The sequence below is a fragment of the Glycine soja genome, chromosome 11 (genome assembly GCF_004193775.1).
Source record: "Glycine soja cultivar W05 chromosome 11, ASM419377v2, whole genome shotgun sequence".
NCBI lineage: Eukaryota > Viridiplantae > Streptophyta > Magnoliopsida > Fabales > Fabaceae > Glycine > Glycine soja.
In genome coordinates this window covers 42784026-42920940 of record NC_041012.1, presented here as the reverse complement: position 1 = coordinate 42920940, position 136915 = coordinate 42784026, and the positions used below count along the sequence as shown (strand labels likewise).

General features: G+C 30.9%; 12 protein-coding genes, 1 long non-coding RNA gene, 1 other non-coding gene and 1 pseudogene across 19 annotated transcripts; 7 read left to right on the top strand and 8 right to left on the bottom strand.

Moving 5' to 3' along the window:
• Nucleotides 1-1279: 1279 nt before the first annotated feature.
• Nucleotides 1280-5591, bottom strand: LOC114375159. Its single transcript, XM_028332909.1, has 2 exons — nucleotides 5012-5591; nucleotides 1280-1724 (listed from the first exon to the last, which is right to left on the bottom strand). The coding sequence occupies exons 1-2, from the start codon at nucleotides 5300-5302 to the stop codon at nucleotides 1548-1550; spliced, it is 468 nt and encodes a 155-aa protein (XP_028188710.1). The 5' UTR covers nucleotides 5303-5591; the 3' UTR covers nucleotides 1280-1547.
• A 4873-nt stretch (nucleotides 5592-10464) lies between these two features.
• Nucleotides 10465-12025, bottom strand: LOC114375704 (kelch-like protein 28). The gene has a single exon (XM_028333551.1). The coding sequence runs from the start codon at nucleotides 11804-11806 to the stop codon at nucleotides 10685-10687; it is 1122 nt and encodes a 373-aa protein (XP_028189352.1). The 5' UTR covers nucleotides 11807-12025; the 3' UTR covers nucleotides 10465-10684.
• A 5489-nt stretch (nucleotides 12026-17514) lies between these two features.
• On the bottom strand, nucleotides 17515-22278 carry LOC114377334 (protein GID8 homolog). Of its 3 annotated transcripts, none has more exons than XM_028335799.1 (7): nucleotides 22013-22278; nucleotides 21694-21805; nucleotides 20964-21123; nucleotides 20753-20859; nucleotides 19475-19606; nucleotides 18801-18957; nucleotides 17515-17840 (listed from the first exon to the last, which is right to left on the bottom strand). In XM_028335799.1, exons 2-7 carry the CDS (start codon nucleotides 21742-21744, stop codon nucleotides 17719-17721), a joined length of 729 nt encoding a protein of 242 aa, XP_028191600.1. In that variant the 5' UTR covers nucleotides 21745-21805; nucleotides 22013-22278; the 3' UTR covers nucleotides 17515-17718. The 3 variants fall into 3 exon arrangements, with proteins under 3 accessions (XP_028191600.1, XP_028191598.1, XP_028191599.1); XM_028335797.1 differs by having other exon boundaries at nucleotides 21694-21835; nucleotides 22013-22277; XM_028335798.1 differs by having other exon boundaries at nucleotides 21694-22277.
• A 1051-nt stretch (nucleotides 22279-23329) lies between these two features.
• On the top strand, nucleotides 23330-32698 carry LOC114374071 (helicase-like transcription factor CHR28). Of its 2 annotated transcripts, none has more exons than XM_028331664.1 (12): nucleotides 23330-23759; nucleotides 24575-24653; nucleotides 24928-25233; nucleotides 25371-26494; nucleotides 26837-26908; nucleotides 27887-27964; nucleotides 28062-28941; nucleotides 29244-29374; nucleotides 29551-29772; nucleotides 30380-31000; nucleotides 31198-31407; nucleotides 32258-32698. In XM_028331664.1, exons 1-12 carry the CDS (start codon nucleotides 23628-23630, stop codon nucleotides 32360-32362), a joined length of 3960 nt encoding a protein of 1319 aa, XP_028187465.1. In that variant the 5' UTR covers nucleotides 23330-23627; the 3' UTR covers nucleotides 32363-32698. The 2 variants fall into 2 exon arrangements, with proteins under 2 accessions (XP_028187465.1, XP_028187466.1); XM_028331665.1 differs by having other exon boundaries at nucleotides 23626-23759; nucleotides 24580-24653.
• An 8514-nt stretch (nucleotides 32699-41212) lies between these two features.
• Nucleotides 41213-45846, top strand: LOC114375799 (serine carboxypeptidase-like 31). Its single transcript, XM_028333660.1, has 10 exons — nucleotides 41213-41554; nucleotides 41797-41904; nucleotides 42129-42224; nucleotides 42393-42485; nucleotides 42587-42669; nucleotides 43516-43803; nucleotides 44168-44298; nucleotides 44470-44565; nucleotides 44679-44784; nucleotides 45543-45846. The coding sequence occupies exons 1-10, from the start codon at nucleotides 41266-41268 to the stop codon at nucleotides 45687-45689; spliced, it is 1437 nt and encodes a 478-aa protein (XP_028189461.1). The 5' UTR covers nucleotides 41213-41265; the 3' UTR covers nucleotides 45690-45846.
• A 9561-nt stretch (nucleotides 45847-55407) lies between these two features.
• On the bottom strand, nucleotides 55408-56532 carry LOC114377409 (enoyl-CoA delta isomerase 2, peroxisomal-like). Its single transcript, XM_028335894.1, has one exon. The coding sequence runs from the start codon at nucleotides 56387-56389 to the stop codon at nucleotides 55664-55666; it is 726 nt and encodes a 241-aa protein (XP_028191695.1). The 5' UTR covers nucleotides 56390-56532; the 3' UTR covers nucleotides 55408-55663.
• A 13132-nt stretch (nucleotides 56533-69664) lies between these two features.
• On the bottom strand, nucleotides 69665-71555 carry LOC114375402 (NAC transcription factor 25-like). Its single transcript, XM_028333174.1, has 3 exons — nucleotides 71134-71555; nucleotides 70650-70978; nucleotides 69665-70457 (listed from the first exon to the last, which is right to left on the bottom strand). The coding sequence occupies exons 1-3, from the start codon at nucleotides 71327-71329 to the stop codon at nucleotides 69891-69893; spliced, it is 1092 nt and encodes a 363-aa protein (XP_028188975.1). The 5' UTR covers nucleotides 71330-71555; the 3' UTR covers nucleotides 69665-69890.
• A 5090-nt stretch (nucleotides 71556-76645) lies between these two features.
• LOC114377602 (60S ribosomal protein L26-1-like) lies at nucleotides 76646-77336 on the top strand. The gene has a single exon (XM_028336197.1). The coding sequence runs from the start codon at nucleotides 76709-76711 to the stop codon at nucleotides 77147-77149; it is 441 nt and encodes a 146-aa protein (XP_028191998.1). The 5' UTR covers nucleotides 76646-76708; the 3' UTR covers nucleotides 77150-77336.
• A 220-nt stretch (nucleotides 77337-77556) lies between these two features.
• Nucleotides 77557-77639, top strand: LOC114377725. The gene has a single exon (XR_003659164.1). It is a non-coding gene; the product is annotated as a small nucleolar RNA R38 (small nucleolar RNA).
• An 11382-nt stretch (nucleotides 77640-89021) lies between these two features.
• LOC114373832 (TMV resistance protein N-like) lies at nucleotides 89022-90168 on the bottom strand. Its single transcript, XM_028331376.1, has 2 exons — nucleotides 89559-90168; nucleotides 89022-89418 (listed from the first exon to the last, which is right to left on the bottom strand). Exons 1-2 carry the CDS (start codon nucleotides 90005-90007, stop codon nucleotides 89319-89321), a joined length of 549 nt encoding a protein of 182 aa, XP_028187177.1. The 5' UTR covers nucleotides 90008-90168; the 3' UTR covers nucleotides 89022-89318.
• A 13000-nt stretch (nucleotides 90169-103168) lies between these two features.
• On the top strand, nucleotides 103169-108823 carry LOC114375525 (COP1-interacting protein 7-like). Its single transcript, XM_028333318.1, has 9 exons — nucleotides 103169-103501; nucleotides 103594-103770; nucleotides 104348-104475; nucleotides 104693-104745; nucleotides 104828-104877; nucleotides 104995-105147; nucleotides 105711-105946; nucleotides 106568-108273; nucleotides 108377-108823. Exons 1-9 carry the CDS (start codon nucleotides 103437-103439, stop codon nucleotides 108566-108568), a joined length of 2760 nt encoding a protein of 919 aa, XP_028189119.1. The 5' UTR covers nucleotides 103169-103436; the 3' UTR covers nucleotides 108569-108823.
• A 1251-nt stretch (nucleotides 108824-110074) lies between these two features.
• LOC114374959 (uncharacterized protein At4g04980-like) lies at nucleotides 110075-114378 on the top strand. 2 transcript variants are annotated; one of them, XM_028332690.1, is made up of 10 exons: nucleotides 110075-110326; nucleotides 110622-110721; nucleotides 111147-111326; nucleotides 111427-111522; nucleotides 111614-111740; nucleotides 111859-112795; nucleotides 112901-113066; nucleotides 113180-113344; nucleotides 113445-113597; nucleotides 113701-114378. In XM_028332690.1, the coding sequence occupies exons 2-10, from the start codon at nucleotides 110656-110658 to the stop codon at nucleotides 113899-113901; spliced, it is 2091 nt and encodes a 696-aa protein (XP_028188491.1). In that variant the 5' UTR covers nucleotides 110075-110326; nucleotides 110622-110655; the 3' UTR covers nucleotides 113902-114378. The 2 variants fall into 2 exon arrangements, with proteins under 2 accessions (XP_028188491.1, XP_028188489.1); XM_028332688.1 differs by lacking the exon at nucleotides 110075-110326 and having other exon boundaries at nucleotides 110486-110721.
• A 1102-nt stretch (nucleotides 114379-115480) lies between these two features.
• On the top strand, nucleotides 115481-116515 carry LOC114374949. 2 transcript variants are annotated; one of them, XR_003658657.1, is made up of 3 exons: nucleotides 115487-115625; nucleotides 115829-115992; nucleotides 116187-116515. It is a non-coding gene; the product is annotated as an uncharacterized LOC114374949 (long non-coding RNA). The 2 variants fall into 2 exon arrangements; XR_003658656.1 differs by having other exon boundaries at nucleotides 115481-115625; nucleotides 115829-116515.
• A 3434-nt stretch (nucleotides 116516-119949) lies between these two features.
• LOC114375859 lies at nucleotides 119950-121963 on the bottom strand (annotated as a pseudogene).
• Nucleotides 121964-124905: 2942 nt separating this feature from the next.
• Nucleotides 124906-126975, bottom strand: LOC114375449 (polyphenol oxidase A1, chloroplastic-like). Its single transcript, XM_028333229.1, has one exon. The coding sequence runs from the start codon at nucleotides 126960-126962 to the stop codon at nucleotides 125157-125159; it is 1806 nt and encodes a 601-aa protein (XP_028189030.1). The 5' UTR covers nucleotides 126963-126975; the 3' UTR covers nucleotides 124906-125156.
• Nucleotides 126976-136915: the final 9940 nt, after the last annotated feature.

Sequence of the window (136915 nt, the reverse complement as noted above, 5' to 3'; positions counted from 1 at the left end):
ACGTAAATGGGTTGGAATTGGATGCTATGTTTCTGAGAAGCCCCATCTAAAGTCCAATCAGTCAAACAGCTTGTGGACGTCTGATTCAGAGGAGAGAAATAGAAGACATTTTGTTGAATTAAAGTATTAGGAGGTGTGGATCACATATAGTACAAAGTTTATGTGGTATATTATTTTACTCCTTTGAAACAAACACAGCCTAATAAAGTGCAATGATATTTGAAATCGCCCTGTGATCGAATCCAATACAGCCTCACATTATGTGGCACGAGAGAGATGCGAGAAGAGGGTAATCAAAGTATTTTTTTTTTATTTGATTCAAGCCCACGACCAATCTCTCTCACTTCCCTCACTCTCTTATTATCAAACCAATCTTATATCTGCCCAGCATAAATAAATGTAAATATATAACACATTTGGAAATATAACACACCAAATACTTATTTCTCCAATTTTTTATATTCTCCAGACAATCGCAATTGTGTGTGGTTCCGGGCTCTGCAACACGATTCAAAGCCCATGATAATGTAGCCGAATCCCTATCTTGTACTCTGACGAATAGTTGCACATGCATAAATGAATGAATGTTTGAATTATGAGGGCAAATATACTTCACATCCAAAACAAATCATCAGGAAGCGAATCAGGTACAAAATCTATTTAAAGAAAGGTGGGAGCATTTCAAAGCTTTCTCTCTTGATCAGGGTCAGGGTCCATGACAAGGATAAATGCTGTTAAAGGGGTGCCAAAATTACAATGGGAAACGTTTACCTTTAAGAAACAAAGTTGCATCGCATAGCTGATTAGTGGTGGCATGCATTAGAGAATAACAGAAATAAATGAAATAATTTCAATTAGTTTTTCTTTCAAAACCAATATATTCATGAGAATTAAAGACTAATTCATTTAAGTATTAAAGTCTATTTAAAAAACTGACATCTCCTAATAGTATTCTTATACACAGACTCCTAGATATCTTGGTTTTGATTAAGTTAATGTCTAGAGTTTTTACGTAGTGATATTTTGCAGCATTACCTTCTGATTAAAATCCATTGCTACCATAGATCCAAGAATATCGGCAACATAATTATAGCTACATACCCGAGAATTCCATATCAATTTAGGTCCAAAGACCAAACAAAATCATGATGGTAAAGATTACTCACGTGTCATTATCAGTGTGCCAACATTATTTTGAGTTTAGGCGTGCGTTTTTATCATGGTATATCGAGAACGGTCGTTGTTTGTGTGCAACATAAAAGAGGCTTTGATGGCTTGGTTTGGTGCACAACATTCCATGCAATTCAGAACCACTGATTTACACTATGGGAAATCCCAAAGCTTCAATTACACGGAAGAAACATTTGGACAGAGATGGATCTCATTATCAAACCCAATTTGCACTAAACTAAATCCTATGTACATGGTATACTATAAACTAATAAAGAGAGCAGCTCCTACATAAGATTCTACTCTTCACATAAAATTCATTTGACTCCTTGATGCAACATGCAGATTGCAGAACCATGTTATATTGAATTCTCTTCTTATACGTGGTTGATACTAGGCATGGTGTTGTAAGTGGAATATGGTAATGTGCTATGTTGATGTGAAGGCCATGAAATTCGTTCAGGGCAACATGGTGCAGGCACAGGGTGAGCAATGAAAGAAGGAGTCGCATCTCCAGGCATTAAAACTGAAACCCAGCTGGCATACAAACTCATCTGTACAAATTAGACAATCTGGTGAATTCAATTAATCCATGAATCATCAACATGAAATTAAAACTAGAACATTATTGGTTTAAAAGTTTATAACAAAAACTTTCTGGCTTTAAATGTACAACTAAAAAAAATTCCTACTATCTTCTACAATAGGTGAAACAAATTCTCTGATATCCAGCATAGTTGGAATGGGAGACTTACTTTACACTAAGTGTGGACCATAAATCAAACTACAAAGGACTTGACAAATCATTGTCCACTGCAAACTTCGGAGGAAAGCAACAAATGCTTTTGTATTTACTCAAAGTTCCTAAAGCCATTACTTTCAACGTCACATCACAAATTCAAGGCAATAGCATTAAATGTCTTGTTGATAACCACATGACTTCTTTTATGGTCAAGCAATTTAATGCATTACTGTTCCTATTTCCTAGTTTAATTCCAACACAATAAGCAAATTCATTAAGACTTTTCAAGAGAACCCGGCAAGTAAAAAGGAAAACAGAAAAATGTCAGCAAGGAGAAAGGAAATAATTCCTTATCACGGATTATCAGCAAGATTTAATGAGATTGGTTCTCTGAGACAGTATTACGATAGTGAGGATAAGAAAGCCATTTGATAAGAACATTTCAGACAGTGCAAGACAACCTCACAGGATGGAAAAGCAAATTAAATTATTTCATTTGCAATAAATTAAAAATAGTACTTATTTTTCTTTTCTTTTTTTAAATTGTAAAGCTAAAGCACTAATGAGTCCCCTAAACTAAACCATTTAAAGAAACAATGATTAAGCAGAACTGTGCTGCTAAATTATTTGCATCTAATACTAAACTTACAAACCAAGGCCATAGCTAGTGATATGCATCCCATCAATCATCAAAGAAATTAAAGTTAAAAAAATATTATGATTCACAATGTACACGGAATATTCTCTAGGTGGATCTCACTTATTTATAAAATTAAATAAAATATAAACAACACATTTATCAAACCCGACACTTCTGTTTCCCTTTCCATTCAATCTGGACGATTTATATAAGGCACCAACATCATCCAACACCGTATCATATATTTGACTTTTAACACACAATATTAAATAGAGTAGATTAAACATGTCCACCTAGATAATAACACAGAGACAACGGATCTAAAAAATATAGTGATGTAGATATTAACACATAGATTATGGATCCAAAAAAAATAGTACAGTAATAAATAAAAGGAGATTAAAAAAGTCTCTGTTTGCATATTTAGAACATGTTGAGAGCTTTCCTAATTTATAGTTATCACTGAAATCTTTACGACTTATTGAAGTTAGTGAGCTTCAAATCACTACCTCCTCAAGATATTAACAAAGGCAAATACTCCTAGTCACAGGCAGATGTTGAATGACTTAGTATTACAACTAGTTATTCAAGAATCAAAATCAATATTTTAAACTATTTTTCCCTCAGGGCATGACCTGTTAGTATAATATTAAAGTGACTTTTATATCATATAACTTTATTAATAAGAAAAATCTTACTCACGTGATCTTTGAGTGCCTGAGTGGCATCATTAGCATAAACAATAAAAAGAACCCCTGACTTGTGCCTAAGTGCAGAAGCATGTTCTCTAAATTACCATATTCTATATTCCATTAACACCACAATCAAATTCCCAATGTAATCCAAATGCCAAACAAATGAAGTATTAAAATTTTAAATCTTTTGTGGACTTTAGCGTTCAAAACTTGCATTAGCAAGTATACTAGGGAATCACATATTAATAATTTTGTTAAAGTTGAGAGAAACAACTCTACAGGCAATGTCCCAATCAAGTTGGTGCCCTCCAACAAAACAGCGAGGTTAGATAAGTAGGTGGACCTGGAGTGTTTCTCCAAAGTAATGGCACAGAGTAGACAACACAATTGTTGCATGGTAGTAGCTCATCATATGAAAGCTAAATCTACAATATTTAAAAAAAGTTAATGGCCAATGGCTAAGAAAGGATGTGTGATTAACTTCTGAATTATAGTAGCTAGTAGGACAGACAATCAATGACAAATATAAGAAGACCATAAATATAAGATTAACTTGTGTTGACCGTGTGTCGCAGACCACAAACACTGGCCATGTACGGCATCATTAAAAATTGGAGGTGATGGTGCAGTTGAGTGTCAAGGACAACAATGTGGGTCTCTACTCCCACACCAAGATGGATAAATAAGTCCAAAGACTCGTGGCTAGGGATCAATGATTTAACAGAAAACTTCTACAGAGAACCATGTCCTTATAAAAAGCAGAAGACAACACAATCCACTCATATATAATTAAGGTATTTGACTGAACGTGTAAATGCAAGGAGAATGAATGAAAAATTTGGTGGGGTTATCGTAGAGTTCTTAAGTTCAAATAACAAAAAAAGAAAAGAAAAGAAAATGTTTTGTCAGATACTAAATTCAGATTTGACAAGATTTAACCCTTTTGTTTTAAAGACAATATGAGGATAAGTCACGAAGAGGAGCTAAAAGGCTAAAACACAGTAAACTACTAGTGTACGTATCTCTTCATAAAACTGAAGAAAAACATAAGCATGTGAAAGTTTGGTCTATTTATTTAAGGATGGAAGAGGAACACCCTTTTAGTCTTAGGCCAACAGGAAAATCTTTAGGAAGACCATAGTGTTTGAGGAGAATATGAGAGCCAATGGAACAAGAAAATGCAGAGAAGGTCGCAGTAAGAGATCATGAATGTATAATTCTGAAGAAGGATAACATTGGAAGAGATGATGAAGAACAGAACAGATACATCTTGAATTGATTATTTGGACAGCAGAAGAATTCAATAGAGGAAAAAAATCCAACATTCTAATATGGGAAGCAAAGGCAAATTATGGGAGCGATATTCAACATCAAAAGATGCAAGTAAAAAAGCAACCTAGAAACAACCAAAAAATTAGGTAAAATAAAAGCTTTATGTCAGATAAGTAATCATCACTCATCCAAAAACCAAAATAACGACCCAAATTAAATGCATCCAGAAGTGGAAGAAGAAAGAGAAAAAATAATGCATTTTTTTAGCTCATTCTGTTTGGTTGAGGTTAAACTTGAACAAAAAAAAGAGGAGAAAAACAAGAAACAGTGACACTAAACAAGGAAGGCACTGTGTCTCCACCATTAACAACAGGAAACTTGAAGAACCAAGCCAAAAGCAAAAAAAAAGGCTTTCACATTGTCATGAATCTGCAATAAAAAGTGAATACTAACAAAGCAAACCCAAGAAAAGATGAGATTTTGAACACTCACTTTCGGTGAAGGGTGTCCAAGCTTCCCATTGAAGTCCATCTGAGAGCTCCGGCGACGGTTCCTGCCGCCGGACGGCAAAATGGGCGGCGAGGTAGGTTTGAGAAACCTCTCAAAGATAGCCATGACTAAGAACATGGAAACAAGAATGGCAGTGGCAACAAAGCCAAAAGAAACAGCATTCACAGAGCTATCGAAGCTGCTCCAATGCTGATCATACTCATCTCTCTGCACGTTCAGTAGTGGGGCCCCTATTGGTGGCCATCCACTGTTAATGTTATGCTCTCTCACCATTCTTTCTTCCTTTGTCTTGCTTAACTCCGTTTTACCATTCTTGCTTCTGTTAAGTTAAAAGCTTTGAGTTTGACCAAAAAAACTATTTGGTTTTTGTGGTTGCAGGCTTGCAGGAGAACACAAGACAGTGGAAGAGAATTATAGAGGTGGCACAACCACGAAAGAGCACGCTTACTACAAGTTCAGGTTTGGCTTTATACTTCTCAACAGCACTGTTAATTTGGGACTTCAAGCAACTATAGCAAGCATGTGGGGGGTGAAAAAAGGAGAAACTTTGGAATTTGGATTTAGGACCCTGTCTTTTGTTTTTCTGTCTGGATAAAATGATAAAAAGCTCTTTTACCCTTTGAAGTTGGTCTTTAGCTTTTACACCATTTTTTTGTTTTTAAAAAAATGACTTTGCTTATTGTTTTTTTTAATGGGTTGTTGTTTGGTAGACGCTAAAAATAAGATAGGTGAAAATAGAATGAATGAGTAGTAATAGATGAAAAATAAAATACAAATTAAAAGTATTTGGCTAAAGATAATTAGAGAAGAGGCCAGAAGAATTAATAAAGAGATAAGTGAAAATATGTAAAAAAAAAAGTATAAAGGAAATTGAAATCTTGTTTATTTATTCATTTGGTTTTTTGTCATCGACATGAGAATTTTTACTTTTGATCATGATTCTAGACCTTTCCCCTCTTCATTACTGTAAAATAATATTTCTCATTCTAATCCTAATCCTTTTATATATGATTGAAATTGCAAGCGGGAGATGACTGAAATTTTTTCCATGAAAAATGCTTCCATTCGGGGTTTTAAATTTTCACATCGAAAAAAAAAGGTTTTAAATTTCAATCATGCAAACTTTGCGTCTAATCAGAATTCGACATACTTTAATAAAACTTTGTGACTAATTTCTCAATCATATCCTCCAACACATAATATCACTTACATCTTTCATTCATCACTAAAAGAGATATCTTTGAGTTCCCAACCATAAGATCCTCCACAAATGTTTTTATTTAATTATTGTTTTAATAAATAAAAGAAGGCTTTGGGATTATAAAGTGTTATAGTCAAACTACGAACGTACATCCACAAACATATGTCGGGCAAAGCTTCAAAATGATCTCAAGATGATTTTGAGTTTTGAAGGTGACTGAGGGTGCTATATACTTGCAATATTCTAACGTTCAAGTGAGTACTGATTTTAGCAGAGTTTAAATATTGGAGAGAGAAAACACTTCCTGTTTTCTTCTCCATCGCAAAAAGAAATTCAGAATTATGAAGCTGTCTGTAAGGCTTGTATTTGTTTTTTTCTTTGAAAGTAAGGTATCCTTGAAGTTGGAGTTTGGAAGTCTTGAGATTAATCTTTTAAGATGTAAAAATTAATGAAGTAGGTTTTGTTCTTTTCAATAAAATCTTCTTTATACTTGGTCAAACTTTTGCTAGCATGTTTAAAAGATTTAATTATTTATCAATTGTGTTGAATCATTTTAGTTTGTGAGACCTGTATTTAATTTTTTAATTTATGTGAAATTAAAGAAGAAGAAAAATATAAAACGAAAGAAGAAGAAATAAGATAAAAATATAAAAAAAACTCTATTTGTTTGGAAAGATAAAGAAGAAAGAGATCAGACTTTTTTTTTTTACCCTTTAAAAAAATATAAAATATTCTTTTGGTCAGTCATTTTATTGTTTTAGTTTCAGTTTGATGTTTTAAGTTTAAAATTTTCATTTTAATACTTTGAAGTATTTTTGTTAAATTAAGTTAGTCATTTTGTTAGTTTAGTACATTAAATTGTTAGACAAATTGATAGTATGACCCATTTTGTCTAATAGAGAATGTTAAGGGACCAGAGGGGAAAAGAATAAGTAAAAAAACTGAATTAAAACAAGAAAAAGACAAAGAACACAAAGGTATTTTAACCTCTCTTTTTTTTTAACAAGAACTAATTAAAAAAATTTAGAGAGAAATTTATAAAGGAAACGGAATTATATACTTGAGTTTGTCAAAAGAATAAAAGCGTATATTTTAATATATAAAATATATTTTTAGTTATTATATTTTCGATCAAATGTGATTTATTTAATATTATTTTTCGATCAAATAATATACTTTAGTTATTATATTTTAGATCAAATGTGATTAACTTATTTAGTTCTAATACTATTCACATAAATTTTTATTTTTTTTAAAATTATAATAAGTATACAATTATAAATTAAAAAATATTTTTATTTAATTAAATTTTAAAATACATCACTTTTGTACTTATTTTAAAATTAAAATACTTGTATCCATAATATATATATATATATATATATAAAGCAAAAGTTATTGGTTACAAATAAGATACTGTCAAAAAAGAAATAAGCTGATAAGTTTGCATTAATTGCAAATGGTTAGAAAAGGGACCACATGAGCATGGCAGCAACTTTCAGAGATAAATTAAATTTTGAGAAGATTCTGTAGCAAAAAGAAGGCATAACTAACATTAGTTCATATAAATTATTTTATAGTCAAAGACTCAGACTAACAGCAATATAGACTGCTGCTGGAGAATTTCCTTCATCGGCTACCCCAGGATCCATTTCATAAGCTTTGTTCTTTTTGGCAGAATGGCCGGCTATGCTGATTGCTGATGAAGTAATTAAACTAATCAAATAATTGATTTTGAATTATTAAACACAGTTAAAAAAGTATTATGATGGATGAAAAACATATTTATACCCATAAGAAAAATACTAAAAGACCACACGATCAATCATAAATGACAGGATTAGTCAACACCCAAGGGACCTTTCTAAAAGAAAACGAATCCAATCATGGTGATCATGTACGTGTTCGTGCATACTTAAGCCTTCAGGTGGAGCTAGATAATGCAAATGCATACATAGGGGTTTGGCAGATGAAGAAAACAAAATACAAAGCACATGCACACATCCAATAATATATATGCATTGTCTCCTTTTTCAGGCTCCACCTGAACGATCGGTCATTTTAGGGCACTAATATTGTACTTTTACGTGAAATTATATATTTGTATCATTAAATAAATTTTATGCATGTCTATTTAAATTAAATAGAGAATAAAAGTCACAGAATTCGTTACGATTTGCATGATTTTACCTAAAAAATGTATAAATTAATTAGCTTTCTTTTTTGTGTGATACACAAGAATCTGAACTATTATGTATGTCGACCTTTCCGAGGCCCAAAAACCCGACATGTGGCCCTCTGATTGTCTCCAAGATCAATGGCTAAAGAAGCAAATCGTGTTCGTCAAGGCAGTGCTGTTGTACCAGAAAAAGAAAATCATTGTGTACTGTGATGTGAACCCTTCACGCGTGCATGCTTCAGCTGACACGTGCGTAACCAACAGTCATGTCATGCAGAGAGAGACTGAGTCCGATGGACCCTTTTCTTTCTAACTTTCTCTTCTTTTCAAGCTGCTCTGGTCAAAACTTTTGAGTGCTGCGTTGACCACTCCATAAAGGACTGGGAACCCTTTCAATTGGGCTTGGGCTTTCTATACTAGTTTGATGTTCAGGCTTTTAGGGTGGGTGTTGCCGGCCCAATATCTTGATCCATGAACCAGATTCTGGGCTTGTCCTTTCAAAGGGCTGCCCATTATTGTTTTGTTTGGGGAATGCTTTAGGTTAAATTAAATTAATTGTATCCTTTGCACTTTTGGCAATGCTTTAGTGGAGCAGTAAACAGTGACACCCATGTTTAATAAGCAACACTTTATATTCACATGAACCACACCTTAAACAATGTTTATATAGTGATTATGATTGTAGTGAGCTCAATAAAGCAAACCAATGCTACTTGCGCTCCGCTAAGTGGGGTAGCTTCGATTTCTTTTCTTTCACCTTGGGCTTTTGGGCCATAAAAATAATTATAAACATGTTTACGCATACACATAAGAATAATAGATATCCAGAAAAGCAGCAGAAAATATAAACTAGAAACTCGCAAGCCGACAACGGAAATATCATATCGACAAGAACAGTGATTAAGATTTATAAAGTTAAAAGTTAATTGTAGAAGATTTTGATCCCTAAATAGATAATCAGTGAAGAACATTAATGATTGCCATTAATGTGTTATGATAGTTTTCTGATGCTTATAAATGAATTTATTGTAATGAAAATAATTAAATATCATATGTAGATCTGTCTAACTGGTGAAATCGAAAACAAAATTTAAGGAAAATATTTTACTTTAAATATGATAGTTATATAGTATATTTTTTTTTTGTCGACATATATAGACTTATGGGTGCTTGTAATTTAGGTATTTATATAACTATAATCATACTGAATAAATGACTAGATTATAAGTGAGTATTATAACTATAACTAATTTTTAAAATATGAGTATAATTTGATATAATCCGTTGTTGTTTTTAAAATATGAGTATGAATAAATTAGTTATACAATCAATTATATAGCAAGGTCTAAAATCAATTACAAAACTGACTATGGATGATTAAAATATGTTATTTGAAATATCAATTTCTATAAAACTAGGTATAGTTTTATAATTATAACTATTTTTTAAATAAAAATTATTTATTTTGAAATACATAATAACTATAAAATTGGTTATAGTTTTGATATCTACTTTTATATAACTAACTATAGTTATAGGTATTTTTTTAGCATCCCTAGTTAGATTTATTGTCAAAGGACAATATATGATACTTTTTTATTTTATAAAACAATAATAACAAATATTTTTTTATAGATATAAAATTTAAGTTTTTAGTTATTTTACTTTTGGATGGATACTCTTATATATCCCCACCCCCGTAGCTTTATGCTATTGAAGATAGTAGTACGTGTTTAATTTGATATATGCCTTAATAAATGGTATCATGGTTTGTACTTTGGAACACCTGTTTGTTGCTAATTTGGGCCAAACAATCCTTTCTCCCAAAACTTTCCGCAAAGCAGATTGATAGTGACGGAGCTAACGTAAATCACGTGGATAGTTATTACAAATGATAATTAGCATTGCCTGCTTAAGGAACTCAAGTTACCGAAGTCAATTTTTTTTTTCTTTCTCAAATATATCTCCTTTAGAGATAGCCCTGTTGGAAGCATAGTGAGGTAGGCATTTTATGAAAGTAAAATTGCTCAAACATGAAATTAAAAAGATTAAAACTGCATCTTAAGCCATTTTCCTTTTATTTGTTAACTGGGTTGGAATTGTCATGAGGATTTGATCTGTAGCAAACAATTCAACCAAAGACAGAGCTGTCTTTCAAATGCATATATAGTGATCTAGCCAAAAAAAAAGTTATGCATTGATAATAACATATAGCTATAAATTAAACTTAAACCATTCTACATATTGTTTTTTTTTTTTTTTTTGAACTCTCAATTTAAGAGAGTTGCACAACACAGCAATGGCCACAAAGCTCTTTCTCACCCTCCAATTCCATTGGTTCAAAGCTCCTCCAAGCATCCCTGGTGGCTGAAGTGTCAAACATGTGCACAACAGACATAGTTCTTGGTAGTTCCCCACCTATCCTGTAACCTGCCAAGAAAAACAAACGAGTCCCAATTGGTGCCATAGTTAGGTACAGTCTTTGATCATTCGGAGGCCAATTCTCATAGTTGTCCTCTAATGTGGACAGGTTTCTCTTGTGCGATCCATCAACTTCATTCCAAAGTTTTCCATCATAGGCCTCAATGTGTCCCTTCCATGCATTCAGGCAATCCCCTGAACTCAAAAGTGTACCATTCACTGCCACTATCTGATTAGGTGGCACATCCAATTGCCACATCCCCGCTATCATGTCCCACTTCCCTGCTTGCGTGTCATACACCTCTGCTGAACTACGTTCCACTATGCTTGGCATTGTCTTATCCGAGTCTTCTCTCTCAGCAAACCCCCCAACTATGTAAACTTTCCCTTGCCACGTCACACCTATACATTTGTACCTTAAAATATGCAAATTAGGCAAAGGGATCCACTTGTCATTTTCGGGGTCGTACACCTCAGCCGATGAGATCCCCCGTGCTGGCCCGGCACATGACAGCGTGGACTTCCCCCCTGCCACGTAGATTTTGTTGTCACAAACTGTGCAAGCAAAATCATACCGTGCCACACCTAGTGGTGCACAATTGAACCATTGGTTGGTTCTAATGTTGTAACGGAGAACTGTTGCCACAACTTTGATACCCTCATCAACGTAGTCAGCACATTCATCAGATACATGAACCATTTCTTTGTGACAAATTTGGCCACCAATTATGTAAATAAAGTCCCCTAGGGAGACTATGGCAAAACCCTTTAAGATTTGGTCATCAATTAGGCCAGGAATTGTGCCTACATAGGTCCATGTGTTCATGGATGGGTAATATAGCTCAATTGAATTTGGGAGACTGACACCTGGGGTTGGTTCTCTAGGACAAAACACAGCAACCACTACATGATTGGAAAGAAGATTTTCTGGGGATGGTGGAGCTGTTGGTCTTGGTGGAGAAGGGAGCGAACCCATTGGAGTTTTTGGGAGAGTGTGCTAGTAGCCCAGTACTAGTGATATTTTCACTGAGTATTAATTCCTAAGTTTTGTGTGTCAATGGCAAGTGGGAAATGTAATAGTATAAAGGTGGGGGAGAGATATAGAGGAAAAATGACGGAGAAAACCAAAAGTTGGATCGTGAGCATCGACTAGGAAGAACACGTGGCGCTGAAATCAATGAATTTTCTTCTTGTGATAAGAGATGAAACATTTGGTGGTTATTGTACATGGTCATGTCTTATTTTGTTTAGCAAATGGGACAAAGATTATTATTTTCCGGATTTTCCAAGGTCTAGGTAGTAAACAGGATTTGAACAAATTTTTTATTTAATTAATCTCTTTGTGGCGTGTATTTTTAGGCTAGGACTTGTTTGGATGGGATTTGTTCTCTCTTTTGGTAGCAACATTTTCAATTACACACTATGTTTATTTTACAAACTAGAATATCAATTTGATTTTTCCAACAGTGCTGGGGTATCTCTTATGAGGAATGTGAATTATTGAAATGATGATGGCATGAGCATACCAAATTTAAGAATGACTTGTAGCGTAAGATTAGACTCTGCTTTTTAAGTCTAAAGTTGCCATTTATTGAGGGGGAAAAAGTAATGAGGTACTGAAATAATAGCCTCTTGGTTCAACCAAAAGGGAGAAAGGAGGAGGGTTAGAGAAATACTAAAAAATAAAAGTACCTTGTAGGCAATGTGACAAACACAAAAAAACAAAAGAGAGAGATAAATCCAAGAGAAACACGCTGGGAAAGCATCTAAAAAGATTGTAGCTTGGAAGCAAATCCAAATGAGATACTAGTGTATCACTGTATGATACATGAAGTGTGGGATCTGTGATGCTTCTCTTTTTTTCTTTTCACATTAAGCAAACACTAGTTCGGCTATCGGCATAGGTGTGCTTATCAAAAAATGGCACTTTGTTTTTTCTATGATGTATATGCTTTGGTTTAATAATACTGCATGCTTTTGCAATCTCGCCTCTTTATCTGCTTTTTTACCTTTGAAGATTTGGTGTACCATGACTGAGATTTTTTTAATGTCAGCGACAACAAACAAAGAGTCATGGCATGTGATTAGTAAACTAAACAAAATAGAGCATGCAACTTTGAGAATATAGATTGCCCATGAGGCAATTACTAGCACTATAGTATACTCCAATATGTGTAATTGCACGCATGACTCGCCCCTTGACATTTGTAACCGTGCAATGTGCATGACAAAGTTCATTTTGTTTTTTTTTTTTTTTACTTTTTTGCTACTCAAAGTATAACATGTTCTGTGTTTCACATTTGCCGGTTCTGTTAATTTGGGTATTCATAAAGGCTTATTGGGTTTTACTTGTACTCAATTTTCAATCCCAGGGCCCATTATTGGTGGCATCATTTGGACGACTGTAATGACAGAGAAAGAGTAGTGATTGTAACTAGTTGTAGCTGCACTCTGAAATTAACTATTTGACCAAAAGAGGCAATAGGGAAAGCAACAATACCTACACTGTATGGTAAATATCATACGGAGGAAACCCCTCGTTTGTTCGATTTTTGGGAACTTGCTCCCAAATTGCACGATGACGACTAATTGCTTGTTCTGAATGCAGTCAAGAATGAAGAATCATTCAAAGCAACAAAGGGCGACAAAGACATAGTGACAGAAAAAACTTTGTTGCCTAGTCAAAGATTGCAAAACTAATGGCCATAAACGGGAATAACATTTTAATGGGACATGCATAAGAAATTAAACCGGTTATGTGTGGGTTTGGTTTTTCAGTTGCAAGGATTGTGATTTGTGAGTGGGCACATGATCACCAAGAGGGAACTGGGGAATCACGCCTAACATAGAAGTCCAGCTAAGGCTGATAGGGATGGGAAGGTTAATGAATTAGCTAGAGAGAGTTGACAGTTGTGAGTGCTTCCCTTATTTTATGAACGTAACTAATTGGTCCTGCATGTGGATTCAATGTGAATATTAACACTACTTCTCTGTTTGCAGCCTGTGATCATAGACAAAAGGGTACAAAAATGTGGGGACACATTTGAAGGACCATAACATAACATGTGGACAATAAAATGTTTTACATAATCACCAAGTTTTATGAAATTCAATTGAATAATAAATAATATATCCATTTTATAATTTTATCCAATAAAAAATCTTTCTGTATGAAAAATTATAACAAAAATACAATGTATATGATATATATTAAACATAATAGTATAAATTTCACACATTTGGGTTGGGTTACTAACAAATAACAACGTATAATGAGAGAAAAGGACTTTGCATAGGGTACCAAGAGGGAAGAATGACAAGTCATCAAAAGGGTATCCCACCATAACATAAGGCAGCATGCAGTGGGGGGCAGTAGGCAGTGAGAACAAGATAGCAGGGACAGGAGGATAAGAGCTGCAGAATGAGACAAGAGAGAATTTAAATCAGGATATGTTTGTGTGGTGTGTAAAAAGCAAAAGTCAAAAAAGACTTTAGAGAAGAAGACAAAAAGTGAGAGAATCAGACTGGTGGCAGAAGGTAATCAGAGAAAGGCACATGGTTTCTGGTTTGGCTTGTACGGGAGACAAAGCAGTTTGGAGCTAAAAAGGCAACTTTGATTTGATTGATCACCATGGAGTTTCATTGCACACTTGCCATGTCCCTTTCTTTTATTACTGGTCCGTTATTTCTCTAGTAGTTCGTAGAGAAGAAAAACCCGTGCAATGGAACCTGCTTGCTTTGACTGGTGTTGCTGTTGCTACGGGAAATTGACTATCATCGAGGGTTTCCAAATTATAACGAATTAAAGTATGGTAAATGTGATAGTGATTCATTGGTCTTAGTTATATATTTTGGTTTCCTTATTGGTCTAACCGTTTTGAATCTAAAATTTTGCATTTTGACCAAATATAGATTAAGGAGGGAATTATTTTTCTTGATTGACGATAAATTTATCTTAAATTTATATATATATATATATATATATATTTAAATTATTCTTATTATTAATATTTATTTTTCATTTAATTGTTTGTTAATATATTATATATTTTTTTAATTTGAAGTATTTTTAGTCTAAAAATAATTAATAAAAAAATTACATATTAAGTCTAAGAAAATTATTTTATAGTTTATAAAATATCAAATATGCATGTCTCCTTTCACAGCTAACATCATAGTTTTTTTTTGTCATAGAAAAACTAATCTTTACTAGACTGAATTTTCGTTAATTAATGGTTAGCACACAAGGTGATTTTTTTTATTATGAAAAACTATATAACTATTTAAATAAAAAATAGATGTGCGAATAAAATTAAGTGAAAAATATTAATAAATAAAAGGGAAAACCATACAATTACTTACCAACCATTGCCACACAACCTAGATGTGGTGTTAATTAAACTGACTTGCATTATTTTGGTGGACCTGGCTGCTAGGGGGCAGTTATGCAATTTAATGTACGGTTTGGGGGTCAAAAAAATATTTTCCTTTTCAATTTATTTATGGACCTTCAATTTTAATTATTACGAATTACTAATTTACGTTTTTTGTTTTCACTGTGTTTTTCTTTAATTAAGTTTTACAATCTTAAATTCGTAATTTACTCTAATTAACTGGAACCCACAATTCAGGTAATATCTCGTGGCCTTAACAGGTTTTTATGGGAATAAATTTTGTTTTGCCCAGAATCCACATGGTTTAGAGGTTGAGGGCTTTGCAAGAATATTAATCGTACAAAAAAAAGAAGTGATACTTATAATAGACGTAAGAGAATAAACAAAATTGTTGTTCGGAATTTTCGGGGCAATTCAGATTTTGAAGGTTAATATCGAAATGAAAGAAGATAATGCAGTTCCGTAGAGTGAGGAAAAAGAAGGGTTTTTAGTTAAGAAAAAAATGGAGGAGAGAGAGATGGGGGGCATTGAATTGAATAGATTAGATTATACTAAAATTCGTTACACTGTCACAACAACATTCTGAATCGTGATAGACAAAGAAGCCTGCTTGTTAGACTTTGAGGCTCTCTGCCCATTGCAACCCCACATACCAACATCATTCTGTAATGTGTAATCTATAGAAGATGGAATTTCAGCATCCCAACGTAACCCCTATTCTCTCACTCCTATAGATAACTGTGCACGCGCACCTTCTTTCAAAGACCCCAAATATTTACCCTTTCCATTTCAGTGTTTCTTCTTCTCCATCACCAATTCACCATATAACCCCTTTTACCTTTCTCAACCCCTACACACACACACACACACACATACACAACCAGCATTGCTCTTTCTCTCTCATTTCTACTCTAAATATATCCACCATTACAACCTTCTTCTTGTTCTTATCTTGGAGAAAATTCTCTGTTTTGTGGAAGATGGGTTTGTTGGAGCGCTTGGAATGGGTGAATACTTATGGCAAGAAGCGTTGTAGGAGCTTGTTTTGGAGGGTGCGTGCTGCATTGAAGAGGGCATTCAAGAATGGGGGCAAGCAGAGACTCAAATTTCAATACGATCCTTCGAGTTATGCACTCAACTTCGATGATGGTTGTTGCGCGGCCAAGAAATTCATTGGTGATGCACGACTCATGGAGCTTACCGACATTCACAACAACACCTTGGTTTATGTGCTTTGGATCAAAACCAACTGAAGTTCTGCTTCTTCATTAAATTTTGTCATCTTTGCTGTTTAGTACTACTTAAGTTTCTTTTTTTTTTTTCTTTTTCTTTTTAATGTTTATGGTTTCGTAGATAAGAAAAGTATTGCAGGATTTTTCATGGAATTTGTTCTCTTCCCTTGTGTTAGTGTATAGCACCTTATATATTCTTAACTTCTGTTCTAAGCTACAACACTCGTTAGTCTACATTCTTCGCTAATTGTGTCTTGACCCAAAATTAAAAGCTACAACACGACAAGAGACTAAACAGTATCTGTCGGCTAAGTCCTTTTTAATTCAGTTCTCAAATTTTAATACTAATACTAAGTATTAAATTTCAACCACACATACTACTTCAACTTCTTAATTCAAGTTCGTCTGATGATGAGAGCAAATAGAGAGGTAGTGGCTAATGATCTAAGTCACGATAACAACAATATTAGTAACTACAATAGTATTGATTTTGTAGTTGTGATACTAATCATGATAGTGGTAGCAACTAATAATAGTGGTGGTCAAACTAATAATAGTGGTGGTCATAGGGACAATGAAAGTGGTCTTGTTATTATAGTGATGATGGTGGCAGTGACAACCAATTATGTTACTACCAACAATTGCATTAGTTTTAGATAACTAATATGGTATGTAGAGAAATTTAAACCAGTTTAAGCACTTCAAATAGGAGATTTCTCAGTTACCATAATCTTTAAATTTTAGAATGAAAATTACAAAATAAAATTACGTTTTTACATTTTAAAATTTGATTTTAATCAAACATTTTATCCCAAACAAGTTGCAGTCTTATTCAAGAAGCAACGTTAAATTGCTCTCTGCACATAGCAGTCACGCGTTTTCATCTTTTGCCAGAGAATAGTGTTTCTCATTAATGAAGCAGAGCAGCAAAGTGAATATTGTTGAAACGGTTCGTGGCAATCGAAAATAATGATAGGGTCGTCAGACTAGGGCTAACTTATACCATCATCATGGCATAGTAAACCTTAATATGCAACAGAATACCTTAACAAGCGGTCTAAGAAAAGAATTGGTGACTGTATTCACAAATCTTTTTGTACATGAGTATAAAACCAACGGAAGAGCTATCTACGAGGAAATGGATATCAATTTCAACAAATATCTTTCGATTAAAGTACATACACAATTTTTAATGCTAATCACTGCAATATCTTCATCTAGCACCTAAAATCCCCGAACTGAAATTAAAACGTTACAAGTATTCAAACAGCAGGATCTTCTAATGTAGCGGTGGATAGATCATTGACACGAGGATAAGCAGCTTTCTCATCCAGCTGGTTTTGGGCGCATAGCAGCATCTTCAACAGGCTTGGAAGTTTTGGGTCTGCCAAAAAAATTGATCAAGGTTACCAAATTCTGGAGCCCATTAGCAAATTTTTCAAATGGTGAAAATAAAACCGAGCATACTTGTAGTTTTTTAACATTTTAGATACAGCAAATCATCTTAATGGAACACTGGAACATAATACAAACTAGTGCAAGGAGAAAGCCCAGTTGGCAACAATTATAACGGATAAAAGAAAATTTTAACACCAATTATCATTCTATGCAGACATGCATATGAATTCAATTTTTCACCCCCAACATTGTCATCAACATTATGCACTTCATAATCCATAATGATATATATAATTTTTCAATTAATTTGATGTTTAGAAATTTTAAGAAAAAATAAACAAGACAAAAAAAAAATAAAAAAAAAATTCTCCTATTGGCGTTCACATTATGTGGATTCCAATCACATTTCAAATGCAGAAGTTGAACTCCACAAATAATTCCTGTAAAACCAAGCTATATCTTTCCATGAGGTGTGTAGAGGGAAGAAATAAAATCCGTGTAAACATGATTTTGGCATAGCCAATGGCATGTAAAGGAAACCAACAAGCCACAAAATGATTTATCCCAGTAGATGAACAGTCAGTCCTCTCAATATTCTCTTGGACTTTTGTGAAAGCAGGCATATAATTCAGATTGTTATTCACTTCCAAGCTCTAGAAGTTTGAATCCATCATTGAAGCATAAAACAAATCATCAGAAGTCAGTTGATTTACTCTAACAGAACAGACTGAACAGTGATTCAGGTGCCAATTTGGCAAAAGCTTCTATTATGTTCCCAGATTTTACACTTGCTGTTTCAATAAAACCTATATCTCAATCACAATCAAGAAAAACTTATAGAAATGCATAAAAATAACACATTCGTGTGAAAATTGAGTGCCAAACTAGATTTAAAACCCCCCAAGTTATATATGCGTAGAAACAGACTTCTGCAGCAAGCACAAACCTTTTTCATGGCTCTGGCTAGTAAGTATGGCTGCATTCACCTCACTTGCTGTCTTTAAACGCTGTGATATGTCAAGCAGCTCTCCAACAGGACAGTTAGAAACATCTTCAAAGGCAAGAAGTGCAACAGTCCTCTCCAACTCTTCCAAAAAACTTTGCTGAAATCCAACAGGCAAGTATTAGCCCCAAGTCTCTGAAACAGTTACATACAAATTTTCCACAATAACAATTTACTTTCCCATATTGGATTTTTCTTAACTACAAGCAATTAAAGTAAATTGACAATACAAACAAATAACCCATTAATGTAAAGGCCAGAATCCTAACAAAGATTTTATGGAAAAATGCAATTTAATACCCTGGACTTCAAATTTGGGTCGTATGCAATTTAGTCCTTGATGTTTTCAAAGGTGTATTTCACTTCCTAGCTTTTTTAAATATACAAAACAACCCTTCCGATACCCCATAGCAAGGAATTGTCTTATTGATAGCAAATTAACTAGCTACGAAAGGATTATTTTCCACACATTATAAAAATGGCTTGGGAATGAAATATACATTTTTATGTCAGAGAGCAAATTGCACACAACCCAAAATTCAGAATACTAATTTACATTCTTTCCAAGATTTTACATGAAAAGATAGAGATAAGAAAATTCATTTGATTAGATTTACATTTTCCTCTCCCCTTGGTGCAAGCTCCTCTTGGGCAAACTCTAGAGCTTCTTCTACTTTTCCATTCCGGATGAGTTCTATCAATCGTTGCTGTTGAAGATGGAAAAATAATTGGGGATTTGTGTCCAGTATCTGCAGACAGTATTTCAAAACAAAATGGATAAGACAATAACAAGTGATAGCTCTGAGGTGTACAAAATTGTTATGTATTTGATTGGATGCCAGACTAGTTTTAAGAAGAATGACACAAAAAAAAGTAGTGGGTATAAAAGAGGCATTAATCTGCAAGAAATAAATGTACACGCAAAAAATTAAGATACCAAACTAACCTTTGAAATAAAATATTGAAAAAAATGTAGAAGCGACGTAAGAAACAAGAATATGTAATGATGCACAGTGAATTAGTGCTTAGGAGTGAGAATAGGCCAAGCTTCTCATCAGGAACCTCTGACCTAGCACATGTTAATATTATGCTTAGGTGTCAAGTCAAACAAAGGCTTTCATTAAAAGCCTATTTAATTAAAAAGGCTATGCTTTAAGCCAGTCAAAAAGCCTTTTAGGCCAAACAGAATAAAGAAACAAAATCATGTCATAAGTCATAACTGAAGATGTGAACTGTGAAGCTAAAACCTCTATATTAGAAAAATGAAAACAGAATAAGGAAACAGTCAAATAAAGTGCATACTAACAATTATTGGGAAACAATGTGAATTTCTTTGATGAGAATTGGTGGAAAAAAAGTAGAAGATGGGGGGAAGTATCACTGAATCATGTGATTAGTACTGGTGATGCAGAATTGGTTGGATTGCACAATTCATTCATGTATCACGTGATTCAGAGTCATATGCAACTTACCACAAGATAAAAATAGCTAGCTTGGCAAATTGCAAGTTGCAAATTGTGCAATTTTTAGCATGTAGTATTAAGCAAGTTAGGATAGTTGGGTAGGAGATGGGATGGTAACCAACTGAAAGAGGCTAGGTCATATTCTATTTAAATTCTGCATACCTCCCTGCAGGCCTTGTTTTAAAAAAAATAAAGCAAAATACAAGCACTGTATATAAGACAAACAATCCCTGTCATTGGCATTGTTAACATGTGGACTACATTGCAATATCACTACCACATATTTATCCCATAGGGAAGTGCGTGTTTAGCTATCCAGCAGGTAAGAAATTGAATAATGCATGCATTACGTGTTATTGTACACTAAAAATAAATATGCATAGAAATGGGAAGTTATCACATCACAAAATAAATAAATAAAAGGAAGCCTACCTCCGGATTTAAGTCATTCACTTTTTCAATTGCATCCTCAACATTACCACTTTGTACTGCTTTCTTAACAGCCATGCGATCTGTTATTGTTGCAAGATCTATGTCTGCTGTAGATCAATAAGGAAAATCATAGCTGGATAAAGAATACAATCTCTTGCACTCATAGACCCAAAAATAAATAAATAAATAAATAAATTAATAAAAAGGATGCGTTCAGTTCCAGACTCCATTCGAAATTTCTCAGCAGCTTCAACATAGCCTTCGGTGACAAGGAAATTCATTACCAATTTATTCATGTCTTCTTTTCTAATCTTCACATCACTAAGCTTCTTCTCCCACTCTTCTCTTGTTATCAGTTTCTTAGATGCAGCCTTCACACAATAAATTACAAGGATAAAAAATCATTTGTCATGACATATATCGGAGTTAGTTCACTTTAATCACTTCCATGCAGTATGTAAAACATTGTCCACAATCAGTCCCATAAAAAGTAATACTTCCAGAAATAAGACTAAAATTGACTTCATATGCATCACATATTTCCCTCTATTCCTTTGTTGTCTATTCATTTGTTGTGTAAAACCGAAATAAATGAGAAAACAAAGACCTTGCTTGCTTGCTAAATTAATCTCCTCCCACAGAATCCAAATCCAAACCATTAGTTGTTCAGTATAAAACGAAGCACTCCTTCTATTTATATGAGGTGCTTGTGAAAATGTAGGAAAAACTAATCCACAAAATATAACAAATCTGAACCATCATTACGAGATTCTTTACAAGTCACATGGTAATGGAATATAGAACAAAGCATCAAGAGTTCTAAAATTCTTAAATGAGCACAAATTTTAGATCCTTTGCACCACCGACATTAAAATTAAACTAATTAAATATGTATTCACCATCCACAAAGGAAAAAGCTAGAGAGAGAGAGAGTCAAATACCATTGCCTCGATTTCTGCAAGTTGACGAATCTCAAGCAAGAACAATGACATCAGTGCACCCACTTAAACCCCATTTCTAGCCCTAAACGACACACGAGACGAGCTCCCTCACCTGAAAATCCGAACAACAAAGGCACCAAAACTGCAGGTCGTAGGTCAGCATCAACAATTTAAAAAAAATCAAAAAGCAGTCGCATTTTAAGTTTCCACATCCTTCCAAATCAACAAAATTAAAATCATCAAAACCCTATCGGCGGAAGGGGAAAACAAAATCCGCACGCGAGGGGATGAAAAAATTAAAGGCAGAAAGTGAATTCACCGCAAAATAAATTCCAAGAAATTGTGGTCGGTGGTTATTTTCCGGGAAAGTGGTTGTGAGTGGGTGTATCTCCGTCTTCGGAGGGTGCCGCCGGCGATCCCTTTCTTCCAAGTTGCTTCTAGAGTTCTGTTTCAATGTGATATACAGATATTTGCTTCGGTTTTCCTCATTGAGTTCGGATCCGCTTCGTTTTCTACCGGGTCTCAACTGGACCTGAACAAGGCCCAATCGATAACGAAAGAAAATCTTCTCATGTTATGTAATTTTTCAATTTGACTTTGTTTTATCAGGTGTTTTATTAATGAGATTAATGCCCATACATCATTATTTAGGGTAAAATTGTAAAAAGACTTTCCATACATAACCAATTACATTCCTTTATTTTGTCACATCATATAATAATAGTGTTTTAGTTAATTTAAAAATGTAACCTTAGGGCACTGCAGGTTTTCTACCTTTCACCCTCTCTCTCTCTCAAGAGTGTTGTTTCATGCACCTTTCTTTTTTGTCTTACCCAATTCTCAATTTTCACGTAGAGACACATGGGTTTCTGCATAATTACGTTGATGTATGACGTTCCCTGTAATAAGCATCAAATTGCGGCAGCGATAAACCATTTTGCCTTACTTTTCAGAACCAATAACACATACTGTCTTTGCTCATAATAGAGCAGTCATTGCAGCACCGTTGGGCATCATATGGTGGAGGCAGGAGGCAACGGCCACAATCAAGAGGGTGCAAAACGTAAACGTGTGACTGAGAACGTGGTGTACTGTAACTGCAGCATGTTGTTTACATTTTTAACTATTTTTTCCATCTATATTTAGTTAAATACTATGTGAGGTGTCAAAATAAAAGGATGTAATTGGTTGTGTATGCACATGTATAAATATTAATCTCTAAAACGATTTATTAGTGGATGTTTAGTTTTATCTTTTAAAAATTTAATTTATTTTTTTATTTTTTTATTCGGTCTAATTTTTTATCTTTTAAAAAGTTAACTAATAAAAATTAAATCAAACCAAAAAATAAAATAAAAGATTACATTAAACTTAAAAATAAAAAATAAAACTAAAATAAATGACCAAATACATGATTTTGTCGATCTTAAACAACAGTAATGAAATTAACCGGTAACTACCAGTTGTGTGGAAATTAATACGGCGTCGTACTATAGACATGACGTATGGTGATTCTCCGTGCCCGCGCGCGCACTATAACTTGAATAACAACCCAATCATAAGGCGAGCACGCCTTCTTAACGTGCGCACCCCCTACCCCCCTGCTCACCCCAAACCCTATTTAAACCTACATCCACGATTCACGAACGACTTTGTCCTTTCTCTCTCTAACTTTCCCTCTTTCTCTCTCTTCTTCCGAACACAACACGACGTTACGAAGAAAAGTCGCTTCACGAACCTTCTCAGAAACCTCCGCAGATTCTTCACGAACCCGCGCTTCACGCCTCCCTCTCTCCCTTTTTGGAATGGGATTGAAAACCTCATCGCTCTTCGATTTCGAGATTTGCCACCGGAGGTTTTGCTTTTGTGGCGACGCCTTCTGAAAAAAAAAAAACGAGTTAGGGTTTTGATTCGATCTTTTTAACTTCTTGGCGATGATGGCAAACGAGGTTTTTGATTACCCGTATCTCTTGGGCGACGACGGAGACGTCGCCAACGACGATAAGCTCTGCATCGATTTGGACACTGTTATGAGCGTTCTCGACGAGGACACCAATCCTTCCGAGGTATGGTTTTGTGCCTTTAATGAGTGTGCCGACGAATTCTCCCAATTTTTCAATGCTGTGAGTGGAGGTCATTGTGAATTCTGATCGGATTTAGTGGAATACTGGAATTCAACTGTTCAACTTTACCAATTGTTTGCAATAAATTATGTTCATGTTTCGGTGCCATTTGTATGATTGAATTCTTTGATTATATAAGATGTGGAACTGCTTGCAATGTTAATTTTCAATGGATGCAGTATTTCAGTTTCTCTTCTGTATGCTATGTTCACTGCAAAATGCGATTGTCGTGTTAAATCCCTTATTCCTAGAATCATCTTCAATAGTTGTCAGTGACTTATTGAGTCGGAAAGTCTTAGACTTAGGATCATGTATGGCTTATCCTGTTGGGCCATGAAACTTGGTAAAATCTGTTTGTACGCCTTCTTTTTTGTACCGTATGTATGAAGAATATTGTCATGATTTTTTCTGCACCTTTCATTTTCAATTCCTTGTTGTAATGTTGAAGGACATGTGGTATTTTATAACTAGTTTGTGCCGGTGTCACCGAAATCATCTTTTGTTTTAGTTAAATTTTTGAGGTGCTGAATGGGGTAGTGGGTGTTGATTCTTATACAGAAAAAGGGGCTTAACAATAGCATGGAGACTGAGAAGTCATAGCTTCTGTTGCTTTATGTTCCTATAGGTCTTTTCAATTAGTTTATGTTTGAAAACATCATTAAAATGATTGTTTACTTAATCCTTATGCCTCTTATGAATATCTAGAATTCATATGCAATATTATCTTTTATTCTAATCTTCTGGATATCATGCTGCAGAGTAGTCCTGAGGATTTTTCATTGAAAAATAATTCTCCTGGTGAAGCTGGCCTCCATGATAATTTTCTACTTCAAAATGGTATGTAAACTTATGTGGCCTTTTTTGGTCATTTCCTCTCCTTATTGGTTGTAATTAGTCTATTGAACTTTAGAAGAACATTCTTTAACTCTGAATATTGGATATAATATGTATTGTAGTTGCACTAATATTTTACAGTAGAGTCTAGACTGTTTCTCTTGCCTACTTACTTACTAGTGCCTCAAGTGCCACTTTGTCTTAAAATTTGACTTAGTGGTTTCAGATGGGTTACATTCTGAGATCAGGGGCTTAACTAGTTTATGTGATTCTGCAGGGAATTATGTCCTTGAATGTAAACATGAAAACCAGGGGCCTTCATCACAGATTTTTTCTTCCCCAAATGCTCTTGCTGGTGGTTTCAGGGACTCCTCCATGGTTGAAAGTGATGAAAATTGCTTCACAGAAATGACAGAAGTTTCTAATTGTGAGTTGCCTGCTTACATTGCAGACAGAAGGTTCCCTGTTCCTGAGGCGATTTCAAGCTGTGCAGCTGTCTGTGGAGATAATTTGAACCTGACTCCGTGGAAGCGTGAAAATGACAGCCAAATCAAGCATATAGGATATGATGCACAATCTGAATGTATGAAAAATCTTTACTGGGTTATCATTAGACAAAGACATTGGCAACTCGTTCATTCTTTAAAAATTTTACTTTAGATCATTGTTATGTTATACTTGAAACTTGGGCGGCAGTCTGATTATTTTTTATGCATGCAGATGCTTCACATGGCTCTATCATTGAGAATATTGATTTAAATTTTGGAGATTATGAAACATATATGGAAGACATTATTGGATTTTCTGGTAAACAAGAAAATGACTCATGTACATCTTTTGAAATGTCGTATGTGGATGCTGCTGATAGATCTTCACATGTTGCAACTTCAACTGATTCTTCTATTTGTCAAGGTTCCAATGTTCCCAATGATTTTAGTGACTATTATCCATCTTTGAATTGTTACCAAGGTATGGATGATAGACCTGTTGTTGCCAACAGTTCTGGTCGTTTGTCTAATGGTGTTTATCCTCACGTGCGGAAAAATGAAGAAATGATGAAGAACATGAAGGTTGCTAAAATGGAGTTATTTGCTGATACAAGTAGTGGCATGCATTCCGGCATTAATGGTGGGATATCTTTTCAAGATAGTCGATTTAGGTTTGCAGATAGTAAATATGCATCATCTTTTCCCGGTAATGTTCTCTTTGAAGACAATGCGTCAGTGCAACTTTCAAATTGTTGTTCATATATTTCGAGTGAAGTTCAATCACTTAATGTCAAAGCCGAAAGAGACGAACGGGTTATGCCTTACCAAAACTCTGTTCACAGTGATGATGCTGAGTTCAGTGTAGGTCAAGAGATGAAACAACTATCTGGTATTTTCCCTGCTGTTGGATGTCAGGGTAATGATTTCTTTAACTGCGAGGATGGGGTTACAATTGCAACAACTCAGAAAGCCAAATATTATCAAGATGGTGTCGATGGAGCTGCCAATAACTTTCCAGGAAACATGGGAAATTTGAATTTAAAACCATTAGACAAATCTTTGTATAATGCCCAGACATCTATTGCCAGTGGGAAGCAGTATAATTGTGTTATGAGTGAAGGAGAGGGCAAAGTAATCGAACATAGAAGTATTGATTCTCATCTTTCAAAAGGAAGTATTGAGACATCTAATACTGAAGACATCAATCACCCTGCACTTATAAGTCGATCAGCAGAGCTTGGGAATTCCCTTATTACATCAGAATCTTCTAGAGGGGGTTATACTCATTCTTATATGGCGGGAAGTGTGAGGCCCAAGGCACGTGACGAGCAGTACATATTACGAGTTGCATTGCAGGTTGACACTTTTTCTTTTATATTCCATAGCTCTTGGAAGTTTTAAGGGTATTCTTCGCACATGCAGCCATGTACATAAGTTGCTCCCCCCCCCCCCCCCCCCTTCAGTCTGGCATGATTTCAATTATATCCTTTAATAGTTATTGAAGGTATGATGTGAATAGATGAAATTTGGTGGAGACAGTAATGCATGTATTATTTTGAAATGTTATCTTTGGGATAGAGTTGGTTTATAATTGTCCCCGCACCCTCCCTGATTCTTGCTATATTCAAATTTTGCCTAGGCTTGTAGGACATATCATAATATCTTAATGTCCTGTGAACTTTTTGCTGTTTGTTGCAGGATCTATCCCAACCAAAGTCAGAGATTAGTCCACCAGATGGTCTGCTGGCAGTTCCTCTTTTACGACATCAGGTTACTTTGCAAGTCCAATCTTTTTTATTTTTTTAGGTGTTGTCTCTCCTTTAAAAATGTAAAGATAGGATTTTTAGGTCTGTTGTAATGTCTGGATCTGGAATTTGCCAGTCAAACAGAAAAAGGAACTTTTATTTGATTTATCTTGCAAGTGAATGAATTGCATCAATCGATGATGGAAACTAGGTATTTTCTTTCAAAAATATATGGACAACCCCCAATTAGAAATCAGAATCTTGACTTCCTCATTTCCACACTCGTAAAACAAGAAAACAAAAGACAGAAATATGAAATATTCCAGTGCTTCAACATTTCTAATGCCTGCCATAAAGCCTCCATTCTTAGTCACCTCATCCTTGCTTCCTTAGCTGCGCCTCCCCAGCAGGTTTTACGCGGTACACCTTACTCCTTCATGCAATGTGTGAAGGGTGGTTGAAAAGTAAACTCCCCATCGTGACCCTTAGTCACCTCATCCTTGCTGCCTTAGTAATCCAAGTAATAAGGCATTGAGGCCTAAGAATCAATTATTAGTAGTGTAATGTAATAATTAGTTATTTGTACCTCAAACTTCTGTAATTGATTCTTGCTCACAGAAGCACTAAGAAGTTTTGATTAGACAAAACAATCATTGAAACTAGTGTGCTTCAGTTTTTGAAAAAGATTTCTCTCATGTGTATGTCCTAGTTTCAATGATTGTGTTTTGTCTAATCAAAACTTATTTCCAAATTTCAGAAACTAAAGTGTTTTTTTTTCCTTGAAGGTTGAAAATTGTTCCTGAAGATATTTTGCTTTCCTTTTGAGGTTATATATTGTTGGTTAAATTTACAAAGTCTCTTGTGTGGTGGTTTGGTGTTTGTTATTCTGACTCCTATACAATCCTTTTCCTTTATAAGTTCAATCCAATTTTTGCTTTGATGCCCTGATAACTTGCTTACTCTGTATCTGAGTCACCCCCAACTAAAGTAGTTGCTATTTCAGAGAATTGCTCTATCATGGATGGTTCAGAAGGAAACGTCAAGTTTATACTGTTCTGGAGGAATTCTTGCAGATGATCAGGTCAGTGCACTGCACTCATAATCTGAGATGATAGTTGACTGTCAACAAGTATATGATTTCCTTGCACTCAATTGATTTAGAAGTTATTCTCTTGTAGGGTCTTGGGAAAACAGTGTCAACCATAGCTTTAATATTAAAGGAAAGACCTCCATTGCTGAATAAGTGCAGGAATGCCCAAAAATTTGAATTAGAAACTTTGAATCTGGATGCAGATGATGATCAGCTTCCTGAGAATGGAATAGTAAAGAACGAATCTAATATGTGTCAGGATTTGTCTAGTAGAAATCCAAACCAGAACATGAATTTGTTAGTGCCTGCGAAGGGAAGGCCATCTGCAGGAACCCTTATTGTTTGTCCAACAAGTGTCCTGCGGCAATGGGCCGAGGAGTTGCACAATAAGGTAACCTGCAAAGCAAAACTCTCTGTGCTAGTATATCATGGAAGCAATCGAACAAAAGATCCTTATGAGCTTGCCAAATATGATGTTGTTCTGACGACTTATTCAATTGTCAGCATGGAGGTTCCTAAGCAGCCTCTTGTTGACAAAGATGATGAAGAAAAAGGAACTTATGATGATCATGCAATATCAAGTAAGAAAAGGAAATGCCCTCCTAGTTCTAAAAGTGGAAAGAAGCGATTGGACAGTGCGATGCTTGAGGCTGTTGCTCGTCCTCTTGCAAAAGTGGCTTGGTTTAGAGTTGTCCTGGATGAGGCCCAGAGTATAAAGAATCACAGAACTCAAGTTGCAAGGGCCTGTTGGGGTCTTCGAGCCAAGCGTAGATGGTGCTTGTCGGGGACTCCTATCCAGAATGCAATTGACGATCTCTATAGTTACTTTAGATTTTTAAGATATGATCCTTATGCTGTGTACACTTCATTCTGTTCCACAATTAAGATCCCTATCAGCAGAAGTCCATCAAAAGGATACAGAAAGCTACAAGCTGTCTTAAAAACAATAATGTTACGTCGGACAAAAGGTAAACTTGCTTGCAAGAATCACATCATCACTTAAGTTGGTTAAATAATCTTTTGTGCTCTCTATCCTAGAGTATTGTCCTTTATTGTTTCCTAATATGTTTCAATTTCAATATTTTATGCTGTTCTCCATCTGCGTGATGGAAATTAAGTTAGAAACAGTTTTGAATCATAGATTATTACAGTTTCCATTTCTTGCACCCTTAGCAAGTTGATTATAAATGAATTCATTCTATTAAATAATTGCTGCTATCCCTTAAGTAAGACTTGTATATAACCTTGCTATGGTGATTATTTGCTGTAGGCTCACTTCTTGATGGGGAGCCTATCATTTCCTTGCCACCTAAATCTGTAGAGTTGAAAAAAGTGGAATTTTCACAGGAGGAACGAGATTTTTATTCCAAACTAGAGGCTGATTCCCGAGCACAGTTTCAGGTATGACCTGTTCTTTACTCTTATTATGGTCTTGAAACATTTAAATAATGAAAATCTCCCTTCCTCTCTCTCTTTAATATTGTCGTGCTCATTATTCTATTCCAAATCCAGGAGGATTGTACCTGGTAGTATACTTTAACGCCGATCCTTATTAAATTCCTATTGTCATGTCATAGGAATATGCTGATGCTGGAACTGTGAAGCAAAACTATGTTAACATTTTGTTGATGCTTTTGCGCCTTAGACAAGCGTGCGATCATCCTCTGCTTGTCAAACGTTACAATTCTAACTCTCTCTGGAAATCCTCAGTTGAGATGGCAAAGAATCTTCCTCAGGAAAAACGATTATCTCTTTTAAAATGTTTGGAGGCATCCTTGGCCCTCTGTGGTATCTGTAATGTATGTTTGACTGTATTTTTTTTGTAAATTAATATATGTTATATGGATTAGTGTAACTGATCTGTGTATGCATGAGATGTTTAATGTACGCACATATGTACATGTGTTAAGAAAAATGCAAGTTTTAGAGAGAAAGAAAAAGGGGAAACAATGGTGATTTGAGAAAACACAATACTCTAGTATTTAATCAGAAATTAAGTGATCTTATATTTTTTATTCCGAATTTCTATTTTCTAATACCTCTGCTTACAACTTTTACTTAATTCCTTTTCTTCGTTACTTATATTCTTTATCACTCTGCTTGCCATCTGATAGTTGTAACTGCTTTCAATCTGATAGTTGTAACCGTATATTATGGTACTGTTGGGGGTTGTGATTGAGGAAAATAAGAGTGTACTAAAAATAAGAGACTTGTTTTTTCTACTTGTTGCATTTCATGGTAGGTAGAAAGTATGATATTTATTTTCTTAAGCCCTCTTGCTTGATAAGAGTTAAAGTTGATAATAATGGGATTATCTTATAATTACCAATTTACCATATCATTATTTTAGTAATCCCAAGCCTGACTTCTCTGCTCTGATTTTCTTCTTACTTGGTTTCTATGCAGGACCCTCCTGAATATGCTGTTGTTTCAGTTTGTGGACATGTTTTTTGTAACCAGTGCATTTGTGAACATCTTACTGGTGATGACAATCAGTGCCCTGCTACAAACTGCACAACCCGACTAAGCATGTCTTCAGTGTTTTCCAAAGTCACACTGAATAGTTCTTTTTCTGAACAGGCTGGTGATAATTTGCCTGATTACTCTGGTTGTGAAGTGGAGGAATCTGAGTTTTTTTCTCAGGCTCAGCCATGCAATTCTTCAAAAATAAAGGCTGCACTTGAGGTGTTGCAGTTGTTGTCTAAACCACAATGCTGTGCTTCCCAAAACAATTCTGTGCAGAGCACTTCTGGGGAAAGTACTGATGGCCTTGGTAGTTCATCTAGTGCTGACAGAATGAAATCCTTAAATGAAATTCCCGAGAGTCAAAATGTGTTTGAGGAGAGAAGCTCTAATAATTCAGTCGGTGTAGGAGAGAAAGCTATAGTGTTTTCTCAGTGGACAAGGATGCTAGATTTACTTGAAGCATGTCTTAAGAATTCTTCAATCCAGTATAGAAGACTGGATGGAACAATGTCAGTCACTGCAAGAGATAAAGCTGTCAAAGATTTTAACACTCTCCCTGAGGTTTGTAAAGCTACATTATCAATAACCGAAGTTCTAAATTTTCCATGTCAGGAATATTTGGAACAATAGTCAACCCTGCCTAGTGGGAAATGGTTTTGGTTGTTTTTTGAATATTGGGAGTGAGGTACAAGTGATATTATTTGGTTCTATTTCTGTATTCAATATAATTGCTAATTATGATCTATGTTGTCTTTCAGGTTTCAGTTATGATTATGTCTTTAAAGGCTGCTAGTCTTGGTCTGAATATGGTTGCTGCCTGCCATGTTCTTATGCTAGATCTATGGTGGAATCCTACAACTGAAGATCAGGCAATAGACCGAGCCCATCGAATTGGACAAACTCGTCCTGTCACAGTTTTACGGTTAACCGTTAGAGATACAGTTGAAGACCGTATTTTAGCTCTGCAGGTATTTTCTTTAGGTTGCCTTAAACATGCTTTTTTTTAAAAAATTGCCTACGAAATTTATTATATTATTGTGGTTAGTAGTACACTTAGGGCAGTGTATGTGTTAAATTAATAGTAATGATAAAGTTGATCTAGTTGGTTTGTCGCCTTAAAAACAATTCTTGAGGGACAATTTAATGAACAAAACTTTTTGGAAGGAGATCGGAATACTGCTGAACTCTCAATGGACAATTGCACATATAAATGCATAGATTACAATGAGTTCACTAAGTGAGTTAGTCCTTTTCTGGTTCCCTTTGTTTATTGGGTTCTGTTTGCTGAATATTCTTTTACCAGTAGTATGCGTTTATGCATAACTCTGATTCTTGATGGGAGCTTTGAGCACATGCCTTTTGGGTTAAAGACAGATTTAATGTGTATGTATTTAAGTAGCATAAGAGAAAAAAAAATACTTAATGCAATAAAGTCTTGCTGCTGCATTATGGGTATAAAGGCTATAATTAGTTTATTTTATTGATGGGCTCATATAATTGTGTTCTGGTGCAAAATTTGCCTTTTTCTTTAATTAACATTTTTGTGGTTGAAGATGATTCTTTTATATATATATATATATATATATATATATATATAAGAATTATAGTATTCCTGAACAAAATTTAGTGGTTTACAGAGAATATGGAACTCGGCTAATCATATTTGTTTCTTTAAAAAATGTTGTACATTGGTTTATCTTTTTTCTCTGGTGCTTGCAATTTGGTCTTTGATTTCTTAAGCTTTTATCTGTATCTGGGCTTTACACATTTGTATTGGGTGGTCACTCACGATAGAAAATCTGTACTCTCTTCTTGCAGCAAAAAAAGCGAACAATGGTTGCATCTGCCTTTGGAGAGGATGGAACTGGTGGTCGTCAAAGTCGCCTTACAGTGGATGATCTAAAATACTTGTTCATGATGTGATTAGACATATATCCATACAGATATATAATTTTAATTTTTTGGATTGATGATTTTTTTCCTGGGAGCAGGCGCAGTGGGTTGTTCTTTTGGGGGGCAGCAGAAGAAACAGGGTGCTGGAAATATTGTAGCATGGCCTCTGTTGACATGAAGATTATATGAATTGTTTTCATAGAGAGATGATTCAATTGTTTACCTTGAAATTTTGGTTTAGTCGTTAAAATTTGTATAGGCTGTAGAGAATAGTAGCATAGACAGAAACATAGAAATTGTGCTCATTGTAAATAGTATAGATAGATAACATCTTTTTCCTTTTTCAATCTTGCTCTATTTAGTTTCTTTTAGTATGTGTTTGCATGCAGGATTTTAAAATTCTATCGTGTTTGGATAGAGTTTAAAAATACCAAAAAATTTAAAATGCAAAGTAATTTAAATGAAGGTAATCAAATTTCATTCAATTGCAAAATAACTTATTTGGGTTATTAATTTAATTTGGATCATTTGGTTAATATTTACTTGTCATCCTTTCAAAAGTCAAGTGTTTCGTGTCCACTATATCCTTCTACCTAAGAAACTTCTTTAATGGCAACGGTCCAAGATTCTAACTACTGTAATATTCTCATTAATGGACCAAGCATTAATCACGTTTGAAGCTTTGCAACACCGATAGCATTAAGGAATTTGTGTTGATGTCATCGGTTGCTATGGTGAGGATGTCAGAACTTGTACATTGACGAAACATGTGCAATGATTGATGTCGTGTGTGTGCCACGTACGTTAGAGTCCCGCAACAAAGGATGCTCAAGCGTTGAGTTTTCAATTCATGCCCTCATCCTGGTTGAGGAATATCATGCTTCAATGAGTTTTCAGTTGCAGGAGGTCGCTGAAAATCGATCTTGTGGAGTAAAATTTTGTTGTCAATAAGCAATGAAATCGAGTGGAAAGGAGCATGTGGTACTGTTGATAAGAGGCTTTGTTTTGGTGGTGATAAGCCTACTTCGGTGGGGTACTCTGGCTCAAATATGACTAGAGACATTGATTCCAGACTCATGGCTGGAGACATTGATTTCAGGAAGTCCACTTCGGGCTATTTGATTAAATTTGCAGGGGAAGCTATGACTTAGTAGACCAAACTATAGAGGTGTGTAGCTTTGTCTACTACAGAGATAGAATTCATCGTCATTACCGAATCTTGCAAGGAGTTGCTATGGGTGAAAAAATTCGTGCAAGAGCTTGATTTTGTTCAAGATAAATATCTACTATTTGTGGATAGTCAGAGTGCTACTCATCTTGGTAAGAACTTAACCTTTCATTCAAGGTCTAAGCATATTGATGTAAGATATCATTGGATACGAGATGCTTTAGATGCTAAGTTGTTTGAGTTGACCGAAATTCATACTGATGATAATGGTGCTGATATGATGACTAAGGCATTACCAGGAGGGAAGCTTGAAGATTGTTGTGAGATCGCCGGTTTGGTGGTCACCTCCACATAGTTGTGAGGGGGAGATTTGTTGGATTTTTTGGGCTCCCTTCCTATATGGAGTAAAGACCCAAATGAGAAAACTCAATTTGTCTCACTTGTTTAAGTGGAGAGGGTCAGATTAGGGTGTAAGAGAGAGACTTATTTGTAAGGGAAAACAGTTACAAAATATTGAGAGAGAAAGGAGAGGAAGAATCATTATGATTTTCGCACACCTAATAGAGCATTTTTCAAATTGTAACTGTGGATTCGTTCATTGTTGGCTTAGACTTATTTTTGGACAACAGGTTCTACAAACGTGATAATTCAAATTGTCCGATTGGATTCTGAAAAAGATATCTAGAGAGAGAGATAAGTGCTTCGCATTTCCTGCTTTGCATTTGGTGTTTTCCATCTTTTGGTTTTTCTATTGTAAGCATTGGTGTTTGGTTTTGGTTTGACTGTTTGTAACACGTTTTAGTATACTTGTTGGAGACTCTCTTGTACCTTTGTTGATTATAGTGGAATTATTTCTTTGTTCTGAACTACCTGTGATTTTTACCCTTACATTAAAGTGTTTTTCATGTTAAACAAATTGTATCTTTTGTGTGCTCTTAATTTTTATTTTGCGTTCGATATTTTATTGGTACTCCTAATAAATTCTTGCAAGTTTAAGGAAATTTATTTTAATTGCCTATTATTTTGTTATTAAGTTTTTAATATGTTGATGTGTTTTTCCCATCAAGAATGTGAGCAAGAATAAATGTGGTGGCTCGTGGTCCACAGGTGTACCCCTCGAATCTCCTCAACAATTGATATCAGAGCCGATGGTTCAAGTTGGTGACCGACTCAGACGAGTATGCAAGTACCGCAGGTGGCCAGAATGGCTAGCGGTACAGCGTGCCCCGCAGGTGGAGCGGGGTAGCCAGAATGGCTAGCGGGCAGGGCAAGTACCGCAGGTGGCCATGGCTATACTCGTGGATGATAAAGACTTTCGCTCGAGGGGGAGACTATCATGTGGAAGAGACTCACACTTGAGGGGGAGATGTGTTGGGTTACAAGTGTGAGGTGAAGTTCCACATTGGGTAGAAGTGGAAAGGTTAAACACCATATAAGTGAGGAGAAGACCCATAAACCTGAGCCTTAAGGTTTTGGGTTAGAGTGTGGTGTCAGGTCTCCTTATGTGGTGGCTCTCGTAGTCCACAGGTGTACCCCTCGAATCTCCCCAACAAGAATAAGAAGTAAGTAATAAGAATCAATGTTTATAAATAAATCCAACTTTCATTCCACTATATCTATTATTCACTGCCAGTGATATTCCCCGGCCGGTTACGCCTCACCTCGGTTCAATTTCTTGCTTTATCTATTGCGCATGCATGCACACCTTTTTCTGCCAGAATTGTCTATATATGTATTCAATCTTTTTGGTCAAGTTCCACGTTTGGAGTAACAAGCTAGGGCAGAGGATTTTTATAATCAAAGAAACAATTGTTGGGTAGCAAACATGCATGTGCTGTAAATCGTAACTAGCTGAGGAAAAAATATTCCAGCATGTAATAAGTAGATACAAAGGTTATAACTTGCAAGTAATTAATTACATGTTGTAACAAGTGATTTGTCTAAGTAATTTGATTCTTCTAAATAAAGTTTCGACTTTAAATGTTATAGATGAAAAAAATAAATATAAGTTAAAAGAAAATTCTATTAAAAATATCAATCAACAAACAAATATTAATTATTATCAAAAGGTAATAAATATTTCCTACCATAATTTTTTTTACATGTAGTATTGCTCATGTAAATTGTGGACTAGGTTCCTAGCTCCCCACTCCTTTCTTCTGCATGGCCCTTAACTATACAGTAACAATTAATTTCTGATTGATTTGACAATGAATTGACTCCATATTCCTGCGTGATCTTAATCCCATCTCTCATTTAGAAAGTGCGCCTTATCTTAGGATTAACTTGATTATGGGGTACTATAAGTTCTTAAACCTATTAAACATCTAGAAAATTGAAAAGGGACAAAAAAAGCTGATGCTTATCACTAAATGTTAATGTATGTACTCCAACTCTTGACAAATTGAACATTTACGTTCAGTGTCTAGTTGCCATATGAAGACGTGTCTCCTTCACGATCGAGGTAAATGGCCACACACCAGTTTCCGCACCCAAGAGGTGGAAATGAACAGCTCTATAGTCATGCCGCATTCTACTTGAAATATTGAATAAGGGGAAGAAGATCTATAATATATCATTTTGAGCTTAACAATCATTGTTTGTTTTTCTACCTTTGATCAGAGTCCTGCTTTGTGTTGGTGACTTGGTGGTCCTGAAATAATAAAAAATATAAATTAATACATAAAAATGAAGTTACAGTTAATTAAACAGGTGGACATCTATACTAATTATTGGCCATATAATTAATGCTGAGTTGATCGAGTTGTTGTTATGTGTGTAGCAATGCTCTTGTGATGTTATGTTTAGTCGATCGATCTTAATTCTCAAAGACCACATTTTCTGACAGTTTCATGTTCCTATAAGATCATTTCATTACCTAAGCCCACTTACACCTCGGCTATAGTATATATGGAGGTATGAATTATATATATTGTGCAACTATCACGTAATATTATTCTAATTCTAAATGTCTCCTATCAGCTGAATAAGCTAAATATGAATGTATTTACAACTAGGAAATTGAATTTATTTTTTTTAAGTATATTTGAGCTTTATAAATAAATAAAAATGTAATTTAGAAAAATGATCTTAATAAAAATATTAGTTATGTTTCTAAAAAAGATTAGTCATCGATAAAATTATAATGGATATTTCACACAAGAAACATGATAAAAAAAAGTTATGTATTCAATTTTTTTTTTCAATTTCTTCCCAAATAATAATAATATTTGAGACGATCGAATTGAAAAACTGCATTCGAACACTGACAAATAGAAAGAAATTAATTACTAAAAAGAATAATTTAAAGATGATATTTACCCATTCTTCAAATTAATAAAGTTGGAATAATCATCATCAAATAGTCACTGTTCAACGATCAACTTGCATTGATTACTTCTTGCATTCCTCTCGGCACTTAGGGTTCCCCTAGTTCAAGTCATAACGCACAAGGTTAGCCACAAAACTAAACCTTTCTACTTTGTGATGATGAGATTCTTGAAAATAGGTAGCTTTTCATTACATATTTTAGAGGGCAACGACCATTTTGGAATATATACCAAAATGCAATTTTCCTCTAATGACATGTTCATCAATCAACAAGAATATGGTCGTTGGTCAATATGCAGAGAGATATATACTGCTTGCCCTCTGTGACTTTGTATGGTCTTTTCGATATGACTATATATGCACCGAATAAAGACTACCCAACATTTTTTTCCATATATATATATATATATATATATATATATATATATATATATATATATATATATAAAGAGTATCCCTAATGATCAAGACTTAAAGACTAATTCTTCAAATTATTAATCAAGATATATTCAAGAGATTAATCTATCTATTTGCTCCCTCTCTCTCAAAAAAGATTAGCCTAGCTATGTCAACAAATGAACTTAAATGAATATTAGTCTTTAGAATAAAGTAATAAGTACTGTGTAACTATGATTTCTTTTCACGTGTACACTAATGATCAAGATAAAATCAATTCATCACTACTCATCAGTTTATCGATAAAACTGTATGTAGCTTTTATGAAGTGCACAACAAAATAAATAAATGATAATAGTTTTAAACTATTCTGCAAAACACAAGGCCTGCTGATTGGCTTACAGAAACAGGAATCTCGATCGACTTTATAAAGGAGATTTCTTAAATTTAGTTTGCAAATCTGAAACTGTTTCTTTAATATTTTCTTAGCTAGTTGTTATTATTTATTTTATTTTATTATATTAAATATTCCAAATTCTTTTTTTTTTAACTTATATATTGGCATCCACGTTTTACTTGTATTTTTATATCAGCCTATAAGAACGAACATTCACAATCAAAGTGGCTTAACGAGGTGGTTATAAAAAAAATATTATTTTAATATGATAAATGTGATTTTGAGTTATTTAAAAATTAAAAGAATTACTTATATAAATAATTATTACCGATAAATTACTTAAGTTTGCATTAAATAAAAAAATAGAATATTTGTAAATTAAATAACTTATTAATAAAAACTTTCATTGTAAAAAAAATAAAATTGTAGTGACAAAAGTTGTATTAGTTATGTGAATACCATTAAAAATATTCTCTGATCTTTACTCATTTTATTTCACCGATAATTTTCTCTGCTCCCACCGTACTCTAATTTTGTGGTTTCCAGTTTCCAGTTTCCAGTTTCCACCACGTATTTAGAGTTAAGCCTTGAGATTTGATGATAAACATGAAAAGCCACTCACAAATGCTTTGTTAATTTTTTTTAAGCAAATAATTGTGTTTAATCATTCCAAATAACGTTGCTTATCGCAATTACTGGTCCACAGTTAGTCACATCATCAGGACGTCAAACACTAATTTCATATTTTTATTTATTTATAAGATGTAAATTTAAAATAATATTTTATCTTTTTTATAACATTTAATTTATAATTTTTTATTAATTAATTAATTTTAGATTAGAAATATCATTTATTAAAAGAAGAGAAATAATATATTGACAAACAATTAAAACAGAAAAAAATATTAACACCAATTATAGTTTTGAAAAAAAATTATAAATTTAAAATAAATTTATTATCATTAATTAAATTAACAATTTTTTTAATCTTGATAATTATATAATTTAGTGTTATATATAATAACGGTGGAATTACATTTATTAATTCATCAATAAGTATCATTTGTATTTTATGAATATTTTAATTTTAAGTAAAGTATAAATATAAATTACTTTTAAACTTACCCCTAATCCGCATGTTTCTAACAATTTAGTGATTTACTTTTAAATATCTAATCATAATCCATCTTTTAAATAATCAATATTAAATACAGGAATCCTTAAATTACTGAAAGATAAATCTCTTTTCATCAAAGTTTTATCTAGTGGATATAAAAAACACAGGGTATCTTTGATGTACTTTGATTGAAATGTTTAATCGACTCTTAAACAAGAACTGCAGAAGCGTCATAATTCTAACCAATAAATTCTCCTTCGCTCATGCTGACCACGTTAGTTTGTCCTTTTTTGTGTGTGAAGGAACGTTAATTTGTCTTTTAGGAAGCATTATTCTTGCATAATACAATCAATAGCTAAATAATGTATTTTTTTTTTTCAGAAATCATTTGATGGGATTGATGATTGCAGCATAAATATAGAATAAAAGTAAGGAACAAAGATGGGTGCACTCTCAGTTTAGAGGATCGATCTCGATCCAGATGATGATGTATTATCAGATACAAATGCTATAAATTTAATTAATCAATGAGGTATATTTTTGTTGAAATTTTCTCAACAGTAATTCTTTTCTTCCTTTTCTTCATATCTTTCTATGTTTCCCATTAAAATAATTACATTAATTAATCTATATCTATCTATATCGATATACAGTAGTAAAATAGACTGCCCGTAAAAAAAAGTAAAATAGACTTAAATACAAATATTAAATTTAAAATTTAATCTTAATTTTAGTTTCATATTTCTATTAATTACTATCATGCTATTCAACTTCTCTAATTAAAAATAGTTTTTTCACAGCTCTAATTAATAATTATACTTTAAAAAATTAACAAATATATTACATATATTTAATGAAATATAATATTTAACCATATTTTTAAATTTAAATATCAATTATATTTAATAAAATAATGTTTTTTATAAATAATAAAGATAGTTCATATTTTAATTATATACCATGATTAATAAAATATTAAAAATATATTATATAATAAATACAACATTTAAATATTTAATCATTTTATTTATTTTACTACTTATTATATTTAATAAATAATATATTTTCAATAAAATATAATAAATTTTATATATTTTAAATATAATATATTTATTAAATTTAATAACTGTAATATATGTTTTAGAACACTAAAAGTTTTACAATATTTTAATGTCTAACATAATTATTTTGATGATATAAAAATATATTATTATTTTATCTCTTAATTTTCATTTAATAATATATCTCACTGCATACTATATTTAATAAATATGATATTTAATGTTATTGGGAAATTCCTTTGTAAAAAAATATTATTGGGAAATTAATTTTACTGATATACTAAATACGATATATTTAATAAATTTAAATAGATTAAATATATCCGTAAAACATAATAAAATACATAGTATATATATATATATATGCATTATAATTGTCAGTATGTATTTTAATAAATATATATTTAATATATGTACGTGTATTTTAATATGTTTAATAAATATATACATGTATTTTATTGAATATGTATTTAATAAAAGATGGAAAAAATTGGTAAAAATAATTTGGACACGTACAAAAGAAGAAGAAAAAAGTATTAATTAAAAGTATCAAACTTTTGTTTTTAACTTTGTCCAATGATATAATATGATCTATGTAGTCAAATTCACCTATTGAGATTGAGATAAGAATTTGTTATTTTTGTCAAATGATTATTTCAATAAAAAGTTGATAATTGATATTATTAATCTTAAAAAAAACACATTATGTTAAAGGTATTAATTACATTGAATTATTTATTATAAACTATAGTAATAGAAGTTTAATATTTTCACAAACTTTTTACATATTTAAATCATAATTTTCAGATCAAATTCAATTAAACCAATATTTAATATTTAGTATAGGCGAAGTGTCCGTGTGGTTTATTTTGTTTTCTTCTTATTGTCTTTTATCTATTTGGCAAGAAAAAAAAGAAGCGAATACTATTAATTTTAGAATATGATATACCTGTCTATATATAGAATATTTTTGGTAAAAATTAGGACAATCAATCATATCACACACTTTCTCCTGTTCTCAAACTTTTTTTATTTTTTATTTTCACATCAAATGGAGAAATTACTAATCAAAATTCAAATAAGAATAATTTCTTAAATAACCATCGTAAATATTTATAATTCATGTTAATTACTACATAATAAATTATTCAAGTGGAACCACCCCCAGATGAACACAATATATTGGAGGTTGCACTCAATTTTGTTGCATGCATGAATGCTCTAGAAGCTGCCTAACATCCATGACAAGGGTCATATCATCCCTGCCAGTCAACAAGAGAGGATAAAGATATTGCCAGGTTGGACTCTCTCATCGACCCAATCTGCTTTTCTAAATTCTAGCCATCCATAGCACTCAGTCAGTATAAATAGGTATGCAGTTCTCTTTGTCTATCAATCAAGTATAGAATAGAATAATATTAATCAATAGAAAATTTTGTTGTTGTGACTTGTTTCCATAATATTATGGACAATATAATCTACACTTTAGTTTTGATACTTTTTCTATCTCTGAAGGCCAGTAGTGTTTCTTCTAGAGATAGACAATGGGGCGGTGTGAGGAGAAAATTGAGCTTTGGGGATCATAATAATGGTGATCTTGTGACTAACTTGCCTGGCCAGCCTCCTGTAGATTTTCAGCACTATGCTGGATATGTCACAGTCAACGAAACCAATGGCCGAGCACTCTTTTATTGGTTCTATGAGGCCATGACCAAGCCTCAAGACAAACCATTAGTGCTGTGGCTTAATGGAGGTAAGTAAGCTTATATATATTGTGCTTTGATTACTGTGCCAACATGTTTGATTGGTTTAAACTAATGTGCCAGCATTATGTTTGATAGGTTCAAACTAAAATTGATCTAGCCTCTAACAAATTTTAAAAAATAAAGTTTCATTAAAACCCTAAACCCCAGTTCATTTGATGTTTCTTTTTTATATGTATGTTCTCTGACAAGGTGACAACGTGCCTTTATATTTTTGTTAAAAAAACTACAGGTCCTGGGTGCTCTTCTGTGGGATATGGAGCAACACAGGAGATTGGCCCATTTTTAGTGGACACCGATGGCAAGGGCCTTAAATTCAATAACTTTTCATGGAACAAAGGTATGAAATGTGAGATCTAGGACCACAAACATATGTACATATTAAAATTTGTTGACACAGTCCACCTAATTACTGCTTTCTAGTTTCTACTTTCTATGTTAACAATATTATAAAATTATGTTGAACCACACACACTAGTGCTCCATTATTTGTCCCTACATGATGATGATTGTTAATTGATGCTTAGAATTCTTGACATATATAAGTGGAATATGATAACGCAGAGGCCAACATTTTATTCCTGGAATCTCCTGTTGGAGTTGGCTTTTCCTATTCAAATACAACCAGCGAATATGCACGACTGGGAGATGACTTCACAGGTCTTAATTTTGATATCCTTGTTGTGTACATCAATATCAACTGTTACTAATTTTAATTTAATCAAGGTTAATCACATTTTCTATTGTTCCTAGATAGCTAGCTTAATTTTTCAATGTTCTCTGATAAATTTAACTGTGCTAGCTCTCTCTATCGACTGTTTGAAACAGCTAATGATGCTTACACTTTTCTGCACAATTGGTTCCTCAAGTTTCCATCATATATAACAAGGACATTTTATATAGCAGGAGAGAGCTATGCAGGTACTGATTACTTAAATTGAAACTAACAAACAAACCAATGAACCCGTCATTTATAGTCCTCTAAAGACTAAAGTGACCATGCGACACGCTTTAATTTTCAGGAAAGTATGTACCGGAGCTAGCTGAACTCATCCACGATAGAAACAAGGACCCTTCCCTTCACATTGATCTCAAGGGAATTTTGGTAGTCTTCCATAATTTTAATAGCTAATAATACCTAGCTACTAAACAGTTTGTTTGTTTCATATTTTGTTAAAAATAATCTTAGAATCGAGGTTGAAAGATGATTTCAAACGAAGAATTGAGTTTTAACCAATTGATTGTGCTTGAGAAAGGTGTTATAAAGAACAAAACTTAATGCAGAATTATAAATCTTATTAATATTGTTTAATTATAAAATTGGAGCTTTAATTTGCTAACTCGCATAAAGCTGCTTTATTATAGATGTAGGTTATCAAATCAAAATTCTAATTATGATTGGTAGTATATTGGAGAATATATACTACTAAAAACACTTACGTACTATACTTAAATTCTGTTTGTTTAAAAATAAGTTAAGAGGAATTGATTGTTAATTTAGATGGTATATATGATAGAACCACTTTTAAGATATATAGATATACATTTTTTAATTTCACATTCAAAATAAATTCTTAAAAATGAAATTTAAGAATTAAAATTTTTGTTTCTTTCAGAATTAACGTGACTTTTGCATCTACCGAAGAGGCGGTAAATAAAAATCAAAGTATATAAAGAACCTTGCTTTATTACCAAGAATATTTCCATTGTAGTTCAGCATATCTATACACGTTAGTTTCACGATGACCTATTACGCAAAGTCACATCATGTTCTATGAGCATCTTTACAGAGATAATTATGTATTAATTTTTTCATCAATAATTACGTACATACGTTTCATAGTTTCATCTCTGGTAGTTAGTGGATTGAATCCTTCTCATTAATTTAATGCTAGTAGAATGAAAATAACACATGTTATCCTTAATATATTTATTTTTAAGTTTTTTGCAGCTGGGCAACCCTGAAACATCTGATGCTGAGGACTGGTCAGGTATGGTTGATTATGCTTGGAGCCATGCAGTGATATCTGATGAAACTTACAAAACTATCAAAGCAAGCTGTGAGTTCAATAGCAGTGATCCGTGGAGTAACAAAGATTGTACTCAAGGAGTGGATGAAACACTCAAACAGTACAATGAAATTGATATCTACAGCCTCTACACCTCTGTCTGCTTCGCTAGTACAGCGCGGTCAAACGATCAATCCAAGAAAATGGTGATGAATCGCTCATCTAAAATGGTGAGTGTGATCAAAGAATGCATAATTAATTATATACACACACATAGTGAAATTAATTGAGAATTAACTTTTAACAAAAGTTTTATTGTCTGATGTTACTTTTAATATGTTGTTAGATAACTTGTATAAAACGAATATTGATGACCATTTCATAACCAAAAATGATGCAGGGATACATAGTGCTCATATACATGCACTGACTCAGAGAGCGAAAGCAAAAGAAGAGAAAAAAGTATAGATATAATAAAAAATATATATGATGTGATAAGAGAAGAAAGATAGTGTTAACATATCATTATTCATTCATTACTAGTTGTGAATATAAGGTATATGTTGTACTGACACTTGTGGATTTGGTTTACAGATGCCACGGATCATGGGAGGTTATGATCCATGTTTGGATAATTATGCTAAAACTTTTTATAATAGACCAGATGTTCAGAAGGCACTCCATGCCAGTGATGGTTACAATCTGAGGAATTGGAGTATTTGCAAGTACATACTATTTCATTTTCACTTTCTTTTTTGGTCAGGTTAATTACAAATGTACTTGTCCAAATTAATTAATAGAGTTATTGAACAACTTCATAATTTGTTATGATGTAATAGGATATTTCCTGTTCTTTTCTCTATATTAACCCTTTTTTAATGGTTAATTTAAATCAGTGAAAACATATTCAAGGGCTGGGCACAATCGAAGCCTTCTGTTATCCCAATCTACAAGAAGCTTATTTCAGCAGGACTTAGGATTTGGGTTTACAGGTAAATAATATTCTATTTCAACCTTCAAGTTCAAAACAAAGGTCCCTGCATGTGCTAGCTACCACGTACGTTTTCTCATGCATGGTTTTCTGTCTTTCCATTGTTGACCTCAGTGGAGACACTGATGGTAGGGTGCCAGTGCTATCAACAAGATACAGCTTAAGTATTCTAGGTTTGCCTATCACTAAGAGATGGAGGCCTTGGTACCATGAAAAGGAGGTAAGAGATCATGAATTGAAGGAATATTGCTTTTATTTTGTGTGTGTGAGAGAGGTATATATGCTCAATAGAAAGGGTTTAATAAGAAAAAGAAATTAAAGAGAGAATATATTTATTTCTATTAAATATTCTTTTATTTAATAATTTTTAAAATAAAAAAAATGATAAATTGGTAAATTTAAGGACATACTCTTTTGTTTATTTAAACATATTATATATATATATTACTCTTGTAATTTAATAACAGAAATTTATCCTCTAGTATCTTAATTTTCTTTCAAAACTCTACTCTTAAATATATCTTTGAATTATCTCTTTCGTATCTTTGCTTAAACCTTTAACTTTAGTACGTACAGGAAGCTATTGATTTAATTAAGATAACACTTCTGCTTAATTCATGTTTATTGTTTTAATTAGTAAAGTCTCGTGAAAATTACAAGAAAAATAAAAATTTCAGTAAAAATATATGAATGTTGAGAAATTAACTGAATCCGTTTTGAAATATTAGCTATAATTATTCTAATTTGATTGTTTATTTTTTTCCTTAAGTTATTTCTATTTTTAATTATTTTCTCTTCTTTAATTGTTTGAAATTCACGCACACAATTTATGTACGTATGATTAGATAGTAATGATTTTATTTGTATTTTAAAATTTTAAAATTCATTTTAATTAAAGTCTATGGACAAATTATTTAGTATTGTCATTAAATATTTATTTTTTAACGATATATTATATATATTCTCTCCTTGGAACAGGTTAGTGGGTGGTATCAAGAATACGAGGGGCTTACGTTTGCGACATTTCGGGGAGCTGGCCATGCAGTGCCTTGTTTCAAACCAAGCAACTCATTGGCATTCTTCTATTCCTTTCTTCTTGGAGAATCACCACCGTCCACAAAATAATCATATTCATCCTGAATTCATATATATATATAGAGAGAGAGAGAGAAAGTGATCTTTAACTTGTGAACTCCCGAAAGAAGTTTTTGCTTTTATCACAACATAATTTTCTGTCTAGCTAGCTAGTTGTCTATATCTTATCAAAATGTTAAGCAACCAATTAGCACAGATTTATATATATATATATATATATATATATATATATATATATATATATATATATATATATATATATATATATAAATAAAAGAGTGTTACTGGTTTTGGTTGAACGAACTTCTTTTTCAATTTTTTTTTATCGGTGATGATATATAATTCATATATTTATAAGTATAACTATGTGAACGGGTACAAGTAATACCGGAGATAATTCTTCGATTCGACGATTGTTGAAAATTATTATCTTAAATGATAATAACATACAATTTTTTTTTATTCTTCTTTATTTATAATTGTTTTTAATGGTTAAAATAATAATTGATACACTGGTTTTTGTTTAGAAAAAAATTTCTTCAAAAGAAAATTACTATAAAATAGGGTAGATTCAATTATAAATAATTTTCGTAATATGTAAAAAAGATAGTTAATAAATAAATAATCAAATAATGTGTATAAAATTTTGTGTATATATTTGTTAGACAAAGTTTTGACTTTAATAGTTGCCCCCCTCTGGTCTAGAGTTGGCTCCACCCCTGGTCGTGGTTATGGCCTGAAGGTGTGAATGGGATGAGATGGTTGCAACTTAATCATTAAGCATATCATAAAAATTTAGGGTAGACACAATAAAATTGATTTAAATTTACTGAAATCCAGTTTTTAACACACCTTCCTGAACCACTTGTTCTAATTGTTGAGGAAGTCTGCAATAAGAACGTTTAAGCAACACAAAACACACTTAAAATATTTTACATGGAAGTTTGTAAAAGGATGGTAAAATCTATTTAAACTCATCCGGGAATCAATTCATTAATTAATGCTGAATTGAAGTCCTAATAACTCTGTAGCTGTTTGGTAATCAATCTTCTTAGAAACAAAATTAGTTACACTCTAGGAAGAATATAAGATTAATTGTAAGAAAAATAATAATAAATATAATTAAAAATTTAACATGATTCGATACTTCTTGACTATATACATAAAATCATCTCAAAAATATTTTTTTATCACACAAATGATTACAAGATTGTAATTCACTCCAATTTTACAAACCCGAGTGCTACACTCAATGATTACAAGAAATTATAACACTCTCACATAAAGACATTTCTTTCAACAAAATGATTTTGATTCATAATCTCTTTTCTCACATATTCTCTCTTCATGCGTAGCTTTTTCATTAATTTTTTTCTCTATTTATAATAAAGATTGTCATTGACTATAATAAATTAATTCTTTTAAAAGTTAAAACAAAAATATTTATTCAAATAAGTTTCATATAGTAAAATATAATATTTTATTTAACATTTAAATCATTTAAAACTTAATGATAAAAATTCAATTTTGAATGCACCTTATTTTTTCATTTCCAACTCTACAGTTAACATCCCACAACGACAAATCTAGCTAAAGGAAGCCCCGGACAACATTGTGTGTCAAAGGAACCATTGCATGTCCTTTTCTTAAAGCAGGCTGTGAAACATGATGTGCAGTAAAAGTGGTCCTCTTGTGATGCTTAAAGCACGATTTGCTTTGAGACTGGTATTGGTGTTTTTTCCTTTGGCACTGATTGGAGAGGAACAACATCAAGTGGCTTTGATTTTTTACTCAAAGGAAGGTAGATTGCTTTGCTGATATCTTGAAGCATTGCTGTTTCGGAGTCATATCGATTACTGCAGTTGAAGAGCATGTGAAAAACTGAGACATGACAGCTGGAGATGATTGCTAGCCTTGGGCAAATCAGAATGTCCTTCAATAAGGACATGTTCAAGCAACTCTTTCTTCTTTTTATGGATCATCTCTGTCACTAAAGCAATCGATTCTTCAATACTTGACTCTGGTCCTCTACCATGTTCACCAAAACTCTGTTTATTTTCCCCTGTTCTTTTTCCTTCTGTAGATACACATGAAATATTTATATTCCATAAAAAAAAAAAAGTCAGGGATAAGATTGTAATTTTATTTGGGAACCCGTAAAAATATATAAGATATTTGAATTTAGTTTGGTGCCTAAAATAAGAAAATAAGGATCATTCGCCTGTACTTGATTTGAATTAAAGAATGATGTTAACTTATTTTAAATTAAGAATTTTTTGATATTTTGGGATTAAATATTTTTATTTTAAAATAAGAGATTAAAATTATAGCTTTTAAGAAATATGAGAATTAAATATTACTATTTTTAAAATAAAAGATAAAAATTATAAATTTTAAAAAATAAGAACATCAAAATTATATTTAAACCTTTAAAAATACTTGTTAATTACTATTTGACAAGTAAAGTCATGAATGACATTTAATCATTTAGATAACTGTTGGAAATATAACTATATAAGTGTAAAATAAAATCTCACGTGTCAAGTAGAAGTAAAAAAGTTAAATATGAAAAAAAAGATTTATAAATTTAAACCTTAAAATTTTGGGTTAAAATTTGATGTCAAGTTCACTTATATGTTAACTACAAATAACCATAAGTAGATTTGTAATGGCTTTCTATTGGGCTGGTCTCAGTTTCTGATTTGATAAGCTATGTTTAAGAAAACATGAGGCTGGAAGCACCAATGTATGAACAGCAATGGAGATCATGCCATATTTGAGGTAGTTATCTAATGATGGTGTTTGTCCCGTTTTGCTCCACTTTGCTTCTATGAGACAAGAATAGAATGTTTCATACCACTTCACAGAAGTAACAAGTTTGCCATGTTATTTTCTCTCATGAAAGAACAAAGTTGAAAATCACATCATAATCGAGGTTTTATACTTACAAGATCTTGCATGCTGTTAGTTATGTCATCATAAATTCCAACTTGTTGAAGGTACTTGGTAGAAGCTTCACTCACAAGATTATCCAGAGCTTGGAATATGACTTTGCTGTGGCCACTTAAGCCATTCGAGTCCCATATGTGATTTACAAGAACTTAATTAAGAAAATGGGGTCATTGATATTTGTTCTTGTTAAGAAAAGTTTCTTTGGTGTGTTTTTTACTACTGAGAGGGAAAATTTTACAGAATTTTAATAGCTTCTGACTGCATCAGTGAGGCCTTCCAAGTCATAGAAATCATCTGCAACTGTGATTATTATAGCACTCTTGGCCACTAACATTCGTATGTAAGAGTCATGTGGGACGGAAGTGGCAGCAGCTATAGCAAGGTAGCTTAGTTTTATCCCTGCCAAATCCCATGCCACTAAGACCCCATCTTACTTATACCCCAAATGAAAATAATGTTTTGTGAACCCACAAATTATTGATCATAGCATTGAATATATTAAATAAAAGTCCTGGAAAACTCAAATGATAGATCATAGCATTGACAAAATTCTAAAAAACTAGATCATACCACTTTAGTTCTTCCAGCTCCTTTTTGTAAATTGATTGCTTTAACTCATAGTTTTCGATCGCAAGTTGAAGCAGCTGATCATTATGCAGGTGTGATATCCTACGAAACACATAAATTGACTGCAAATGTTACTGAGTAGAGCAGTTATTCGGTTGATTATCATTAAATGTGGACTTTATTTAATTTGAATTTAAATTAATTCAAAACTCAATTTATTTTTTAAAAAATCAATATTAAGTTTAAATTTAAATTGGTTTAATAAGAATCAATTTTTATATTTAAAATATTTTTAAAATAAAGTGATAAAAACAAAAGAGTTAATTATGTTTTTAATTTCTAATTATTTTTTGCAAAATTCACTCTTAGTCCCTAAATAATATTTTTAGCATTTTTAATCCCTATATATTATTTATGCTAACGATTTTAATTTTAACTATCAAATAACAAAATTATTAATGACTTCAATTTTTACTATCTAATAAAAAATTAATTAATGACATAATAATTATAATTATGTGACTTGCCACATTGAATTTGATGAGTAATTATTTAATTTTTTTACACGTAATTTTTTTTTTGGCAAAAATTATGCATTTAGATTTTAATTTTTTAAATTAGTTGATGTCATCAAAATAAACTATTGATGAAGGATTAATAATGCATTTTATAAAAAAAATATTTAACGTAACTTTCTGTAAGATTTATTGATGACAAGTCAAGTGACTGCGACATCATCGGTCAAACTTAAGAGCTGATACTAAAAGTATTAACGTAAGATAAAATATAAGATATAAAACACAATTTTATTTAGAGACTGAAAATAATTAAATTTTGCAAAAACATAATTGAGCTAAGCACCTGTTATACGAGGTCTTTCCTTTCGACAGGGCATTGGCTTCATTTTCTTCGATCCACATTCTGTATTCCAAATGATCCAGACGAGCAATCCATGATATATTCAACTCGTAATTAATCTATTGGCAAATTAAAGTACATAAACACACTTTGCCTGAACAGTTAATTAATAATAAATTATACAATTAATAATTAATTAATTTAGCAGAGACTCACGTAAATTCTTAATTACTGGTTAATTATGACCCCATTATTGTTTTCCTTTCTTTACAGCATTAAGCTATCAAAATGCATGGTGTTGGTTGAAATACAAAGGATCGGGCTCCAATTATTCATCCTCACAGTGGTCCTTAATTAATTTGAACCGGGGTTATGTCTTCAATTATATATAAAAAGTGTCTCTGTATGGCAAAGCTGAAGGTAACACAGAATGTGATAGCTTTTTCTTTTTAATAGGCAAATGTAATATGTATATATATAATTGCACAAGAAGTGCTAAAAGACCACAATACTGGCGGAATCGAGTGTGGTAGTGCTGGTTTTTGTCATGTTGTACTCATGCATGCAACCCGTGACATTTTTCTTCTTCTTTCTTTTCTTTTTGGTGCTGTTGCTGTCTCCACGATGAAATGCCTTCTATTTAAGTTTGGAGAGGTATATAATCCATTATGCCTTTAGCATAATTAATTATATGTTTTTTATTTTTTTAAAAAAATTATTTTGTAAAAATTAACATTTTTTTAGTTTTTAGTAAATGGAAATTATGTTAATAATTAAATTTTTTATTTTTAAATATAAAAAAATTTAATATATTAAACATTCAAAGGTTTTAATATAAGTTTATGTTAAAAATGTCTCTTCTTAAAAATATATATCCCAAAAATATTCACAGCTAAATAATTCAAATGATTAATTCCTTTAATTAACTCTTAACTTCTACGTACAATCATATTACAATGATAATTTCAAAACTCTTTGAAATACATATATTTTAAAAGTGTCAAATTCATTATATATATTTATTAACCAATGAAGTTAAAACGAAAATAATTAACTTGATTAATTAATTAGTTCTATCACAATGGCCACAAAACAGTAATTAATATAGGTTTGACTCTCACAGCAACACTTATTTAATCACCCACTTGGTCACCTTTGGGAATTATAAAAAGAAAAAAGGGAAACGTATAAATCATATAAAGCACCAATTTAATTTGGAATTTAGTGGATACTACGAACGTATGGTCGGCAATTTGAAGATTGTATGTATTTTCCTTGAAAAAGACATTGCTTCCTCAACTTCACATTCTCCGCAGAACATAAGATTTGACGCTCCGTAGGTGTTAACCATTGTGCTTGAGAAGAACTCATAATCCTTTTCAACAAGACCTCGAATTTCTTCGTCATGTAAAAACCAACACAAACTCGCTGAAAAATAGTAGTGCATGACATTTCATTAGTCACGGCAAATAAAACTTTTAGCTCCCCTAACCCTAAGCCTAGCTTTTAAAATTTTTAATTTTAGAATTAAAAATTTTAATTCAAGAGTTGGAATATATGAAACAAATAATTAAGTTATTTAGTGATCAGTTTTCATACATGATGATACTTTGTAGCCATGATTGCGCAAGAGTTGGAATGCTAGAGAGTCTTTGTGAAGCTGCGGTGCAAGCATGGTACTTGGTTTTATCCATGATTCTTGTTTCACGTAATTCCTGAAAAAGCAAGAACTAATGAATTTCAAAGTAATCAAAACTGCAGACGTAATGCAAGAATTATTAAAAGCTTTATCAGTGTTAGTTTGAATTAATTTATTTAATAGTTTTGCTCACATTTAAAAATTCAGTTTATTGTTAGAACTTTTAAGAAAAAATAATGAAAGCCAATCATATAACCTATATTTAAAATGCTATTGAGAAAGCTTATCTAAAATAATTCATCGCTAAAAATTACGCAAATTAAAAAATGCACCATAATTAAATTAATAGGACGAACAACTGTGTGTTTTCAGTTTTCACTGATCAGCTAATGGTCCCCCGAGTGGGGTGTCCCCCTAATTCAAAAAAAAAAAAAAAAAACTAATGGTTCCCACTAGTTGTGTCACGTGCATTAATTATTAATTATATCCTTAAATAAAGCATGTAAGTACACGTGGTAATTTAAAACACGTACTATATTTCAGTTCTGTTACATATACTTTAGATTTCAATAGCTAGTAGCTCCTAATAAGTAAAGTATTCACTAAACGTGGGCAATTTTTGTTAGTTATTAAAATAATAATTCTTGATTATATATAATTTATTTATTAGTTAAAAAATTTATTTAATTGTTTAAAAAATAATTTTTTTATAGATTTTCACTAAATTTTAGTATTGTTTAAAACGTTAACTTTTAATTTTTATTTTTTAATACTTTTTCCCATTTTATTTTTAATATATTTATTAAATTTTCTGATTATTTTATAAAATAAATAATATTTTTATTATTTTTATATTATTTTACACTTTTCAATCATTTTAATAATTAATTTTTCACTACCAACTAACTTTTTATTGTTCAGTTAGCTTTCTAAGTAGTGTTGCTCTCCTTATTAATGAGTAAAAATTAAGTTCTCTAAAAAGTGAGAGACCTTCTATAAATTAATCCGTACACAAATTAATTTGAATTTATGAAGAAATTTATTTATTTTTTCCTTACATTCTTCTGGAAGAAGTACCTGTGAATAAGTTTACCAATTTGTATGTATGGTGCATTTTGTGAACTAAAATATTAATAACTTTCTGAATTGTTAATGCGCCTGTTTTGTACTGCTTAACAGCCAACATGGAAGCAATAGTGGCAGGAATAGTTTCAATGGGTGGATGACCAAAGGCATCACAATCTCCCCAGAAGCCTGCAGGGTTTTGATTTTTGAACATGGGTTTGGAAGGCTTATGAGTATCATAGCTAACCATGCAGTATCATATTCAGAAGGACACAAATAAAAATAGGGATCTACGTTCTTAAACATACTTCCCTTTAACTTTGCAACTCTTGATAGAATGGAGGACTGTGACGGTGAGAATTCCATTACAAGAAGATTTAGACGTACTCAAACTCAACTATAGTTCCTATTAGGAGGGGCTGATCCTATCTATTTATAGTCCTTTGCTACTCTAATTAGTGCTTTGGGGCCACCTCTGACCAGGCTTTTTGGAGTTGGAGGACGTATATATAATATAATAGAAGAATGTTGCCCATTTAATCCGTATTTAAATTTTTCTTTGATAATCTAAATTTATATTAATATATTAATATATTAATTAATGTAATTTAAGTAAATACTTACATTTTTAATTTCATATTAAGAAATTAATTTTGAAATTAAAATTGATTTTGAGTTAAATTATTTTAGATAAATTTTATATTGAATAAAAAATTATACTAAATTTTATTACTAGCTTATTTTTAAAATTAAAAAAAAAATCTAATTATAACTTATTTCACTTTAAATTTATTTTTTAATTAAAATTAACTTTATTTAAAATCATTTATATAATTATAAACACCCACACATATATACACTAATTAATTCTTTCTTTCGTACGTAAGTACGCGTCATACATTGAGAAAAAATATACTTAAACACTTCAAATATATTAAGAAAAAATACACTTGTAAGAGAGAAAAATACATATATAATAGATAATATAATTTTTTATAGAAAAAAATGAAAAATATTAATAAGAATTTAATGCTGATACGATTTATATATATAATATTTAAGATAATTTTGTTTAAATTCAAAATAATTTATGATAAATAATAATTTATGATTAGATATCAATAGAGTATAGTAGATGTAAGTTGCAACTCCAGACTACACTATAGTGGCAATGTGCCATACCCTTGTTGTGCCTTACTCACGTTGCAAATTCAGATTCTATTTTCAAATTATTCAGTTCTACAACACTATTTAATTTCCTTGTAACGTTCTCTCTTGCGTACCAGAATTATTTATGGGTTTTGTCAGTGTTCCCTTTTATGGTGTCACGGTTTGGTAACATGTCACTTTCTTGATAGCTCAATTACTCATCATCAACCAAGTTCTGATCTGGTCTATATTAACCTCCTTTGTGGTTGTGCATCCCAATGTCACATCTTGATATAAGAATTTGATGCTGATACACTCACAAATTTTTATTTGATTACAAATCATAATTTATATATATATATATATATATATATATATATATATATATATATATATATAATATTTCAGATAATTTTACTTAAATTCAAAAAAATTTATCATAAATTAGACAATACATAATTCATTTTGTCTATCCGAATTTTCCTTTAGGAAAGTTAATTCCAAAAAATGGTATTTTAAATCAAATTTATAAGAGGGGAGTTACACAGGGGTGGCACGGCGGAAGGGGAGCGGGGTCGGCGTTTCACTGTTTTGATTGAGGAAGAGTGCGTTGATGTCTTGAAGAGGGAAAATGCAACACGCAGGAAAATTAATTTCTAAAATTCAGGATATTTTGGGAAAAGAAATAGAAAATGGGAGTGTATTAGCAATAAAAAGGAATGGAAATAACAACTCCCAAACTAAATAACATAAATACATAATAACCCAATAAAATCCTTAAATCATTTATTTTATTTTTTTTTTCCTTTTGGACCTCATTTGGCGCATCCTATCATAAATCCTCTCCCATCCTCTTTTACCTCTCCAGCCCAAAAATAAATGAAAAGAACAAGTCAAATGAAAGAGGGAGAAACTAAAAAGATTGAAGAGCATTCAGAATTTCAGATCCTTAGGTCTTCCTAAGGTTTTATACGTTAATCCAAACATACAAACTAAAACTAACAAGTCAAATGTAGTATAAATCAAGTTATAAAAATCTTTTACACATTGATTAAATATAAATTAAATTTAAAAATTAAAGAATTCTTATTAGAATAAATAATTATTTTTATGTGTGTATAATACTAACAAATTCTTTTCTAAAAGATAAAAAAATAAAATTTAATCTATAAAATAAGATAAATTTATCTCATCAAAAACTTTCATTTTTTAATGTTAGAAAACTCAATTACCTAACATGCAAAAGACAAAAATAAAGTTACTCACAAATATACTTTTAAATTTAACAACTTTATTGCATTTTCGTTCTTAAAAAAATATAACTTATGAATAAATATATTCAATAAATTGAATCTGATCAAAATGTCAATTAAATGTAAAAATGTATTTGTTAATAATTTTAGATTTCATAACATTAACACATGAAAGTAAACGATAAGATAAAATTAACTCACTTTTTATATTTTTAAAGACTAATTTTTTTTTCATATTTAGAAATAAATTTATCAGTCCGATATATTTACTTTTAGAAAAAAAAAAAATTATTTATTATTGATAAGTGAAAGCGGATCTTTCGGGTCCAGGAAAAGATACAAAAGTACAACAAACAAAAATAATTAACTAATAATTGTTTGTTGTGTGGCGTTTGGATGCGCGTAAGTATCTACTAGAAAGACGTAGAAGCCGCTTTATATTGTTGCAGGAGGATGCGCGTCCAAGAGTAAGAAAAAGCCAATCCAAACACGGATTAATGAAATAATAGAGATTCATTGATTCAGATCTTGGAGACGATCGCTTTCTGAGTCAACCCTAGAACCTTACACGCGTCTGGGTAAAGACTTTTCCTTATCTCTGCGTACACTTCACCCACCCACTTCCTCCGTGCCAACTGCTCCCCCAGGCGCATTGCAGCCTCCACCGTGCTCTCCGCGCTATCGTGCGCCGAATCCACGATTCCCATCCTCACCGCCTCCGCCGCCGTTAGCTTCGCGCCGCCCAGCACCAAGTCGCGCATCACCGCCGGGGACCTGATCTTGGACCTTATGACGGCGGCGAAGTAGCCCGGCAGCGGCAGCCCGAGGTCTACCTCCGGCATGTAGAGCACGCCGCGGTCGCTGCGCATGAGGACGTAATCGTGGCTGACCGCGAGGAGGAACCCGGCGGCGGAGGCGTGGCCGTTGATGGCGACGATGGTGGGCATGGGAAGGGACATGATCGCCGCCAAGACGGGCTTGAGGGAGTCCACCATGAACTGGAGGCGGTCGGTGGCGGCGGAGGCGGAAGCGGCGGCGCGCGCCCAGGAAAGGTCGAAGCCGTTGGAGAAGAATTTGCCGGTGGCGGTGGTGACGAGGACGGAGCCGGGAGTGGCTTGAGATGCGAGACGGTTAAGCGTTGAGAGGAGGGAATCAATTAGGGTTGGGTTGAGGCGGTGTTGGACGTCGCCGTCGTCGCCGTCGAGGGTTAGTACCCAGGCGTTGCCACGCTTCTCGAGGCTACACATTTTTTCTTTTTCTTATCTACCCTTGAATTCGTCACCACCCTATAAGTGTTGCTTTCGCGTTTATTCAGAACTAAGTTACCCGTGCATTTGCATTGCTTGTTAACTTCCATCTAAAATGAGTTTAAGAGACATTTATACTAGGCTACTTTTGATTATCTATTTATTCGTTTATTAAATTATTAATTAGTTTTTTTAATTAATCAACTCTAAAATAAAATAAATTTCTTTTACTTTTATGATATAAAAAAATTAAGTTATTATTTTAAAAAAAGGAAAACCTTTTATTTCTTAAAATTTTTTGTAATTAATTATTAATATTTATTAAGTACTTGCCAAATAGAATAGAAGGTCCCTTCATTTCCTAAATTAGATAGAAATCCAACTCTATGTTCCAAAGTAAAAAATAAATTTTTGTATTTGTCTTCTTTTATTTTGTTTTGAAGTTAACCTCTTTATTAGTTTCAACATTATTGTATTTTTTATTTAAATTTATTTGTGTTTTTTATTTGTAAGTAATTATTCTCAATTAGAAGTACATGCAAGGAATTCTTTCATATTTAAGGTATATATATATATATATATATAAAACTAGTTGATTAAATTTTTTTAAAAATAAATAAATAAATTTAGTCCTACGATCGATTGTATTTTTTTTATTCAAAATTCTTGACATATTATTTTGAATCTAAATATATGGATACTTAAGTTGAAATTGAAATATGAAATCATTTTAAAGATTAAAGTGAGAAATTTGATCAAATTATAACATAGTTTTTTTTTAACAGCAAAAATTAAGGTTTGACAAGGAAATCAAAATAATAAAAATATATATTAAAAGATAATTTAAAAAATATATTGCATAAGTATTAAACGAATAAGAACATTAAACTATAAACACATAATAATAATAATAATAATGATCTATTATTAATGTCCGGATATGTTTGCTGCACTTTTTATACTTTTAGAGACTATAAATTTTGTATTTTCATCTTTCAGGAACGCATTTGTAGCGGAGTGAGAAGACGAAAAGTCAAAAAAATATTATGACAAATATGTCTCTATGCTGACATTCCGTACTGGTCATCATTTTACGTAGGCTATTTTATTAACGGTATCAGATGGAAGTTAACGGTTGGATATATTTTGTATTTTCATCTTTTGAGGACGTATTTGTCAACGAATTACACATTGAGAGACAAAAGTGACTATTTACCATTTATATTAATATAAATAAAATAGTTTAAGAGAGTTTTAGCTTTCATCTAAAATGAGTAAATAGTAATGTTATTTTGCGGATACATGTAAACAAATATTTTAATTTAATTAATTTTAGTCAAATAAATCAAACTTAAAATAACTACTTAAAAATATTAAATTAAATTGACTAACTCATTACATAAAATAAATCAAGTCTATTATAATGATAAGACAATATAATAACTTTCATCCAAAATAAGTAATGTTATTGTCGTGATATATGCAATATATGAAAAAAAATTGTTATTGAATAAGTAAATTATAACAATGCTAAATTTTAATAAGTTTTAAATTAAAAACTTACCTATTTGAGATTTTCAAAGACAATAATAATATTGATCAATGGTAAGTAATGTTGTTGTCTTGATGCCTGTAATATGGAAAAGAAATTTTAAAGAACTACTTGTAAATTAAATTAAATTGACACTACCTAATTAAAGGTTGTCAAAGACCTCTTTGAAAACAACATTAGTAGTAGTGTTTAATGATTTTTTCTCATTATTATTATCATGTATCAAAATCTTTAATCCTTGTTTGCTTTTAACTCTAGAAATAGCAACATACATTTGATTGATGGTGATTAAAGACAGGTCTAAGTAAGTATAATTCAACATTTTCAAGTGATTGACCTAAGTAAGTATAATTCAACATTTTCAAGTGATTGACCTTGAGCTTTGTTGATTGTCATGACAATAAGACTATGATAGGAAATTGTCTCCTAATCAATTTGAATGGCCAAGGTGATTCGGACGGAGACATACATATACGCGAAATATAAAAAAAATTCATTTTTTTTCATACATGACTTTTGCTTCAATGACACGATTTGCAAGCCTTGTAACAATTAATCTCCTTCAACTTGGTCTAAATTTTTTAATAACATGACTGAGGTTTCAATTTTGAGTTTGATTTTATGATTTAGGAGACCAAATCTTGTCAAAGCATTTAGAAATCCAGGTGTAATCGCATCAAAGACCTGGCTTTCAATTTTATCTATCTTGTCAATTGGGTTATCTTCTAAAACTATCTTCTACCTTGAGCATTGAATTACTGTCAATTTTGCTCTCAAAGTAGTCCTTAGTTAATTACAGGTCCTTGGATCGGTGAAATGTTGGCATAGAATCTATTTAGACTTTTATGCTAAGAAGGAAGCAAAATATCAAATGTACACCTTTGCCAATTCCAAGAGGTTAAGGCTTGAGGCAATAGAGTTTATTAGAGAAGGTTTAGAATATTGCAAATAAGAAACACTAAATGTTGTAGTCACATCTTTGAATAGATAACCCATAAACACACATCATGATTGATCCACTATATACATGCACTCAAATACAATACCAAATTGGAGGAACTTTTTCTCCCTAACAATTGAACTTATAATGTTAAAATTGAGTAAGAATCAATGACTTTTATGTCATATAGAAATAATAAAAAAGAAATACCTTCCAATCATTGATTGATAAAAGAGCTAAAGTAACTTCAATTTTGTTTTTACTTGGTAACATATGTAGTATGTTTGCACTATCACACTTGCCACTATATGCAATATCTTTCAAAATCAAAGATTGATATTGGAGCTACGGTTTATATGCTTGGTTAGTAATCAAAGAGTTAATATAATTAAGCACCACAGACAACTCATTGAAAGAAAATCCTGATCACAATAAATAGGGTCAGGCACTTAGCTGTTTTTAGTTAATATAATTAAACACCATAGATTAATCTAGACACTACCTACTCATTGAAATCGTAGATTAAATATAATTGTCAGCATCTAAAAGCCTAACAATTGATATACTCAAAGTGAGGATAAAAAAATGCAAAATCTAAAAAAAAATAAACATTAAAACACCAAAAAGAAAACATTAAACCTCAAGCTAAAACAAACAATGCAAATATGAAAACCCTTAAAACACAATAGTTTTTTTTATTTTCTCCTAACACCCCCTGTTCACGTTTTTTCTTTATACTGAGGAGAGATTACTAGAAAAAGAAGCTAAAGCCGTAAAAAGAAAATAGAAATTACAGAACATGTACCCCCATAAAAAAACAAATCATCCACATCAGAGCCTACAAAGTAACGAAAATCCTAAAGCCCCAAAACCAAAAAAATGATCAAATCGTTTGATTGTAGAAGGAGAACGAAATTATCAGGTATCAAACTGACCTTTGTTGACCTCAATTTTGAAATTTCTCCACAAATCTCCTCTTTTTTGCTCGCTTCTAGTCCTTCCTCTGCTCATGTTTTCTTGTCAACTTCACGAAGAGGAATAAGTGAAATTTGGTATGTGTCTCAACCATCATTTCATTCAAAGAGAGAAAGAGAAATGAGAAATTATTAAGAATAATGTTGTGTGTCATGATCTAAGAAAAATAGAGAAACAAAATGGTAGAGTCTTTCCCATAGCATTGACTGACATTTCTTGATCAAAGGATATTTGCTTATTGCTTAATAAAGTAAACTTATTATATTATTAAAGCAAAATGACAAATAAAATACAAAACACTAAACGTGTCAATTTTTTAGTTGGTCTAATTTTGTAAAATCAGTAACTTATTCTTCACTTATAGTAATAGTAGACTCGGGAGTAATCATTTTAATCTTAAAAAATATGATAGTGTATATATGTCCCAAATATATGGTGTGTAATCTTTATTTTTATTTAGTGACTAAAAAGATAACCTTTTTTTAATGAAGGACGAACCCAGATGATATGTTTTATATATTAAAAAGAAGAAAGAGAGAGACAAATTTTGTATTAATGACTAAAATGAAACAATTATTTAATAATTTCTTTAAGACTATTTATATAATAATTAAGAATATATTAGTAATTTGTTAAAATGAATTAAATAACAATAAAATGAAGTCCTGTTATTTATGTAACTTTCTCAAATTCATAAATGAATAATTAGAATTCAAATTCAAACTTTTAAAATCGACAAAACTTGATAGAAATAAATACTTGACCCGGACAGCGTTTTGCAGTAGGGGGGAATGAGGAGAGCCAGACTTCCTCAACATGTCTAGTTGTCGTGTTTAGTTGTTAGGCGGCCTCTAGAGCGGGAAAGCAGCAAAGTTTCTCACGGTAAGAAACTGTTTTATAACCCTTGGATATATAATATTTTTAATTAAAGGTGAAGATTATTGTGTTAAGTGATATATACAATATCAGTTTTTATAAGATCAATCTTAATAAAAGTCACTTTATTTATAAAAATGTTATCATATTTTTTTTTAACATTCATTTTCATAAAATCGATGTTAAATTAACAATATTAAAAATATTTTTTTAATAGTGTTGCCAATGTATTTTAATAATTTAATTCTCCATAAAATACAATTCATGTGTTAATCTTTCTTTAAATCAAATACCGAGGGTTTTTTTTTTCTAATAGGTGTGATGACTATAAAGCAAAATAGGTGTGATGACTATAAAGTTGAAGCACATTCCAACATATATAATTAAGTTGTTTAAAGGCTATAACTTGGAGATCTATAATCATATAATATATACTACATTGCATTCTTTTTATTGTTAACTAATGCAGAATATTGAGAATATTGTTGTATGATTTTGCATGATTGTGTTGATCCTAATTGTATTGAGAATATTACTGCATAATTTTGCTGATCCTAATTGATTCTATTTGTATTAATATTGATTGTTGTTGGTCGTTATTCATAACTTAGTTTTGTATTGAATATTTGCACAAAATTAGCATCTTACCTCCAATTTATGGTTCTATTTGTAAGAATTGTACATATTTTCATGTTTAGTGAGGTTTTATATAGTAGATACTCTAATTTTGTGAATTAATGTTGAAACCACTTCAATTTCAAGCTAAAAGAAGAGAAGGTTCAAATAGCTGATGACTCGCTAAGCGAGGTAGATCCGCTTAGCGAGTGACATCCGTTAAGCAAGACATACAGCTTACTTAGCGGGTTGGGAAACCCTAGAAGAGGATTAGTCAGAGATGTGCTCGCCCAGCGTGCCGCAAGCCCGCCCAACGAGGTCGTTGTCCCGTCTCGCTCTTAGCGCGCCCAACTCACTAAGTCAAAATTCACTTACTCTCACTTAGCGAGTCAGTCTCGCTAAGCGAGCCTTCACAAGTTGAAACGTCCAAGAGCCTTTAAAACACTGAAGTTGGCAGAAACAAGGGAGGAGTCGAAAAATAGAGCAAAAAGGAAAGCTGAAGCGACAAAGAGATAACAGCTAAGAGAGCTTAGGTTAGAGGAGTGAAATTAGGATTTTAAAGGCTGGAGGAGACATCCTCAACCATTCTTTGACTTTTTCTTTCACCAAACTTTGTTCCTTCTTGTATTGAGAGAATATTTCTTGTAATGGAAGGCAAAACTTCTTGGTTGGAAAGTTCTACTGAACCCTTAATGTAATACCCTTTCACTATCTATTTAATGTTGTTTTTTTTTTGTGTTTATTACTTCTATCTATGCTTATTTTTGCATGCTTATGGCTTGATCACCCATTTGTGTGTATAGTTAGGATTTTCAGCATTGGGAAATGCTTTAAAGCCTTAGAACTTGGTAGAGCAAGCTAGAAATTTGTATGTCTAGGAATGAAGTGCAGTGATCTAGTTCATATTATGTTGTAGACTTAATGCAACTCTTTTAGACTGAGTTTTTTGAAAGATCAAGAACAAGGTTTAAAGAGAGTTAGGCTCATTCACCAGAGGGATCTTGGTTTGAGTAATTTCTCAGTATAAGAAAACTAGGATAATATTAAATAGAGAAAAATACATAATAACATCAAGAAAAATTTAGTAGAACAACCCAACACTTTTACTTGACTGTTTTCACCCCTAAGTTTCTAGATATTTAGTTTTTATTCACAGAGACTGTAGTACATAATTCAACTTGATATTTACTTTGCTTTTAGTTTATACAAATGTTTGTATATTGGATGTACAGTTTCTGAGTGAAACAAATTCTCTGTGGACTTGACACTTGGTCTTACCGTTTTAATATACTACTTGTGTGAATCGATATATTTGCCGACACACGAACAATTATATTTTAATTTTATTTTGTATCTTGATCCCTTTATTATTAAGATCACTTATTTTTAGGTTAGAGAGTTGTATCAGATATGTTAGGAAAGGCTATAAGAGAAATTTTAGCTAGATGATTGGATGACCTTGTATATATATCTATCGATTGTTTCTAATAGAGGCAGAACAACAAATTCCATTTATTGTTTTCTTATGGTATCGAAGCCAAACTCTAATTAAAAAAAAGAGTGTTAAAGAATGGCGGATAAGCGCGATGAAGGATCATAAACGGTAAAGAGAACACCATCTCCATATGATCTAAGTTTGAATGACAATCCTGGAAGTGTGATCACCCAAGTCCAAACATGGGGTGCTTATCAGGACCGTGGGAGAGACATAAGTGTGCATGCAAATGCTACCCAGACTTCCAATGGAGGAACGATTTTGCCAGCGATGGATACAGACAAGGGCGGGTTGACAGGTTTAAGCAATAAGTAGTGGCAAACTTTAGTGATCTTCTGAACAATCATAAGAGGAAGCACCATAGAAAGAATGACAGGTAAAAACACGATGTGGATTATTGATACAGGAACCTCTAATCATGTGGTCACACCTAGATAGAAGGGTGTGTTAAAAGTCTCATATGGCGGATAGCCTTGAGGAAAAATAAGGTATGTTGAAGTCTCACATCGAATAAAGATAGTGTCAAGATAAACTATATAAGTGGAGAATAACCCTCACCTTACAGGCCGATTTTGTAGGATTGAGTTAAGCTCATGAAAAATCCACTTTCTGACCTGGTATCAAAGATTATCTTAAATGGATCCTGTAAACGTGGTCTAGTTCCCAAACCCAAATTTGAACATTTATTTTTAAAAACTTTTCATATTTAACTCAATTATAATTTAATTCTTAATTATTAATTATTTATTTATTAATTCCTACACAAATGTTTATGAGACATTAATTTTAATATGTATAGAGAAGGATTGTAGGAATTCTTTAATTATCCAAATGAAAACATTAATGGCATTGAAGACTTGAAAATCGCTGCTCTAGAGGGTCACATGGAAGCAAAATATGTATTCGGTATGATTTTACTGTGCTCACATGATGATGAATTGAGAAAACAAGGACTCGAGTATATGCGATTTATAAGGAAGTCCATGTGTATTATAAAATGCAGGAATAGGGTCAAACAATTTGTAGATCATTTATGGAAAGGTAATGGAATGCTAGTGCGCAATCGCATCCCTTTATGTCGTTGCAAGAACACATGCAAGGGGAGGAGGGTTAAGAAAGGTGTTTGGTCATTTTTAGATGATGATATTAATTTATGTGAATATAGTAGATGGGATCATGAGATAGATTTTTTTAATTGGTTATTCGATGTTTATTAGTTCTACTCTCTTCAAATAATTGTGTTAATTACAATACTAGTTTATATTATAGTAAAATTGTGATGGTATCAGATATTTTATTTGTGGAGCGTTAAGTGTTTAAGTATTTATGATAATTGTGTTAATTACAATGCCAATATATATATATATATATATATATATATATATATATATATATATATATATATATATATATATATATATATATATATATATATATATATAATTATCGTCTGAAAGTTGAAAGTAAAATCATCATGAAAAAACATAAATCTCAAATTAATAAACATAAAGGTCATTAACATGATTGGCAATATGATTTGTTATAAAGACTTATTTGCGTACATTTAACATTTGTTGATTTGCAAGGTCGATGCTTATTTGTGTACAATCTTATTTTGTATTTGAATTTTGTATGTTCATTTTTTTATATCAAGAGTATATATTCTTAAGAGAGTAAAAGACTAATCTTTCCAAGCTTAGATATTTATTTAAAGGATTAATCTCTAAAAAAAATTAATCACATATTTAAGAAATATTTTTATTTATCCATTATATTATATCATGTTGATGATTTTTATATTTATTGAATTGGGATTGGGAATTTTTTTTTGTAATAATTTTACTCGGTGCAATGATTTTACCGTTCAAAAGAGAAATGGAGTCATGGAATAATAATAACTAAAAGACATTAATTTAATTTTTTATCAATATGTATAAATAAAAAGATTTATCTTATGGAAGCAATTGTCCCATAGTTCCTAATTTGCATCCTACACAATAATAAATTTTTTTTTTATTATAATCGATTATACATATAACCAATTATTGAAATAATATAATTTTTACAATTATTTCAAACACACTCATAATCATATAAAATTGATGAATTGTCTTCCTGCTCTCAATTTTTTTTCTTCACTATTTTTTCTTGTGTTTAACTTTTTTTTTATTCATGGATTTAAAGTTTAAAGTTATGCATATTTTTTGGGCTTATCCACGTTTTTTTTAAATTACTTATCCACGATTTTTTTTTAAATTACTTATCCACGATTAAAATGTAGGTCCATAGCCGAGCCTTATATGAAGTCCATACTTTAGCCTAAAGTTGATGTTACTAAAAAAAAAAGTTCATACTACATACAGTCCGTACTCTCTCACTTAAAAAAATAAAATATCTATTTGGATATAAAAAAAAAAACCTTGCGGATGTTTTTATTTATTTATAATTTTTAAACTTGGATCTGACCTTGAGGTATTATAAAACCACTTCAGAACAGTTCCGTTAACAATAGTTCTAAAAAAAATTCTAATTACATCGGTTAAATAATCAATTTAAAAAGTTCACACATGCTATATCTCCTAAATTTATATTATACTCATAACTAATATAAAATGTTATTTTTAACCAATTCAGAAAATTTAATGTCCAATAGTACATATATAACATATCGAATAAACGTGGATAAGTTATGTTTTGAGTCTCTAAGTTTTTTGACATTTATGATTTTAATTCTAAAATATTTTGATAATTGGTCAACATTTTTGAACTTTTTTCCTCTAATATTTTTGTCATTTTGGTCCATTTTGACCGTTAAGTAATGACACCTTGTTGGTTTTATATTATTTTATTTTATTATGTTTTCTTGTAAGTTAAAAACTGTCAAAACTAAAATCATACGTTATCCAATAAACTTTTATTAAAATTGTCAGTTACATACTCGAGCAAATTAAAAAGTTATATTTACCTAGTGAATTAGAAAAAAAATGTTATAGTCATATATATATATATATATATATATATATATATATATATATATCTAAAATTTAATTACAAATTTATCAATTATTAAAAATATAAATAATTAAAAATATATATAAAGCAAGGACACGAAACATGATGAAAGATAATTGATTTGGTGAACAAAATAAAATTGACTTTTACTTGATACCTTATAAAGTTTAGCAAGAACAAAAACGTGATAAAACATATATAAGAGCTTAATTTATATTGTTGTTAGTATAAAAAATTAACACTATCAAATAATAAAAAATTATGATTGACATAATTTTAAAGATAATTATTGTAAAAAATTAAAATTTATCGTACATGATAATAAAATGTAATTGAATAATAATGTAAATAATTATTTTTAAATCATTTACACTATCAACACATATACTATTTCTAAAAAATAGATGATTTGGTAAACAATATATACAGAGACCTTTGCTTGCCGAGACCTTAGAAAGTCTATTAACACGTTTTTTTTTTTTTTATCAAATTAAAGAAACTTTCTCCACCTTAGAAAAACTAAACTTTTTTTATAACATTTTTCGTCGGAATCTTAATGCATGAATAAAAAATAAAAAGGCAGGACACATACCAAAGCAAAATGTGACAGGTATTTTTTATTTGTGACAAAATTAAATTGAACAGGATTTAAAACAAGAAAAACACTTTATTAACGTATTAATATGATCAAAACCTTCATAAATGGAACTAGAAAAACGCAGCCAAACTGTTATTGGGGAGAAAATTCATAATCAAAATTAATAGTAATAACTAATAAGTAGTAAAAAGTATGAAAAAAAGGCAAGAAGATTGCGTGGGTAAATTAACGATCAAGAAGTGTGTTTTTATTTTTATTTTTTAGTAGTTTTTTTTATTGGACAGAATATTTCTTGGTCAAAGGTTAAGAAATAATCTCTTAAAAAAAGATAAAACTCATGATTATGTGTTTAAAAGATACGGTTATGATCAATTATGTCACATTTAGTTAATTTTATTCTTTAATAATAGAACCGAACTTAATAAATGCATATTACTAAAATAAATATCCAAACTTAAAAATTAATGATCGTTAGCCTTACGAAAGAAATTAAAAAAACGGAGCTACTTGAATTTGTGTATTAAAAACGGTGTACTGAATTGGGGTTTACTGCTCCATTAAATATAAATTATTTCATAATAGCCAATAACATGGCGATACATTAGAGTCACACTTGAATTTCAATGAAAGGGATAACACGACAACTAAGTTTGGTGCTTTCTGAGCAGCCAATGCCATGGCGATACATAGAGCCAAGCAGCAAAAATGATGTACGTCATTTCCGGGTGAAGATTTGGCTTTAATCCAATTATCTAATCTTTGCGTACAATCAATTAAATCAAATACGTGATTATGACTCGGAATAATGAGACGTCATTAGATAGAAAAGTAAGGGGGCAAATCTTTTTCTCACCTCTCATGTATTACTATATATTTTTTCTTGTATATTTGGCTGCATACTGTCCACATATTTTGTTTTCCTTATTTTTTTTAACAGCCAACGTTTTTATTTTTAAAGTGTTGTGATTTCTCATTAAGTAGTGTGTGGATTGACTTACTCAGTCTCGAGTAATATTATTCCACTTTGACTCGGACAAAAGTAAATTATTAAAACACAGACAATTTTAGAAAAAAACAAATCCTATTCATGATCTGTTTAAACTATTACATGGTAGAATTTAACCTATATATAAAGACAAATATGTAAAAATAACGAATTAGTCTATGTCATTTAGGCTCGATATATATCGATTCAACTTAGTTACGATTTACGAAGTGACTTTCCTGGCTTGTCACTTTGGTTTTAGAGTTAGTTTAAATATTACTGCCTTTTTACTTCGTATAGTTATGACAAATTTTAAACAATTTTATGATATTTTAGCAAACAAATAAAAATAAATAGTGAAAAAAAAAAGCTTTGTTGTTTGCACTGAGAACTCACATTTTTAATTTGTTTTACGATTGTTTCAGAAGAATCTGACATTTTAATAGCTAATTATAACCATACTGACAGATGCAAACACGAGGCATATAGTATAACATGTACACACAGTTTGGTCGAGATTAATTTGAAGTGTCATGTGATGTCGTATCTGACATGATTTGTTTGAAACTAATGACATGAATATGATTAGTTATAACTCTTTAATCATTCTAGTCATTAAGCATACTTTCAACATAAAACACTACGCAAAAACTATACTGTCTATATATATTAAAGATCACTAATGAGATTTTTTTAACATATATTAGTTATTAACATAAGTAATAAATATTTTATATCAATAATATAGTCACCCAAAACTATACGGTTCTTGTAATATTTTTATAATAAACTTTTGTACTGATCCATAAAAATTTGTCCAAATTATAATGTCATTCTTTGTATTTTTTAAAATTTTACATGATATTTCTATTTTTTAATGCCTCCATTATTATTTTTTAATTATTTGAAACATATTTTACAGTTTACTCCTATTATATATAAAAAAAACACACTATGTATTTTTATAAAAAAAATATTATAAACATTAAAAAGATAGAAAAAACGTGTAAATTTTGAAGAAACTTTGTATGATGTCATTTTTCCTAAAAAATAAAGAGTTCAATATATGAAGTTTATTAGTTATATTATATACGCATTCAATCATATATGATAAGATTATTAATTTCTGAATTAATTAATTATGTTTAAAAACATATTTGAAATAATTTTAACTAATTAATAGTATAAAAGTCTTTAATGAAACAATTATATATCAAAATTAAACCCGTATACTAATCCACTTTTGTTATACTATGGTTTAAATGTACCATAATGTGGATTACTGGATTCAGATATTTCCAAGTCATAGCATATATAAAAGGTTTAATTATAAATGATCTTAAATTGAATCTTCCCTGACTGTTTAGATAATGATACAATATTATTCTATAATATTTTTTATTATATTGAATTATGCGTAACAAACTGTGTTTTGAATCGCCTTTTTTATTTTAGGTCAAATCGTGACTTGATTTAAGACTAAGATGATCAATGTTGTATATATTCAATATCTTTTTCATCTAGTAAATAGCATTTTTTTTTTGTTGGTACTAGTAATTAATAGAAAATTTAATTGGATGAAAATGTAGGAAGATTTAAATTTCTTCTATTGTCTAATCGCAACAACTTTAAGCAGTTGACATTTTAATTTTGGACATGTATATAAGAATCTTTTTATCTCTCTTTCTCATATATATCTTTTTTCTTAAAGTATCAAATGCCGAGAGAAGATGAAGAAATAAGGCGGTTATAGTCCTATGAGATATCATATAAATCCATATTGTTTTACGTTGCAATATTTTCATGTGACTTGAACTTGATTAGTAGTTACAAACAAACGGAGAAAAATTACAGCACGGTGGTCACACAATTTCCCTTGTTCGAAATAAGCCAGTGAACTATTCAACCAGTCTACTTAGCTTTCTCTCCCCCCTAGGTCCATCTAATCTTCTTCCCATATATCAAATAATGCTCTTTTACATAAGATTGTTTATATATTATAGATGTGCATGCACATTGCACCAAGGGCATTAATTTCTATCTGATAACTAAAGATTATTGTTTATATAATTGACTTTATTGTTTCTCTCACCAAAATATTTTTTTCATGCACGATGACTGCGGCCAACTTGTTAATAATAAAATCCAAACCAATATATATATATATATATATATATATATATATATATATATATATATATATAAATTAAACAAAAGTTATTGTTGCTGATACAGAACAGCAGTATTATATCGTATTCAGTTTAATATAAGCTTCAAAAAAAAAAACTCACAAAAATACAAGCGTACGGTCATGATCTCTCTCTCTCTCTAGTATGTTATGTATATATGGCTAATAAAACCCAAGTTAAATTAACTTATAATATAAACCTACAATGGCAGCTACATTATCCAACCCTTACCCGGTATATATACCCTAAGCCAAATTAACCACCCTAAGTATTCCAATTCATGCTTGGAAGTTGAAACTGTTGCCTCAATACACCATTACCAACAGGGCCAAGAAGCGCATTTGGGTGAAACGTTGTTGTGTTCTGTGGAAGGTGGCTAAGCAGAGAAACGAAGGAATTGTCTTCCTCAACAGTAGTGCTGTTTCCAGCATAATTAAGATCGTAATGGAATTGCCTGCTTGAAGAGGATGACCCTGTGCCATTCCAAAACTGTGACGAAAGTTCCCTTTTCATAGGGAAGTTTCCCTTTGAAGACACTTGTTGGGAATGATCAGAAACATCTTGCTGCATGCTCTGATGATCAACTCCAAAGATTCCATCAAAGAAATTATCATCATTTTCTACTCCAAGGGGTCCATAACTTGTGCTTCTAGAAGACGCAGTTTTGGAATCCTGAGGAGTGTTGTTATCATTAGCCATTGACAAAGTTGACATCATTGGTAGCATAGAAATCTCCCTAGAAATCTCCTTATTCTGCTCCATCAAAGGTAACCTTGGCAGGTGGGTACTGTTGCTTTTCTTGTATATTCGGCACAAAACCCAATCATCAAGCTTCAAATTAAAAAAAAATATATCACAAAATAAAAAATCAATTTTTAAACAAATTTCAACAACAACAATAAAAACCTTATTATATTAAACAAGATCGACTTTAAGGATCACACGAAACATTCTGCTTTGTTCAAAAAGGAATTCAACAAAAAAATAATTGAAGGATATGAATCATATACATGGCATGCATACCCTCAAGGAGTTTTTCTTGCCACTGTGTGCATGATCTGAAGCCGAAGAAGGAGGTTTTGAGCTAGAGTTTGAGGAGCTATCAGCAAGCCTGTACTCGTGCATGATCCAATTGGTTTTAACACCTTTTGGAGGCTTTCCACCATAGAAAACAAGTGATTTCTTGACTCCAACTTTGTTGTGGTGACCATGAGATGCAAGTATGGGCTTGTCAGTTCCGGTTGCTTTCCAATACCCAGAAGTAGCAGCTCTGTTAGGCCTTGTCCCATTTGGGTATTTCCTATCCCTTGGGCTGAAAAAGTACCATTCTTGATCACCAAAAGTTGCTTTACCTAAAAAAAACACACAAAAACACCAAAAGGAAAATAAATATTGGATCCAAAAATTCAATGGGTTCATAAGGTAAGCAATTAGTCATGGAAAAATATAAAGTGGGTTTGCATGAAAGGAGGAAAAGAAAAGGTGGTTTTGTGATGAAGTTGCATACTTGGGAGTTCCCATGGGTCAAACTTGTAGAGATCAACCTCGGCGATGATGGAAACAGGAAGAGGAACAGAGTCTGCTTTTTTCTTGAGGTACTGAACCACTAGCTCTTCATCTGTGGGGTGGAATCGAAACCCTGGAGGGAGTTGTGGGTGCTGAGAAAACTGAGATCCAGAAGATGATGAATCCATGCTATACATGACGATGATATGATGATGATGATAATGAGTCTTCACCTCTCTCCTTCAATTCTCATGCATACAATAACACAACTTTTTGAGCCTGGCTTTTTCTTTCTTTAGATTCTCTTATTTCTTTGCTCTCTCTTTCTTTTTATTATGGGTGGAAGAAGATTAGGCACTATGATTGAATCATTTCAATCAAAATAATAAAGTTGAGAGGAGGAAATTAAGAAAGGATGATCACATGACAAGGATTTGAGTTGTGTGAGATCAAGTAGGGTTGGGTGAGATAAATGTACCCAACGGGTGTCCGTGATTTGCGACACGTGGAAATCGAAGGAGGATGGTTCAACACGTGTAGGTGGGGACAATAGCAATAAAATATTACATGCATGGTCTCCAACTATCACATATTCATAGTAGTAATATTAAATTAGTACATATCTTACGTAAAAATTGATAGTCACAAAAATAATTCATCGGAATCTTAAAGTATGTAAAGATTTCTGGACAAGAACACAGCAGCAGGAAGAATAAGGATGGTTGGCTGGTTGTGTGAAGAGGGAGTTTGGAACTGCCAGTATACTTATGATGTCATGTTTTTCTTATGAAGACAAAGACAAACTTCCAATAAAATGAATGGTTGGAACCATGGTGGAGAAGAAAGTGGTAGGTGAAGTAAGGTTTCAAAATTCAAATGGTTTTTAAGATAATCTTTGTTCCATCACTATCAATATTATTCTTAGGATTATTGTTTTTAGAGGTTTTTTCACCACCTTTTAATTTGTTTTCATACAAGTCTCAATGTTTTTTTAATAATTAATGACTAATATTTGATCATGTATTTTTTTTTTGTTTTTGAATATCTTGTATTTTATTTAATGAAAGTAGAAACATAATAAAATTATTATACTTATATTTAGAGTAAAATATATGTATAAATAAATATTAATGATATATTAATTAATAAAAATCAGTGTACTGTTACTTTAAAAAGAAAGGCAGGCGCCATAAAACCACCATACTTTTATGTAAGTATTGTACGATGTCAAATTAATAGTTTTTGGTGCTTTCATCGTCGGTGTTTGGTTTGTTGAATTATCTGCAGAAACACTAAGATTATTTATTATTCACAGCGGGCGTAACTAAGAGATAATGTCATTGATAGCTATTTAATCAAAATTAGTAGTTGATAAAGGTGATTATTTTTTGTGTGATTTTAAAATAAGTTACACAAATGTATATTATATATTATCTAATTATAAATGTGATAGTGATTTATTTTGTTACATCATATAATTAAATTTAATTTTTTAATTTTTTTATAAATAAAACGTAAAGATCTACTTAAAGAATTTTTTTGTAAATTTGATATTACTTTTTATAATATACAAAATTGTTTTCTACGAACATATTGAACACAAACACTCTCAGAGCATCTCACGTTTGGCATTGTATGAACAATAACTTGCAGATTGCATCGCCGTTCAAAAACAAAACTTGTAGATTGCATCGCATTAGATAGAAATAAATGATTATCGGAAAATTGTTGAATCCCACACTGGCATATCACCCATGTACGTACTTATGCTGGTAACATCACCAAACAACAAAGAACCAACAATATAAGATATGATAAATTCAAGGCATAATTCACTATGCTTAATTTACTCTATATAATCTCACTAGCTAATTTAGACGAGGAAGTCCTTACAGGTGATCGCACCTGAATTTGGGAAATGTCTTTGAATATTTCGTCTAAGATTCTAATTATTACTCCGGTAAATATACTTCAACTCTAGACTGCAGTGTAAAACAAAAAAAAAAAAAAAAAAGAGTAAACATTTCTTTACTCAGTTTAAATTATTGATGAATATTATTTATTTTATTTTGCATATTATTTATTAACTTATAAAAGGTATATAATCACTAACTGCCACAGAAAATTTCCTGAAACGCATTCACCCAAGAAAATCCCCATACAGAACATGGGGATGCAGGCGAAACAAATTCAAAGCCTTGAGGAATCTTTAACAACTTCTGGAAAGTGTTTAAGTGTCAACCATAGTATTCAACCCTTATCTTAATTAAAGGGGTAAGAGATTATGCTTTTGAACCATCCTGTTGGAAGGATATGAATTCTTAAACTAACTCGTCTTCCATGTGCACATACGAAAATAAGCCTGGAAAAACCGAGAGTTTGTTAAAGATACAACTCTAGTTTCATGATTATCAGTTTCAAACTTTCAATAGTTGCCTCATCATATATACCAATTAAACTAGGAATTGCAAAGAAAAATGAAACAAAGGAACTACATGCGAAACGCGTAATGCACATGCTAATATATATATATATATATATATATATATGAGGAGTGCTATCATCACACTCTCAAACGGGGAAGGGGGTCATGCTTTTATGTAAATGGGTCTAAAAAAAAATGGAATAAGCATCCAAGAAGAAGTCATTGACAAGGATTTGAAAAGGAAGGTGTCAAGTTTGAGAATGAAAGAGAAAAGATCACTTGCAAGGGAACCATTAAGGATGACTTGTGTGCAGAGTTGAACCAGGTTATCAGAATTTTTTTCTTATTTATAAATGCACATTCATTGTCACTATTCATTAATAGTATGGTTTGACATAATTTTAGGTTACTATTTGACATGAATTCATCGTGTCTAGAGATGTAAATAACTATGTTTCAATAAAGTATTATGAATAAAAAATAAAATCCTTGTTTAATTGTTTAATTTCTAAATCAATTTTACTATTGATATATAAGTGCGTATGTATTTGTAATGTTAGGACATACTAGTATTCTAATAGACGAGGGTAAAAAAAATTTACCAAATTGATAGAGAAAAATATACAATAATACATTTTAGGCAAATAAGACATACTAGATCCCAAAAATATCACATTCTGAATTTATCTTTTTATCATCGTCTTTATCTTTTAATTTTCTTATCTTTTACATTAAAATTTATTATCAATTTTATCTTCTACTTTTTTATCTTTATCATCTTTTGATTTAAATCTCTTATCTTTTCTTTTAAATATTTATCTTATTTTCTACCTCTCTTTATCTTCTATTTTAAATATCCTATTTCTTGTTTATAAGTTTGATTTGCATCAATTTAAGTACAAATAAAATTTTATCTGATACTCGAACTTTTAAATACTTTATTACTTATGATAAATTGATACACTTGTCAACGAGTTAACACACATATACAAGCAAAGGATGGAGAATACAAGAATGGTAAATACTTATTTTTCGTCCAAATACTTGTTATAATCCGTGTTGGCATTGATTGAGAGTTGAGAGTGTGAGTGAACAAAAATGTTTGGCTTTGACTTTGCCGCTCTTGAGGTAAAGCCCCCGATAACGTGAGGAGAAGGGCATTGCTTCTCTTGATGAGGCAAATTTCCATAAGGAAGAGGAGAGAATTGCTTCTCTTATTTGCTTTCGTGAAGGAGGCAGTCGATTGTCGTTCGACAGCAATAACATTGGGGGTTGCAGTTTCCATATTCAATAATAAGAAAATAAAGAAAGAAAAAGAAGCAAACATAAACAACCGGTAACATATTGCAAAAATTGGTAGAACTATCTTGTATTTGGAATATGATACTACTGGTATCTTTTATATAATATTTTATTTTACTGAGAAAAAAAAATCTCTAACTGTAAACAGTTATATTTAGTTATATACTTACAATAACTCAACTAGTTCTAAGATATCAAGGGTATCTTATAGAAAAAAGTTCTCCTCCAAATGAAAAAATGACCTTAGGATTCAAATCCGCGTACAATTACAGGAAAAATAGGAATTTGTACCGAATCATTAACTACTTGTACTAATATGCATGTATTTCTTCCCTTGCTTCTATAGATTGATTATAGAATCATCATGAACAATACGATAAAAATAAAATAAAATAAATAAAAGGTAGGTGAATAGTAGACAGTTATATTGCATGTGTATATATAATATAGGCATAGTTGGCTTAAATACATTTTGGTATTTGTAATTTAGTGGTTTTTTATTTTTAGAAAAATTAATTTTAATTCTTACAAAATATATTTATTTTGTTTTTTGTCTTTAAAGTGTTTTAAATAGTATTTTTTCACTATTCGAAATATTTTTTTATTGCTGAAAGTATTATCTAAAATACTTTAAAGATAAAAAATAAAATAAATATATTTTATTGTAACTAAAACAAAAAAAATACATAAATAAAAAATATTAAATTATAGACAAAAATATATTTAAGCTAATTGAGTGTCTTTTTAATTTTAATTAGGCATTTACTTCAGCATTTCATCATTGGCCATTTGGCCATGCATGGGGCATCCGTGTGAGGCATTCGTTCCGAGCTTCATGATACAATTGATTTCTCATAATACACAATAGCAAAAACATTCATTATGCATTTCTGATCTCTATAATATTCGAAGAATCTTGCTATAAAGGTGAAAGATATGGTACTTTAGTTTTATGTATTTGCCTTGAATTCATTTACGCTTACAGGGTGGCAGTCTACTTGATAACATTGATCGCGCATATATTAATTAAATATTTCATTATATCGAAATATTATATTAAAGAGACAGCTACTGTATAAAATTACTAGTAATTGTTTATCAGTTTGTGTAGAAAACTAGGAATATAATATTCATAAATAAAGAATCCAATTATACATATGAATTTTTAGATATAAATTAAAGAATATTATTTGCATTGCATCTCCTAACCTAACCTAAGATATTTCGACTGGGAAAATATTTGTCAGATAACATCTAAAAAGAGAAAGAAAAATTAAAGAAAAGTATTATTTCAGTATGATGACATTTATAATGTGATAGAGAAAAAAATAAAAAAAGAAATAATTATATGATGTTGAAAATAAAATATAATCCATGTATAGCAAATCGGTAAATCCAATACGGATTGGTTAAGAGGTTCAAACGATTTTGCAGAAATTAAACATGTAATCAATTGAGTTAATAGGTTAATTATGTTATAAATAATGTCATTATATATAATAATAAATTTTCTAATATATATCTAATACATATAGATAATAAATTTTGTGACAATTTATTTTTATCTAATAATTATCATATTTACATATATAAATTATAAATAAAAATTATAAGTTTGATGAAAATTTAAATGCTTATGGAAATGATAAATAGTCCAATCTGGAATCTGGAATGAACCGGTTATGCCAAGTAGCATTATTGTGAACAGATTTGCGGGCCTTTGTGTTTGGGCCGAATATTGCAATATAGACAGAGAAGCCCATAAGGCGAGTTAAAAGAAAGATAAATTGGAGGCAGGGAGGGAAAGAGAAACCCTAGGAAGCAGCAGCGGCGGCAACAGGGAGAGAAGATGAAGTTCAATCCACGTGTGTCGAGCAGCCGCCGCAAGAGCCGAAAGGCTCATTTCACGGCGCCGTCGAGCGTGCGGCGGGTGCTTATGAGCGCCCCTCTGTCGGCGGAGCTGCGGTCCAAGTACAACGTGAGGTCGATCCCAGTACGGAAGGAGGACGAGGTGCAGGTGGTGCGAGGAACATACAAGGGTCGCGAGGGGAAGGTGACTCAGGTCTACCGTCGAAAGTGGGTGATTCACATTGAGCGCATAACCCGCGAGAAGGTGAATGGTTCCACCGTCAACGTTGGGATTCACCCCTCCAAGGTTGTGCTGACCAAGCTCAAATTGGACAAGGACCGTAAGGCCATTCTCGATCGCAAGGCCAAGGGTCGCGCCGCCTCCGATAAGGAGAAGGGTACCAAGTTCGCTCCCGAAGATATCATGCAAACCGTTGATTAGTCTCTTTTGCCCCCTTATCATACAAACTAATTTTCTCTACGGGTTTCGCTACCCTTTTTCTATTGCAGGATTTTGTTTTTCTTGTGTTAATCGAACTTTTTTATCCTTTTATTTTCCATCTGCTTATTATTAACTGCTCCCCTTTTAATATTTTAATTCGATTGCTGTGATTGCATTTTTGTTTCAATAATTTCTAATTCTCTATCTTGTCGCAGCTACGGATTGTCTTTTATTTTTCGTTAGAGTAGCCAATGATCAACGTCTCTGTTATTAAGCTAATGTAATAGTCATTATTCTTCCTTTGTATGTGAAAATTCAGAACTAGTGGTGACGTTGGATACTTTTCGTTTAGCTATGTGATTGTGGTGTGTATTTTATTTCATTGTTGTGTTGGGCTGTCTGCACGGTGCTGTGGATGATGAGATTGACAATTTTACAGTTATCCCTGGCTGATGTAGCAGGTGCTGAAAATTTGTAATCTGACACGCACTGTTACAATCCATGTTAAGTTCAACTTTTGTAATCTGCATCGGTGTAAAATTCAGCATGAAATTGGGTGCTTTGATTCACCAAGGTTTGGTCCTTTGAACTCAAGGGATGTTTTGTTTAATTGCTATTTATTAAATTTAACTGATAGCATTCTGCATACTTGGTAATCCAATCATTGCATTCCGAGCTTTCTTCTTGTGTAGGTCAAACATTATCATACATTTCAAACACAGGGCCTAAATTTTTTCATCATACCCCTCTTGCATTGTCTTGTGACTTTTTTAAAGGTTGAATCTTGTATTGGTTTTCTTTCTAGAGTTATCTACTTTAAGATATTGATATACGGTCATACCTAGTTTGCTTAATCTTGTTGACTGAATACTTGTGTACTCTCTTATGAAATGATCCACCTCCGCTCTTTATATATGCGGTTATTGATTTTTTCTGATCTGCATCAGTAAGCTATTGAGCTATCAAGCTATGAAAAAGTTAAAGTTTTTTACAATCTTCATTCATCTTTTAGTCTGAGTCCAAATGGAAGCCTAGGGGTGAAAAAACGAATTTATCTGTGTAAAGTACATAATTGATTCAGTTGTTTTAAAGGAAACATATATTTGGATCAGATTGAATAAGATAATCTATCTTTTCAAATTTTAAATTCAAATGAAACTGATTACCTATTTGGTTTTATTTTAAGAAATAAAACTAACTAATTACAATTATTCGGTTTAGTTTAGTTTTATCCGATTTTTCACAAAATCTGAATCAAATGAAAGCTAGTGAGTTGATCGGATTTTGTTGAATATTCATTTGTTGAAAACTTTGTTAATAAATCTATGATTTTTATTTATAATTTATATTTGTTAACAAATTAATTGTTGAAAAATTTATTATTTAAATTTATGTGTATTAAATATATATTAAAAATTTTAGTGTTACATAGTTTTTAGTCTTATTTTTTTAGTTAGAACATTTCATCTTTATTTTTAAAAAATTCACAATTTTAGTATTTTTCTTAATTGAAATACTTCGTCCCCTTGCATGTTTGATTTCTGACCATTAACTTTATATTTTTGAATTTTTTTTTTTGAAAAAATCATTTGGGTCACTTGCTGATTAGTCAATCCGTAAATCTGATTGGATTGTTCAGTAAAGTCTTTTACAGATTGGCCTCCTTATCAGCTTTAGGCAATACTGGACTTGTGCTGTTGTACTAGGTCTCCCAGCAATTATGTTGTCCCCTTCTGTGCTGGTGTGGGATTGGATCACAGCCCTGCATTGTTGCATTTCCAATTTTAAGTTCTGTTAGGCCCACGTATCAAACAGTTCCTTTTTTGGTGCAGTTAATTGTTTGATCCAATATTTTTTATACTCCAACCTATATTAACAATTGTATCATTGTCGACCCAAAAATAGAACTATTAGTGATTCAGATCATCGGAGATGTACTCACTCTATGCCCAACAAACATGTACAAGTTTCACTGGCACTTTGAAGAGATTTTCTGCTGTATGTAAGGAATTGAAAAAAAAATTGAGAAAAAAGGTATTTATTATATTAAAGAATATAACATTTATTTTTAAAAATAATTTAAATTGTTTATATGTCTTACTTATTAGTACTTTAAAGATAAGTTTTTTTATGAAAACAAGATAAGAAATTAATAAATAAAAAATTATTAAAAACTACAATAGAGTTGGATTAAAAATCCTGGTAAGAATATATATGTACATGTGTTTGGATATGAGCATTAAAAAAATTGATTTTGGTTATAATTGTTTTTGAAATGATGTAATTAATGTTTTGATTTTTATTATACAAACAAATTAATAGTAAAATTTGATATAATTTATTTATTAAATGTGAAGTCATCTATAGTTAATTTTGGACTTGAAATTAATTTTTTCAACATAAAAGTAAACATATGAAAATTTATCTGAAATTATGTTAACTGATATTTTAATATGATTTTCGGGTATTCAATTTGAAAACCATGTAGTTTATTGATGATATTTTTGTAAAATCTTTTCATTTTTATTTTCTTAACAGGTACTTTAGGCACGCATTAACATCCTTTAATATTTAATGTATTTGTAAGCTCACAATAGACAACTCATGTTGAAAAGGTCAAAACTAAATGAGAGAAGGTAGGAGCTTTTCCATGAGAAATTGTGCAGAAAGAGGGATTCGGTCATTCGGAGAATCAAAAGGTGGATATTTCTCTTGCCAATCTGTATCCTCGTTCCTTGGCCAAATCTATTAACAATTGTTCTTTGGCAAAAATTGAATGATATTCCTTTTTTTTTTTTTACAGCTTAAGTTTTAACCGCACCAACGAAAGAAAAATTCCTTGAGCGCAAGCCTTGACGTCACGTAATAAGTTTATGATCTCGTTAGATGAGAGTTTCGTGCATTGGGTTGTCCTTTTGATGAAATAGCAATTTCATATGTTTTTCATTTTGTGTATGAACGAGGAATTGAATTCAGTCATTAGTTATTTGAATTCAAAAGCCATGACCTGAACTAGTTAGTTATTTGAATATGTTGGCAATACTTGGCATACCCCCTAGTGGGTGTATTCTTGCCTCCAGTTTGACAAATTCTTTGAAAAGGAACCTAATGAGGAAGTTCCCTTGTAGTCCTTTCTGAAGTAAAAGATGGCTCATAAGTCATTTAAAAATCATGTGCTTAATTAATTATACTAAACTTGCATAACATGTATAACCAACCACCAAGGCATAAATTAATGTATAAGAATGATCACCTCAAGGATTCAAGGTCAATAGTCGAATATGGCCTGACCACAATATGAAAGAAAATCAACGGAAGCTGTTATTAATAATGCTTTGAGGAACCCAAGTTTAACTCCGGCAGCAATTCTTAGTAAAGGGGAGTCAAGAACCTGATTTTGATTATTCATGCTGAACTGTTCAGAATTGGATTCATAAGATTGTCTACAAGTTAATGATGATGATGATGAGCAAGAAATTTATATGAGTCCCAAATGGTTGATCAGAATAAATATCAAAATCAGCAAAAGTAAAAATTTAGTTAGCTTCGTATTGCACAAATCAGGATTATAAATGCGAATCACTGGTAGTTGCGATTATTATGTGTTGTGGACCCAATACATGGATCCAGGCCCAAAACTGTCTCAAAACCTTACAAGGCATTACTATTCACACCTCCCTAGTTACTATTTAGACTAATGGATCAGTTTTTGATATAACATCTATATCTTTATATATATAAAAGGAGAAGGGTGAGGGTAGTTTTGGAAGATAAAATGAGAAGGATGGGGGTAGTTTCAGAAGAAAAACTAATTTTGGCCATCATCCTTTTTCCATTTAAATTAATACAATATTTCAATTTCTCATTAATTCAAAATAAGTTTTTGGAATGAATTTAAAGCAATGTCAAATTTATATTAACTTTTTGTAACAAAAAACTTTTAATGTGTGTCAATAGTTTTAAAAGCATTTTAACCAATAGTTAATGGTGGTTTCAATTGGTGGGCTTCATGTATCTTTTTAAGACATTTCAAAATTTGAATGCTATCATTAAATAAAAGAGTCATGAGAGTTTTCAACTCTCGAGAGAATTTGAAAGGATTCATTTGATATATTTAAACTTCACCTACCCTAACAAAGTAAAAGATATAATTTTTTCTCCCTACATGTTATATGTTTACTTTTTTTTTTTCGAATCCTTTTTCCACAAATCAAATTCTTTTTGGGATGCCAATTCCTTTCCCAAATCAGTTTCTTTTGTGTGTTTTTTTTTTCAATTGTTTGAAGTTGTTTTCCTGTTGCACATCTTTCATTTAAACATCAGGCCAAGTGTTCTTTTGGTTAATCTTATTCAGTTATATGTTAAAATCTTTTCTTTGATTTTTTATATGTTATCTGGTTTACAATCAAGCTAGTCTCAACTGAGGTTGGTACTTTTTATCCCCATCACAACATTATTATAATAATTATGCTTTATTACATTAGTAATCAAAACTTTACTTTTTTGGTTTTATATTAATTGTCAAAAGCAACACAAAATTGTGTTTCATTTTTTTTCAATTATTTATTCTATAGAATTGCATAAAACATTTTTGTACCCATTTGATTTACACTTTGCAAAAATTAAATTATAATGTTTGATTTCTTATTAGAAAATTTTCTTAAATGTGTTTATATTATGAATGTACTATTTAAAGGTTGTTTAATTATTTTCCTAAAAAAAATTAATTATACAATTGTAGGTACTTATTTAATAGTTTTAACTTGAAGCCTTATGATTTACACTATTGTGATCTTATTAGGTAAGTATGATCTTTTAGATGAATTTTTTTCTCACCCTTAATTTGGTATTTATGTATATATCCTTTATCTTCTCTCTACCCATTTGTTTTAAAGCTTTCAATCCTAAATTTGAAATTGGTATTCATGAACGTACATGACCACTCATTTTACTTTTCTTTCTATATTTCACAACTTCGATTGGAATTTCTCAGTGTAAGCTTCCATTTATCATTTCTTAATGTTGTCGCTTATGTGTGTGTGTTTTCCAAATTTCAAAAAGCACTGCATGCGACAGCTCCTTTTTAAAGCTCTTATCTATGTTCTTTAATTGTAACTGTCAACTTGAATTAGTTGTTTGCGGTATATTTCTTGGTAATTACTTGAATGGCATTGGACCAACATGCACTGTTGTGTTTTTGTGGCAACAATGAAAAACATGCACTAGATACAATATGAGAATCTCAAAAAAAGAGTATAAAATATTTAATGATTTGTTTAAATACTTACTTTTTAATGTGTCTAGGAGATTATGCACTTTTTTGTTTTGTTTTGTATTTTGATGTTTAATTCTCATTATTTTAGAATGCACCGAGGATGAAGCAAGAGACATACGGAATGTATTCTAACATGTTGGTGTTAAAGTAATGGAGTGTTTCTTGATTTTGTGAGTCAAATTGTGCAATTAAACCCTTGGTGATATAATTTTTTTCTCTCTCTCTTTTTAATTTTGCATTCTTTTTTTATATCCTTAATTTTACTTTAATATGGTTTAATTTCATATGCAAACATAATTAAAACTCATCCCACCATAGGCAAGATTAATTCTTGATTGTTTCATATCTTATGGGTTTTATTTATTTATTTAGTTATAAGTTGAGATTGAAAGGTCAAAATCACGTAATATAAATTTAAGTTACATCTTTTGTTTTTCTCGTTGGGATTTTTTTGTAGATTTAGATGGAGAGAAAATCTTTTTCAGTGAACAACACGGGAACCTTACAAACTTTTGGGAATTTAGGAATTTTCTAAATATTGATAGAGAAAGGTTCAAGTTGAAATATGAAAATAGTGATTAACATGTCAGACATGATTCATCTACACAAAATAGTAAGTAAGAAATCATGAAAGTAGGAGTCTTATAGGCACGCCAATATAAACAATTCTACCATGAGAAAATAGTAAAGACAAGTCAGCATAAGCATTCTATACCAAATACTGGCTATATAAATTCATTATTCAGAACACTTATTATTTTGCAAATGAATTATGATCTAACTAAGAGAATTGAACTTCTACTAATCTCTATTTTATAATATATATATATATATATTTGTCTAAACTTTGTGTTTTTTTCAATAAGAAAATTGTATTTTTAGATTTCTAAACTTAAAAAATATTACTAAAATTATAGGGTGTTGACGTGTTTACTAAAAAAATTTGTTCAATTAAAATTAATTTCTTTTATCTAATTAATATATATTTAATTACATAACAAAAATCAAATTAAATACAAACACTCATTATAATTTCTTTCATGAAAAAATAATATTTAAAGCCAGTTTTTAGGCTAATTATTTATTATCTTTTCCATTTAATAGATTATTTAAAAATTTCTCTAGACATTTTAAGATAAATTGATTAAAATAGAAATTATATGTAAAATATAAAAACATGTTTTTACTTTATGGGTAAAACACCATTTGTGTCCCTAAAATTGAAAAATATTGTCACATTAGATTCGGAAACTAATGAAATTCAAAATAAGTTTTTAGAATGTCAAATAATTTACTTACAATCACTTTAATTTTTAAACACATGTTAATCCTTAAAGTTTCATTTTGCATTTTGAACTAAATTTGATTAACACATATTGTAATTTCAGGATCTTAAAAAATATTACTTTTAGGCCTAATGAGACTGTGTTTTTAAGGACCCAATTGATATTTTATCTAACTTAAAAGGTATGAATAAAATTAATATCTAGCTTTTTTACAATAATAATTACTTATATCAAACTCATGCAGAGTTTTTGTATGAAATCAAATAGAAAAATTTACACTTAATTCATAAGAATGAACAATTTAAATAAAACCACATTAGCACCAACATTATTAGGATTAAATTAATTTTCTTTGTACAAATCAATTTTTACAAATCTCATTATACATTTTTTATTTATTATCTTATAACTAATGTAAATTATTGAAGAATTACTTTTATCTTGATAAATTTGATTTTTCTCTTATATGTGATGTTATATGTCACTTTATTAATTAGAATCTCAAAAAAGAAAGTTTTTTCCGCCCAAAACATAGGTGTTCTTATAATTTTGTTTTGTAGGTCAATTCGTCAATTAATTAGCATTTTCAATCTGTCAATTACATTGAAAAAAATTCATAATCACATTTTTTCATGAATCAAATGGGGATGTATATTTTTCATGAAAGTATTAACAAGAATTTAGACTTAACTTACAATATAAAGTATGACACATAGGACTGAGCATTTTCCTTAATAATAAGCAAGGAAATTTATACTCAATTGAAAGGAAAAACTTTTTTACTAAAGATTTTTATCCCATCAAAATTCAATTTTATTTTACATAATTAATATATATTTAATTACACATAAAAAAGATCAAATTGAATCAACTTATCAGTATTATTTTCTTTGCACAAATTTAGTGTTTAAAATTAATTTTTATGCAAAAAATTATTCATTTTTATTTATTAATTTCATACCTAAATAAATTATTCAAGATTTTTTTTACCTGAACAAATTCTAAATTTCTTTTATACATTGATATACATATACCAATATATTAAAATAAAAAGTTATATATAAACAAAAACACATGGGCATTAATTTTTTTATAAAAGCAATAAGTACAAAAGTTTTACTAAATTAACAGGAATAAACTTTTCAACCAAATTTTTTGTCCAATTAAATTTAAATTTTATTTTTACATAATTATTATATAATCCATGCAAAAAAAAAACAAATTAAATCAACATGTAAAATTATTCATTTATTTATTATCTTCTCACATAAATTAATTATTCATGATTTTTTCTATCTGAACAAACTTTAATTTTCTTCTCTCACGAAAAATTGATATGTATATGTCAATATATTAAAATAAAAATTATATATAAAATATAACACAGTTATTTTGTTATATATAAAAGAAGTAGAAGTTTTCACTTAACTCACTGGAAGAAAAAATTGATTAAAATCACATTAAATTTAAATTAATATGTTTAATTTATATTTTTAATTTTAATAATTTTAATTTAAAAGTATTTTTTATGGCTGTTTATTTCTTAATTTAAATACACTATTGAATATTTTGTTTTACAAACATGGAAAACATTAAAAAATATAACAAAAGCTAATGAATTTTTTCATGAAAGTATCAAGAGAAATTTACACTTAACTTATCATATAAAATATATAGAATATAACGCACAAGATGAACATATTTCATAAAATCAGGTAGATTTTTTTTTTATTAAATCCAAAGGGATAAACTTTTTATTAACTTTTTTGGCCCAATAAAAGTTAAAATTTATTTTACATAATTAATATATTTAATTACATAACAAAATCAAATTAAACCAACATAATTACTATGCTTTTCTTCAGAAAAAAATTAGTTTCTAAATTAATTTTTAAGCAAATAAAATATTCATGATTTTATTCTACCCAAAAAAAAATTATGTTTCTTTTAGAAACTGATATGCATATGCCAATATATCAAAATAAAGTTACATATAAAATATAACTCATAGTCATTATTTTTTTCTATATAGAGCAAGTAGAATTTTTCACTTAATTCATAGGATGAACAATTTGTCAATAATCATATTAATATTTAAATTATTATGGTCAATTAATATTTTTAATTATAATAATTTTGATTTGAATGTAGTTTTTATGATTTTTTTCTGATTTAAATAATTTATTGAATATTTTATTTTACGAACATAAAAAATATGTGGAAAAAATTAAATGGGAATGAATTATTTTTATGAAAGTATAAAACGAAAAGTTTAACAAATTATAAATCATACAAAATTCAAATAAAAGTTGTTAAATATCTTGTATATCCCGTGTAATGCACGGGTCAAAATCTAATAAAGTTTAATATTAGTAACACATAACAATATAAATTGGTTTAACTAACTTTCAGTAAAAAAAAAAAAAATTGGTCTAACTTTAAATTAGAAAAGTCTAAAGATTATATGGATAAATTTTTAATGTAATATAAAATTTCATAATCATATAGTAAAATAATTTTACTTTCTCAATAAATCAGAAATCATGATTATATATTTAAAGAAAATTATTGTAAAAATTAATAAACATATAAAATGAATTTTTATTAGTCAGAAATAAAAGACAATGAAATTGAAAAGTGAAATTATGGAGGAGTTTGAATGTTGCCTGAGTGGCTAGTTGGGTAAAGTAGTACCGGAGATTAGAGTGGAAAAGACCAAGCATTTTTGATGGCATTCAATTCACTCACTAATCAATAATCATAACAAAATGTCAACCACCAACATCCGGTGCACTATAGTGGTTCTTGTTATTGCACTGCCGTTGTTTCTTTACGCCTATATACTACTATTTTTGGAAATACGTACACTTGTACTTTTTTGGTACATTCATCACTTCTTCTATGCTATGCGCGTATCTCGCACATTTTATATTATTACGAAAAATCACGGTTTTTTTTTACATGAATGAAAGAATTGGTCTAAGAGGAGTGAAGACTGAAGTGGTAGGTAAATAAGTCCTTTGCAAATATATTTTTTTAGCTCAGAAGCTTTTTCTTTCTTGGATTCAAAGACTATTCTTTCCCCTTATTTTCATCAGCATAAAAAGAATAACACAATTAATTTTTAATTTTCTAAGATCTAATAATTTCATTAACAGTTTTATTAATTTATAGGTATTTTCGCTAAAGTTGTTAAATTTTATACATTAAAAAATAAGAGGACTCTAATTTTGTAAGTAATATATAAAATTAAAATAAAACTTATATATGTATGCATATTCTAATTTACATGAAAATATAATTTAATCTTATATATCATATTTTAAAAGACAATATTTAAAATTATAAAAATATAATAAATTAAAAAAGAATAAAATTTGAATTTTAAATTATTTTTGCTTAAATCTTATATTAATACTATTTTGCGATATTCAAATGACCATGTGGATCTAGTGATAAAGGAATGTTATTCACTCTAAAGATCATGATTTTAATTCTTACTCAATTATTTTTTTAAGTTCTTAATTAAGAAAATATTGATCTTTCTGGTCTAGTGTTTAAAATTTAACAATCAACAGTTAAAATTAATTCTCGGATTAAGATAATAAATTTTTAAATATAAAGACTCAAATAAAGTGTGTCATATTTTAATATATTTTATCGTCAATTAGCATTTTCTGTATGAAATTTTGTTCTCTCTAAGTTAATAGTGTTTACTTCATTATTGAGTAGTGTTAAACCTAGCTCAAACACCGATTTAAACACATGTAAATATCGGTTTTGGGTAATTCCAGCTTAACTAGTGATATTAGGTTGTTTGTCATACAGGATACTTGTGTTCTTTTAAAAAAAGCACAAACATATTTCCCCTTCACAAATAAGAGAGAGAAGAAAAACAGTTAAGATCGTATAAGCTCAAATTCTATATAAAATTAAGTTTTAAAAATACTACCAAAATAGTATATAAATTACAAAAATAAAACAATTTACCAAATAAATATCTAATTTCATCAAATTGTCTTTTAAACCAACCAAATACACTAACTTATAAATGTTTATAAGGAGGGGGAATGTTTTTTTTCCCTTGAGGGGGAAATGTTTGTTTAATAAACTTTTTTTTAAAGAAAAACCATTTTTTTTTTCAATAAAAACCATGTTTGAAAAAATTAGCTGAAAGCTAAAAAATTAGCTTATTAAATTAGAAATAAAAGTGTAAAATGAAAAAAAAAATTAAAATTAAAATTTATTTTAAAAGATAACAAGAAAAATGAATAAATATATAAAGGATAATAATGAAAAAAATATAAAAAAACTAAAAGATAAGAGGAAATATAAAAAATTAGAAATATAAAAAGATAAAAGCTAATTAATGTTTTAAAAAATACTATTTGAAATAATGTTTCAAAAAATGTTAAAAGTTATTAAAAAATTTATTTATCCAACAACCAAATGAACTTTTTAACTAGTAAAAGAATTAAAAACTAATTAAAATATATTGCATAGTCAAACTATTATTTCCTAAAACATAACAATTATTATTAACTCAAAGAATCAAACTATTATTATCATCTTGTTTTTTTACTAAATATTTCCTCTTATCTCAAATATAAAAAAATTAATTTTTATTTTAATACATAACTAATTTTATCTGTTTATTTAATATTATATCTCATCTTTAAAAATATTAATACAAAACTAGAAACCCGCTTTGCACTTTTTAATAGTCGTACGTAAAGAAGAAGCCCCGAATATACAGGATAAACTTCGTCACGCATTGGTGCCCTAGTTGCCGGTGGACGGTTTTAATCTTCCCAACTTTATATATGCACGGTGCATGTAATTTCTTTTATTTTTTATATGATTTTTTTTATTTTGTAAAAATTTTATGAATATAAAACATTACCTATTATCATAATAATATATCAAAGCTGAAAATAAGAAGAATAATATACAATGGATAAATAGAATACTAGTTGCGATTGCATTTTGCAGCATTGATTTGAACAATATATATATATATATATATATATATATATATATATATATATATATATATATATATATATATATATATATATATATATGTTGAAGAATATAATTAATAAATTAACTACAATTTATAGATTTTATCCTTGAAATTGTGACTTGTGTGATGTGTCCTAAAAATCCCGAATTGTGGATGAAATTAAATACTACAGCGCAAAATGGGTTTCCAAGCAAATTGCTATATATCAGAGAATAAAAGAAATTATACAATTAGATAGGCAAAGCACTACAAAAAATAGAACGAGAGAGGTGGGGGGCGGGGGGATTAATCAAAAAATTTGGTAATACAAATGAATTAATCAATGAATTTTGTAATACAAATGAATTAGTCAAAGCACTTCTTGTGCTTCTGTTTAGCCAATTTAAATAAATTTTGCATTTAAAAAAATATATAACTGAAGCCTAAACCAAATTATTAAGCGAATTCAGGCCACAGAATTGAGTGATCGATGTTAAAGGCATCGAGCATATGGTCTCTCTCATTAAGATCCCATATTATATATACGAAAAAAAATAAATGAATTTATGTTGTGGTTATCCAACAATATGAACATTGAAGCATTCAACGTTGTTGCTTCCTCGCGTGTTTCCTTTCTTCCTCTACCTCCCGCAAGTTCATGATCACCGCATCGGAAGCATTCCTTAGCCACTCCGACCAGTCCCTGAAATTAAAACCCATCACATCAAAGTTAATTAAATTAATCCCAAGTTCATATATAAATATAAAGTATAAACCATGAAACCAGAGGAGAAAAAGAAAGAGAGAGAGAACATGTATGTGTATGCAATTGTAGATATTTACCCATTCAAAGAATCAAACGTCAAACCCACGGTGTTTTTAGCTTCCTCAAGTGCTAAACTGAACCTCTGAAGCTCCTTTGGAGAACGTGTTCCGTTGTCCTTGACCACAAGCTGCGACGGTTTCACATCATAGAAAATCGGAACAACCCTTTTGTTGGACTCCATGAGAAGAGCTAGCTCGTGGAGGCAGAAATAGGAGTCACAATAACGAGGAGAGAAGACCGCAACACCAACCTTGCAACCTAGGATAGCCCTATCAATGTGGTCGAAAAGCCTATCCCCAGGTTTCATGTTCATGCTGTCCAAGAAGGACCTCACTCCCATCCTCGTAAGATTATCGTACAACAACCCCGAAACGTTCCTTTTTGTGTCTATCCCACGGTGGTTTATGAAGACATCGCATGCTGGACGAGCGATTTTGGCTATCATTTTGGCGGGTAAACGCTGCATGGCTCCTTCTACTAGCTACAATCTTAGACGCACGTTAACTACCTTATAAATTGTTTTGTTGGTATTTTGCAACGAAACTTTGTTTCTTCCTACTTAGTTGTGTTGTGTGTGTACTTGTGTATGTGTTTTCTTTGTAGGTGGGGGAGAGTTTTAAATATAGATAGGCTAGATCTGATGGACAAAGATGTGTGTTTATAAATCAATATATATATAGTGAAATTTTGTGGAAAAGGGGTTTCATTAAAGAACGAATTTTTTAATTAAACTTACGGAGTTTTGGTGGACTCGAGAAAATACTAGGTATTTGAAAGGAGAACTCAGAGAACAAAAAGAGTAAAAGCGTTTGAATTTCCTGACTATGGATCAAGATTTGGGAACACTTGTCCTTCAAAGACGTAATTACGTATCCTAGCTATTCTCTCTCTCTCTCTCTCTCTCTCTCTCTCTCTCTCTCTCTCTCTCTCTCTCTCTCTCTCTCTCTCTCTCTCTCTCTCTCTCTCTCTCTCTCTCTCTCTCTCTCTCTCTCTCTCTCTCTCTCGGCTACACGAATCTCTCTAACATGACATGGTCATTCTTTTACCTTAATTTTGTGGGAAATTTAACGGTTGTTTCCTTGAGTCCCCTTTAATTTTTACTCTCTTTTTTTGTGTAGAGGTCCATTTACTTAATGAGAGATAGTACTTAGCTATATCATATAGATATATATTATATATAAATTTAAGAAATATAAGATTAATTTGATGAAAAAATAAAGAAAAAGAAAAATAGATTATAGGTTCAAATTTTTTCACTAATAAAAAAATAATAAATTAACAGTATATATATTGAGAGAGAATTTCTATCTTTATAACATCTGTACAAGGACTTCAAAATTTACATTTTTTTAAAATAATAAAAAGCATTAACCATAATCTATATAAAATGCATAAAATGTAGTCGATAATTTTAAAATATTTTAAAATTTATTTTCTTTGGTACTAATATTTTAAGTAGACTATATTAAACTTTTATTGATGGCTGCTGTAATATTTATGAGAAAATTAATAACTTTTTTTAAAATTCCCTTAAACAATTAGAGAAAAAATAACTCTAAAATAAACCAATATAACCATGCACAATGTTAAGATGATTAAATATAACTAGATATAAATGCCGCCCAAAGATGCTGATAAAAGGGTTAAGAAATATAAAAAAAAAACCTATTTTCTCTTAAAAATATCAAAGAGTAATTAATTTCTTACAACTTTGGACGCCTTACTTGTTATTACACTGGCCTGATAATAACATAAATACTACTTTGCATAAATTAATGTTTTCTCTCTCCATGATACTGTAAAATATCGAAGAATTTGGAGAAAATATACATCATCATGAGAATTTTCCATCCTTGGCAAGTGTTGAATTAAGAATAGGTCTCAACTATAAATCTCAAAATGGTATACCTTGACAGAGCTATGTGTTAATTTCGTTTCATCTTTAATTTCTAACTGACACGAAATGGAATATTGAGTGGCAATTGAGCAGTACTACTGCGGTCAAGTATTCATTTGGAATTAAGAAACCACGGTATATATATGACTCGTCAATTGTTTACAAAAAATAAATAAATTGTTGCTTACATTTATTGAAGTTTGAAATTAATTAGAAATACCCTTGGTGTTTAGAGCCTAGTTGGTAGGTGGATTTATCTCACACACCCAACTGGTGTACACACTAAAGACACCTTAAAGTAATTTTATTATCAAGCACAAAAGTTAACGAGCTACAGGAAGAGTTATATTTTGGTAGTTTTAGGGAGCAATTGGGGTTAAGAACTTTGTGGGCTGGCTGAAATTTGTTCGTGCAGATGGATACACCTTGTATTCATTTCGCTGTTTTAATAAGAAATTAGTTTTACTAAGGGAAAAAAAATTTATCAAGCACAAATTGATCCTGGGAATGCATTATTTTTCTCGTCTTGTCTTTTCTTGATGGCTTTTAATTACAATACATGTGAACATACGTAGGGAAGGACCTATACAGGATGATATGGGGACATGCACATACCCCAATCAACATCATATTTTTGTCTTTTTAAGATGATATGGGGACTAATATAATATCAAGTTGTGATTTAAGTTTTATTGTCTTTAATTTATTATACATAAGTATAATCTTGTTCCCATTATACCTGAAATTTCTGGGTTGTTACCGAATATAAACATGATCGATTTCCCCTTTCGATTCATTGATCCTATTGAAAATTTAGTTTAAAGTTTTTAATTTCACTTTACAGAATAAGAGTGAAACAAGGTATGTATGTACATATGAGATTTTCAAAAAGTGCTAAAGAATTTCACAAAAAGTTCTATATATTAATACATAGCTAGGATAGTTGAACACGTGAAGTGCAACGATTTAAGATAAATAAATAAAAGACATCACATTCATACCTACGTAATTATGATATTGAAGTTATTTATTCTTTCGTGGATCGGGAAAGGGGATAAATGGGTTGATAGAGAATCATACTTTTAAAATTTGGTTTATTTATCGTCCTAAGATATAATAATTAAGTAACATTAACTACCTCCACAACTATATATTCCTTATAGTATTTATACTATTTCTATTGTTATATTTATTACACACATGCATTTTAACTGGTTTGACTAATAATTATTAGTCAAATCAATAACCTACTTCCATGATTGAGTCCAGAATTTAGTCAAGTTTAATAACATTACGAAATTATAACTGTTAATTAATTAAAATTTTAAAAATTAAGATTGACTGTGACAGAAGACAAACACACGAATAATAAATAATGAAGTTATAAAAAATCTGAACCATTAATTTGGGACCTTAATGAAAAAATTTAAAACAATCCATATTATATGTTGTCTTAGTTTCCTAAAAAAATGTTGTCTTAAAAAATGTTTTCTTGATATTAATATTACTTATATATAAAAAAATATTTTCAACTAAAATATATGAAATTGGATAGAAATTGAAGACTAATGTATCACACACTTGAATTCAGTTTTGAATTCCTTATAGTTTGAAGCCGGTACATTCACTTTCCCGACAAAGAACAAGGAAAAAGGCATTAGTCAATATAATTTATTTTGAAAGTTGAGTGTTCAAGTCTTGATTCAAGTCATGCACGTTGATTTCTGTTTACATCTTATACTGCATAAATTAAAGAATTTCAATTTGGTAAGTTGATGACATATCTTATACGTCTTTTAAAATTGCTACATTATTTTTCTTGATCTGCTACTCTTTTAATAATATAAACCATTTTGTCTTAATTTTATGTTTATAATTTGATATTCATAAATAAATGTAGATTAATTGCTGTTTGTGACTCTAATATCATTTTGAATTCAATTATACAGTTTTATGTGTTTTCTTTTTCAATTCAACATAGTGCATGTTTTAGAAATTGATTATGGATTTGACATTTAATATCAAAATGAATACGTACTAATTATAATTTTTTCGTTTTTCGCACTATGAACACCATTTTTTTTTTAAGTGCAGAGCATGTTTCCAAATACACTCAATATGTTTCAATTCGTCCTTGTGCTCGTTACGTCTCAGTGAAAATTGATATTTCACTGAGGTATATATTACGATTTTAATTTGGAGCAAACATTGGAAAACAGAAGAAGGGGAGTCTCTTTCAGGCATTGGTTTCAGCTTATAGCTTCTTCATGGACTCGTTCATTCACGCCCCTATTTTGGGTTCTTTTGTCTTTAAATTGGCTCAATGCATGTGACTGTTGAAATTACCTCAATAAGAAGCCACTGTTCAGACCATTTTTTGGTGCTAGCAGAGAAACTACCTACATTTTGAAAGGTTCAAATCAAAGGAACGAACGTTGGGAGCAAGCAAGTCAAAAGAACCATTCCAACCCGCTTTGTTTACTGTTTACGGAATTAAAATGAATAATCCTATGGACCATTTTATTTGCATCCCTTTAGTCCAACATGAAGGACTGCTAATTAAACCAAGTGATTTTATTTACAGCCATTTTGAGTTCATCTATCATATTATGGTTTAATTTGCGACTTTTCTTTTCATGGACTAAGTCATACCTATGACAGAACTTATGCCCAAAACATATTTCTTGCTGGCCTAAATAAAAGCTCTTCGACCCTCTTGGACAAAATAAATTAGAACCGAGCCATAACGGCTCAAATTACAAAATATTTTCTCATTTAAAGAAAAGTTATTTATTTTATTGATCTTTTAAGATAATTTTTAAAAATAAATAGATATTCTTTAAAATTTAAACTATTATCATAAAATTAATATATGAGAAGCTATTGTAGAATTCTTCATTAATTTAGTAAATAAATTAAAAAAAAATATTTTGGATCGATTTTGATCCATAAAATATTAATTAGATGCTCTATTGGATTTGGAAATAAAAAAAATGAATTTTTATTCATTCCTTAAATTATATGATCCATCCAATTTGATCTAATTAAACCATATTTTTAAAATAACTATACTTATGAATTTGTTTGGATTTTATATATTTTTTATGCATGCTTCAATTTTATATAGATAAACATCATAAACTAATTTTAGGGTAATTGGAATTTTTAACCACCTATAATCCCTACAAAATATTTAATTTATGATCCCAAAACATTGTGCTCGAGTAATTTTAGAGTTCACCTATATATCACGTCCAGCAATGAAAATAAATAAATTTCAATAGCTAAATGACTTCTTTTAATTAATAACAATTAACAAGTACATAATTTGGTTCGGATTTGAATTTTCGGTTAATATGCAATTTATAATAAATAAATGAGAATCGCCAATTATCTTGAGCCGTTATTTACAAAAAAGAATGTAATAGAATATTTCAATAAAGTTATTGGTGCTTCAAATTTAAGCTAATGACTTTTTCTATAATTAAATATTATATATATATATATATATATATATATATATATATATTATTTTTTTAGTACGAGTTTAGTTTTGTTAATGCACTAATGCTAAAAAAATGTGTACACACATCTAATCTATTTAGTAATTCTTTTCAACTAAAAATTCAAGTTAAATAAAAAAATAAGTAAATATGCATATATGATGAATATCTTAGTAAAATATTGTAGATTTCCTTAAATAATTGATTTTTTTTTTACTGTAATTGAATATTTACAATGTTGATTAATTTAATTTTATTCATATATATTCATATATATTATAAGAAAAATGTTTAAATAATATTTAGTTAAATTAGTTTTTAATGTTTTAGCAGTAATAATTTTAATTTCATATGCCATTTTTAAATAAACATATGCATAAGTTAATATACTCAATTTTTAATTTAATTTTACTTTTCCTGGTGTTTTTAAGACCCTCAATTTTTAAAAATTGATTAATTTAAGAGTTTATTTTTCATATTATCAGTATAATTTTTGTTTACATATTGAAACTTTAAAGGTAAATAAATGTGATTTTAAAATATTTATTGTAAAAATCAATAATCTTACTTTGATGATAATAATGTATTATTATATATAACAGTGTTAATCAATGAACTGTAATTATTATTTTTTAAAATTTAAATAGAGTTGAATGAATCCATTTCACCAGTAAACCATATATGAACCCATGTTTTCTGAAATATGACAAATCCAATATAAATAGAGCATGTGTTTTACTACAGTTCAGATTACAAACATGTCGTTTTTTCTTCTTCCTTGAACCCCAAACAAAACCGAAGTCAGATACAGTATTTGGCACATGTCGAAACAAGCATATCAAAAGTGACACACAAGAAATTCACGATTTAGCTGTTTTGTTATTATTTGCTTTATCTTATTTTTTGTCATTGATACTCATGTTTTTTATGTAATCTGAAATCGAATCAAATTTCTCCTCCCTATGTCTCTGTCTGATTGAGAAATGTAGGGTGCGGCCAAGCTCTATAATTCAATTTGTTTTTAGAGAACCCAAACTGCCCAAATTATACCAAACCCTCTCTCCCTCATTTGCATTAATAAGATTGAGATCAGCCCGTCTCTTCTCCAAAACTGAGAGTTTATTTTTGGTTGAGGACGTAAATCACCTTTTGTGCTAACTGCAAAAATATGTAGACAACCCCAAATCAAATTATCATTGGTTAATTATAGTAAGTAATAATTATTAAAATCATAATTTAAATTATTTTTCAAATTAGTATAAATTAATCACATCTTCCTTATTTTATTTGTTTGTTATTTATTTATTTATCTATTTATTTCTTGTCTTCTTTTTAGATTTTTAGGGTTTTACACAATGTTTTTTCCCTCTCCAACCTTTTGCTAAACTATTATCATTAGATTATTGAAATTAACTTTTTAAAAATTTTAAACCATGTGTTGGGTTGTGTAATACTTAATTTTATTAGTTTATGTGAATGTATGTGTACGAAGGTTTTGATGATGTCAAGATAAAAATAACACAAGTTTTATTTCAAGTACAAATTAAGACCAAAAAAACAAAGATCAAGAAAGAAAACTAAGTGTTAGTCTATTTTTGTTAAAGAGAGTCACTTAGTGATTGCAATCGATTACCAGGTAATTGATTGCAAGCAAAATTATTTTAAAAAGTTTGAAATTTTGAAATTTAAAAATTGAAATTGAAATTTGAAATTTGAAATCTATAATCGATTATCAAAAATTGTTATTGATTACCAGTGAAAAAATTTCAGAAAAACTTTTTGAAAAGACATATTTCTTCCAACCATTTTGAAAAGGCACAATGGACCTATATATATATGTTTGACTTCAAAAATTAAAAGAGAGATTCTAAGAGAACTTAATTGTCAAATGCTCTCTAAAGAACTATTGACCAAACACTTGCAAATCTATTGATAATTCTTATAAGATCTTCAATTTGTATCATCTACTCTATAAGATATAAATCTGTACATCTTAAAAACTCAGTTGTAATCAAGAGACTGTTTGTCTCTTAGCTTGTGAGAATCTCAAACACAAGGATGAGGAATTCTAAATTGTGTTCAAAGTCTGTAAAGGAGATAGTGAAAAATCTCAAGTGGGTTGCTTAAGGTCTGGAAGTGGTCAAACCAGTGAAATCGAGTTTACAATTCTCTCTTCCCTTATCTCATTTATTTTATTGCAACTAATCTTGTCTTGCACGTTTAAAGGAATATTGGTTAATTTAATTACGGCTTATTCTTCTGCATTCTAAGCTTATCATATGTCATTTAAAAGAGGATTAAAATTTGTCAGTGAAAAATTTTTGAAACTTAATTCACCCCCTCTGAAGTTATTGAGACCACTTGTCCAACAATTTAGTTTAAATTTTTATTTAAATCTAGGCTTAAATATATTTTTTGTATCGTATAATTTAGTATTTTTTATTTTATTTTTATTCTTATAATTTTTTTTGTTTTAGTTTTTCTAAAATGTGTTTGTTTTGTTTTAGTCCTTATACTTTAATAAAAAAAACAAAATAAATACAGTTTTGTAAGGATTAAAATGATTTTTTTTACATAAATAAAAAAATACTAAATTATAAAAAAATGTATTTAAGCCTTAAATATATTTTATTTAATTAGTTATACTTAATTTTAATAACTGGGTATTGTTTTGTAGTAAGTTACAGCAGAGAGTACGTACAATAAGACAAAAACAAGGCAACCGATATTTATGTAGAGCAACATTGGAAGTTGGGAATGTCCCATTTAAAATTTTAAAATAACATATTTGTTGTATAAAAAAAAAAATTAAGTAAATTGATTTGATTCAACAGATCGAGTAAGAAATACACCACACAACAAAAGAAGAAGGCTTTGGAGATTTTGATGGCGCTCGAATAATCAAAATAGTGGAAGGAAGAAGACTTTGGAGTCTGATGGTGCTCAAATCATGACTAAATGGAGAAAGATGATCTTGAAGGGATCAAACAAAACTTAACACATACATAAGAAATTGGTTTAGAAGTTGAAAAGAAATCATGTTCTATTGCATTGAAGCTCGACCAGTGTTATATTCCTGACAAATATATCCCATTTCAAAGTAACACAGTGTTGGATACAAGACCGAACTAAAAGCCTGTAAGAAAAGGCACACCCACCCTCTCAGGAAATTAAACTGTTATTGGTTCATCGACGAGAAAAATAAATTTTATCGCATTTAATTCGCCACATAATTAAAAAAAAAATGTGGACTATATTGGGTTTGGAAAACATGGAAAGTTGGGAGACTATCTTAGCCAAAAAAGCAAGGTAAGAAAATGATAGGCTGGACCTAAGAAGACTCAAAAGAGATAAAAACTAAGTAGACTAAAGATTTTATATTGGACGATGTTAGGTTATTTTGATAAATGTATGATATTTTGTCACTTTTGTGTATTCATTTTATTTTATTCCTTCAATTAAATGATGACACTTGTTAATTACTGTAGAATGAATTCGATGTATGTATCATCAAAATTTCGAGTGCCAATGAGACTAGCTAATGGCATCAACATGCTGGCCTCACAGTTGCCTATTGTGGTTTTCCTCGTCCTCTACCTCAAGCAAGTTCATGATCACAGCATCCTAAATCCGTCTTTGCAGCTCCATCCAGTACCTGAACAAATCAAAATCGAACTTATGGCGTTAATCATATTATGTTAAACAATATAAATATATACCAGAAAATTAATTTATATATATCAGTCAAGCTAGTTCTGCGAAAAAGGAGCAAGAAGAATAAGAAATCACTGTACCCATTTAAAGAGTCAAAGGTGACTCCTACAGTGTATTTAGTTTCTTCCAGAGCAGACGTGAACGTTTGGAGCACTTGAGGTGGACAACGTGCGTTGCCCTCAACCTGAAGCTGTGAGGGCTTGATGTCATAAAAGATAGGGACAACCCTTTTCTTGGACTCATGAAGAAGGGCAAGTTCGTGAAGACAGAAGTAGGAATTACAATAACGATTTGTGGGGACAGCAACACCAACCTTGGAGCTATGAATGGCTTTGTTGATATGCTCAAATAGCTTATGGCCAGGTTTCATGTTGATGGTGTCTAAGAAGGGTTTGATTCCCTTGTTCCTAAGATGATCATAGAGCAAAGGAACGAATGCTCCCTGCTGTCAAACTTGTGATAGTTTATGAAAACATCGTACACAGGCTGAGCAATATTACGGCACTGCTTGCCTCTAGGCTGATTCATGATCATTTTTGGTACGTGCATGCGTGTGCGTTAATTTCCTACTCTAAAGTCCAAACTATTTGTGGTTTTTCCTTGTGTGTTGTTTTCAGTCTTAGTGCATGCATGTGTATATATATAAACAAGGGGCAGAACAGTACGTGCATTTTCCTTTGATTAATTAATTCATAAACATTTTTCTCTAGAAGCCATGCATTTTAACGAGGGGAAACACGGTTCCATTGAAACCTTCGCATTTGAATATTCTGCATGTATGCATGCATATCCTAAAAAGTGAAAAGACTTGGTTAGAAATTAGAACATATTTTAAAAACTGAAAATTTGTTAATTAATAGATTTATTTAAATTCAGGAAAAGTGAAAATATGTTTAGATTTATTGTTTAGAACATATTTTACATCTTAATATATGGTGCTTAGTTTAGACTTGTTTTAAGTGTTTTGAAACTTAAACTTATAATTATATGTTGTAGAGAACACTATGAAAAGCATCTACTATTGATGCATATTTCAAAACAAAAGCTATCGAAGCCCATCAATCTCAAACTAGTAATTCATCAACTCTTCTATCAACCACACTTAAGTATATATAATTATATATAAACATGTTATAATTATCCGTCAAATTTTATTAAAATTAAATTAAAAACAAAAGTTAGAAGACAACAAAACTTCACACCATTCTTTCCCTTCTCTCTTTTAGTGAGTGATTTTAGGAAACATAATTGTTTCACTTCTTCATTTTATGAGTGATTTTTGAAACAGACGTACCACATTATTTTCTTTTCTTAATAAAATACCCATAATGAAGAAGCTTAATTCTTGCGATAAACAATTAACTTCCTTGAAAGCTATTTTTATAATTTCCAGCTTTTAAATGGACTCCTTCACGCTCCCGGTTATAGGGGCCCATGCGACAACTTTTTTAGTCCATTATTAAAGTAACATATATAGATCCACAATAATTTAAGTGGATAATTTCGAAAGCCCATTGCAGTTGTTCAATGGGTTGAGTTGAAGTTCGTTGAAATAAATTGCCAGAACGTAATTACAAGTAATGCGATTGGTAAATTTATTCGAAAATAATTCCATGTTTAAATTTCTTTTCTTGTTTTGAAATTACTAAAATCTAACTAAATTATAAAATTATTTTAAGTATATTGTATTAATTATTTTCTCTTAAATATATTTAACATTATTAGTTATATTTTAGAAAAAAATATGAAATTATGAAGAGAAAACTCATTAAATAAAGCTAAAACCCCACACCATCTTACAAATTCTAATAAAAATTAGTTAATAATAAAAAATATGTTTAAAATAAAATCCAGCCGTTAATATATTTCCGTTTAGCTTACTTTTATCTCCAAACAAAACAAAAGGTAAACCAATTTCTTACACGTGCAGACTTATGTTATGTCGTCAAAGTTTTAATTATATATTTTTTAAATAAACTTAAAAAACTTATTTTAATAAGTTACACGAAGAAATTTATTAAAATATTTTAAAAATAATTTATATAGATCATAAATTATTTTCATGAATTTAAATAAATTTTCTATAAACTCTTCTAAATGCCCTTAAAAATCTTAAGCTCTGTTAATTCCTGAGTTAACCATATATGAGACATTTATAGTTTAACTAGAGAATTTTAATTGAAAATATTGATTTATATTCGTTTTTTTTTATAATGAAGAGAACCTCTCCTGACGGTAAGTTTTATTAAATTTTAAAAAGTTACATCTTACATGGGGGCTTTTTTTATTGCCATGGTTTTCTTTCATTTGTCAGTATAATATTCTGGAACCATGTACTTTTGTAATAAGGCAGGCATTTCTAGTTTTCCAATTAAGGGTGATCAATTATTGGAAATAAAGCAAAAATTGCATTTTGCACATGTTCTGATATGAGTATGCAAGTGCATGTTTTAATAACTGATATATCCATATGAAAAAGATTGTTATTAATTTTAAAACCTTATTTTTTTTCTGAAAGAAAATTTAGGAAGGAATAACACTCCATTCAAGAAAAAGAAAAATCTTTGGACTCAAAAAGTAGTTTTATACTTACGTTTATCTTCTCCTAAAATAAGATAAAGAGACAAGTGAATGTTTGAACTTGTGACCTATTAGTTGCGAGATTTTATCTTATTCTACTGGGTCACTTTTTGTGGATTAAATCGATAAGCATAAATAAATAATGTATTTTAAGTGATTTTAATTGTAGTTTTTACATTGAAATGAGTATAGCATGTAAAGATGGGATAATTAATTTTAGTGTTAGAAAAAGGGTAAGTCTTGAAGAAAATATCAACGACATTGTCAAGTTGCATAAGAAATCTTGTCGCCTTGTTTTAGAAGCTGTTGATTGTCAATCGCACAACTCATTGAAACCCCACACATGCATATTGCCTTTTTCCAGCTAAAGTGAGCGATACAGCTGTTCGATAGTTGGCTTCAGATCCAAAACTCTATTTTTATTCAACAAAATCATCTTCTATATTATTCGGGGCTTTACGCTTTTCCATCGAGTAGTACACCAAATAAGGATTTTTTTAAATCAAATAATTCAAAATGTTTAGCTACAAATTTTATACTATAATTTAAACTCGAAGTATTTTGTATTGGATTTGAATTATAATTCGACTTGTTTTTTATGTTATTTGATAATTTAAGACTTCATAATTTTTAAGTTAAATATGAAGTACAAGCTTCCTAAGTTATATATGGAGTATATTTTAGTGACATAATTTTTCTTGAAGAGTTATATATTGATGTAATTTGAGTAAAAATAATTTTGTAAAACATCACTTAAAATATAACTATGCTGTGTTTTTTCCTCCCCTTACATGATATATACTAATACTGTAATATTTTTTTATAGAAAATATTTAAGGTTAATTAGAGGAGACTATTTATATTTTATAATTAAATAAAATCAGCAAGTTATTATAAGAAAATTTTCAATTAATTCAAACTCAAGTTGTGTATTTATTCACAAATGTAAAGTTGTAAACAAGCCAATCATCCTTATTTGATATTGCAATATAATTACATTCATTGTACAGAAGGAGTATGAAATGATTAAGCAGTAATAACTAACACTTAGCACCACTTGTACTGAAAATATTTTAAAAAAAGAAATCTATTTGTTTTTTTCCTCAATAAAAACTTAAAAAAATGTAAAGATTAAATATATGACCAGTTGATCAATTACTACAAAAGACAAACAACTGCTGTCTTCTTGATGATGCATGATGATGTATATATTATCCCCCTCATCACCACCCCAAAAACAGTAATTGTATATTACCCCTCATCCTTTAGTAAGTGTTTAATCAAACATATACATAAACGAGTTTAATTTTTATGTGTTTTTAGTATACAAAATTTTATAATGTGAATGAATAAAAAACAATTACCATTAAGATAGTTTTTTTGAAAATTAACAAACTTACAATGTTATCATATAACAGTATATAACAGTTTGCGATTAAATTACAAAATAAAAATCATTTAAACAGTCAATTGCATGTACTATTTATCTAATTTTCAATGGAATCAGCTGTCCTCTTAAAATCCTAATGAACATAAGGGGAAAAATGCAGTTCAAATTTGAACAAGAACAACCCAATGCCATTATTATTAAATCACACAGTCCTCTAATGAAACATATTCTTTCTCCAACTCGATAATTAATGGGCCTCTTTTGCAAGACCAAACGTGACCCACCAAACAGCGGAGAAAGCTTCCAATAATGTCTTTTATCAAATGATAATCTTTTGGAAACTTACTCACCGATATGTGTCTCAGTTTTTAAAAGCCAAAACCAAAACAAACAAACAAACAAAGTCATGAGCATATAAAAGCAACCAATAATAATAACACTCTTTCAACTGCCGTCATTAACACAAGATCTTAATTACCACCGTCACCTATGTAACATTTTTATATTTTTATTTTTTCTGAGTCTATAGAAGGAGGTGTTAGATAGTAATAGATACGCAGACAAAGCAGAAGGAGTCGCTATTGCATGTGGCCACGGCGTTGAAATCCTATATTATTATTGCCCCACTTCACACTCCATGTGCCATGCTGCATTTCCCTGCTGGCTCGCTAAACCTTTCTCTCACATAACACAAGGAAAATAAAAAAGGAACATATTCACTTCATTTCAGTTACTTCACCACAACATAACACTAACGTTGTTGTTGTCCAAGCATTCTCTTATGCTCTGACAGACACACTGGTTGGTTGACATGGATTCCAATTCCAAGGCCATTTTGGATTATGCTTTGTTTCAACTCACTCCAACCAGAACCAGGTGAGTTACGATCAGAAAAATCAAATTTTTCACTTAGTGGGGTGCTTTTGTTTTGACTCTGTGTGGTTGGTTGATGATGGTTTTCTTTGTAGATGTGAGTTGTTAGTGTTTTGTGGAGGTGTTCATCAGAAAATAGCTTCTGGGTTGTTTGAGCCTTTCGTTTCTCATCTCAAATTCCTCAAAGATGAGATCTCCAAAGGTGGATACTCAATTAAGCTTCTGCCTCCCAACAACGGTGCCTTCTGGTTCACCAGAGCCACGTTTGAGAGGTCATTGCTACTTTTGCTCATTTTGACTTTACCTTTTTGGCCTCTTAATGATTAATTATTCTTCATCTCTTCTTTGATCTCAAGAACTTTCTTGTGTGTATTCTAATCAAATTTAGAGAGCCCGTGAATCAATAGCCTCCATAATTAAAGCCTCTAATGCGCACATATTGTAATGGGAATGGTATCTGAATAAATTTTGAATTTTTTTTTCACACAATTAGTATAAGAGGTACCATTTTCTACTCAAATTACTACCAAGGATATCTCTTCATGGACCTTTGAACCGTAAATGATAACAATTATTTACTACTTAGATTCGTTTGGAGGTTACTTTTTTTTGGTCCCTACTAATAATTATTTCACAGCCCATCAATTTCTTATTAAAGTACATGGCAGTGTCAAATCAGTGGATTGATCAAGAAATTCCATCTCTTGAATGATTATTCATGATTTAGATATGGATTTTCTTTATTTGTATCCCCTGCTGCTCCATCCAGTACCTGCATTCTTTCAATTTAAGATTTATGAAGCTGATTCTGCTCTCTTTTTTTCTTTTGTGGTGGGGGCTATTTTACAGATTTGTGCGCTTTGTCAGCACACCCGCTATTCTGGAGAGGTTTGCTAGCCTTGAAAATGAAATTCTTCAGATCGAAAGTTCTTTTCAAGCTAATGCTCTATCGATGTCCATTGCAACTCCAGATGAAGGTATGGTTAGGATCAAGCTGCAACTTAAACATGTTTTAGGGATATTGCTGTATGAATTGTTTAGTGTTATGTGGTAGAATTAAATTCCAACAACAATACTTATTAAGTCAAACAACCATGAATCAATGAAGTAATATTGTGCATAATATTCCTTCACCCTAATCATGAGTTGCTTGAGTGAAGCTAGTTATTTAACTAAAATTTTATTGTGTATTAGGATCCGTACCACAAGCCAATGGCATCACAAAGAGGTTAAGTGATTCTACAAAGGTATTTAATTTCTGAAAAGAAATGTTAGAATTTCTTAATAATTTCTCAATTTTTCATAATTTACATTTTGTGTTTGCTTCAGTTAAATGATGTACTTGAAGGTGTTGACAATAAAGAAGAGGAAAACTCAAAGTAATTTTCTCTTCCCTCTTCAATGGTTGCTGTTGTTTGTTGATGAAATGTAATCTATTATGTCTCGCTAGTTCATTAGAAACATTTCCTTACACTTTGAATTGCTATAATGTTTAGGGTTTCACTGCATCGTCTGTTAGAGTCTCGAATAGCACTACTCCGGAAGGAGCAAGCAATGGCTTATACACGTGGTCTTGTTGCTGGATTTGAAATTGACAGCATTGATGATCTCATATACTTCGCAAATGCATTTGGAGCAGTCCGTTTAAGGTATGAACCGGAAAGATATAACTAACTAGTTCTTACTTGTAAACTGTAAAATGGAAACTATCGTCAATACTTATGATGTCAATGCTATTTTTCCAGCCTGTTTTTGGAAAGTAAATTTATTATCCTCAAAAGAACTTTCCCTTGCTTTTCCTGACTTAAAATTATTTAACAATTGACCCTACTTTGTAGATCATGAAATTTCACTTGTCTAAGGGGATCCCTCTTTTTGCTATGGAGGTTCAACTACCTTTGGATGTCAGTTCTCTCATTCCTTGTTATTTAAGGATTATTGAGAAAATGAGAACATATTCTTGTGAATTTTTTAGTTTCCTTTAAACTCTGAATTCCATCCTTTATGTCAGACTTACTAATGGACTATGCCATACATCAGTGTATCAGATTAGGGGGAAATTTCTATAAAACAGACCAGCTTTGTTACAATGAGATCTGCTACATAATTTAAAACTAGTATCCTATAGTTGTGGACCGGTGGATCCTGCCTCATTGGCATAAAACATTTAGCTTTCAAATAAATTTTAAGTCTTGATATTTATTGTATGTAGGGAAGCCTGCATTAATTTTAAGGAATTATGGAAGAAAAAGCATGCAGATGATCTTTGGATAAAAGAAGTAGCTGCTATGCAGTCAAGCTTACCACCAGCACTCTCATTGTCTGGATCATCAGGAATTATACTGGCAAATGATATAACCACCCATAATAGCTCTAAGGACAGCATTGCTTCTGGTGACGAAAATGTATCTCTGGAAACATCGAATTCTACTTTAAACAGAAAAGAAGGTATTCTTTTACCCTTTCTTCCTTTTCCTTTACCTAAATTATATCATGTCTTAAGAAAATTATACAAAGCTTTGGCATCCAAATCCAATCTCTGAATTTTAAATTAGATTATCATCATACTCAAACCAAACCCAATAATCAATTATATGCTATTCTATGCTTCTTTTTCTTGCATGTCATCTTTTAGATTTAGTGGGTTCAGCAACTAACATTTTTAGTTTTTCTTTATTTTCATTCTGAAAACTGTGGCTTGACTCATTACCTACAATTTTAGGCTAAATCAACCTGTTAAATGGTTTAAAATTGCTTGAAAAACTCAAATATGTTAATGTCAGGGAAATAGAAATCTAGGAAGAAAAGAGAACAAAAATAAGAAATGATGATAATGGTTTTGTTGAAATCAGAAAGATCTTACAATATGTAAGACTTGCAAAGATTTCTATTTTGTGTTTAGTTAATTTCAAGGAACTAATTTCATTCTGAAGCTTAAACCAGGAATCTGCTCACATAATGATGTCTGTTGGATGTAATAAAGCCATATTAAAGAGAGCGTAGAGATATCAGTTTTTGCTTCTATAAGCCATACGATGTTTATTTAATATCAAGGAATGTCATGTGCAGATGTGAACCTGCCTACACCAGATCAGAAACCTTCACATATGGCAAATGTTCATATGCCAATGCCCTGGCCTTACAATGTACCTCCATATATGTATAATCTTCAAAATCCGCAAATGCCTTCATACCAAGGATATCCTATGACTAATATGCAGTCTGTTCCTCCTTACCTTGTACCAAATATGCAATGGTCTCCTGAACTGGGAGTGAATCAGAAATCATCAGCAACCAAAAGGGATAAATCTCACAAGAAAAGAGCTGAAGAATATGAAGACCAGCAGACTGAGTCAAGTGAACCTGATTCTGGGAGTGAATCTGATTCAGATAAACAGAATCACTCCAGTCATTCTTCGAAGGATGATCTGAAGAGGAAAAAGCACAGAAGAAAGTCATCCGGAACAGTTGTGATTCGTAACATCAACTACATCACTCCAAAAAGGAGAAATGGAAATGAGGATGGAGGCTCTGATGAATCTTTAGAAGATGATGATGTCATCGATGACGAAACCATCAAACAAAAGGTTGGTGTTGCACTTGAATCTTTGCAAAAGGTCCATAAAGGTGAAAAACGTGCTAATGGAAAAAAAGCAGCAGTGCGGCACAATGTAACTAAATCACGTGATGCGACTGCAGAGGATCTCACTGAAAACTTGAGTGATGCCTCTGAAGGAGGAAAGAAAAATGACAACTGGGATGCATTCCAGAACCTTTTGAAGATTGATGAGGGGACCGGAACTGATGGACCAGAAAGGATGCAGTCAATTGATGTCCAGGATGAACATTTTGTGTTGAGAAGCTCGGAAGAAAGAATGCCAAACGGTGCTAGTTCATCTCCTAAATTTGATTTCAAACAAGTTTTGAAGAATCCTAAAGTTCCAAATGACTCCTTTATTGTGACTCGGAGAGATGGAGGAAATGAAGGTGGCTCCAAGCTGGATGAGTATGTAGACAAGTGTGGTCCAGTTACAAAGAGCAGGGAAAATATTGGTGAAGAAATGCTGTTATCACATAGATCAAAAGAACACGGTAATGAACTCAGTGATCCATTATCTACTTTTGCTGCTGACTCATTACAAACAAAGGGCAGAACAGAAGATGATTGGTTTGTTGTTGATAATTTGGAAAAGATGAGGAGCGCTGACCCCTCAATTGTGCCTGCAGTGTTTGATGGTGATTACACTTCATCAGTGAACGGTCATTCCCAATATGAGAAAAGAAGTGAACGAATTCTCATTGACGATTCCTTCATGATACAGGGTCAATTAGTAGATAATGATCGTTCTGACTCACAATGGAAGACGGACTTAAGTATGGTTGCAGATCTATCTGCTGCCAAGAAGCTTGAAAGTGATGCAGCAGCTGCTTCAAATGAGAAGAACCAGGAGCCAAGTGACCTCTTTGTAGTTCTAAAACGGGATTCTGGATTGGACTCTGTTGAGGCCTCACGGACAATGGACTATGAAATCGACTTTTCCTTCTCGGAGACTAATAGAAGATCCTCCATTGATGATTCTCATGAAAAGGTGAATGACAGCCTTCCTGTTAGTCCTGCGAAAACCAAAGTTTCTGGAACAAGAAGTTCTGAAAAAGATGGCAAGTCAAAAGCGCTGCGATGTTCCTCTGGGAAGGGCAAGCCTGAAATCATGTCTAGGGCCAGAAAGCCAGCTCTCCCTAAAAAGCCTGTAGTTCAGAAGAGCAAAAGGGAACAGGTATAGTGATTTGTCAATTCTTCAGTAGCATTGTTATATTTCACATAGCATTTATTATTAATCCTAATTCCTAACTCTTAATGATGTGTATGATGGTAAACAGGAAGATGAGATTAGACAGAAGATGGAAGAATTGCGGAACGAACGTCAGAGGAGAATTGCTGAAAGAACTGCATCCTCTGGTGTTGGTCGTGCCGCGACAAAGAAAGACCAAATTGAAGGTAAAACAGCAAGGATTTCTGCCAAGAGTGACAAGAATAAGGGAATCAGTTCTGTCAAGGTCAGGGGAATTTAGCAAGCCACACAGTAAAGTGTGTTTAAATAACCGTTGATTAAAATGAAATGAATAGTTTTGTTTTCTATATAATCTCAAAATATTTTGTTTTGTTTCACGGTTGTATATCAATAGATTCTTTATCAATTGTAGGTGAAAACTTGTCATAGGTTTTGTTGGATTGTATATCCCGGCATTCTTTGTTCTATGTAATGTATGAAACCTTTTATAAATAGTTTTTGTTTTTCTTCATATAATTGTGAATTTTGTTTTTCAGTTGTGATTCCATTGTCAGTTATGCTACCGCTAGGAAAAATAAAGAGAAACAACAGAAAAATTCAGAACTTCTTTCTGCAATGTTCTGATTTTTTTTCTTGAGTTTAATTTAATATAGAATGTGAATGTAAAATACTTTGCAGACGTTTATTAAGATTTGACTATTTTATCATGTTATTCTAATTATTAATATGATATGCTAACAAGGTAAATTTCTATTGGATATCTATGTTATGCTGAGTGTTCATAAATTAAACTCCTTTTGGTCAAGCTGCAATGTTCAAATCTTTGTCAAGGCTTCGCATTCGCACAAGCCAATGGCCATTGAATAGCCTGCTCCGAATCCCCAAACCAAATACAGTACATGTATTCAAGTATGAAAAGTCGTATTTGTTTTTTTAAAAATAGAAGGTAAATGCTCTAGTATATAAAAGAAGTTTCTACTTTGTCATTTCAAGAATTTTGGTCAATAAAATTGTTAGACAAAAGACGAATTTGATTTTAATTAAAAAAAGATCGTTGCTATGTGGTGCTTACATGTTAAGAAAAATAATCTTGGTTCCTTTCATATGATAGACTCAAAAATAGATTCTCCTCATTCTAGAGTCGGGGCAAACAACCAACATCAATAAAAATTTATATATAATTGGATGGGCAAATTGCTAAGTAATGGAGATTTTTTTTTAATTCAAACCCAATTTCAATTCCTTTTTTTAGGCATTAATAGTGTGTTTGTTTTTTCGTTTTGGCCTCTCAAATGGACGTTGAAGGCAAAGCTAGAAATTCTTGCTTTTCACAAAATGGTGCTTTGGAATGTACTCCAACTGAATGAATGCAACGTGTACACAAACATGCTCTAAGAAACTGGCGTTATTACTTATTTCATAACAAGTTGGAGCAACATAAGAAGCGGGGGAATTTGGTTTGGGAGGAAATTCAGTGTTTGTACCTACCATTCAAAACCTATGTTAAGTAGTTTGTTAAAAGTGGGAACTGAACAAAATTATTGAGTTGATTAAATATAGAAAATCCGAAGAGACATCTCAAAGGGTCGAAGCTGTTTAAAATTGTCTTATTTTTAGCAATGAGCCTGCCCATAATATACTATACACTGTTACAGGAAATTAGTTACAACCCGCCTATATACTATACACTGGTATATTCTGTTTTACTGTTTTAGTTCTCAACACAACTAGTTATATATTTTACTTTCTTTTTTTCTTCCTTTTTCTAATTAATTATTACGCCTCCCTTTTGTGAAAAGTGAGTGGAAAACAAAAGTACTCATCTGGTCTTTGATCATAAAAAAGTAGTCATTTTCCACATAGTATTTCCTGGATTGATAGCTTTATGTATGGTGTTTTTGAATTTGTCACAATTCCTGAACTACCAGTTTCTGTGTTGCGCATTAGTTAGCTATTGCTAATTGTGATGAAGACACAAAGCAATGCATAAACGCCAACAAAAAGCTCTCCATCAAACCCACGACATAGAAGTAGAAAGGTGCCTTTATAAACATTAGAGCTCACATTATTTAATTGTTGCTCCACCATTAGGTCTAACCCCCTAATTGCATGCATGTCTCGCATTTTCTTTCATCATTTCAATTTGAATATTCATTTCTGATTTTTTTTTTATTTCTTACAAAGGTTTGAATTCTCTTGTAAATTATTCTATAGAATTATTTTGTCTTTTAATTATCTTCAATAGGTTTTCATTTTGAGCTGAACATGTCAGCTTGCTTATACGCGCTTTGTGAAGTTGTGGTTCGCACATCATAATGTTTATTTTATTTCAGATTTGCAAGTCAATATAAGCAAACCAATTAAGACATGGCTAATGTCAGATTATGTGGTTTGAAGCCTATGCTCTTTGGACGAAAGTCATGTGTTTCTGAGGTAAGATTCTGACCTTTTTCTTGTTTCAACACGGGGTTGCAATATGAGCAAATACATACAGACTAAATCTTATTAGAACAAACTCAAAATCTGGATATTAGGATTTTAATACTTCTGACAAAGCCATTCCCATATATTTTGTCATTGTATTTTCCATGACATGATATGTTCCTTGCTTCAATTTTGCTTAGCATCGGAATTGTTATGTTGGCATAATACCTTTCATTCATCAAATTTTCTTTTGAAAGGTGTAATAAGTGGAAACACTTAGAGAACCTTCATGAGATAGAATTATAGAAAATTTCATTATCTAACGTTAAAAGGGGTCATTTATTGTACAAAATGTAGGGATTTCAATTTTAGCTATCCGAAATATTATTCAGATTTTGTATATGGGAATCCTTCTCAAAGTTTAATATGTGCAGTCAATGAAAAGCTCTACCACACCCAAGAAGTCTTCTATGGCTCAGAATGAAGGTCCAATTGAGTGGTCATTTGTTGGTGCGGACCAATTGATTTCAATGATGAAGGTCCATAAAAAGATCTTTGTCTTCAGGGACATCATGGACCTTGCTCCTCTGAATAGTTCTGCTTCCTTACATGAGGTACTTTATCTTTATGAATTATGACTTATTTCTATTAAATTGAATAATAAATAAATAAAAGATGACTTTGCCTACCTTTGTTTTTCATGCCATATTGCAGATGGTTATTACAACCTTGGAAGACCTTCAAAGGCTTTACCCGGGTATCATACCAAACGAAAAAGTGTCAGATATCAAGGACAAGTCTATAGATCAGGTTTCAACATGTAGCACATAAAACTATCCTAATTATGATTACAACAGAAATTTGTCTCCTAGAATACTAAATGTAGAAAATTTTCCTCTAGGGTCTTGCCTACTTCTGCCAGGCTTTAAAGTCTCTTGGAGAGTCTGGGATGATGAACAATGATTATATGGAAAAAAACAATTACGAGTCACCATCTTGTAAAAATAACACCAATATGCGGCAACTGGGTATGCTATTATCTCATTTTTCTTATCAAATAGTTAATCAGAAATTCAGAATTTCTGTCAAATATCTCTGTTGAATTTGGTAGAATTTCAGTTAATTGTCATTTTATTTGTTTCGCAGGTGAAACTATGTCGGCCACACTTGATTGTTTGATTAATATTGCTAGCGAAAAGTTTGATATCAGAGAAGATGACCCAAAAATTGGAAAAGTTATGTCCAAGTCCAACTCCTTTTCTGATAGCAGCTATTCTCCTATCACACCAAAATCTGTCCTTCCAGAACCCATGACCCCAAGACATTCTAGTACCACACCACTTCGGTCTCTCAGAATTCAAGCTGTGGCAAAGCTGAACCCAATTGATTTAAAGCGGTTATCTTACCATACGTCACCACCACACATGGAAATCTATAAGTTAGAGAAGGAACCAAGTATAAGCATGGAAATAATAGATCACAAAGCTGAAAATCATGGAAAAAACATTTCACAAGATATAGTTCTTCACTTAGACACAACTAGTGATCATGGGGAAACATATGATAAGCTATCAGTATCTCCCAAACCATTAGAAACACCTACCCTGCAGAAAAAAGCACCAGGGTTGGTATTGTCGCCACCACCACCACCCCTTCCCACAACATACACTGTCCCATTACTACCTCCAATGCCAACACCACCAGTGCTGCAGCCAAATATGGCACTGCTGCCACCACCACCACTGTCTTTGGGCTCAAGTTCAGCACTAGCATCACTGCCTATACCACCAGTGCCTTTGAAAATTGGATTAGCTCCAGCACCTCCACCACCAATGCCACGAGGAAACGGAGCTGCTGCTCCACCACCTCCTCCACCTGGAGCAGGGAGATCCTTGCGGCCTAAGGCAACTACCAAACTGAAAAGGTCAACACAATTAGGCAACCTGTATCGAACCCTCAAGGGAAAATTGGAAGGATCTAGCCTCAAAGGCAAATCATCCGATGGGAGAACCGGTGCAATTGGAGCCGGAAGCACTGGAGGAAAACAAGGAATGGCTGATGCTCTAGCAGAGATGGCAAAAAGGTATACAGTTTAGACAATCCACGGATCCAGACAATACTTTTGGTTAGTTTCCAAGTCTTGGAAACCAAATGTCTCACCACTTTCTGTTGTTATTTTTACTACTAGATCATCTTATTTTCAACAAATAGAAGAAGATGTTCAGAGGTACACAAAACATATCATAGAACTGAGATCTTCTATTACCAATTTCAAGACTAAGGATATGACAGAACTTGTTAAGTTCCATAAAGATGTTGAATCCGTTCTTGAGAATCTAACTGATGAATCACAAGTGAGTTTAGAAACTCCATTTATCTCCAATTTTGAATTAATGCACTACTGTATATATTATATTGATTGCTAGTTCTTTCAAGACCATGATACTAAAGTTCTATTGCTATGTAGGTGCTATCTCGGTTTGAAGGTTTTCCCTCAAAGAAGTTAGACGCTATAAGAATGGCTGCCGCACTTTATCTTAGGTTGGATTCAATACTTTCTGAGCTTCAAAATTGGAATATAGTGACTCCCATGGGTCAGTTCCTTGACAAGGTTGAACGTTATTTCAATAAGGTGATTCAGGATCCTTAGATTTATTATCCCCTCAATGATGCCATTGTTTTTTTTTTTAGTGTGTGTACATTCATTTCTAACTCACAAGACCAACATACAGATAAAAACAGAATTAGATGGTTTGGAGCGAACCAAAGATGAAGAATCCAAGAAATTCAAAGGCCACAACATCGAATTCGACTTCCACATCCTTATAAAAATCAAAGAAGCAATGGTGGATGTTTCCTCCAATTGCATGGAGCTAGCACTAAAGGTTAGAAAACAGTCACAAACCTACCCAATTTACTTTTGATCAAACCACCTTAGGATCATTTTGAATGATTAACTTTATGTTCATTTGCATAAAATCAATGCAGGAAAGGCGCAATGATGCTGCTGCCAGAGGTTCAGGATCAAACATTAGTGATGGAAAAAGAAAAGAATATGCTAAGTTGCTTTGGAGGGCTTTCCAATTGGCATTTCGGGTCTATACATTTGCTGGTGGACATGATGATCGTGCTGACAAGCTGACAAGAGAATTGGCTAAGGAAATAGAGAGTGGCCCCAACCAGCCATGATCTTGCACAAGCTTAATTTCTTGATATGCTTGATACTACAAATCAGCACTTTGTTTTCTCTCTCTTTCTGTTAGGGAGCTCTAAATCATGGTTTGAGCAAAAGCAAAAAAAAAAAAAAAAAACTTTTGCAGAATCGTAGTTTGTGACTTTCTCGGCTACAATACAATTCAAACAATATAGATGACTAAAAATTTGTCATGGTGAGGTTCTTCATCTACATAGTTAAAAAAAATCAGGGTTTTGCTTTTTTCTTTTTTTAAACAAGTCCATATCCATTTGTATATTAAATTATTGTTGGAGAAATGGAGTTATAATAGTATTTTATTGGAGGTAGTCTTGCTTGAAGAGGTTCAAAATCAATTGCGGGAACTCTTGCTACTGGAAGTACGGGGCTAGACTTGGTGCTTCACAGCTCCCTTTAAATTGTTTTTTCCTCTATCTATTGGTGTTTTTAAGTAATGAATTTCTCGTTCTCAATTCGCACATAGTAAATTCTATTCTTTCGGAATTAATTACATTTCTGATTCCTCTAGTTTAGATTATGTGTTAATTTAATTTTTTAAGTTTTTGTTAACTAGCTACCTCTATCTTTAAACTTTACAAATATCCTTCCTTTAATTTTTTTTTCTTACTTAACACCGTCAAATCTTCTTTTTTTTATTAAAAATTATCCAAATTGAATTGATTATTGTATTTCTACTCAGAATTTATTAACCAAAATATAAAATTTACCCAAATTAAAAAATCCCAAAACATTATTTTTGAAGAGCATAAATAATTAAGCTTAAAAAAGAAAATAAATTTAATATAACAATGAAAGTTTTAAAAAATTATTAATTTATATTTAAAAAATAAAGAAAATTACTTATACAAAAAAGAGTATAATAAGATATTAAAGTTCTATTTTTTTTATACTGGGTAGAAGGATAGTGTTTCGAAACCACTAATAACCCAAGCCTGTTACAGTTTGGGCTAGACAATCTATTATGGTAACCAAGCTTCGTCCATTTAGCCCAATTGACTTACAAACTCATTTTTATTTACGATAACCACATAATTGTTTTTGACAGAATGATAATCACACTTAATTTTATATGATATTTATTATTTAAGTTGATGCCATTAGACTAATTTACAAGAGATTTAATATATATATATATATATATATATATATATATATATATATATATATATATATATCATTGTCTTATAGTTTTAATTAATGTTGTTATTTAACATTAGGATTAAAATAAAAAAAATTAAATCTTTAATTAAGAGATTAAAATAAAATTAAGAACTAAAATAATTTTAAAAAACTCTAATTTATAAGGATCGAAATTTATTTAAACAATTAGCCTATTAAAAACTATTATTAGCTTTCCCACAGTCGACACCACCATTTTTGTACTCAAAAGAGAAAAAGATGGTCAGCTACTGAGGTGCAGTACCAATTAGATTTAATGATTTTGTACGATCGTAGTCTTTCTAACCAAGGCAGTAGTACATGTGTACTACCGAGCTGAATAATTTTCATAATAATTTCAGCTAAATGTTATAGACTATCTATATATGTTGAAGTAGCATCATTCCTTCACTACCAGTACCAACAAGCAACGAGCAGAAGCTAGCTCAATTTTGTTTTGTAGCAGTTCTTACATTTTCTCCTAACTTTGAGAGCATGGGTAACTTCTATTTTCTGGCGGGCTCCCCTTCTGATGCTAATAGTACGTGGGTCATACTCACACACGTTACTCCAACTTTGTACTAATTTTTTTATCAGTTAATTAATGTTAATTGTTAATTTTTCTTTTGTAAGAATGTTAGTAAAAGATTGGAAAATCAACCCTTCTTTTCTTTTCTTTTTTTCTTCTCCCTTAAATTCTTTCTAACTAAGTTATTAAGACAACCTTATAACTTTTACTCACAGCGTTAAATGGGTTTGTTGCCGATGCCAGAAGAATAGAGGCTCCCCATGTTCTCACCGTTAGCAGAAAACGGGGTGTCATATCACCCGTTCTTATCTGGATAAGACCACCAGGAACCATTATCAAGTTTGCCAGCACCCCCATCACTTATTCACTCTAGTATCCGGTATGGTGAGATTAATATATAGATGATAGATTTATATACCTTCTCGGGAATTATATATTTTATATTGCATATTAAGGTAAGGATAAGGATGTGTGTGTGTATATATATACTGTTTTCGTTAGGTGATGATAACGGATGCAGAACTTCTGTTTACAAAAGTTTTGTTTGAAACTGATTGCATTCGCCTTAAGCAGGCCTGGGATCGTTCTATTGGAGGGGATTATAGCTATTTTGGAGGATTAGTTTCTGACTACAGAACGAAATCTCGAAGTTTTGCAGCTTGTAGGCTCTGTCATGTTAAAAGAGGAAGCAATATGGAAGCTGATAGTCTTTTTAAGTTAGCTTATAATTTTGATGTGAGTAATACTGGTTGGAGGAACATCCTCACCAGATTTCTGCTCTCCTTATCTGATGTATTCTTTGTTTCCACGTGATTGGTAGTAATAAATATCAGATTCTCTTAAAAAAAGGATAAGAATGTATAAGTGTTATACGATTTTATTATTATTATTTATTACTAGAATTTACAGGTCATGAAAAAATAATTCTAATGTAGTGATATAAGATTATCTTATATTTACACATAAGAAAATTTTGTTTTCTTAGCATTTGGAAGTAAAAAAAGTGATTGCATTTTGAAATATAATTTTACATTTTGGATTTGACTATTCCAAACACCAAAAGGAGGTGTGAGAAATAACCGGAGATGAGGAAGCAACAACCTAACACGGTTTTTTTACCAATTAGGGATAAAAAAAATTCCAATTTTCTAATTGGGGTATATTTTAAAAAAATTACTTAAAACGGAATAAGATGTAATGTTACAACTTTTAACTCAGAAATCGTAACATCTGTTTCGACTTGTTATTTTTATTTTTTTTTTCTTAACTGAAGTCGTAAAATTTATAATTCAATTCAAATGTTTTTTTATGACTTTAAATTCAAAAATATTTTTATTTTTTATAAACTAAAATTGTAAAATTATTTATGACTTTTTTCGTAAAACCTTTTTTTTTATCTTTTTCTATTTTTTAACAGATTTTTTTTCTATTTGTACCCCTGTTTTTGTTTTGTTAACCTCTTTTTTCTCTTTGTAAATCTATTTTTTCTTTTAATTTATAATTATTTATGGTTGTATTTTTATTTTAAATAAAAAAATTTAAAAATATATTTAAATATATAATAAATAATATTAAGATGACCAAGATAATACTGTGATTCAAATTTACAAAGTTAAAAATAATAATGAATACTAATATCAAGAATGATTAAAATTGTAAAGTAGATTTACAACCTCAATAGATACTACTCCTTCACATGATATATTTTGTCTAGTTTGACTTATATACCATTGCATATTTACTATATACTTAAATATATTATTTAAATTTTTTGTTTAACATAAATATAAAATCGTAAATAATTGTAAATTAAAAGAAAAAATAGATTTACAAAAAGAAAAAAATGGTTAACAAAACAAAAACAGATGTACGAATAGAAAAAAAGAAGTTATTTAAAATAAAAAAGCATGTTTACGACTTCAAAGTCGTAAACCTTTTTAAATAAAAATTTACGACTTAAAACCAAGAAAAAAAATTCATAAATAATTTTAAGACTTCAGTTTAAAAAAGTAAAAATATTTACGACTTTAAAGTCATAAAAAAATAACATTTGAACTGAATTTTACGACTTCAGTCAAAAAAATAAAAAATAACAGTCAATCTGAGTTAGAAGTCGTAAGACCTGTTACGACTTATCAAATTTTGAATAATATTTTTAAAATATACCCCCGATTGAAAATTGAGAAATTTTTTACCCCTAATTGGTAAAAAAGCCACCTAACACCATACCATGGATAGTTGGGCTCTAGTACAAAATAGCAGCCAATCCTGGATGTTGCTAGGTGCACAAGGTATATTACTTGCGCATCCAATATTAAAATAAAATTTAAAAAATGTTCTTAAGTATTTTCTGTTTCTACATATTATGTAATTTGTATAACTCATACGGATTGGTTAATCCGTATGAATTATACGGATTATGTAATCCGTATGAATTAATTTATTAATAAATCAAAATTAATTATTATAAAATTTATTATTTAAATTTATATGCGCATTAAATATACATTAAAAAATTTAGTGTTATATATAACAATATTATTTATTTTATAACATAATTGATCTATTATTTTAGTTCGTGGTGCTAATAACGCGAAAGTCACAAGTTCGACTTCTGATTGGGTTATTAATTTGTAAAACATATTTTTGAATTTTTTTTAAAAAAAAACACTTATATGAGTCATACGAACTAATTAAAAAAAAGAATAAGCATTTTTTAATATTTTGCTTTTCAAACTAATTCATATTTTTCATGTTTTATCATTTTTTCCTAACTTTTTTTAATAGTCTCTGCACACTTAAAAACAAAGCAATAAAACACAGTCAATTTAACATTTAACTTAATGAAATAACATAAAGTAATAAAGAATAAAAAGAAATAACAATAAAATGGAATGATTTCAATCACTTTAGCTTCACGTTGTGCACAGATAGGGGACATTTCGTCGGAAACTCTGTACCTATATACAGTATACAAATAACAGAAACAACATCAGAGATTAACATGAAAATCAACACACGGGTAAAAATTTAAAAACGGAACCAAATATTAAACTAAATAACTGATTTGTCAATTTCCAATTGAGTTGTCAAAAGAAGAAATATAGAAGAGACAAACTTATAAACTCCTTGAAACCTCTTGAATAATGACAGCAGGGAATATTATTTTCCTGAGTTGTCAATTTCTAATTGGGGGACATAAAGGGAGGAGGGAATGGCGACAGCAGATATTGATCCGTGAATGGAGAAATTAATGCTAAGGTTTCTTATATCTGAGACTTTTCTAAGGGAAAAAAAGAAGTAATTAAGAGGGTACGTCTGTTTTTAATGCAGAGTTATGCATGAGAGAGCCTTATAGAGTGCAAAGAGTGCAAGTATTTTCTCTTCATACAGGGAACTGCTGCTCAAATTTTCCTTCCTTTTGTTTAAATTTTTTTCCCATTCTTTTAACGTTCAGAAAACGTATTTCCTTATTCAGCTTTTTTTGTAGCATTCTCTTCATTATAGTTGTTGTTAACGTGTTTGAGTATGATATAACATTGATCTCCATTATCTTTTGTTTTCATGCATGAACTTCGAGCATGCTGATTAACCGTTTTTATATTTTTCCTTTGATTGTTCTTTGAACCAAATTGCATAAAATTACTGTTCACCTGAAATGAATGGATCAAAACCTTTTCCGTTTATGGTCAATTGGTCACGTCAAACTAATTAAAAAATTAGTTGAAAGCTAAAAAATGAGCTGGTAACGAGAAATTAGTAGCTGAAAATTAAAAAAGTTAATTTATTAAATTAGAAATATTCAATAAAATTAATTTTTAAAATAGTTGAAAAATATAAAATGACAAGAAAAATAATAAAATAGTAATTTATTTTAAAAAAATTAATAATAAAAATAAATAAATATATTAAGAATAAAAATAAAAAAACATAAAAACTAAAAATTAATGTTTAAAAAAAGATTATTTCAAATAATATTTCAAAAAATACTGAAATTATTAAAAAAAACTTACTTACGAAACAATCAAATAAACCTTTTAGTAGGTAAATGTCTTGTCGAACATAATAAATTTTATATCTTATTTTTTCATTATTAGTTTTTTTTCCTATATATGTATATATATTTGTATTTTATTTTTCTTTATTTTTTAATTAATTATTTGTTTGTATTTATCATAATAAAATTAATTAAGTGTTTACAAACATTAACTAAAACAAGGGAAATATTAGTTTACACCAGCAACACAAATTTACTCAATATAATATTTAAAGTGTTTAAGTTACAGAATTAAAACTGGAAAACAATTTTTTACTCTTGACAAGAATCACAAGAAAAACAACATACTATTTTATTTATCAAGTATTCTCATATATATGATATCGCTGTAAATCAGCATAAGATAGGCTATTCCAATGCAGAAACCACGAATTTATTGTACAGGAACTATACTATCTCCTTCCGAATCACTCGCGTAATCGGAAATGCTTTTATAGGACCATGCATTACCACCATATTATATATCCGTATTACTACCATATATATATAAAAGAAGTTATATAAATAATTTTATTTTAATCTGCAATAAACTCTATCTTGATGTTTCTGATTTTGATGCGACCTTTCCCAAACCTTGGAACCAGCGTCACCATAACACTATCATCATTTTCTGCTCCCAAATCTTGCAACACATCCGTTAGTCCCAGCTTCAAAGAAGTAACGATGTTCTTGTTTTTATGCTTATGCGAGTGAGGCACACTCACAAAACTTCCTGCAAACTCTGAATTATCTGGTTTGATTAGCTTATAATCTTCACCATTAATAATCATATCAAATTTCACAGGTGTGTTCTTCTCAAACTCAATTCCTTCAACCACTAGAATCTCCTCCTTCTTGCTCCTAGACCTCTTTGGCCTCTTCACCATTGTCGTCACAACTGAATCCAACATCAATGGGAACTTCACATTCCTTGAAGTCTCAGCAACATGTGCTACAGTACCAACCTTTTGAACCCTAGACCTTTGCGGTGTGGGCCTAGAGTTTGACCATGGAATGTCTACATCTTGGTAAGCATACCCTAGCTTTCTCTCGTCTAGACAATCCTTAACCTTTACACGCACAAGATTTTTATTCTCATCGTAGAAGAGAAACCCAGATTCTAACCAATCTGAGTCAGTGAAATCTCGCCCACCAAGTGTCTTCTTCCATATGGACCATATCCTATCAAGATTAGAATGGTGAGAATAGAAAATGGGGTCTCTTGCAGCCGAATAGAAAGTACCCATGTCCTCAAAGTTTGGTTGGTTGCTATCACCAGTCCAAAGATGAACAGTGCCATGTGGAACGTTCTCTAAGGAGCCAGCACCAGCACCAAGGCTAAGCTCATCCCCAGCATGGTAAGCATCTCCAAGGAACGACGTGGGAGTCCTTCCATTAGACACAACTTGCCTATACATTATGGTGAGGTTGGTGGAGATATTTCCACCAGCACCAGGATTATCAATATTGAAGTCAAGATCTATGACTGTTGGGGGTTGATGATTGGCACTGCGGAGAGTGTCGTAAAGGGGTGATGTAGGGTTTGCATAAATGGAAGGAATTTGCATGCCTTGAGGAGAATCCCAGTTCCAAAATGGAATGGCAAAGGTTGGGTCATTGATCAAGCTTCCCAAGATCCTTTCATAGAAATAAAGATACCATCGGTGGAAAGGGAAGAAGATCCAAGAGCCGTGCACTTGAAGACCAACATTAGGGAATCCAACTAGCTTATATCCACATCACAATAAGCACAATGAGCGTTCGCTAGTTGGGTGAAATTACGTGGATCATCAGATGGGAGGTTTTTCATGAGGTTTAGGGCTCTTTCGAATTTGGCTACATAGTCATCATTGACCGAATGTGCGGCTGGTCTTACCCTCAAGGGTTGGTTAGAGGGAGGGAACTCAAAATCTATGATATTTGTAGAAGCAGATGGTGGGGGGCAACAATTGGTTGGTTCTGCACCCGCAGGTAGGTTTGGTGAATCGCATGTGGTTATGTCCGGGGATAGTGGTGCAGCAAATGCAAAAGGATTGTTGTTGTTAAGTGTAGAAGCACCACAAAATCCTCCTAAGCCAAATAGAACGCTTCTCCTATGTCCTACAATATGTGGAGGTTCTCCTTCGGAAGGGTTTGGTGTTGGATTGTTTTGGTTTCCACTGCATGTCACTCTTGGAATGTGATGGTGTTTTGGTTTTTTATATTTAGCGGATTGGAACTGTGAAAATGGATGCAAGGAAGAAGGGGGAGTGGTGGAGTAGGGAGAGAAATTGTTGACTGTGGACACGAAAGAGAGATGAGGGATAGATGCCATTTTTTATCTTAAAAATTTAGACCTTCTCAGCCCTTTTTATAATGAACTCGTGATGAAGAACTTTATCTCTTGAAATTGCGTGCGGTTGATAATCCACTAAAACAAATTTCTAACAAGAGCAGAAATAGTATGTCCACATTTAGCTAATCCAAATCCAAATTTGTAGCTGGTAATAGAGAAATTTGGGGCAAGAAATTGATTTTTTTTTTAATGTGAACTAGAAATAAAAAGAATGGAAAGTTTTTCACTACAAGAAATTACCTGTTTTGCGAAACTTGAATTGGAGAGTATGTTTTAATGTGAATTGCAACCGTGAGAAGACTTTTTGCATGCGCATGTAACTCCTTTCATTCTTTACATTGTGTAGATATTCCACCAAAAAAAAACATCTAGATATAATTTATAATAAAAAAATAAGTAAACAATTAATTAATACTAAAGAACTTGTATACATATAATTTTTTACTTTTGACAGTGAGTAAGATCACAATTATGATTTGATTTAAGAGTAGTAGGTAAGAGATTTCCAGTTTAAAAAGTGAAAGACATGCAATTTTTTTTATTTATAAAGGTAGCATATTAGCTAGGAGTTGAATTTATAATTTTTTCTACTTTAATTATTATTTATTACATCAGCTTCCTAACTATGGGAAGACGTACACCTCTCTATTTCCTAATTACAGCTTCCACACTACTGATTTCATGAACTAGCTTTTATGCAAAGAATTTCATGAACTAGCTAGTGTACGCGCGTTCTATCCTTTTTGTGACCAAGCATAGCCTAATCGAATAAAATAACGTATAGTTATAAACACTGACTTATTTAACGAAAGATATCAGGGAGAAAATCAAAGTGAACTTTAGCTAAATTAACCCAAGAAAAATGACAAACATATAGGATACTGAGCGAAGAATATTCAGTGGCAGTAAATAAAATCACTCCATATCTGACGTCCAAAACCAAAAGGGTAACTAACATCTAGCGAAATGTAAGACCCATAATTAATATCTATTGTTAATTTGTGACTGAAACTTAATCTTCAAAAAAATATTGGATGAAAGGTGAAACGTATAATAAGATGTATAGTGAATTCATACTATTTTAGGAAACACAAGGTAATACCCTACAAAGCATTTGGTAAATAAACAAAATATAGTATACGACTTCAAAGACTTTAGAAACGTACAAATGTCTTGATGATAGACAAGGGATAGAGATACTTCGATATATGTCACTTCGAAATCCAGTTTATTCTAACTCTAGTTACAGTTCTCTCTAACTTATCCTAACTTGGGTAGCAGCAGGATGTCGACTTTTCTTTTAAGAAAATAAAAATATATAAACAAGGAATCGCGCTCACCAATATGACTATTTTTTTAGGCTTGTACTCTAGAGACCTTAAAGGCCACATGTCTATTTCTTTAGTTTTTGATCCGGGTATTTTTTTTCCTACACTTCCCATATTATTTTGAAATTTGCACTTTTCATCTTGTTTTTGGAATTTCAAAAACAAGACGGGAAGTGCACGAAGCAATTGCCTTTCTATCTTTTGTCTAGACTTTTTTACTGCTGAATCTTTTATCTAGACTTGTGCTTCTTAAGTTTTTTTTAGGCCTATTTTTTCTTTTTTACAAAAAAAAGTAGAAAGGTGTTTTGACTCATTAAATTCTTGTTTCTTCTCTTATCTTAAGGTTAATGACACATTAAGACTAGTAGAACGTTAGAGTAACTAATTATGTTTGGTTCCGAAGGGTTTTCTTACAGTCAGTTTCTTGGAAAACGCATATTATATATCGGATTAAATAATATTATGTTAATTATTTCAGAATAAACTCAAAAAAATTGCAACTTAATTTTAATTAACATAGACTAATTATAAATAATTTCATAAAATTCTTGATTGTTTGCTCACTTTAATTGTGCCACCCTACGCTGTCAGTTTAATAAACACAATATAGGTTTTATGTTAAACTTTGCAACTAAATCATACAAATTAAAAATTCATAAAACCTCAAAACGTTACTTTACTTAATTATACTTTCACAGGAATTTAAATTTAAATTTCACTTTTAATTATTCTTAATCACTTACTCACATATTATGTGAAGACAAGTCTTAAAATTCTCTCCAACAAGAAAAACTCCGTACTAAAAATTTTGCTTATTTATGAAGAGACATGCATGAATATTATATCCTTCTTAATATAACCCTATATCTTTCTTGAAGTCCTGCCGTCATCTTGCCATTCCGTTGGTATTATTAAGATTGTCCAGCTTCGATGCTACACGGTCTCTATACTCTAATTTTTCTAAGGCAAAAAACCACTTTAGTAGACTTCCCTTAACCTGTATTGTACACTAAACTTTAAACTGTGAATAGAATTTTCAAAACAGATTGTTTCCATAGAGATGCTATTAATTTCCATATGGTATGCTATCTGATGGTGAAAGCCCTCCAGGCTCCAAAGTCCAATGGTTGTGATCATGCATGCATTAGATTACACCACGTAAGAATTTCTCCATAAAAATTCAAGGGGAGTAATTAGCTAACTTTTTTTTTAATCAGCCAATCAAATATTATAAAATTAATGGTACCAGAGGTACGGAAAGGTGAAACGTAAGTGTAACATTATAAGGGTAATTAGCTAACTTAAATCTACGTACCTACCATGCATGAGACGTATTGTAAGATATATATAAACTAAATTTTCTAATATTATATAGAAGTCAGGTTAATTTTTTTTATTTTAAACCAATATAAGTGTAACATTAACTAAAATAATTTATCAGGATTAGTGTGATCGATATTTATTTTATGCCAGCAACAAGCATATATATAGTGCGCATGCGCATTCACGAATTTACTCAATACATGTATTTAAAGTGTTTAAGAAACAAACTTAAAAGTGGTAAACCATTTTTACTCATGGGAAGAATCACAATTAAAAAAAACATTATTTCATTTATCAAGTATTATTGAATCAGCATAGGATAGGCTATAAATTTCAATACAAATTAAGTCACAAATTTATGGTATAGAAAATACATTATATCACCTTGTGAGTTACCCACGTCATTGGAAACTAGGAACCATATATCACCACACAATCACATACATACACACACACACATATATATATATATATATATATATATATATATATATATATATATATATATATATATATAATTTTCAATCCGCAAGAAGCTTTATTTTGATGCCTCTGATTTTGACACGCCCTTTACCATACCTTGGAACCAGCGTCACCCTAACACTGTCATCATCTTCGGCTTCCAATTCTTCCAACAAATCCGTAAGTCCCAGCCTCAAACAAGTAATGATGTCCTTGTTTTTGTGCTTATGTGAATGAGGCACACTCACGAAGCTTCCTGCAAATTCTGTATTATCTGGTCGAATTTGCTTATCATCTTCGTCATTAATAAACACATCAAACTTCACAGGTGTGTTTCTCTCAAACTCAATCCCTTCAATCACCAAAACCTCTTCCTCCTCTTCCTTCTCCTTCCTGCTCCTCGACTTGTTTGGCCTTTTAACCATTGTGCTCACAACTGAATCCAACACTAGTGGGAACTTCACATTCCTTGAAGTCTCAGCAGCACGTGCTGCACCAACACCAAAATTTTGTGCTAGTGCAACCTTTTGAACCCTAGACCTTCGCGGTGTGGGCCTAGAGTTTAACCATGGAATGTCTACATCTTGGTAAACATACCCTAGTTTTCTCTCGTCAAGACAATCTTTAACCTTTACTCGCACAAGGTTCTTATTCTCATCGTAGAAGAGAAACCCAGATTCTAACCAATCCGAGTCAGTAAAATCCTTTCTTTTCCCACCAAGCGTTTTCCATATGGACCACATCCTATCAATGTTAGAATGGTGAGAAAAAAAAATCGGGTCTCTAGCAGCCGAATAGAAAGTTCCCATGTCCTCAATGTTAGGTTGGTTGATATCACCGGTCCATAAATGAACAGAGCCATGTGGAACGTTCTCTACGGATCCAAAACCCGGGTCAGGCTCATCTCCAGCACGGTAAGGATTTCCAAGGAACAACGTAGGAGTCTTCCCATTAGACACAACTTGCCTATACATTATGGTGAGGTTGTTGGAAATTTTTCCATTGGAAATAGGATCCTCGAGATTGAAGTCGAGGTCTACAAGTGTTGGGGGTTGATGATTGGCATTGCGAAGAGTGTCATAAAGGGGTGATTTAGGGTCTGCGTAAATGGAAGGAAGTTGCATGCCATCAGGAGCATCCCAGTTCCAAAACGGAAGGGCAAAGGTTGGATCATTGATCAAGCTCCCCAAGATCTTTTCATAGAAATAGAGATACCATCGATGGAAAGGGAAGAAGAGCCAAGAGTTGTGGATTTGGAGATCAAGGTCAGGGAACCCAACTTGGTGATATGCACCATCACAATAAGCACAATGAACATTGGCTTGTTGGGTGAAATTACGTGGATCATCAGAGGGGAGTTTTTTCATGAGGTCAAGGGCTTTTTTGTATTTGGCTAGATATTCATCGTTGACCAAATGTGCCGCTGGTCTTACCCTCAAGGGTTGGTTAGAAGGAGGGAACTTGAAATCTATGATTTTGGAAGATGGGGGGCAACAATTGGTGGGATTTGCACCCGCGGGTGTGTCTGGTGGACCACATGTGTTTAGGTCTGGAGGAGATATTGGAGCTGCAAAGGCAAAAGGGTTGTTGTTAAGAGTAACTGCACCACAAAGCCCTCCTAGGCCAAGTAGAACATTCCTCCTATGTCCTACAATATGTGATAGTTCTCCTTCGGATGGGTTTGGTGTTGGATTGTTTTGGTTTTCACTGCATGTGGTTCTAGGAATGTGATGGCGTTTTGGCTTTCTATTTTTAGTGGATTGGAATTGTGAAATTGGATGCAAGGAAGAAGGGGGAGTGGTGGAGGAGTTGGAAGAGGCATTATTGACTACGGACACGAAGGAAAAAGGACATTTAGATGCCATTTTTTTATGATAAAAGTTTAGGCCTTTTCAGCCTTTCTTATAATGAAGTGGTCATGAACAACTTTCTTTGAGATGACGTGTGGTTTGTGATCCCTAAAGCAAACTTCCACGAGAGCAGAAACAATATGTTGACATTTTAGAATGGGGATTCAAATCGGAGCCTGCTAATTGTTGAATTTAATACCAACGTGTGCAATTTGACCTCTAACGGCTGGCTTGTTGTACTGATATAGTAATATCTGACGGTTATTGTTTACTTCATTGAGATTTCTTTGGCATCTATATATATAAAGTCCAAATATACATATTCAAATCATAATGGTTTACACGCAATTAATGTCGAAGCACGTAATCTTGAAAACTCTCACGAGACTTGGGAGAAAATTAAGTATGCATGCATGAATTTAAGTACTGCATCGGTGAAAAGAATTGAAGTCTTTTGCATGCTGAATGTAGTTTTCTCGAATATTTACAATCATTGTGTTTTAATATTCTACAATTGACCTTTAACATATACTATAACTGTTCTTTTTTTTATTGCTTTCTCTTTTTTGTTACACCGTCTATAATATTGTTTCCCTTAATTATCTCTTTTTTCTTACAACTATTGATTGCTACACTACTAATTAAGGAATGTTTAATGGATATAAAATATTATGATGTTAAGATTTAAAAAAACATCTTTTTTGACGTAATATTATCTCATATATATATATATATCATTGTTAACTCATCAAACTGAAAATTTATGAAATTTATTTATACTTAGATGGATATATTCTTAATTTTTAAATAATTAATAAATTAGATTAAAGATTTAAGAGATGAAAAATTAAAATTAAATTGATATAAAATTAAACTAATTATCCAAAACAAGAGTTAGAAAAACAAACACTTTGTGGATTGTGAAGGTAGATGAATATGTTGGGAATTAATTTTTTAAAATTATTCTTGATATAATGTTAATTATTTTTTTCTTGTTCAATATTATTCCAATTTTATCTATATCTACTCATATATTATAATTTAAGTGAAAGAGTTTAATTTATTCAATTTTTCCCCTAGTCCCATAAAAGAATAAACTAAATAAATTGCATTAAAAATAAAGATGTATAAACAGACTAAATAACATTATTTTATCTTTATATATACATGAATTATTTTGATATCATTTTTCAATTTTTAGAAGATAAGCATTTCACAATACCTAAATCCTAAAACAGATACATGAATATGGATGATCACATCATCATCAACAAAATTAAGCACAATAAAATTATAATTATTTATACAGAAATGAGTGATAAAAGAGGAAAAATTTAACAATTTTTATATGATTTAATCATAAAATATGTCTATGTAATGCCGTTATCAATTATATCTTTGATAATTACGATAATGAAATATATTTTTCTTAAAAAACGTTATCTCTTTAAACTATAATTTTTTTAATATCTCATTATTAATTACGAAATAATTAGATTTTAATTTTTTTAAACATGAATTATTTGAATTAAAAAAAACGAAATAATTATAAGAAAGACCTGAGGTAGTAACACTTTTCCTCCTTTTTTTTTTGGATCAGCGTAACATTTTTCCTTAGTTGCGCCTCTGATGTAAATACGTAGTGAAAATCCAAATTGGCGGATTCAACATCTCGTCACGAATCCAGACTGTCTTTTAGATCTAAAGATTTTTGGAAGAATTTTTTTTTTTTAAATTATTCATATGTGTGTTAACTAGTTAACAATTATATCAAATTTATCATAAATAATAAAAAAACTCAGAAGTTCGACCCCAAAAACTCTTATTTGTATTTAAATTCATGTAAACCTAATTTACAATCAATAGATAAAGAGTTTAAAATAAAAGATATAAAAAGATAAAAGATAGAATAATTTTTTTTAAAAAAAAAGATAAGAGATAAAGATAAAGCAGATAAAATATTTAAGTTAAAAAATGATAAAGATAAAAAGATAAGATAAAAAAAATAAAAAATAAGAGAAATAGAAGATGAAGATAAAAAAGATAAATTCAAAATGTAATAATGTTGAGACCTAGCTTGTTTTATTTGATTAAAATGTATTATTTTATATTTTTCTCTATCAGTTTGGTAAATTTTTTTCCTACTTACATCTGTTAAAATAAAATACTTGTCCCTAATACCTCAGGATGACAAGTCTATCTTTGCAAAGACTCAATAGATAAAATACATAAAATTTTAATTCTAGATGTTTGCTTTAATGCATGGGCATAATACAATCGCTCTATGTCTAGCAATGATTTTATTAAGATATCCCTTCCATTTAGTTCTATTAGAAATTGTCTTCTGTCGAGCGATTAATTCCCAAAATAGATGGATGCAAAACCTTCCTTATTTTTCTAGTAAGGATTATCCTGTATAATACATGAAAGAATGGATAATATGAAAGAAAACACCTATTTGCATTAATAGATATGAAGTGTACAATACTTTTTAGGTATGCCAAATCGTAACTAGGAATTTAACCTCTCATAACCACATGGGACCTTACACTTGAAAAGGGGTAGAGAAATTGATGGAGAAGAATGGATGAAAAAAGGACATAAAAAAAAAATTTCCTACTAGAAATACTTAGGCTATGTATTCATTAGAAAGTTACGAGCCTCCGGAGGTGGTGTGTCTTTTCTCCTTGGCTTAACTCTCTTCTTAGGTGGACTAGGGCTGATGTCAAAAAAATTTCTTATTCATATTTTTTATATTTTTAAGATTTTTTTTGCTTTTAATCTCTTTTTTTCATTTTTGTAAGACATAAATAAATAAATAAAATATAAATTTCTAACATTTAAGTAAAAAATAACTCTAAATCAATATTTTTAATATATTTTTATCATAAAAAATAATTCATATTTAACTCTTATAACTGTGAATGAAACAATATGTTATAGTTGTTAGATCTGTCTAATATTAATGCTAGCTGTCAAAGATGGTTCGGTCCCTGTCCTTCGAAATTCGATGGCTACATCCACTGATGAATTTTGGACTGGAGCAATATGTTACTACTATTTGTTATCTGCGTATTAAATATTAATACTGCCATAAGAGATAATATGGATTTTGGATTGGAGCAATACTGTCATAAGGTTCTTGCCCTTGCCAAATTCGATCGAGGGCCACTTCCACAAATGAATTTTGGATTGGAGCAATTAATCTGCTATTTGTTACTATCTGTGTACTAATATACTGTCATAGGTGGTTCGGTTCTCGGTTCTTTGAATTAATTTTGGATTGGAGCCTCGACGAGACACACATCATGTGAAGGTGGCAATATTATGTGTAGTTTGATGGTACCATCTAGCATCAAATAGCTACTGTGGATGCACAAGGGTCCTATGTTTACAATGCTTGATATCAAACGGAGTATTTTTGGAATATTCTCACGTGGAAAGAGTTTGGTCACTGGATTGACTTTTTTGTTATCTCATAAATGATCGGAATTTAATCGATCGATTTGACTTTGTAATTAAATAAATTATACTTTCAAATTTTTTAGTGAAATCGAAATAAAGACAAATTTGTCTAAATTCATCTCACAAATACTCTACTTAAAATGTATTCATCCTGTGTAAAATCATCATCCTAATTATATATATATATATATAGATATATATATACACACACACTAAAGAGGATTTCTTTCTCCTTTCATTTTTTATCATAGTGAATTTTATATCTTTAGATATTTTTTTATTATTATTTTACAATTGATGGATTTAATTAAATTTCATTGTTAGGCGTACGTTCAAAACTAAAGTTGATATAATTAAACTGTGACGTTCGATTGACGTTAATCCACTAACTTGCATGCATCAATAATTTGACAATCATATTATTTTATTTAGAATGAGAATTTCTGATATGCCTTGCTGCAGGCTCACAAGTTCTGGTTTTGACAGGGGACGTCCATATAAGTACTTGTACTTCTACTTTGTAACCTAAGCTACTGAGAGTTTTTCATTTATTTTATTGATGTTTATGGCTTCTGTTTTTTTGCAGGTTTATGTCTAGTAGTGTTGGCATCCATTAACGTTCCTCTTCACCCAATTTGGGCATGCCTCATACTGGAGTTGGTAGCTGATCTTCAACATATATTTTACTTATCAGAAAAGAAAAAAAAATACTAAAATGGACTCCTTAATTAAGTTAAATCTTTGCTTAGCATATACATGCACTTTAATAAGATCATTTTCTAGACAAATTGAAAGACTATCAATGCTAAGAAATTCCAAAACAATTAGCAGGATTAGGCATCTCTGGTGGTCTGATAATGACCCAATAGTAAACAATTTAAAAGACCCAACAACAGTTTATATTATAAGAGTTGTTTCTTCACTTATATATATATATATTTAATTAGTCATATCTATAGACAATGATCTCGACAATGTGCGATCTCCATCCAACAGTACCTTGTACTGAATTTCTTTGAATCACGTTATCGATCTTATCTTAAATCTCTTTATACATGTATAACCTACTAGTTAACGTATACTATTAGGTAACCTGTTCTGTAGTGGTTTAGGTGTGGCCGTGTGGGTGATCCTCCATCTTTCGTCCAAATCTAGTCGGGTTGAACCCTTAACTCACTGCCATGTCACTTTTTTTATTTTTAAAATCCACTTGCTTGTACTTTAGTTGCAAATCAAATATAAAAGATAATGGCTGTATTAGGCGCCGCTGACATAAAACTTTAGCAAACTGAATCTTTCTGACACGAATCAACTTAAGAAAATAAATTAATTCATTGTGACAGAGATGAGATGTTATATATGATGTTGGACGAAGTACACGTACTAGATAAGATAGGAATATATAAATTATTGCATTAGAGAAACTTAGGTCAATACCTCTTGTAGAGAAAGCTGATAAAATACCAATTATAGCCAGGGGCGGAGCGTGGACGTGACAGGAGGCCGTCATGGCCCCCAAACTTTTTTTGAAAGTGCATATATATGCATATGCTATATTATTTGATAGAATATAAAAAAATTTCAATAAAGAAAAAATATAAGGTTGTTGGGGGCATAGAAGTAGTTTATGGATGGTGGATTACTTTGTAATTGCATGTTTGATCTCATTCAGATAAAAGTATGCTCCGCATTATCTAATGTATATCTATTATATATAGGCCTCATCGTGCAACTGACCTTGAAGGTTATTGGCAGGTTCGTATTTTTCTCACAATACAAGTAGTGCAAAATTAAAGTAATTAATACATCTGTTAATAATTTGTTTATTATTATATAATCTTACGAGTTCTAAAAGTTATTAAAATTTTAGTATATAAAATAATATAATGATTAAGGGTGAATAACTCATTAAAAACATTAAATTATAAGAAAATAAAAAATAAAAATATCTTTTAAAATTATTAACTTGATCCCACGTACCATATATATTATATAAAAATATAAATCACTAAACTCTCTTTTTGTTCATGTATTTGACTATCTTTTAAATTAAATTATAGTCTTCACTCTTCTTAATGTTTCTTTGATTTCATCTGCCTGTCCGGGTCACTTGACAAGGAGGTTCTTTCCAATTTGACATGTTCGTATTATCTATATTTGTGGTTAGCAAATTAATATTGATATTTGGTTTCTATTTTTTTATGAGAAGGTGTGGGATTGAGTAGAATTAATTTACATTTGTTCATAAAGCTTCGCTCTCTATCTTGTTTTTATTTCGCCACATAAAAATAATGTCTGCACCGCATAAATACTATTTTTTGTTTAACCAAAATTACATTTTTGGTCCCCTAGTTTATTTTCAGTTTCGAATTTGGTTCTTCAGTAATTTAATTCACGAATTTGGTCCTTCTATTTTCTAAAACCGTGCAATGTTAGTCCCCCAAATCACAATTGGATGTTGACTAAGTGATATTGACTGCCACATGTCATGTTCTGATTGGTCAATGAGTATTTCATCTTTCATGGAGTTGACATTTAATCAGAACATGACACGTGACAGTTATCATCTAATAAGAACGTGACATGTGACAGTCAACATCACTTGTTAATGGTCAATGTCCAATTATAGCTTGGGGGACCAACATTGTACGATTTTTACAAAATAGGAGGACCAAATCAAATTCATAACAGGGGATCAAATCCAAAACTGAAGATAATCTGGGAAACTAAATTTACAATTTTACCTTTTGTTTACAAAGAATAGCATATTTGTATGTCATATTATTAACATTAATCCATAATGTGTAAATTGATAAAAATTTGAAACAAATAATTTGTTATGGAATATAGTATTTATTTTTATCATTTACTTTGATATTTTTTTTGTTAACTTTGATTTACACGGCAACTTAATTAAATTTTACGTATATAATATAATATTGTATATCTAACTTATTTATTAAATTTTATTTTGATCCCCAAAAATTTAGGTCAAGCTCCGTCACTGCTTGTAGCTTGGACATATGTAAAGAAGCCTTTGTGACTCAAATAAGGAGAATGGATTAGATTGTAAATTTGTAATGAAGTAACTTGATAACAAGTTAGAGGCAAAGGGAGACAGAGAAGAATTATTTATAAATGTGATTTATGAAATGTAATCTATTTTATCTAGTTGCATTCAATAGTATATAATGGTTGACATAACCATTTTTTTAATCATATGATCAAAAGTTTAATTTATATGTATGTCATATTTTTTTATCGATAGGAATAAAGATAGATATTAAAAAATTTAGAATAACTCATATATTTTATTTAACTAATTGAATTAAACTTTTTCAATTAAATATGTGTATAAAAGAACATATGTTAAAAAAAATAACTCATTAAATAAATTTTAGTATCTTAAAAATTAGTATTTGATTCTTGACTAAGAAATATCCTAGTTGACACAAAATTCTTAAAATTCTTGCCTAATAGGAAGAAAAAGAGAGGCTTGATTTGATATGTTTAACTTTTAAGTTATCATAAATGATTTAGGTAGACTTATCTTCCTAATCCATATTTAAAAAATATTTAAACTCATGCATCCTTTTTTTTTTGTTTTACCTATGGATTTTTTGCTGGTGAAAATAATTAATTTAATACTACTTACCATGCATATAGTATTTTTACGTTAAAAGATGGAATAAAAAAAAATTAAATCATAACTTTAGGCCATTCAAAAAACATTTAAGACTATAAATATTTAATAGAAGAACTAATTAATTACTTAACAATAGAACCCTATTTTCTTTTCTTTTTTTGGTGAAATACTTCATTGAAATTTTCCACACGAAAAGTCAAAATACATATCCAAAACACAACTAGATGCACGAAATAACCTTTTTTACGAGACCTGAGGCTGAGAGTAAGCATTAATGTGAAGTGCACCCCGTGAGAAAAGTCTTTTGCATAAACTGAATGTATCTAGTCTCAACATTATTATAACAAAAATTATTTCATACAAGAAATTTATCTCTTTAACGAGACTTAAAGAGTATGTTTCAATGTGAGCCGCACCCGTGAGAAAAGTCTTTTGCATTCATCGATCGAATGTAACTCATTTCAATATGTTTACATTGTGCATTCTACTTAAATTTAAATAAAACAGTAATAATGTACACAAAACATAATAATTAAAATTTCCTAAATGAAAACTCGTTACATATTTTTTGCCTTTAAATCTCAAATTGAAATTCGAATTTACAAAATGGCTATAAAATGTTTTCTTTGATCCATATAATGCCTATTTTTTTCTCAATAGAATCATTAACATCTTCAATAGATAAACTCTTTTAACTTTAGCCCAAAAAAATCTATATTCATTTATAGCCTGAGGAGACGTATAATTCATTTTATATTGTATTTTTCTCGTAATAAGGCCCACAGCATTAGAGAGTAGCACAAGTAAAATTCAAAACTAGGGAAAGACGTGCATAACCGAGGATCTAGAAAATCTAATTCCAAAGTTCTACTATATCTATATGTGTCGGATAATTGTAGGAATTTTTTTTAATAATCTCATCTACTTGGTTTTCTCTCCAATTGAATTTTAATCCTATATGCATTTTTAATATAAATTGTATTTATGATAAATAAAAATAAAATTAATTTGATAAAAATATAAATGAATTTCAAGAAATGTTTACACATTTCAAATATAAGATTAAAAAAAATAATACAATTAAGACAAAATTGAAGTTGGTGGTCCAGCAAACCAAAACTAGCAAGTCATGCCGTAGCGTTTGGTTTGGTATCCTACAGAAGCTTAGCTAACATGGAAATTAAGGTCGGTGGGAAATTTCTCGCATAGCAAATTATAAATGTATCTAAATATTAATAGTCAATTTTCTTAAAAAGTCAAATTTATTTATTTATTTATTTGAAACAAGTAAAATTATATTAAATATCTTAAAAAATATTTATGATTAAATTATAATTCTATCTATGCAAATAAGGAAGAAAATCCACTTCATTATTTTTCTATATAAAATATAAGTTTAGCAAATGTAGCCATTCAATTATATAATCTTATTTTAATTGTTAGGGTGGTTATAACATGTTTAATAATTTGAATATTAATTATTAAATAATATATAAATATGAAAAAAAGTGAATCTCCGCATTTCAAATAATAATTAGAGGTGTATATGGGGTTTGGATCAACTCAATAAGCAATCATCTGCAAGGGAAAAATCTAGGTTGATTTGGACCATCTATTTGGTTTGGATTTTAAAACTGCAAACTTTGTCATATCAAGTGTTGAATTAGGACGTGTGAAATTTGGAGCTACTTTGTATAATTACTAAAATCCAGAGCTGGCACGTATTAAGATGGACGTGGTTAAGGTGGATTCTCGGACTTCATACGTGGGTTTTGAAAGACACCTTTATTAAGAAACATGAGGGGAAACTTGTAAAACAAAGAAATTCAATGTTCCAGTAAATATATGAGTTAGGAGATAAAATAAGTATATGCTTAAATGTAGGCTCGAGTGAGCGATAAAGAGAGATGTGCACAAGCTTGTTACTCTGTGTTTGTGTGTTTGGAATTGTGTTGAGGGTTCGATGGAACCTGGTATTTATAGGAGTGAAGCATAGATAAAGTTAGAGATAAGATAAATTGTAGCTTATAGATAAAAGTTAGAAGATAGTTGTACCTTATAGATAATGTGTGACCTTGAAGATAATTAACTACATGCTAATAGATAAAGGTATTCAAATATATTCAAATATTAATAGGTTAGAGATAATCTGTTGGTTAGGGAGTCCAACTACTAAGGACCGAGTGTTCGTGCTTCTATTACAGGGTTGGCATGGAGGGCTAACACGTGTCTAAAAGTGTCATATAGAATGCCACGTGTATTTTATGGGTTCTGGACGGTACAACTAATATGCTATGTCCTTTTGTGATCAAGCATTGCCTAATGAAAAAGAATGAGAAAAAGATTAAAATAACATAAAGGATCATCGTTTGGACACACTGACTTATACAATGAAACATATCAAGGAGAATAGTGAAGTGACCTTTAGCTAAACACAAGAATAACACTAACAAAAAAAAGATATTGAGTAAAGAAACTCCAGAGTAAATATGAACTCACCATATTTGTGTTAATCACGTTCAAATTAACCAAAAGGGAAAGTGACGTAAAATGAAAGATCCATAATATCTAAAATTTAATTTTCAAACAAATTAAATATTGGATGAAAGATAAAACATATAGGAAGACGTATGTGATATATATAAGTAGATAATAAGTTTCACTTTTTGAATTACTTTTTGAAATTGAATCATGCTCAAACTTAAATTTTAAGCAGTCGCAGTGAATGGAGAAAATCACTAAATTCCAAATCCAATCTCCCAGTCATTTGATTCCATGCTAAACATCAGAATTTTCTAAAGGGTTTTTTCGAAAAGTTTCAAACATGGTTGACGAAATAGGTGGATTTGGCGACTTT

Coding starts and splice junctions, on each gene's coding strand:
- LOC114375159 (XM_028332909.1), bottom strand. CDS start 5,302: ATGGTGAGAGAGCATAACATTAACAGTGGATGGCCACCAATAGGGGCC. Junction 1,725..5,011: donor TTGGACACCCTTCACCGAAA/GTGAGTGTTCAA, acceptor TAATTTGTACAG/ATGAGTTTGTATGCCAGCTG.
- LOC114375704 (XM_028333551.1), bottom strand. CDS start 11,806: ATGGGTTCGCTCCCTTCTCCACCAAGACCAACAGCTCCACCATCCCCA.
- LOC114377334 (XM_028335799.1), bottom strand. CDS start 21,744: ATGTCATTGTTCTTGCTTGAGATTCGTCAACTTGCAGAAATCGAGGCA. Junction 21,124..21,693: donor TTGCAGAAATCGAGGCAATG/GTATTTGACTCT, acceptor TATTGTGTGAAG/GCTGCATCTAAGAAACTGAT. Junction 20,860..20,963: donor AATGGAGTCTGGAACTGAAC/GCATCCTTTTTA, acceptor ATTGATCTACAG/CAGACATAGATCTTGCAACA.
- LOC114374071 (XM_028331664.1), top strand. CDS start 23,628: ATGATGGCAAACGAGGTTTTTGATTACCCGTATCTCTTGGGCGACGAC. Junction 25,234..25,370: donor ATATGATGCACAATCTGAAT/GTATGAAAAATC, acceptor TTATGCATGCAG/ATGCTTCACATGGCTCTATC. Junction 29,773..30,379: donor CCCTCTGTGGTATCTGTAAT/GTATGTTTGACT, acceptor GTTTCTATGCAG/GACCCTCCTGAATATGCTGT.
- LOC114375799 (XM_028333660.1), top strand. CDS start 41,266: ATGGACAATATAATCTACACTTTAGTTTTGATACTTTTTCTATCTCTG. Junction 42,225..42,392: donor ACTGGGAGATGACTTCACAG/GTCTTAATTTTG, acceptor TGTTTGAAACAG/CTAATGATGCTTACACTTTT. Junction 44,299..44,469: donor AGGAATTGGAGTATTTGCAA/GTACATACTATT, acceptor AATTTAAATCAG/TGAAAACATATTCAAGGGCT.
- LOC114377409 (XM_028335894.1), bottom strand. CDS start 56,389: ATGTGTAGCCTCGAGAAGCGTGGCAACGCCTGGGTACTAACCCTCGAC.
- LOC114375402 (XM_028333174.1), bottom strand. CDS start 71,329: ATGTATAGCATGGATTCATCATCTTCTGGATCTCAGTTTTCTCAGCAC. Junction 70,979..71,133: donor TGACCCATGGGAACTCCCAA/GTATGCAACTTC, acceptor TGTTTTTTTTAG/GTAAAGCAACTTTTGGTGAT. Junction 70,458..70,649: donor GCAAGAAAAACTCCTTGAGG/GTATGCATGCCA, acceptor TTTAATTTGAAG/CTTGATGATTGGGTTTTGTG.
- LOC114377602 (XM_028336197.1), top strand. CDS start 76,709: ATGAAGTTCAATCCACGTGTGTCGAGCAGCCGCCGCAAGAGCCGAAAG.
- LOC114373832 (XM_028331376.1), bottom strand. CDS start 90,007: ATGCAGCGTTTACCCGCCAAAATGATAGCCAAAATCGCTCGTCCAGCA. Junction 89,419..89,558: donor ACGTTTGATTCTTTGAATGG/GTAAATATCTAC, acceptor TTTTAATTTCAG/GGACTGGTCGGAGTGGCTAA.
- LOC114375525 (XM_028333318.1), top strand. CDS start 103,437: ATGGATTCCAATTCCAAGGCCATTTTGGATTATGCTTTGTTTCAACTC. Junction 103,502..103,593: donor CTCACTCCAACCAGAACCAG/GTGAGTTACGAT, acceptor TTTTCTTTGTAG/ATGTGAGTTGTTAGTGTTTT. Junction 108,274..108,376: donor AGAAGAGCAAAAGGGAACAG/GTATAGTGATTT, acceptor GATGGTAAACAG/GAAGATGAGATTAGACAGAA.
- LOC114374959 (XM_028332690.1), top strand. CDS start 110,656: ATGGCTAATGTCAGATTATGTGGTTTGAAGCCTATGCTCTTTGGACGA. Junction 111,327..111,426: donor GTTCTGCTTCCTTACATGAG/GTACTTTATCTT, acceptor GCCATATTGCAG/ATGGTTATTACAACCTTGGA. Junction 111,523..111,613: donor AGGACAAGTCTATAGATCAG/GTTTCAACATGT, acceptor ATTTTCCTCTAG/GGTCTTGCCTACTTCTGCCA.
- LOC114375449 (XM_028333229.1), bottom strand. CDS start 126,962: ATGGCATCTAAATGTCCTTTTTCCTTCGTGTCCGTAGTCAATAATGCC.